General features: G+C 42.0%; 5 protein-coding genes across 5 annotated transcripts in view; 3 read left to right on the top strand and 2 right to left on the bottom strand.

Moving 5' to 3' along the window:
- Positions 1-36,799: 36,799 nt before the first annotated feature.
- LOC310854312 (beta-galactoside alpha-2,6-sialyltransferase 2-like) lies at positions 36,800-81,312 on the top strand (the record flags this gene model as incomplete). Its single annotated transcript, XM_083758910.1, has 7 exons — positions 36,800-37,242; positions 37,561-37,761; positions 38,886-39,115; positions 42,296-42,393; positions 49,832-49,933; positions 69,172-69,346; positions 81,050-81,312. The coding sequence occupies 7 exons, from the start codon at positions 36,800-36,802 to the stop codon at positions 81,310-81,312; spliced, it is 1,512 nt and encodes a 503-aa protein (XP_083615036.1).
- On the bottom strand, positions 61,355-62,656 carry LOC310854313 (kelch domain-containing protein 3-like; the record flags this gene model as incomplete). The annotated part of the gene is made up of 1 exon (XM_083758911.1): positions 61,355-62,656. One exon carries the CDS (start codon positions 62,654-62,656, stop codon positions 61,355-61,357), a length of 1,302 nt encoding a protein of 433 aa, XP_083615037.1.
- Positions 81,313-82,505: 1,193 nt separating the features above from the next.
- On the bottom strand, positions 82,506-129,904 carry tmtops2a (teleost multiple tissue opsin 2a; the record flags this gene model as incomplete). The annotated part of the gene is made up of 5 exons (XM_083758908.1): positions 82,506-82,521; positions 86,549-86,787; positions 87,999-88,324; positions 124,421-124,736; positions 129,842-129,904. The coding sequence occupies 5 exons, from the start codon at positions 129,902-129,904 to the stop codon at positions 82,506-82,508; spliced, it is 960 nt and encodes a 319-aa protein (XP_083615034.1).
- An 11,488-nt stretch (positions 129,905-141,392) lies between these two features.
- LOC310854309 (casein kinase II subunit beta-like) lies at positions 141,393-142,082 on the top strand (the record flags this gene model as incomplete). The annotated part of the gene is made up of 1 exon (XM_083758907.1): positions 141,393-142,082. One exon carries the CDS (start codon positions 141,393-141,395, stop codon positions 142,080-142,082), a length of 690 nt encoding a protein of 229 aa, XP_083615033.1.
- A 1,322-nt stretch (positions 142,083-143,404) lies between these two features.
- Positions 143,405-144,179, top strand: part of LOC310854308 (dolichyl-diphosphooligosaccharide--protein glycosyltransferase 48 kDa subunit-like) — a gene marked incomplete at both ends in the record, with an annotated part of 1,353 nt that continues 578 nt past the window's right edge. Inside the window, one exon of the mRNA XM_083758906.1 lies at positions 143,405-144,179. This exon is cut by the window's right edge and continues 578 nt beyond it. Within this exon, the coding sequence (XP_083615032.1) occupies positions 143,405-144,179 (775 nt within the window).

The following is a 144,179-nucleotide window of genomic DNA, read 5'->3' as shown; positions in this document are numbered from 1 at the left end:
CCCTATACAAACCCATTATAACTTCAAACTCGAGTCCACTTCAATTCGGCGTACAGATCTACAAGCTCACGAGCTTGTAGGTCTGCTATTTTTTTTAATAGTGAAAATGTGGCACAAATCTTCCTGGAACAACATATTTTCAGCTGGGGGTTGGCGGCCAATTTCAGATAATTCTGCTGGTCCTTGTTATGATTATATTCTAAGTACTTGGACCCTCGTCTGGTTCTGGTGTGTGACGACCCTTTGGCATTTCCATAGGCAAGACGGACAGGCCGGCCCGGGAGAAGAGATTAACATGACACGGAGACTTGGTCACATTAATTCATTCACATAGTTTATTACACATACAGAATCATATATAGCCCTGGATCTCCGTGTCCTGATGACGTGCCACTGAGACATAACAATAACAACAGCTAGCAGCAAGTCGACCTTGCTCTATGAGCTGTCTCCAGTGGCTGATAGACAGTCAGTCTATTACCCTCCAGGCGTACACAATACATCTCAAGTACTGTTATCAGTACACAGCATGTTGTATATCACAACAGTCCTTAACATGAAAAAGGTTGAGCACCACTGACATACATAGGTTTTTCAGAAAACTGTCATGATTTAGAAGGCATTTGTAGAATCGAGCTCAGGTCAAAATGGGTTAATTATTCCTGACCGGCTCCTGTCGCATGAGAGTGATCCGATCATACCCTTGACAGACTACACTTCTCTGAAGTGAGAGACACCCGCAGCCGCAAGGCCCGCAACACTAGGAGCGACCATGATCTGTTATAGGCCTATATACCACCCCACATTTAGAACACTGTACACATGGGGACAATTCTACCACTCACTGTTCCACCAAAATGAGGAATGTCCTGACACCATCCATTAAAAGATGTGAGCCACGGGTTTCTTTCCAAATTGTCCTCAAAAGTAAGGAGACCACAAAAGGGGAGGTAAACGTGAATCCTCCACTGTTTTCCTTCTGAAACGCCTCGCCTCTCCCTGGGGCAGGTCAAGACGCGTCGGTCTCCATCAGGAAATCATGGCATCATTACTTAAACAAACACGCCGACGCTTATTATGTGCCCCGATTCTGTGCCGGATGAGGGATCGTCGCCCGAGCACATTTCCAAATCCTATTTGTGTATTTCACACTATGAGAGTGTGAGAAAAGGGGGGGAAGAAGAGAGAGCAAGAAGAGGGAGTGAGTCACAGACAGTCATGAAATGCATGGCCTGGCTGGCCGGCTGGTTCCGCTCCATCATATGCACATTTTCATTCATGCCGGAGTGAGTGCTTTGGAGCTTAAATGCGTACGGAATGGGAAATGATGGCTGCGGGCTTCTCTGAATGCACGCACGCACGCACGCGCGCAAAGTTGTGAGGACATACATTTTAGGACCCCATCGAAAATAACTGAAAAAAACATCGAAAAATTGCAGATCATGTAGGCCTAAAAGTCCCAAAAAGGAGTGTGGACTATATTATTATTTTAAGTCTTTTTATAACCTTTAGCTGTTTTTATTGTGCGAAAAAATAAAACATAAAACCGTTTAAAAGATCACAATTTTGGTAAATATTTCTCCAGCACGATAACATATAGGGACATGGCAGGTTGACAATGCTTAAAAGGTCAAATGTCAAGTTTATATTTATTATCATTCGATATCGCTCCCGTTTGGTGGAATTAAATTACATTTTTAGCAGTGGTAGAAAAAGTGCTCAATTGTTTTACCTAAGTAAAAGTACCAATACCGCAATTTAGAAGTACTTTGTTACAAGTAAAAGTATGGAATTGAAAATGTACTTGAGTAAAAGTACAAAAGTATCGGCATCCAAATGTACTTAAAGTACTAAAATTAAAAGTACTCATATTGCAGAATGTCCCATTTCACAAGTTCAAAATGTGTACAAAATCTATTGAAAATAGATCTACAAGCTTGTAAATGATTGTAGTGGAGTAAAAGTACAAATTGTACTGGAAATTGGAAATACTCAAGTAAAGTACAAAATACCTCAAAATTGTACTTAAGTACAGTATGCAAGTAAAAGTACTTACCGGTAGTTACTTTCCACCACTGATTTTTAGTGCAGTGGGACCTGCATCGGTGCAATAACCCTCCCCAGCTCGTTGACATTCAGCGCAGCATGCTGCGATTTTGGCCTTTTTTGATTTTCTGTCTGCGGGGTTGAAATCGATCACTGATCTGACCGCCGGCCAACGTCCGACGTCCATCTAGCGCTGATCTGGGGTCAGGTGTCTGCTAATGATTCCCATTATCATTACAACCAGACCTGAGACAAGACAGACATCTGATCCTTTCCAGTGACCCTTTTGACCTTCCAACAATTATTAAGCGACCAAAAATGATTTGACTGTAGCTGCTTTCAACATCTTTCATCTTTCAACGTCTTTCAAACTTAACGGACCACTTCAGCACTTTTCAACTTGTCTTCATATATGATTTATTGATTGATTGATTGATTCTTTATTTAAGTGTCATGCTTCCGAAGAAGCCCAGCCCATATGGACTTACAGGACACTTTTTACAGTTTACATAAACAATGACAATAAACCGACATGACGGTTTGCAAACAATGATCAAGTTAATACCAAACTGACTAATACACTTACAAGGTCCTTACAAGGTAGATTACATAAAATAAAATACCATAAAATAAAATATTATAATTGGTCCTCACTATAATGTTCATGATAAAATACCACAAATCTTTCCTGCTCAGTCTGTGTCTCATAGGAGGGCTGTGGGTAGTTCAGCAACCTCTCCACCACTGCTAGAATCAGAACTAAACAATTAAGAACTAAGCAATTCGTTTTTGTGCACCACATAACTGGAGCACGTACTCCTTTTATTGCCTTATAATTGTTCTGCACAGTAATTGCACTCTCTTCCTTTGCCTAATGTCTTATGTGTATTACGTATTACAATAATCATAACTCATAATGCATTCATGCATGCAATACAAATAAGTGTGTCTTTCCCTTGCAAATTTAACGGCCTCATCCCACTGCAATTTTAACCACGCACGCACGCACGCACGCATACAGTATGTGTATATTACGTGTGTGTCTCACCTGTTGAGTTGAGTTGATCAAGCATATCGTCTCTGTCAGGTGGAATAACTGTTACTTTTCAGGATTCTTAAACTCAAAAGCATCAAAGTTATAGCAGATCCACAAGCTCAAGACGTGCCGTGTTTCGAGCTTAATGTGCCTCTGCTACTTTTGATACTTTTCTGTGACGCTGTAGTACATGATACATATATATATATATATATATACATAGATACATATGATGGTAGCAGGGCGTTCATTTAAAAAAAAAACACAAAAAGTTTTGATATGGAGATTTAGATTTTGTCGACTAAAACTAAGACGAAAAATGTTCGTCGACTACCTTTTTTCACTGACGAAACTACATGAAAACTGATGATGATGACTAAAACTAAGACTAAATATATTGACAATTTCGTCAACAAATAAAAACTAGACTAAAATGTTGGGAAGGGACTAGTGGACAAGAGATCCAGTATAAGTCATTTGACACTTGGTTGCCGATCTACAAGCTCACAACGCGTCACGCTGCGACGTGTTGTGAGCTTGTAGATCGGCTATTTTCAGCAAGTGTAAAATCTGTCATTACGACGGGATCAAGACCCGCCAAAACACATTTTTAGTCGACTAAATCAACTGTAGATTTAGTCGACTGAAACTAGACTAGCACTAAAACATTCCAGGTGACTAAAATGTGACTAAAACTAATTGAAAGAGACTGACTGAAACTAAAATCAAAATGTGCTGTCAAAATCAACAGTGGTAGTACCACTGATAGAGTCGGAGCCTCTCCCCAGAGGTCATGAGAAGATATTTATGAGGGATAAGGGGCGCCACTGAAGCATTGATTGGTAAGGTATATAGGCAGGTCCGGAATAGAGTCTGTAATTACATCGAATTAGCTCCCTCTGAGCTCCTCATGATCAACACCATCGTCTGAATTTCCACCGACGTCTGCGGGCAGGAAAGCGTGTCTGGATTGACAGCATGACGGATTGCCCCGATAGCCGGATTGGCAGCTGTGCTGGCATCAGTAATTCACTGCAGCAGATGGTGACTTTTATGAGAACCAAAACCTTTTTTTTTTTGCCTCGATGCAAGACCCAGAAACCCAAATCACACTTTTAAGGCAGGTCAGCTCTGAACATAATTTTCACTCAACTTTCAAAAAAGTCTTCCAAATCCCAACCGTTTTCTGAAAGACGAATGTTGCAATATTAGTGGTGCTCAAACTTTTTCATCTCAAGGACCCACACAATTATATGTAGGCCTATTTGGCCACAGACCCCCATCTCAAATTGTGTTGTGCCTGCAGGACCTAGCAAAGATTTGTTGTATACATTTTCACTTCAAAAATATACATTCAAAGATTTGCACACATTTTCAGAATGTTTCAAAGATAGGCAATAACAGAGAGAGAGAGGGGAGAGAGAGAGAGAGAGAGAGAGAGAGAGAGAGAGAGAGAGAGAGAGAGAGAGAGAGAGAGAGAGAGAGAGAGAGAGAGTTATATCTGGCTGAACGTGGTGACGGTAAAGACAACCTTGAATGTTGCGATTTGTTCATGGGCTTTGCCTCTGGTAATGTATAGAACATATTTTATCATGCCAATAAAGCATGAAAGAGAGAGAGAGAGAGAGAGAGAGAGAGAGAGAGAGAGAGAGAGGGGGGTGGAAAAGCTAAAGTACAATTTGATGAAGCCAATACAAGATGATGAAGCCAGCCAGAGTAGGACCTGGACAAAGTGCAAATAAATGCAAAATATCTACAGTCGGAAAGTTAGTTCAGGCTAAACCACAGAGAAATCTAAATAATCTACAGTTGGGAATGTTAACTTTAATCTGTATGAACAAGCAAAATACCTTCAGCTAGCTAGACATATATAGTGTAAACATCTCATCTTGACAAATTAAAGCTTGCACTGTCTACATAATTATGTCAAGACACTCTGCGGTGATTCAATGAAGAGTTTCATTCAGTGCACTCCGATGTTTGTCTGGACTTGCTTCCCAATTAGCACTAATGGATTCCTGTGTGATGTCTTTCTGTCAAGGAGAAATGGAAACTATGTTGGAGAAATTGTGTTGTGAGATGAACAAGACATGCCCGTGTGCACGCACGCACCCACGCACGCACGCGTCGCACACACACACACACACACACACACACACACACAAACTGACCCGTCAACCTAACCCTGATCAAAACCACAAACCTGAAGCGCTGACCTGTGACCCTAGCCCTAAATGCCTCATCCTAACCTAAAGACAACAAATCCTTTCCCTCAAGGAACAGTTTCCCTACAAGGTGAAACACACAACCAATCAAGTCAAGCACATTGATGGGTCGTATTGACAAGAAAGGTGGAACTACATAGCCTATATAGGCCTATATGTGTTCTAATCAGGATCTCAGACAATTATGATAGAGGTCCATTGATAGAGATGAAATAAAGGACAATGGATGAAACACAATGACATATTCTTGCAGCCCACTCGCTCACTCACTCAGACAGACAGACAGACAGACACACAGACAGACAGACAAGCCAGTCAATAAACCTTCAAGTCACCTCAACTCAAGCACCATAGCTCCATGTAATGATAAATGGTGCATTTATATAGCGCCTTTATCCAGGGCACTTTACAGAGATTGTGCATTACATTCACCCATTCTCACACAGATGCCGGAGGAAACCATTCAAGGCACCAACCTGAGCAATTAGGGGTTCAGACTAGAGTCTTGCTCATGGGACACGTCGACACTTAGTTAGTGTCGGAGCGTGCACATACCCGAACAGACACACACGTGCACGCAATCACATTCAAATGTATCCCCGACACCCACACATGCACTCACACAAGCTGGCTCTCTCCTGTAGCCTATAATGTACGCACCACACACACGCATGCGCACGCACGCACGCACGCATGCACGCACGCACGCACGCACGCACGCACGCACGCACACACCTCCATCATTACCAGCGTTTCCATGGAAACAACCTAGTTGCGGCTGGCATGGGTCTTGTGTGCTGGCACAGGGAGGGGGGTTGGTGCAACACAAAGCTTTGGGGCTCTGCCCAGGGACACTGGCACTGGCACTGGCGCACAGTAGTGCATGTACTCAAGCAGGGGTGGGAAAAGCACTCACATTCTGACCTGAGATCAGATTCAAAAAATGTCTTCTACATCCTGACAGTTTTCTGAAAAAGCTATGTTTCTATGTCAGTCGTTCTTCGATTTTTCAAAAATAGCAGACCTACAAGCTCGTAGCGCGCCACTCGGTGACGCGCTATGAGCTTGTAGATCTGCTATTTTTCAATAGCTAAAGCATAACATAGTGCTAACACCAAAAGGGGTTCCCGCCCAAAATGGTAAAAAAGTACAGTAAAATAATTGATACTGCAAAATTGAAATACTGGTAAAAAGTAAAAAGGTAAAAAGGTATCTGAATACAAGTACCAAAAGTATGCATTGTGCAGAATGAATGTCCCATTTAAAAATGTCAAGTATAATGTCTATATGCTATAGACAGAGTATAGCATATTTGTTCAGTAACAGCTATAGGGGTCTCCATGTCTCTCCAGTGGTTTGATAAACATCCATTTTCAGGTATAGGTGGCAACATTTCAGCCAATCAGTACAGAGAGTATACCCATTTATCAGCTTTAAAAAATATATATATATAGTTTTCCCAGTTCCAATTTTGTCTGCTCATTTCTTTGTGACTCACACTCTTCTCTATCCTGATTGGATAGAATTGGTATCCAGTATCCTGTATATCCGGACCTTAAAATGTATTTTATGTTTAATAAGGAGCTTGCCTGTTACTGAACGAACACTCTAATGTGTATTGAGTACTATCAGTATTCAACTATAATATAAAGCTATTTAACATTTATTTTCACCAAATAAAATCACTTTGTGGTATGGTGTACAAAAAAAAGTAATACAATAATAAATAAAGTCTAGTTCTTCCACCGTGCCAGTGCAAACAGGCTGTCATTAGCCTGAGGGTCCGACAAACACTAATTATAAAAAGCTGGCTATCGGCCCACAGGATAAAAAAAAAAAAACACTATCGTCAGAACAAGGAGGATGCTGGGAGATTATAGAGCCGCCATGGGGGAGCTCGAGATCGTGATCATGGCTTGTTATATCACTGTTTACCAAACAATGGTTAAGGACCCCTTTTTTTCTTCTTCTTTTTTTTCCTCTCGGGTCATCTTGGCATGCTTAGTCTTAACCAGTACTGTTGTTGATGATGCGTTGACCTGATTACTATAACGGAATTCCTCTTAAAGAGGGCTCAGCCCATTTAGACCTGAGACTAGATTCTAGTTTTCTGAAAAACCTATGTTTCTATATCAGTGGCCGCTCACACTTTTGCACGTCAAGGACCACCAGAATTATCAGTATTTGGCCCCGGGCCCCCATCTGAAAATATGTTGTTCCAGGGACCTCCCTGCAGAGGCAAAGATTTGACCTACAAGTTCATAGTGCGGCACTCTTCTTTGGTGTCGAGCTGAACAAGTTTGGAGAACGCCGTCTCATTATGTTGGTCTTGTATACTGTATGGTGAACTGAAGAGTGCTGCGTGTCACTGGTTTAAACAATTACGCCTTGTTAAGCGATCTGCAAGCGCACACATGCTGTGACAGCAGCGACACACATGTGAGCTTTTGATCGGCTATTTTCGAAAGATCTGTGGAGTCTTATGGGAGTCCCTGAAAAGAAAGTTTGAGATCCACTGCCATTGGCTGGGTTTCCCAAACGCATATGGTGTGAGACTTGTAGTGCTACACATGCTCAGATGCCCTCTAGTCTAGGCCGCACACAGAAGCCTGTGAACATAGACATTCCGTGCATAGATGTGCCATGCAAAGGCCTCTGAATTACATTTCAGAATGGTAGACCTGAGGCCTACCATTCTGAAATTTAAATTTATAATATTTGCACTGCTGGACAGCTGACAGTAGGCTCTCTTTACTCTTTATCATTTTTTATCACTCATTTGCACATAATGCAGGAGGCAGCAGGAGGTTGCTTTACTGATCACAGGGGGTGATCAGTGCCATATCATATCCAAAGTGCTAGCCGTGTGATGACCTTATTGTTCATATTATCAGAAAGGAAGTAGGAATTAAGTCCGATGATCTTGGAAGCAACACGGGTGATACTGAAAAGCTTGTTTCTGTTAGGCATGGATGTTGTAGCAACATGCAGAACAGGACAACAGAACTGCAGGTTGAATAATGCTTTTGTAATAGCAGAAGATGAGGGGCAACAGATAACGATCTGATAGTAGGCCTATGTGCATGCGTGCGTGTACACGTGCAGTGTTTGCTTGCAGGTCCTGTGGTATGTGAGTGTGCACTATACGGTGTGCATGCACGCCTCTATGCATCCATCCATGCATGCGTGCATGATGAGAGGAACGGCACAGCACAAACACTGATGAAGGACAACACACACGCACGCGCGCGCATGCATGCACGCACGCACACTCACAGCCCGATCTGTCAAACCGGTTTCTACTACCGGCATGTGTCCAAAAAACCATGTGTTATATTTTCACCAGCAGCTGTTAGGTTGTTTTGCCAACACGGAGGCTGGCTGAGGCTACACTATAAATGGCAATTTTGGGCCCGGCCCACATGATTGGCAAAGCAATAACATTTTAATGATAATATTATATATATATCATCTCTGTCGGGTGGAAGCCTCATTATGTCCAAAACTCATACTTTTCAGGATTTAAATTAAAAAACAGTTAACCCATTTAGACCTGAGGACGATTCTACAATCCTGACAGTGGTTCTCAAACTATTTAATGTCAAGGACCCCCAGAATTATAATATGTTGTTCCAGGGACCCCCCCAGAAGCAAAGATTTGAGCTAAATAGGTTCGCTCTGAAATCTACAAGGTATGAGCTTGTAGATCTGCTATTTCTCAATAGCTAAAGTATAACACAATGCTTTGTTAGAAGAAAAACAAAACAAAAAGTGCTGTAACCTGCCTTTTTCTTCTTCTTTCTAATTATTTGATCGGCCCAAAACATTGTGTTTATTATCATCATTTGTCACAACTCGAGTTGGCTTTGTCCGCAGCGTAAACGTCTTTAAATAAATACTTTTTGAAAAGTCTATGAGGAAAATGAACAGAGAATTATTTTCCGGGTCTCTCGTCGTCATGAAAGGGGGCGGGACTGCGACTTTCCAATCAGTGCATTGGGACTGGAGCACCTGGCCAGTATTCCCAGTGTGCTCTATCCACACTTTTCCTGGGCTGTGTGTGCTCCAGTTCCTGTCGATTTGATCCAATGAAAGCCAATGAAACTGGTCAGATGACCAATGATATCCAATGAAATCAACAGGAACTGGAGCACACACAGCCCAGGAAAAGTGTGGATAAAGGGCTGGGAGTTGGCCTCACTCATTCTGTCTCTCCTTCCATGAGAGCAGCAGCATTTGTTTGTGCCATTCTCAACAACCCACATTACATTTACTACACATCCACTCACTTACACTACTGATCTTACTGATTAACACACCCTACTTTAGTTTTGTTTGATGCAAGATTTAATTTATGTTGTAAATAAATATATCCCTGTGTGCAGTTTTAAACAGCTGTGTGTCTCAAAAAGTGAATATACAGTATGCTAGGTTTTTGCCCAACAGCAATAATATGTAGGCTATATATAGCCTACGGTATATTCATATTGTCTTTAAAACTTTGAGTTTACATTGTTATACAGATAACAGTGTGATAACAGTACAGTGTATTATATTAGTTCCGTTGACCATCCATTGATCAGACACTAGACAGAACACAATCGATTGATCGGTCACCCACCCGACTACTTAACGCGATCGATCGACTGCCGTGTTAAGTGGCCAGATGGGTGTTTAGTTTTTTGTTGTTGGGACCTAATCCAGATTTTTTTCTTTTGAGTAAACGCATTGTAAAGATGAAGCCGGGACATCCTTATATCCTTTCAACAGCGTTTACTGCATCTAATCTTTATGTAAAGTGGGTCAGCCACAACAACGAGGTCAGAAGAATGAGGCTGCATGATGCGACCGAACCGATTTGAGTCCTCGACCGATCGATGTGCCAACCAGCGCGGAGGAGGAAAGACATGGTACGTATAAGTATAAGTAATGGCAATCCCACGGATCCCTCAGGGTCCGGTGGTGATGCCAGCCAAGCTCCTGGAAATCCCCCAGACCGAGTGCCCCATCCTGGGGGTGACAGGGCAGTCGCCCCCCTCCTCCTTGTGGAATGCACTCCCACATCAAAGAAGGCACCCCCCCCTGCACCCTCCCATCCTTCTAAAGCCTGATTTATACTCAGTTGCACACTGGTGTTGCCTGCGGTACAAGCTCACAGCGCACCATGTTCATGGCACGTTGTGAGCTTGCAGATCTGCTATTTACTAATATATTTTTTATCCCACGATTTTGTAACCCATTTTTCACCCCTGTGTCAATCATCTAATGTGATCCTGGGCTCTACACACCCTCCACCAACCGAGTCCCCATATATGGGGGACAAGGGGAGAGCAACGGACTTGAACTCATGCTTCCTTCATGCCTGAGTGTCCAAGTTGCTCCTTTACACCTGACAGGGGGGAGTTTCCCTGGTTGGACGTAGCGCGTGGAAGGAACACGTTATTCCAACCAGTTCCTTTCCCCTCCATCAGGTGCCCTGGCTGGCCAGGGGGAGGCAGTTTAGTGACCAGGATTACTGCATGTTTTTTGTGAGGGTACCTACCCTAGGGGACACGGGGAGAACATGCAAACTCCACACAGAAAGGCCCTTTCGCCAACCCCGCCTTCAGGTATGGGCACTGATGACACAGAGGAGGAAACACGCCGCCAGCACCCACAGCGCCCCGAGCGGGAATCGAACCCAGGACCTTCTAGCTGTGAGGCGACAGCACTACCGACTGTGCTATTTACTGAGCACGACACCAGCACGCAATTAAGTGTAAAATCAGACTTAAAAAAGGTCCTCAAAACCCCACCTTTTCACACATGTTTTGCTGTTTTTACATTTAGACACAATTTATTTTATCCTTAGTTTATTTCTCTTTATTGGAGTAGAAGAATAATGTACCGATAAATGTAATACTCATAAACATGGATCGAAATTGTGCCTTGAAATTAACATGCAGTACTTGAACAAACATACTAGTTAATTTCCACCACCTGTGTGAACTGAGTGGTGCAACTCCCCCCTCTCTCTCTCTCTCTCTCTCTCTCTCTCTCTCTGTCTCTCATTAGCAGGCAACAGTACAGCACTATCTCTCTCTCTGTTTCTGGCACAACAGCGCCCCTACTGGTACTAATAGTCATACTGGTGCTCATTAACGTCACATACATAGGCGGACACGGACATTGCTGTTCCTTGGAGTGGATGCACCACTCAAAAAACACAGATTGAGTCCCAGACTCCCTACTGTGCCCAGTGGCAGCCCAGTGGCAGTGTTGATTTCGTCGACTAAAACTAAGACGAAAAATGTTTGTCGTCTACCTTTTTTCACTGACGAAAACTAAACGGAAACTACATGAAAACGAAGCTATGATTACTAAAACTAAGACTACATATACTGACGATTTCGTCAACAAATAAAAACTAGACTAAAATGTTAGGAAGGGACTAGTGGAAGTATAAGTACAAGTCATTTTACACTTGGTTGCATGCTGAAAATAGCCCAGTGGTTCTCATGACCTTTTCAGGCTGGGACCCAACAAAATAATCATATTTGAACTGGGGACCCCCACCCTGACAAGCACTTGGAATTGTAGGAGTTGAGTGTTGAGCAGGGTGTTGAGGAATAATAGTTAGTTTGACTTGGTTCCATAGATTATTGTGAAAAGCAGGTACAAGCTGACGATGCCTCACAATGCTATTCATATATATATATTCTATTTTTTTTTTTAAACATTTGCCTCTTTTAACAATTCAGCCAATGTTTTTGTTGGTTACTTTTGATGCAGTGAGTAGCCTAATGGTCTTTTTCTCTTTCTTTTCTTTTCTTTTCTTTTCTTTTCTTTTCTTTGTCTTAAAAGTCCTTAAATTGTCACTTCACTGTCATCTGGGGATTCTCCCCCTAAAACCATGTGGTGGAAGCCTACCTTCCAAAGTGTACTTCCTCTGCGAAAAATAGCTAAACTACAGATTCTACAAGCTCACAATGCGTCTAGGGTCAGGGATGCGACACATTGGGAGCTTGTAGATCTGCTATATTTACTGCAACAATTCTTTTTTTTAATACTTACTAGCCTACCGCGGGCTGCCTTCATATCATGTTGATGAACGATACATGCATTCACCCATGGGACCTGTCCCCAACTTCACCCACTGCACACAGAGGGAGACTTGCTGGAGCCTTGCTAGAGGGCACATTGTTTGACGGAGGGGGAGCATTACTCATGTTCTCTGTCCCAGTTTACCCCGCTGCTCGCGGGCAGGTGCAAAACCCCACCAGCTTCACAGAGGGTTGAGTGAGTGCCTTTCTCAATGGTAACTTAACATAGTAGTTGCTGAAGGGGGAGATTCATATTCATATTAATTATGCCTATAGATTTATATAGCACTTTTCTAAGTACGGTACAGGCCATTGTTGCTGAATGGGTAGACTTGCCGTGTGGGAGCAAACAGAAAGTCCTCGGTTTGTGCCCCGGTCTATGTGCTGAAGTGTCGCTGCAGCAAGATTTTCCTTTTTTCTGTTAATCCTCCCTACTATAGAGTGTGCTGACCATATAATTAGTTCCTCCCTGTCCCCAGTGAAACGCAGGGGTCAAAAAAAAACTTAGTTTCGGTTTTGGTGGTGGGTGAGAAAGCCTTCAACTAATCAGGATAGAGGGTGGCCTTCCTCCAATCAGGATCGAGCCGGGCGGGCCTTGGTTGCGCGTGCTGTTGGCCTGTTGCGTGTCCCCCCCCACTGTAGGACGTGTGCATGTGCATATCTTGTTAGCGGGGAGGACCGTTTTGTTTTCCTTCCAAATCACCAAAATCACTGAATGCTCCCCTTTAACTTGATACTTTTGCCGGCAGTGGCTCAGGAGGTATACACTGACACGAAAACGCATCATCAGAGCGGAGGGAGGGGCGTCAGCTGCGACTCCGCGGCTCCGCCCACCCCCCAGGGTAAATTGTGATTTGCTCTCGTTCACTGCAATGCAATTTGGATGACAACAAATAGAAGAGCACAGGAAGACCAAATACAGCCTCCCCAACTGCATAAGTTATATTGTATTAACATACTCCACCACCATACAGATTTCCTTACTGCCAAAAGGTTTGTAGGTTAATTGGTCCACCACAGGCTACAGTGTTTTTTTTGGCAGTAGATTTGCACAGTAGGGGGGAAACGGAGAGGTGTTTGAACAGGTAATAAAATGTGCAACCACCACAGAGTCTTATTTTACAGTAAATCCACTGCATAAGCACAGACCCAACCATGTGGACTGACGCATTCCACTTTTACAATGTGATATACCTACGCAGTTTTCTGAAAAACCTATGTTTCTATGTCAGTGGTGCTCAACCTTTTCCATGTCAAGGACCCCCAGAATTATCTGTAGGTTATTTGGCCACGGACCCCCATCTGAAAATGTTCCAGGCACCCCCCAGAAGCAAAGACTTGAGTTAAAAAACGTTCGCTGTGAAAGAATATTTTCAAACATTTAAAAAAATAGCAGATATGCACAGCAAAACACGGCCCAACATGTCTTGCTGCTATTAACAATCCGTAAAAAGAAAATGCGTAAAAAAACAATCTGTAAAAGAAAAATGCGTAAAAAACCCCCCACCTTTTCAGACTCCATCATGGCCCATAGCACTTATCCTACCCCCTTAGATAGCATTTCGGTAGACTTAGATAGCATTTGATAGACTTATAGCATGTTATGTAGACAGCACTATAATTGCATTGTATATAGTCATAGCACGCCATAGTACATATGTATAGCATAGTAGTATAGATATATAGTTTATATGTATAGTCTCATAATATAGATATTCCACTGTTACTTTCTTAGCTTACGCATGTTTCATGATAAATGCTTTTTTGTGATGTATTCCCATGCTTTTTGTTCCTGCATAATGTAAGTCGCTCTGGATTAAGAGCGTCTGCTAAATGCCTAAATTGTAAATTGTACGTTTAGCTATATATCCATGTCTTGTCTTAAAACTACCACTCAATAGCCAATTGACTAATTCATTATTTTAGTAGCCTATATTAAATAGGGGGGTCTCAAGGTTCGGGGACCCCAGGGACCCCCAAATGGTAACTCTGTCATTTCTCAACCGTTTTTGACGGGGGTGGGCTCGTTGTGATTGTGTGTGATTGTGTCTTTGGGGGTCTCAAGGTTCGGGGACCCCTGGGGACCCCCCACGGACCCCCAAATGGTAACTCTGTCATTTCTCACCTGTTTTGGACGGGGGTGAGCTCATTGGAATCGTGTCGCCCCCCTGGGGGCGTCTTTGGGGGTCTCAAGGTTCAGGGACCCCCCGGGACCCTCCAGGGACCCCCAAATGGTAACTCTGACATTTCTCAACCGTTTTTGACGGGGGTGGGCTCGTTGTGATTGTGTCGCCCCCCTGGGGGCGTCTTTGGGGGTCTCAAGGTTCAGGGACCCCCAGGGACCCCCAAATGGTAACTCTGTCATTTCTCAACCGTTTTGGACGGGGGTGGGCTCGTTGGAATCATGTCGCCCCCCTGGGGGCGTTCTCAGGGTTTTGGAGGTTCGGGGACCCCCCGGGACCCCCCAGGGACCCCCAAATGGTAACTCTGTCATTCAATCAAGTCATTCAATCAAGTCATTCAATCAAGTCATTCAATCAAGGAAGCATCTCAATTAAGATAATACCATATCACTCACGGAACTGTCGTATAAGGCACTTTATTGTTTCAGCATGGTAGGCCTACAGTATATGCTGCAAAGCAGACGGCACAACCACGTACGTGTAAATGTGATGCATATGTATGTCACATACATATGCATCACATTTAAACGATTCTATTTAACTATCATAATGTGTGTGATGTCAGGAGATGCAGTTGGCCCTTGGGTGTTTAGATATTTTCTAATATGGCCCCCTTTGAAAAAGGTTTGGACACCCTCCCTGCACTAAACCAATCCCCCCCCCCCCTCGCAAAAAAGGACCCTGCAGAACCAATTAATAGCCTACTCTAATAAATTTGATAAATTTTAACAAATTGTCACAATTTACCTACATTACATTTATCACATTTATACAAGATTGTCTTTTTAATAGATTTTATTTTTGCTATGTTTTAGCATTTTGCTGAATACATTAAACAATACAATAAAATAATGCATGAATGAATAGTAAATAAATATATATATTAATTATGTTTCATTTTTACATTGACAACGCACGCAGGCACGCGCGCGCACACACGCACGCACACACACACACACACACACACACACACACACACACACACACACGTCTAGGCTGATGTCGCCTCCCGTTGTTTTTTATAAAATATTTTATTAAAACATATATTTTAATAAAATATAATAAAACGGGAGCGCGGCTATACTATACGGCAGAAAACTGGGGGATTTACGCCCCGCCCAACCAAATGAAATGCGACCTGCAAATAATAATAGCGAACGTGAATATCCATAGAGTTATGAGAATGAGAGAGAGAGAGAGAGAGAGAGAGAGAGAGAGGGTGCACCGAGGGAGAGAGAGAGCATCTCACTCAATCTCATTCACTTCTCCCAGAGCTCTGATTATAGCAGACAGTATACAGCCGCGCTGGTGTTAATGTTGTTAGCCTACTGCATGTGTGGAGGAGGAATTAAGATGTCATTATTTAACCGGTTCGTTCATGCATTCGTCATATCGTGCGTGTTTATTAAAATACCTCCAATTTTATTTGAACTGTACGGAACCATGTAAAGATTAAAATACGCACAAACAGCACCCGAAGCTGCTGCAGGCTGCTGCAAAGCAAAGGTCCCCCTCTAAAGCAGGGGAGATAAACCTCACCACCGGAGGAGAGTCATTCAGGTAAGAACGACATATCTCTGCAAACAAAACGGATAGCAGAAGTCTCTTTAAACTGAGATAGAATCGACACGCGTTGTTTTTATGACAATTGTTTCAGCTGGAAGGAAGGAAGGAAGGAAGGAAGTGTGGTGCTATAGAAACATTATTATTTGGAACAAAATGTATTTTCTTTTCCAAGATTCCATAGTTATACTGTCCTCCTGTCCGCATATTATGTTAAGTGCCTGTACACTACAGAGTTGAATATGTATGATGATGATGCCATCTGGGGGTGATTAACATTGCTGCTGCTAATTGCTAATTGGACGCTGTTGTGTGTGTGTGGACTGTGGAGGTTGTGGCTGTGACTGACTGATTGGGGGTGGATTCTATAGATTGTTTTTTTATTTTGTGTCACATGCTTTCATGGAAGCTCATCCCATAATAATATGGATTTACAGGAAACGAGCACTTTCATTTTGCATTTAAACAATGACAATGAACCGACATGGCAGTTTATTTATTTTCTTTATCTTTTAAAGTGTCTCATATGCTTCCAAGGAAGCCCACACACAACTATCTCTCTGTGTGTGTGTGTGTGTGTGTGTGTGTGTGTGTGTGTGTGACTGTGTGACTGTGTGTGTGTGTGTGTGTGTGTGTGTGTGTGTGTACCAAAAAGCATAAAGACACACACTCGCACGTGTGTGCACACGATAACAGAAAATTGAAAAGACATTATCGCATTGCATAGAGCCCTGAGCCCTATTTTGGTTAAGAAGTGTCTTCATCAACCAACTGTCTTAGCCTTGTATGGAGCATCGGTCATAATGATGACTGTGTGACCCTCTTACAGTTGGTTAAAATTGTGACCAGATTTGAATGAGGGACTGCCATTGGATTTCTTTAAATTTTTCATGTCATATGAAAGCAGGGAATCATAGCTTCAAATTGACATATTGGTTGTTCAGTTTGACCCACCAGTTCTGGAGATATGGCTTATAGAGTAATGTCTTGCAGAAAACAGTGAGTTGAGAAAACAGGCTTGAAAGGTTCACTTCTGTGGTCTCTAACATTACACCTAGCTACATTTATTTCATATTTACATTTTCAGCTCTGACTCTTTTTTCAGACTAGCAGGGCCGTGCAGAGAGCACTGGGGGGGCAGGGGCTCAAACTCCAGAAAAGGGCACATGTGTGCCGATTTTAGCAGGTGGTCCTTCCCTTGCCATTTCATGTCATTGGACAGTAAAATAAGCAATATGTTCTAATTAGTCTGAAACTAAAACTGACTGATGGCAGATTAAAAGATAATTCTTTATTATAGTGGAATTTATCATTACTTGTCAAATGTTCGTCTTGAAGGGCCAATGGCACTTATTGGCCCCCCACACAAGCCCTTATTGGTCCCCCACATAAGCCCTTATTGGCCCCCCACATAAGCCCTTATTTGCCCTCACACACAAGCCCTTATTGGCCCCCCACACAAGCCCTTATTGGCCCCCACATAAGCTCGTATTGCCCCCCCCCCCCCCCCACATGTCCCCACAAAGGGCAGGTGCTCAAGAACCCCTAGCCCCCCCCCCCCCTGCACGTGCCTGTTCTCTAGTATGTGAAGAGTCTGCCTGTGCTATTAACTCATTTAGAATAAAAACAACGTTTTTCCTCCTCTGGTGAAAAGCTGGAGTTTGCGCGATGGCAGGCTCTGTCAAATCTGGTCACAATTAGTCTTGATATGAGACTCGTATAGGACAGTATATGAGAATAGAGACTACACATTGATGATCAATCAATGATTGATTTTTTTATATCAGACTCAAGCCATATGGCTCAAAGGTCGACACTTGACAGGGTAGGCAAAGGAACAAGGAACAAGTATATTGTCTCAATTAGAGCAGGAATATTGTTAGAATTGAAATATTATGACAAATCTTTACAACATGTGTGGGATTGAGAAAGTTTCCAAGAAGGACTTGTAGAAGGCTGTCTGCTGTACTCTTAACTATTCTCTCTCTCTCTCTCTCTCTCTCTCTCGATCTCTCTCTCTCTCTCTCTCTCTTATGTTCCTTGTCACCCACGTCCGTACACTGCAAAAACCAGTGTAAAAATATAAAGTTAGTAAATGTTTACGCCAAGTTTAAGCTGATAAATGCCATCTAAACTTTAGTGTGAATGATGGCTTAGTAAAGCAAACAACCACGCTAAGCCTTTGGAGAGCGATGGAAGCTGTTCTGCGACACACACCCCGTTGAGGATTGGTCACAAAGAGACGCTCATAAGGCTCACAAGCAGTGTTGTTTTTGGCAGCACATTTTGATTTTAGTTTTAGTCATAGTCTCTTGAATAGTTTTCATTGAGTTTTAGTCACATTTTAGTCACCCGGAATGTTTTAGTGTTTAGTCTAGTTTCAGTCGACTAAATATCATGAGATTTTAGTTGACTAAATCTACAGTTGATTTAGTCGACTAAAATGCATTTTGTCGGGCCTTGGTGCCGTCGTAATGACTGTTTTTACACCTGCTGAAAAGCTCACAAGCTTGAATAAATGGAAACTAAAGGCCTATTCATAGTCTGGATTTTCGGTGATGAGGTGACCACCGCTCTGGTGGTGAGCTGACCACCGGAGCTGAAATAACATTGAGTGGTGGTGAGTAAAAACAGAGAGAAGGGCTGGAGCGGTGGCGGTGGTTTGCTCTTCACCGCGGCTCGTGACGTCATGTTGTAGTTCGGTGGTCACCTAACCAGCATAAATCCAGACTATGTATGAGCCTTAACGCTCACAACGCGTCGCGCTGCGAGCTTGTAGATCGGCTTATACTGCATCTCTTGTCCACTAATCCCTTCCTAACATTTTAGTCTAGTTTATTTGCTGACGGAATTGTCAATATATTTAGTTTTAGTCATCATAGATTCGTTTTTATTTAGTTTCCATTTAGTTTTTGTCTGGAAAAAGGTGGTCGACGAACATTTTTCGTCTTAGTTTTAGTCGACGAAATCAACACGGCTCACAATGCCTGTCACAATTATTACATAATCGTCTAATCACAAAATCGATCACAAAATCGCAATTATTTAGTTTGCATAGTTGTTTCCATGTTGAAAACATTTCATACATTTAAAGCTGAAATAGCAGAAATTTAACATCTACAAGCTTACAACCGTACAACGCATCACAAAGTCGGGTCAAAATCAGTTATTTCCACTATTTTATTTACCTTTTTTTTTAAGTATAAAAAAATAAAAATGTCCCCGTACCCCAGTTTGGAAACCACTGATGTGTTTTTAGAATCTGCCTTAAAGGGGGTATGTCTAAATGGGTTAAAGCTGCACTAATGTAACCTTTGTCTTCTACCCCGGATTTGAACATAGTTTCCTGCGCATGTGCTGAAATGTTTACCATTGAGCTAATGGAGCTAATGGAGCAAATAGTCAGCCTGTCTGAATTAAATTTCCAGGTCAAAATGTGTGTCCTGTGCATAGAGACTGAACCGGCACCAACATTTGGTGCCCAAAATGCGGAAGTGCAAACAGGCGCTCAATGTTAAAGCCCAGCTGCACAGGGTTTCCTAGTCATAACTCCACGGGTCCGCCTGCAGTCCCACCTCTTACCACTAGAGCGCCAAAACGTTGCAGAGCTGCACTGGGGGCTTGGTCCTGTGTTTAGGTGACATGCCCATATAGACAATATATTCTACCATACAGAATTACACTTTATTCATAAGAAAACATTTGGAGTACAGGGTGCCACTTTAACATACTCTACCATACAGATTGCTTAAAATTACGTTTTTTTTCCTTTTTCTGCAACTTCGGAAGACAAATCTCTTCGGGTCAGTCGGGCAGTGGTGGAAAAAAGTACTCGCATTTTTTGTGAAAGTATCAATACTGCAATATAGCAGTCTATACAAAAGTATTGGTATTAAAATGTACTTAAAAGTAGAATGTACTCTATGCAGAATGCCCTATTCAAATGTATAAAATGTATATACAAACAAGCTAACAATGTGTCGCTATTTTAAATGGCCGGAATGTATCTAGGGCTGAAATGGTTTTGTTGTAATAATCAAAATCTACAAAGTAGTCACAGTAGTAACTAAAGTTTTCAAATAATTGTAGTGGAGCAAAAAAAGTAGGCTATATTTTCCTCTGAGATTTATAGTGGAGTAGAAGTAATAAAAGTACTGAAAATTGCAAATACTATAATGTAAAAAACCCCTCAAAATTAGTACAGTACTTGGGTACATGTACATTATTCTTTACACCAGTGCAGTCAGACTTTATCCAAGCTGAAGGAACAACAATGCTCAACGTCAGTGGAACCCTGAGCTTTTTTCTTTTTTTTTGGTTGCCAACTTGATACAGAAGATTGGGAGCCATGTTTGTGCTGTCATGAGTGTTGCTTGGTTACCTGAGAATGACCAGCACTAATCTGACCTGGACACTGGCCGACTACTAATGAGACAACTTTGTGAAAGCTTTTGCCCGGCCTCTTTGGTGAGGGACGGCGGAATTGATTCATTGATTGACCGATTTTAAATACTTTTATTAGTCAGAAATGTAAACAGCACGTGGTACTACAGTCGGACATTGGCTAAAAGGATAACACCAATTGACAAGTCCTGGGGACTTGGAATTGTACATTTTTAATCTGCCACTCTCTGTACACTCTCTGAGTTACAGACCGATAAGGGTCCATTTGGTTCCTAACTATATCTCTAATTGAGCTAGGTACCCCCTGGAACTCCCTCAAGTACCCGGACCCCACTTTGGGAACAAATGCTCTATCTGTCAGATCGCCGGTTGCCCAGAACCAGCACAAAAGCCTGTCTGTCCCAAGACCCAGGTCATACAATATATGATTATTTTAGACCTGATAAAAAAATAAAAAAATAAAGCCTTCTAAATCCTGACAAATTTCCTCATGTTTCTATATCAGTGGTGCTCAATATTTCATGTCAAGGATCCCAAAAATTGTAATTGGCAAAACTGGAATTGGCCACGGACCCCCATCTGAAAATATGTTGTTCCAGGGACCCTCCAGGGAAACAAAGATTTGAGTTAAAAACGTTCGCTCTGAAAGAATATATATTCAAAGATTTGCGCCACATGTTCATGATTTAAAAAAAATAGCAGATCGAGCTTGTAGATTGCTATTTTTCAATAGCTAAAGTATATCATAATAATGCTTAAAACACCAAAAGGGGTTCCTGCCCTGAATGGGTTAATTTTGGGGTCCTTGACTTAAAAAAAAGTTTCAGAACCACTGTATTATACAATTTCAGTGGCATGGTGCTGCTGATGACAACAATAACAGACTATTTAGCAGTATTTAGTCAGTGTTGAGCTGAAATCTGGCAAGAGGACAAAGAGAATTTGGCACCGTCTCTAAATCCTTTTTTTTTTTGACAAATGCTCCACTGAGGCTACAAAGGCATTTTTCTCCATTTCATCTGTGCAAACATGCTGTTGTCCAGATGAATATTTCAGTGAATAAAGAGGACATCCAGCTGTGTGAGAGAGATGCTCCTCGCTCAGCCCAGGGCAGGTACTGTAACGGCCAGTGTTGTTTTCGTCAACTAAAAACTAAGATGAAAAATGTTCGTCTACCCTTTTCCATTGACAAAAACTAAATTGCAACTAAATGAAAACTAAGATATGGTGACTAAAACTAAGACTTTAATATTAGATTTTGTCAACAAATAAAAACTAAACTAAAATGTTAAGAAGGGACTAGTGGACAAGTAGGCCAAGTCATTTTACACTTGGTTGCATGCTGAAAATAGCAGATCTACAAGCAGTATCCCTAAGGCTAGTGAGAACATTTTGGAAAAAAATGCTGATCTACAAGCCTACAACGACATGTCGCAACAAGTTATTTCCCGGGTGGGCTGAAGATGCAGGGGTGGGCAACTTTGACGATGGAGAGAGCCACTAAACTTCCACTCTCACTCCAGAGGGCCGCATTGCATATTACTGTCGTAGCAAATAAAATCATTTTGAGCTTGTAGATCAGCAATGTTTTGCTAATATTTGATTATTTTTTTTGTGGCTATTTTTAAATTGGACTCCTGAAAAGTAACCTTTTATTTAATTTCAAATTAATCAATAATCTATCAGTATTCCGATATTAACCTGAGGGCCGCATTAAATGAAGGTGGGCCCGCCAGTTGCCCATGCATGGAAGATGTATGCTATTTAGTCAGGCCGGGCTGAGACTCGGGTCACCCCAGTTAGCCCTGGGCAGGCCTTAATTTCAGGTCCATTGGGGAACTCTAGAGCAGTCTCGCTCTCTGTCTCCTGCTCCTCCAAAAGCAAATTTGGACCATTTGGGAGAAATTGGGACACGAACTAGTGTAGACTGGAGTGAGCAGAGATTTGGGTATTGGAATTTCCCTCGTTTCTTCTGTTAACTCGTCAATGCACAGTAAACATCCACTGTATAATGCCCCCTCCTACCGTACTGTGCCACACACACACACACGCACGCACGCACGCACGCACGCACACACACACACACCATGGGTGACTGAACCTTCTGTTCAGCTCGACTGTGGAACTACCCTCCCGGACCAGGCACAGTCTTTCAATGCATTCAATCTAGTTTGTACATTTTGAGTTACTCGTACAAAACATGCATAATAATGACTTACTTCAGCCCTATTGAAAATAGCTGATGTACTAGCTCTGTACCTTGCCTGAACTTGTAGATCCGCTATTTTCAAAAGATTTTGAAGTATTGATGCTTTTACTGGATGCTTCCAGGGTTGACTTTGCAGCAAAAATAGCAGATCTACAAGCTCACAACGCGTCACAGTGTGATGCGTTGAGAGCTTGTAGATCTGCTATTTTCGGGGCACAGCTCATGCACTCTTAGTTAGTGGAGAATGGAGATGCGGTGTGTACGACATGGATTTCTAAACAAATTTGTTCAACGCCAAAATGCTGCATTCAAGTTCAGGAGACTTAGGGAGGGAAAAAAAAGAATTCTCCTGAATGCTGCCTTCCGGCATGGGAATCTAAAGGTGAGGTATTTCCATTTCTTTCACCATGGTAAATGCTGCATTCATGGTCTGTAGAGGGCAGTTGTTTTACAGACTGGTAAATGGGCAGGTGGCTGAAGCCCCCTTTGATGTCTATGTGCACGTCCCTGCTTTGTAGCCCTTCTGGAAGGTTGCGGTGCAGGATCCCGTTCAATGCGACATAGGTTTTAGGGCCCCGGGGGCGTTGCCCAGGGTTTCGAGTTGCATTGCTCTGGTGACTGTGTTGAATGGAACATGGCACTGAATGGTGCCAGGGGTATAGGGGCACCATTTCCTTGGTGCCTTTCCGTGTTGGGCAGTTTCCCCAGCAGTCACTCTGCCAAGGTTGGTGGTGCAGACCCGCAGGAACGCGCCCAGGGTGCCGGTCCGGTTCTCGTGAGCCGCCCCACGTCCGAAACGGTCGAGAAATGACCAGAGTTACTGTGTGGGGGTCCCCAGGTGGTCCCCGGAACATCCAGTACAGTAGTTCACCCAAAAAAGTACTTATTTTCTATCAATTACACACCCCTCCAAGCTTTGAATTCTTGGAGATTTTCTTCGTTTTTGTCGCCACCCCCTGATTTTTTTAACCGCAGTTATTTGTATGACAGTTTAATCGTTAAATTAAAAGGTCAAGGTCGTGACAGAGCCCTGGGTTCAGTTCTGACATCGAAAGGAGAATGTTTCTTTTATTGGATTCATTATTATTTATTTGTTTTGGTTGTTGCTAAGGATATATTCAAATTGTCATTTGTGGCGCGGAGCAAGCCGGTTTGGCCGGTTTTTGTATTAAAAAAGGACATTAAACAAACCGGTTTGTCCATTAGGCTACACTGCTACGGGCTACACATATTATAACGGATATATATACCACACAGAGTTTCAGTTGATGTATCCGAAATATTGGTTTTGTGTGTGTATCATTTTCTGTTCGTGTGTGTGCGTGCGTTGCATTGCATGAGCCATGTGTTCCACATCAAAGGAAATGGGCCCTGTCCTTGTCCACTGTATCCTGTGGCTGCAGTCAGTCTGTCAGGCTGTGCCGGAATAGATAAGGCTGGCAGAGTTTGATCTCTCGTCGTGATTCAGACCAATTTAGAACTCAATTCCACCCCCCCCTCCCCCCATGCATATATCTGTCTATGCAGGTCTGTCTGCCCTATATAATCTCAGCCATGTGGTTTTATGCAATTTTGGCTATAAAACCCTTTCATTTTCATGTCCCTGTCCCTATGCATGTCTGTCTAGCTATGCTTGCTTGTGCGTGTGTTTTGTCTATCAACGTGTCTCTTAGGCTGCACATACAGTATCGTCGCAGAGTCTGGTGGAAACCTCGTCCAAAACTGTTACTTTTCAGGATTTAAATTCAATAATGGCTCAAACTGCATCACATTGCAACATTGTTTTTGCATTGTCTTTCTGGTGACACTGTAGTGTAGTATGACCAAGTAGGACATACAGTATATAAAAAACATAAAAAGTATCAAATATGGACATAAGAGGTTTCTGCCCGACAGCAAGTATCTATCTGTACTGCATGTCTGCGTCTGCATACAGTTACCGCATGAGACCTGGCCGTAACTCTTGCCAACTAACTCTTATCACAGAATAAGCTCCACTTTATCGAGACAACTGATCTGCTCCACTGATCTTTTGGACTCGAGACACTGCTATAAAAAATGTTATTGTGTGTGTTTGCCAGCAGGGCATCCTGTTCAATTCAATCCGGTAATGTTGTGTGAGCAAGGCCTTGTCCCGCACGGGGAGTCTTGGTTGGCAGCAAGCCAACGACGACACGTCACACATGGTGCAGCATATAACGCCACTGTCTGGTGAAAACCTTTACTGTACTGTACTGTACTGCACTGTACTGTACTGTACAATCCCTCCTCCCTGGCCCTGTGTGTGTCTGTATCCGTGTGTTAGGCTGTGCAACAGTGACACTTGGTGGTTAACAAACGCTATAACGCTATTTTCATGCTCGGACACAGCCAGGGACCCAGGGACACGGGGACAGACCCAGGGACACAGCCACACACATGGCTGTCTATAGGAGTGGCTGAGAAGAACCACTATAGTGTTCCAATGAATGCAATGCCATTATTCTCTCCTCTGCTTACCAGAATGAGAGGGCGCTTGGAGAAAAGTAACTAACTGGGCCAAAAAAGTTTGAGAAACCCTTCTTCACGAACAGAGCTAACGGGCTGCTGTGCCCAATGTTCTAATCATTGTAGCTCAGATATTGATAAAGAGATATTGCTCATAGCTGACGGGTTGTTTTGCGTGCTGAAGCGCTGCGGTGCTGTTGTGATTGCAAATTGTGGTGTGACATTTGTGCCTGAACCGCAGGCAGCTGTTATCGTTTATTTCACCTGAGGCCGATTAAAAAGAAAAAAAAGGCTTCTAAATTGCAACATTATTATTATTTTTGCTCAACATGCAACTTTTAGCAACCAAGCTGAATTTCATGCATTAGAGATTAGACCTATAGATAACATTTCTATCATACAAGTTGATACTAATCACCATTTCTGGGTTCATGAAAATTCCAGGCTTTGAGAGACCGTGCACTATATTGACTCCATGAGCATGTACTGCATAAGTGCTAGGTAGGGAAATAAGATGTGATGAGATGGATCGTATAACTTCAATTAGTTGACATGTTTAATGTGTTGGAGCTCTCCAGTGAGGGTGGAATTAAATGAGCAGTAAATCAATTGTCTTTACATCAATTCACTGCCCTGGTGTGAAATCAATCGGTGCCAGTACAGTGCTGCGAATCTCCACGATCGTGTTCGAATTGTGAAATAGAAACATACAGGGGAGTACATTTTATCCTACAATCTTTTCAAAGCTTAAAAAAAAAGTATAAACAAAGAAAAATAATTATAATCTCGACTTTTCATCAATTAAAAAAAAAGATTTTTCAAAAGTATTTGATAAATAAAATCAAATTTCCATAAATACATTTAAAAGTTCAAGAAGTAGTGCATAGAAATAGCTGATCTGCAAGCTTGTAGATCTGCTATTTTCACTAGTTTGGGGTCCCGAGCAAACGTCTAATTTCTCTTTTAGGTTCTTGAGCTCAGGGCTCCAGCGTGCGACTTAATAGGTCGCATATGACACTTAATTTCTTAAGGTGCTACTTCAAAAAGTAAGAAGGTTGCACCTTTGATACTTGGAAAAGGCAAGGGGAAAAAAATCTGTTTCTTTGTTTGTTTTTTACTCCCCACCTCAACACTGAGGCACGGGCTCCGGGCGGCTATGTTAGTGCGATACTAAGATGACTTTCTTTTGGCTCAATCGCCAAGTCCTCTCTCCCCCCTCTCCCTCCCTCTCTGCCTGCCTGCCTCTGGCCTGAGTGCCTGCCATGCATCATTGGTGGAAAAAGTAGTCAATTGTTTTACTTAAGTAAAAGTACCAATACTGCAATTTAGAACTACTTTGTTACAAGTAAAAGTACGGAATCAAAATGTACTTAAAGTATTTAAAGTAAAAGTATTCATATTGCAGAATGTCCCATTTTATAAGTTCAAAATGTGTAGAAAATCTATTGAAAATAGCCGATCTACAAGCTCTCAATGCGTTGCGGTGTGAGCTTGTAGATCGGCTATTTTCAAATGGCCGAAATGTATAGTGTTGAAGTGGTTAATGTATGTTTTCTAAACAAAATGGTAAGTACCGGTACTGAAAATTGGAAATACTTAATTACTCAAGTAAATACCTCAAAATTGTACTTACTTTCCACCACTGCATGCATGTGAGTGACGTGCCTACTGCCTGCGCAGTGAGTCACGTACTAAGCAGCGGCAACGCGCTCACTGATCAACTCCGGAAAAAAACTAAACAAAGATGCAGACATGAACCGGACAACCGGTCAATAGTTGATTTTCTTTCAAGGAAAACAAAATGTGTCACTGTCAGAGGAGACATTTTACAACTGGATGATGATGATGCTCGGACACAGAACATGTCCCCAAACACTGTGGTAAACTTGTTGTTGTTTTGTTTGATTCAACATAAGAGTGCCACCGAAGAATGGCTTCCAATAGCTTATTTTGAGTCGAGTATAGCGCTGTGTGCAGACTACATACTGTACACATGATCGCCTCAGCCAGCAAAATGCATCTCTCACGTGAAACCATGGTATATGCTTCAGCCAAGAAAACCTTTGCCAGCCTTGGTGATAAGGAAGGTCATGTATTAATACCACGCTATATAAAGATGGTGCTATACCTATACTTCGTGGTGGCGCTACCAACTGAAAAGGTCGTTGGCACCAGTGCTACCTGTGAAAAAGTTAGTCTGGAGCCCTGCTTGAGCTGAAATGTTTGCGAAACATAGGCTACATTTCCCTAAAGGAAATGCATGCATTTAATTCAGTCTGATTAGAATCTATATAGTTTGTCAGTGAAAGAATCTAGTCTGTGAACATTTTTGAGTTGTGCAACCACTCCCTTACGAAGCTATGTGTGTGGGTGCCTGCCTGGCTGGCTGGGTATGAGCACGAAAATAGCCGCCCCCACCGGCCCAATGGATAATTTGGCCCTGCATCATGACTGCGTCCCACAGTAACTGACACGGTCAGAAAAGTGCAGCAAGGACAAACTATAAGGACATTGTTGAGTGGCACGCGGTTTAAGCGAAGGACAGGCGTGTCATGAATTATCTCTTGACAAAGATGGCTTTTCAGGTTCGGAATCTAGAGATTGGCATCTGTGTTGTGGCCGTGGACGTGCAAAAAAGGGATGTGTGTTTCATTGAATCTAACATAGTTAAAATTACGTTCATAATAAATACTCTAAATACTGAATCAAGCAACTTAAGAATTGTCTCGGGTCCTCACGAAGCACGAGTAGATGTTAAAATGACCCCAAACGTTGGTACCATAGGAGAGATAACAAACGATGAACAATAACAATTGTGTATTGTGTATTTTGACTATTTTCCTGCTTAATTTCATAATGCAGTTTTAACCCATTCTTGGCGGGGACCCCTTTTGGTGTTTTAAGCAGTATATCATTTAGCTATTGAAAAATAGCAGATCTACAAGCTCATAGCGAGCTCATACGAGCTTGTAGGTCTGCTATTTTAGACAAATTGTGAAAATGTCATGCAAATCTTTCAATATATATTCTTTCAGAGCGTTTTTAACTCAAATCTGGGGGGTGCCTGGAACAACATATTTTAAGATGGGGTCGGAAGCCAAATACATACTTTTTGGGGTCCTTGACATGAAATACAACGTAGTTTTAGAACCACTGACATAGAAACATAGGTTTTTCAGGAAACATTTTGGATTCAGAAGAATTTTTTTTAAGAATCGGCCTCAGTTCTGAAATGGGTTAAACAATAGAGTGTGAAATGAAAACCAATGGGCCTGTGAGGACCACCTGGAACCACTGTCTTTTTGACGGAGCAAGGGAGACACAGGGAAAGGAAATGGGGATGTGGAGTTTAGTGGGAAGTTAGAAGAACGGGGATGCTATCCATGCAGGTAGGTACTGAAACTCTAGTCCTTTCAGAGGGGCTCGGCCGGGCTACAAACGGTCCGCTTTCGGCTCAGAAAACCTTGTATGTCCAAACCTTATTTTTTATTATATATATATATAATTATTTTTAAACGCGTGAAAATACATGATTTACAAGCTGTGCGACACTCTTGTGTGACGATGTAAAAGGCGTTATTTACAACACTACAAAAAACAGTGAGATACAAGGTTTCTTCCCCGACGGCAAAAATATGAGTCAGGCGTGTGTGTGGGGGTGGGTTGGGGGGGGGGGGGGGGGGACAGTGCGGGGGGGGGGGGGGTACCTTTCTCTGGGCTCTGTGAAATCATCTCCATTAGAGTGTGTGACTGTGTGACTGCATTTGTCTTTTTTTTGTGTTGATTTTGACAGCACCCTTTTTGATTTTAGTTTTAGTCATGGTCTTTTGAAAGAATGATGACTAAGACTAAATACATTGACTATTTTGTCAATAAATACAAATGTTCAATTTGTGGCAAGATCAACGTGTCGCAAATGCGACGCGTTGTGAGCTTGTTTAGATCTGCTCTTTGCAAACGGCGCACAGTGAAATGTCCTGCGATGGGAAACGTGTCACATACTATACTGTAGGCCCATGGGTGTTATTGTTTTCATTATTATCATCATTGTTATGATTATTACTGGTTCCCTCCATGACAGCATCCAATATGTAGGAAATGAAAGGTCACCCATCTGTCCTGCATCAACCAGAGTGAGAGAGAGAAGGGAGAGAGACACATTTCCCACTCAAAGGGCAGCAATAACAGCATATTTCCTCTTGCCTCACTGTGTGAGGTTCTCTCAGACTACCCTTGAATAACAGACTGTTTTTGTCTCCACCAGCCGAAGGCATGGGGAGAGTATGTTTTGCACTCCGTCCGTCCGTCCGTGTGTCCGTGTGTCCGTCCGTCCGTCCGTCCGTGACCAGCTAATCTCAGCCACCGTTAACCCGGTCGATGCCAAATTTTGCACACACACTCCCTGGATGCCAACCATGAACCTCTGCCCCAAACTTTCCAGAATGGGCTGTTATAGCGCCACCAGGAGGCCGCTTTGTGCAAAACAAGTTTTTTCACAGTACACCTACAGATTTTGTCCAAACATCACGCAAATTAGTACACAGTCTCTCTAGAGCCATTCAACGAAACGGGTCTTTCAGATTTCTCACACTCCATCCTGATTGGTTAAGATTGGCTTCCAAAGTTCACAGGAGTGCTCAGTTTCAAATAAAATGCTGCAAATCATGAACACATCGCGTGATTTCCCTGAAATTGTGCACGCACATTCCCACTAGGCCGAGGACGAAATGCCACATGAACAATTTCAACTCAGCCTCAAGGTGGCGCTATAACTGGCCCAAAAGTGTTTTTACCTCTAACTGCACGGATCTGTGGATAACCTGGTGGAGACCTGTGCCCAGAAGGGCACTTTTTCTAGTTAATTCTATTTTTATGTCACCTAGGACTCGTTTGATGTTTTCCTTATTTTTTGTTAACAGAGCATTCAGTGATTTGGAAAAAACCCGGTCCAAGATGTGCACATGCACACGGTCTACAGTGGGGGGGACACGTGACAGGCCAACAGCACGCACACCAAGGCCCGCCCCCGCTCTATCATGATTGGCGGAAGGCCCCCCTCTATCCTGATTGGATGAAGGCTGGGCCACCTATAGCCAAAAACGAAACCAATTTTTTTTTGACCCCAGGGGTTAACTGCATGGGGACAGGGAGGAACTCCCTTAATGCATGCTTTCTGTTTCTGTAAGACTGTACATTGTGGCAACTGTTTGGATACAGATGTTGTTTAGTGTCTAAGTGAAGCTGAAAGGAGTGTAAGAGAAGTGTCTTATGATAATACCATTTCACGTTTGTTTCTGTTAGGACTCAACCTTTTAGATTACAATATGGTAGTAGAATAAGGTTAGGCACTGTGCCTGCAACAAGCTCTGTAAAACCCTTAGTGTTAAAGGATAGTTCCTTAATCTGATGTTGTGTCCGAACGAGTGGTACAGGTGAAAAATGACATAACATCCAGGGCGCATTTCTTTCACACAGTAAAGTGTCAATTGTCTAATGCTGTTGAATGATTTTGTATGTGTGTGTGTGTGTGTGTGTGTGGGGGGGGGGGGGGCACAGGAAAATGTGTGGGTTCCCAAAATGCATTTTGTGCTTAAACACGAAGATTTATGTATATATAATACATTTGCAGGGTTGTCCAAAGTGTGGCCCACGGGCCCTGGGAAAAATTTTGGCCTGCAAATTGGCCTGCAGCTTCATAACTGAATAGAGGGTATATGCACATGGATAAAGTGCGTAGCAGATCAAGTGGCAACTGGCAAATTGAGTTTGGATCAGATAGGACCTTTCTGTTTGAATGTATGGGCTGTCAAGTCCAGGAAGTAGTTTTTTTTTGCCACTTAGTAGGCGTTCCCGCATATCTTCCAGGTGCGATGATAATGTCACGCACATAAACCTCTATTGTATTTTTAACCTGGGCATTTTCCAGGTTAATTTCAGTATAATTTGTCCGTGTTCCTTGTGTTTCATTTTTCATTATTTTTTCCCTTGCTCGTCTAGTTACATTTGGAAAAAAGGCTTAAGTTACACTTTGTTCACAGCAAACGCCTGCCAAAAGACCATAGATATCTATGGTCTTTTGCGTGTGTGTGTGTGTGTGTGTGTGTGTGAAGCCTATACATTCTTTCAGCACACACGCGCACACTCACACTTTGCCTGCAGCCATAACCGCAGCGGTTTAACCTTCTCTCTCTCTCTCTCTCCCTCATCATCTTTCACTCACTACTTTTCTCTCTCTCTCTCTCTCCTCCCTCAGACTGAGAGGGTTTTCTTGTCAGCGAAAAGTCAAGCGGCCAGTGGCTTTATACAGTAGCTATAGTTGCTCACATCTGAACTGGACACGACAGCGATACGTTTTGGACTCGGGCTCAGCGGACCCCATATAGCTGGCCTGGGCAGATGTGTGCAGATCACGATACAGTTTGTAAGAAAAAGTACAGTTTAATACAAATACAATGCTTAAAGAATTGAGCCCAAGAAGGCAAGAAAACACTATTGCTTGTTTCTATTTGTGTGAGCATTGAAAAAAGACAAATGTGTGAAAGCTCAAATCTGTCACTCTGTTGTCCAAATTATAGTCTTTACACAGCTATGGAAAACAACTAAAATGACTCAAGTGCGCCCTCAAGTGGTCAAAATCCTGGTTTTACCGTTTGAGTCGTTTTATTTATTTATTGAATACCGGGTTTTTTTTTCTTTTCAAACCGTCACATCCTTAATACATGCGTCTCCTAGCAACCTATAGCATCATTAATATCGTTGTGAGCTTTATAGATTTGCCTTTTCCCGGCTAAACTCAAAATAGGGATGGCAGAGTCGATGTGGTTAATGACCAGCATCTGGCGGCCACCCTGTAGTGACTGTGTTGGACCCCCTATTGAAGACCCCTATAGCTGTACCGGAGCAGTGCTTCTCAAAGTGGGGTTCCTATTGAAGCAGTGGTGTTTTCGTCAACTAAAACTAAGACGAAAAATGTTCGTCGACTACCTTGGAAACTAAATGAAAACTATGCTATGGTGACTAAAACTAAGACTAAATATATTGACAATTTCGTCAACAAATTAAAACTAGACTAAAATGTTAGGAAGGGACTAGTGGACAAGAGATCCAGTATAAGTCATTTTACAATTGGTTGCATGCTGAAAATAGCCGATCTACAAGCTCACAACGCGTCACAAACAGTCATTACTAATTTATGACGGCATCAATGCCCACCAAAATACATTTTTGTCGACTAAATCAACTGTAGATTTAGTCGACTAAAACTAGACTAACACTAAAACATTCCAGGTGACTAAAATGTGACTTGAAACTAAATGAAAACTATTCAAGAGACTAAATTTGCTGCCAAAAACAACACTGCTGCACTGCTGCACACGCATGATAAGCCCTCTGGGAGCCGTTCCGTTCCTTATTGAACATCATTTAATAAACCACCACCGCTCCTTCCTCAGAATGAAGCTCTGTTCTTCTCTGTGCGTCTGCAATATGTCAGGACAAAAGACTCGTCGCAGGCTTAGCTTTTCTTCTTCTCATCTCATTCAATGCCAGACAAATAATCCTTTTAATTCACCCACAGTGCCACAGTCTTCTCAGAGCATGCTCTCTATTTTGAGGCCCAACAACTCACAACGTTCACCAAGCTGTGAACAGGAATTAAAGATGGCTGTGTAAGGTGTCCCGTGATCTTATTTTAATTCACCTGAAGCGTAACATTTTGTAGACCGTGATTACAGACCCTTTTGTCATGGGCCGTGAATAAAGCTTGTTTTGAGTCAGTCAAACCGGCATATGAGTAGGACGACTTGGGTGCGGCAAGTCGTGCGGGAAGTAGGCTACTGGGAGCTGATGGAATCCATCTCCCAGGTCAGGGGTCTAGCACATTGTAACGGGGACAGACTCCATCTCCCAGGGGTCTAGTGAATTGTAACGGGGACAGACTCCATCTCCCAGGGGTCTAGTGAATTGTAATGGGGACAGACTCCATCTCCCAGGGGTCTAGCGCATTGTAATGGGGACAGACTCCATCTCCCAGGGGTCTAGCGCATTGTAATGGGGACAGACTCCATCTCCCAGGGGTCTAGCGCATTGTAATGGGGACAGACTCCATCTCCCAGGGGTCTAGTGCATTGTAATGGGGACAGACTCCATCTCCCAGGGGTCTAGTCTAGCGCATTGTAATGGGGACAGACTCCATCTCCCAGGGGTCTAGTGCATTGTAACGGGGACAGACTCCATCTCCCAGGGGTCTAGTGCATTTTAACGGGGACAGACTCCATCTCCCAGGGGTCTAGTGCATTGTAACGGGGACAGACTCCATCTCCCAGGGGTCTAGTGAATTGTAACAGGGACAGACTCCATCTCCTAGGGGTCTAGTGAATTGTAACAGAGACAGACTCCATCTCCCAGGGGTCTAGTGAATTGTAACAGGGACAGACTCCTGTGTGTTACCAGCTGATACTTAGTCTAGTTAGAAGCCCATCACACACCGTCTGCGACCGCCGTGCGTCAAAACAGCCACCTCCGTTATTTTCAATTAACTTATCGCACACCGGCTCCGTCCGCCGCGTCGCCTGGCGCGCCGATAGAACCAGTTCTATTTCCCAGGCGGCGCCGCGCGGCAACGCGTCGGACGGAGCCGGTGTGTGTTGGGCTTAAGTCAAGTAAATACCATGAGTCTTTAATCGACATGTAATGCATGTGGGACGTACCGTAATGATGTCGAAGATTTAATTTGATGTTTTATTGTACACTGTATGATGATTTGAGGGTTCCATTATTTGAGATTCCTTGGAACACTTAAATTAAGAACAAAATGAATAAATCATAATGCCTGAGCTGTGAGCTTTTAGATTATTTTTTTTTGGAAAATTCTCAATATATTTAGTCTTAGGTCAGATTCTCACCTAATACTTCGGTAGACTCGGATGCGTATGGGCGGGGAAATTGAGGTTCTTGCATATTTAATTGGCTGCGGTTTGCCTTCACACTGTCATTCGCAGCAATTGGAAACGCAGCAGGGGGGACCTTTATCAATGTGTTCCATTCATAAACTAGCCTACACAGTGAAATCTATGGTGATAAAATTACACTCATAACGTGCATGTGTCGTGCCGTCTGGGACCCCCCCCCCCCCTCTCTCTCTCTCTCTACGCACGCAGCCGCCACACACTGTTCTTTTGGGCATGGAGGCACAGCGCTGAGCGCACTGATATAACTCCCCAGTCCCCACACAGTGACAGCACTCCATAGCACTCCATGTTTACGGCACGCACAGACAGACAGACAGAATATTCTGTAGGCTATAATAGGCTACACTGCAGTGTTTTTATGTGTTTTCTTAAGCAATTGATTAATGTACACGTCCTCATTTCGATCAGGGCTTCAGTCTCCTCATTCGACCACGTCTATCCACAGTAATGGGACATCTTTGCGCTGCGTAAAATATGCCTTCTCCGTCTCCAACTGTGTTCAGCTCCTCACCCGCCACATTGTTTACTTAATTTCCTTTATTTACTGCGGATTGCATTCACACCTGCACCGAATCGTAGTCAAGTGCGATTGGAAGTGAAGCGAAACCCCCGTTTTTGGGCGGAGTAAAATGCGGTTCTTTGCTGCGCATTAGGATTCGAATGAGCCTTCACACCTGCCAAACGAAGCGCACTTTCTGAAAATCCGCAGCAGGATTCGTTTTAATCGCAGCAAAGCTCTCTGGTGAGAATGTGACCTAAGTCATCATAGCTGAGTTTTTATTTAGATTTCATCAGTGGGAAAAAAAGACGGCCGAACATTCTTCATCAGTAACTTTTGGTCATTGAAATCAACACCCAAGGATGCCTGGACTGGTTATTTTCTCTGCTCTGTGATCTGAAGCTCGGCTTCTTTTAGGTCTGTGCAGTTTGATTGCATGCCGACTATAGTCTCCTCGTCTTGATCCATGAGCCACGGGCTGTGGAATAAATATGACATCAGCTGAGAACAAAGTCAGCTTTTCCTTCACAGCACCATCATCCCCGCGCAACGCAAACGGACATCTCATCATGTTTGCTTTGGCAACGGCAATCCCAGTGAGGCTGATTACTCTGTGTTTCACCGTGCTGTCTGTCTGTCTGTGGTGGAAGGAACTATACTCTTATGTTTTTAAAACAAGTTTTTTTTGTTTCAATGTCTTAATCCATAAATCATTAACCACCAGTCAAAACATTGTCTACTGTATATCTTGCCCGCGCTTATACTAAACTTTTTTTGTTGAAAAGAAAACCTATAAAATAGTTTTCTCCACAACCATCCACGCACTGATCGTCTGAAAAGACACAGAGTGTCCGTTGAATGTGGTTTGTTTTCGCCAAAAAGATTTAATTTTTTTTTTATAAATCCTAAAACTATTCAGCCATGAAAAAGTTGCCATCGTGTGTTTTCTGGGTGTAATCTTCTCGTAAACCACTGAAAACACCACATGACAAGTGTCTTGTCAATGGCATGAGTTGAGACCTGAGACTACAAAATGCCTTCTAAATCAGTCGTTTTTTTGTGCCAAGGACCCCCAAATTGATATGTTTTTGGTTAAGTGAAGTCTGCTGCAATCGTAGGAAAGCCGTCTTAAGACATTAGGTTGGTGTGCAGTAATGTTATCGTGTTCTGTGTCCACCGAGAACTAATTACCACACAGTGGCAAACCACTATGGAAAAGATTATTACGTGTGCGTGTGCGTGGATTGGATGATTGCAATTGCAAGAAACTCAAAGAAAGTGTGAATACCAACCACTTGCCATTTTGGCAAATTCTTTGAAGGTGCTACCCACACGTTTATCTTTGTTGCTCATTCCACGAAAGCCAAATCCTTACAATCTATACCTCGTTGTAAAGGTGACTAATCAAGGATTAAAATGATACACAATACAATACAATACCTATTGTTGTTATTAACGTGGATAAATAATGGACCAAAGTTAAGTTTCCAAACTTCTGTTGCTGAGTTTATTTGTGTGTGCATTCAAATTAACTGATTGGCAGGCAATGAGTTTAAATGCATGCTTTATTCCACTGAAAATGTTGACAAATGTGACCAGATTTGACTGGGAGCCTGCCATCACGCAACCTCCAGCTTTTTTCAAAAGGAGTTAATAGCACAGGCAGACTCTTCACATACTAGAGCATGTCTGAAATAAGTGTCGGAGCTGAAATCGACATAAAATAAATGCTAAAACATGTATCTAGGTGTAATGTTAGAGTCTACAGAAGTGAACCTTTTCAAGCCTGTTTTCCCAACTCACTGTTTTCTGCAAGACATTACTCTATAAGCCATATCTCCAAAACTGGTGGGCCAAACTGAACAACCAATATGTCAATTTGAAGCGATGATTCCCTGCTTTCATATGACATGAAAAAATTAAAATTAAAAAAAATATAATAGCAGTCCCTCAGTCAAAATTGGCCACAAATGTTTGACTTCACATTTTTAACATTGATGTAAACGACAATAACCATGTCATGTCATGTGTCTCCTACTCTCTCGTACAGGTCACGCCCCCTCTTGAAGCTCCCTCCCAGTGACCCCCCCCCAACAATGAAGCGCTGGAGGAAGTTGCTCCTGGCGGCCATGCTGGCCTGGCTCCTCCTCTTCCTGTCGGTGCTCTCGCACTTCCTCGACCTGCCGAGCGCCGTGGCGCCGCGGTCACGCTCCTCCGCGGCCTCCGGACCCTCGCTCAGCCGCACTGAGATCCGCCGCCTGGCGTCCATACAAGGAGGGGGAGGCGGCGGGGGGAAGCCCGGGACCCCCAGGTCCTCCACCCCTTCCTCGGGACCTCCAGGGAGTCGGGACCCTCCAAACGTCCCCAGAGGAGAGGCCCTCAACGGGGACACAGCCTGGGCTGCGGGGGGGAGGAAGCAGCAGCCCCCCGCACGGCGACGGGTCAAAGGGGACTCCTCTTGGAGTCCGGAGGTGGAGGAGGACTGGGAGGAGAGGAGACGCAGGAGGAAACTCCGCATCCGGATGAAGAGGGCCAGGAGGTGCGACACCTCCCCCTAGTATTCACATTTAACCTTTCATGTTCAGTTATTTTGCATGCAAATTGTCCCCCAACTCTGAATTGTTTTAGGCGGATGAATCTGATTTCATCACAATCGATGCCTCGTCCATCTACTGTACATGTCATACACGTGTTATAATTTAGTTTTGGGAATGTCACTATAGGCAAACATTTTCTCTTTTCGCTCCCCCCCCCCCCCCCCCCCCCCCCAACAAATAGTGAAAGTAGAAATGGGGGCTATGGTGGTAAGTTATTTGTTACCACGCCCCTATATCTTTCTGACATTACACCTCTGAAGGTGGAGCCGTACAAGAGGAGGAGGAGGAACGGCCAAGCGGGCGGAGGACGAGGAGGACGAGGGGGACTACTTCGTGTCGCGGAGCAAGGCGGTGGTGCAGAAGCTGTGGAAGGGCGACGCGTCGGCCGACATGCTCAGCGGGCGTCTCCAGAAGGCCCTGAAGGACTACCTGAGCGCCAACAAGCACCACGTGGCCTATAGGTAAGCGGTAAGGTCTGGGGCGCGTGTCCACATGGCCTACAGGTGAGGCCTGGGGGGGCGTGTCCTTGTGGCCTACAGGTAAGGCTTGGGGGCGTGTCCTTTTGGCCTACAGGTAAGGCCTGGGGGGGCGTGTCCTTGTGGCCTACAGGTAAGGCCTGGGGGGACGTGTCCTCGTGGCCTACAGGTAAGGTTTGGGGGCGTGAACTCGTGGCCTACAGGTAAGGCTTGGGGGCGTGTCCTCGTGGCCTACAGGTAAGGCTTGAGGGCGTGTCCTCGTGGCCTACAGGTAAGGCTTGGGGGCGTGTCCTCGTGGCCTACAGGTAAGGCTTGGGGACGTGTCCTCGTGGCCTACAGGTAAGGCTTGGGGGCGTGTCCTCGTGGCCTACAGGTAAGGCTTGGGGGCGTGTCCTCGTGGCCTACAGGTAAGGCCTGGGGGGGCGTGTCCACGTGGCCTACAGTTGCATAAGTAGCAGATCTACAAGCTCAAAACGTCGCTTTGCGCTACATTTCGAGCTTGCAGATCGGCTGCATTTGATGCTTTTGTGTGATGCTGTAGTATGATCAACTAGGCATCTTAATTTTACAAAAACCAAACAAGAAGAATATGGAGATAAGAGGTTTCTGGTCCAACAGCAGAGATATGTGACCAGTTTTGACTGAGAGCCTGCCATCGCGCAAATTCCAGCTTTTCACCAGAGGAGAAAAACTTTTTTTTCCTTTCCCCAAAATGAGTTAATAGCACAGGCAGACTCTTCACATACTAGAGCATGTCTGAAATAAGTGTCAGAGCTGAAATCGACATGGAAATATTAAATAAATGCTTAAACATGGAGCTAGATGTAATGTTAGAGAAAACAGAAGTGAAACTTTCAAGCCTGTTTTCTCAACTCGCTGTTTTCTGCAAGACATTACTCTATAAGCCATATCTCCAAAACTGGTGGGTCAAACTGAACAACCAATATGTCAATTTGAAGCTATCTTTCATATGACATAAAAAAAAAAAAAGGAAATTAAAAGAAAATCCAATGGCAGTCCCTCAGTCAAATTTGGTAACATATGATATGATGGAATGAGTTAAAATCCTAATCGATGCCCCCGTCCCGTCCACCCCTGTGCCCACACAGCGGGCAGCGGACGCCGCGGCAGAGCGGGCACCAGGTCCTGTGCGAGCTGAAGAGGCGCGCCCGCCTCCGCACGCTGGACGGCACGGAGGAGCCGTTTGCCAGCCTGGGCTGGGCCCGGCTGGTGCCCCCGCGACCCCTGGACAAGCTGCCCCCGGGGTCAGAGTTCAAGACCTGTGCCGTGGTGACCTCGGCAGGGGCCATCCTCAACTCGTCCCTGGGGGCGGAGATAGGTGGGTTCAGATGACCGCTATGCCTCGTCTGCGTATCGTCAGCGTGCAGCGCCCACTTCAACATGTCAAACGGAACACTGGTTACAAGTACTGGTCAGCTCCTTAGAGTATATATTAATAGAGACTGCACCGGATTTCTCCTCCCATCCACTTGCATTAAGTTGCTCAAAAGCGTATGAGGCGATTTCTCCTTCCGGGTAGGAACAGAGTGCAATTATTTTTCCCAAGGGGCCAAATTATAAACCAAAAATATTTTGGAGGGCCGGGCCAAAAGGCTGAACTTAATTTAGCATAATATCAATTTAATTTCTATACAAAAAGCAGTAAATGGCCATTTATGATGTACAATAAGAGCGCCCCTCATTTCACTTGCATGCTTGAGACGTTTCCTTTCCCAGTTGAAAACTATGTTTTTGTTTAAGTTACAAGTCATGTAAATACTAGCATTTTATTTTAACAATGAGAACATTAGAGGTAGCTATTTTAATAATAGTTGTTCTTATACGGAGGACCCTGGAGGTGCCACTTTCACAACCCACATGGCGCACTGCTTACTACTATCAGCGTGAGATGAGGACGAACGACGTTCTGAAAACACAATAACAAGCCAACCAGTGATGATATTGTTGAGACTTGGCAGCCTGGCAGGCATTGATGTGTGCACGTTCTGCCAGATTTACTTTGTGGTACAACGGTGTCGACTTGTGTGCCGAAAACAGACGATCCACAAGCTCACAGCGCATCGCCCAACCGTTCTGAACTTAAGAAGCATGCCACATATCGCAACACCGCCGTATGATGCTGCATCTTGACTTGACACCAACTTTATTGTCGAGGCGGGTTAGAGTGGGTTAAATAAAGCATAATGGGATTTAACTTGTCCTCCTGCGAGAAAGTTTGGTAATCATGTGCCTGCCCTACCGTGTTGTGGAGCTGCATGCATGCAAGCTGGGCTTCATGGCTATTTGCATTAACCGACGCTGTTATCACCAATAAATGCCCAGGTCTGCTCTAAGGGTTGTACTGGTCAGCTCCCAGACAGTGACCAACAGTAAGACTGGTTGTACTGGTCAGCTCCCAGACTAGCTCTGGTCTATAGCTCTAATGCCCGTCGCATTTAGAGCGATGTTACTCTCGAATTCCGGGGCTCGCATGAATGCAGACCAGCCTCTCCTCTGTAGCGAAAATATAAGAACGTTTTACCTACTCACCAATACAAAGACGGCTTGTGTTATTAGAAAGCCTACTTTCCTTAGTGGACGCACTCTGAGCGTATAAAATGCACTTTTTGTCCAGAAAGGGATTTCTTTTCCATCGGAAGTTGCCTGATGAAAGTCTGAACGACCGAAACGTTGCTCAATAAATCTAACTCAAGTTCCAGTTATCCGATGCAGGTGTGCAGAAGGAATTTTTTTCTTATTGTTTTTCTTTTATTTTCCACTGGAAATTTTCCTTCTGGTAAAAAGAAAATCCCTTTTCTGGCCAAAAATTGCTTTTTATACGTGTGGTGGGGGTTAGTGCGTCCACTAAGGAAAGTAGGCTTTCTAATAACACAAAAGCCACCTTTGTTTTGGGAGTAGGACAAAAGTTTTTTTACCCTACAGACGAGAGGCTGGTCTGCATTTATGCGAGCACCGGAAGCTGACTGTAACATAGCTCTAAATGCGACTATTGGCCAGAGCTACTCCCAGACAGTGACCAACAGTAGTAGACTGTGGTTGTACTGGGCAGCTCCCAGTGACCAACAGTAGTAGACTGTGGTTGTACTGGGCAGCTCCCAGTGACAAACAGTAGTAGACTGTGGTTGAACTGGTCAGCTCCCAGTGACCAACAGTAGTAGACTGTGGTTGTACTGGGCAGCTCCCAGTGACCAACAGTATTAGACTGTGGTTGTACTGGTCAGCTCCCAGTGACCAACAGTAGAGACTGTGGTTGTACTGGTCAGCTCCCAGTGACCAACAGTAGTAGACTGTGGTTGTACTGGTCAGCTCCCAGTGACCAACAGTAGTAGACTGTGGTTGTACTGGTCAGCTCCCAGTGACCAACAGTAGTAGACTGTGGTTGTACTGGTCAGCTCCCAGTGACCAACAGCAGCTTGTAGATCTGCTATTTTCAACAAGTGTAAAATCAGTCATTACGACGCCATCAAGGCCTGCCAAAATACATTTTAGTAGACTAAATCACATTAGGCGACTAAAACTAGACTAACCCTATAACATTCCGAGTGACTAAAATACCCTAATAAAACTAAATGAAGACGTTTCTAGAGACTTTGACTAAAACTGAAATTTGCTGCCAAAAACAACACAGTTTTGCACTCCTTTTTTCCCTCATGTAGATGCTTGGACTCAGTCACTAGACTAGACTGTGGTTAGTGAAAATATTTCAGTAAATGAGGTTTTGCTGCCCTCCTGTGGTCATTAAGGGACATGACTTTACAGGGAGCAGCCATATCACTACATTTGGATTTGTATGCCTTTTCAGTGCATTTAAATGTCTACATTATGAACTGGTACATCACACCTCACCAATATAAAGTATTTGGTATGATGTTTATAATACACACTTTTCTCCAAATCAATATAAGATGGGTGCACATAGGCTACATGCACATACGTAATGCCATGTAGATGTAGGAATGCGTCGTAATTTTTACTGAAAGTAGTCGGTACTCGTGAGCTTGTAGATCGGCTATTTTAACCCATTTAGACCTGTGGACGATTCTACAAAATGCCTTCTAAATCCTGACAAACACATGTTTCTATGTCAGGGAAGGACCCCCAAAAATATATGTAATTGGCCTCCGACTCCCATCTGAAAATATATATATGGAACCCCACCAGAAGCAAAGATATGAGTTAAAAACATTTGCTCTGAAAGAATATATCCACGGAATTGCGCCACATTTTCAAGTTTAAAAAAAAATAGCAGACCTACAAGCTCGTAGCACCGCGCTATGAGCTTGTAGATCTGCTATTTTTCAATATCTTAACATATACTTAAAACACCAAAAGGGGTTATCCCGTCCAGAATGGGTTAACTAGTTTGGTGTCCCAGGGTATAGACATCACATTTCTCATTTGGGTGTTTGTTGAGTTCAAATGTATAAAGAATCACTAGGCCTACATTATATAGTTTTAAATAAGGTGTGCATTTATTAATACACCTGTGCCTCTGCAGACTCCCATGATGCAGTGCTTCGCTTCAATGCGGCGCCCACAAAAGGCTTTGAGAAAGATGTCGGGAATAGGACCACCATTCGCATCATCAACTCACAGGTGAGTCTCCTCTCCTCTCCTCTCATCTCCCTCTCCCCTCCTCCTTAAACAACTTTCTGGGGTGCTCACAAAAGCCTGAGTAGATGTGAAAAGTGAAATATGCCTCAAAGTCTCAGAATGACAGACCCGTAAGGGTCCATTTTGAACCTCCTCAGGCACTATCTTGTCCAGTAGAACACTGAGGATATGTGGATACCATCCACTGCATGAATGTCCACAAGAGGGCAGTGCATCCACACAATTAAGTTAATCCATCACAAGGTCTGTGTGAATATAAATTCTGTATGTTCATATTGACTGGAACAATCAATGCATGTTATAATGTCAAATCGTATGTCACTGCCACAAACCATGGTTTGGCACTTAGCCTGTTGGCTAAGTGCATTTAATTGTGTTGTAGGTAGGCCTATTGTATTTTCTTTCTGAGAGGAATTCGGTGAGGGAACACACTGGCTCACTTTTACTTACGCCTATAGCCCAACTTTGTGCATAGGCCAGACATCCTAGTCCTGGCCCATTTTCTCAGAACTCTTCACATCTGCATCCAGGTCACTTCCTTCTCCCCTTGTGGCTTCCTGAACAGGGCAGATATTTGATGCAGGTTTGACTGAGAGCCTGCCATCGTGCAAACTCCAGCTTTTCACCAGTGGAGAAACACCTTTCTTTAATCCAAAATGAGTTAATAGCACATACAGTACTAGAGCATGTCTGAAATAAGTGCCAGAGCTGAAATCGACATGTAAATATGTAGCAGGGTGTAATGTTAGAGGCCACAGAAGTGAACCTTCCAAGCCTGTTTTCTCAACTCGCTGTTTTCTGCAAGACATTACTCTATAAGCCATATCTCCAAAACTGGCGGGTCAAACTGAACAACCAATATGTCAATTTGAAGCTATGCTTTCATATGACATAAAATAATTAAATTTAAAAAAATCCAATGGAAGTCCCTCAGTCAAATTTAGTCACATTGATGCAGGTTTGCCAAGAGTGCGGCCAATCCATGGGCCATCCATCGGATATCGATTTATTTTTCTTTGAGAAACTAAAAAGGGATCCAGAATAATTCTAAATCGATAAAACTGTATTTCTTTTATAGATAGAAACTTTATAGATAGAAATAAATAATGTAGGGAAAGAAATTTGTATTTTTACTCTAGTCGTGACTCGTGACCCATAAAAATGAATCCGTGACCACAAATCCACTGTTTGGGAGACAGTGTAATAGAGCCTGCCTGCATGCTTGCTCATGGCATACATTGAATCGTGACCGTTTGGGTCAGGATTTGTGTCAACGTATCCTGTGTCTACGTACTACCACATAACTTTGTGTGAAAAATGAACAACCTAGACAACAAGGCAGTTGACGTGTTTCTTAACAGATGCCTAGGAAGAATACTCCGTATAGACTGGCAAGGTCACGTCTGCTAGGAAGAGCTGAGAGTAGAAGCCGCTGAGTGAGGCAGTGAAGCTGTATAGATTGATTTGATTTATTTCACAGGAATCCAATTGAGACCACAGTCTCTTTTTTTTCAATGGCGCCCTGTATACAAACAAAGAACATTTACAGAAATGCAAAAAGCAGGTGCATACGCCTTCCTCTAGTGTGAGGCCAGTTAAAATTCAAAGACATCCAGCTTCAACTTGTCTGTATGATTGGACACATACTGTACTACGACAGGACCACAACAATGGACTGCAACAGGGCATTGACATGGGAACCACCAGAAGGGAAACGGAAGAAAAGGAAGACCAAATACCACCCAGAGGCGCACCGTTGAGAAAGAAAGACAAGCAGGATGGAAATCGTGGTCTGAAGTGAGGATTGCGGCAGCTGAATGTGAAAAGTGGAAGCGCTCTGTGAAGGCCAGTGGTGGAAAAAGTACTCAATTGTTTTACTTAAGTAAAAGTACCAATACTGCAATTTAGAACTACTTCGTTACAAGTAAAAGTACAAAAGTATCGGCATCAAAATGTACCGTACTAAAAGTAAAATTACTCATATTGCAGAATGTCCCATTTCACAAGTTCAAAATGTGTACAAAATCTATTAAATAGCAGATCTACAAGCACCTTCTTATCTCCATGATTGTCTGCCTAGATATATCCCTAACCACCCCCCTCAGGTCCTCCACTGCTGGCCTACTCGAACTCCCCAAAAAGGTGGCTAGTAAGAAATATGGCGAGGCAGCATTCCGCTTTTATGGGACAACAGCCTGGAATAAATTACCACTGCGGTCAGACAGGCACCCTCTATAGACATTTTTAAGACACAGCTTAAGACTCACCTTTTTACTCTTGCTTTTAGTTGAGTTTTAAAATATCTGTTCTTATTTGTACCACTGCCTTTGACACTGCGTTATTGTCCTATTGTTTTAACTGCATGCCCGTTTTAATGCTGTTTGGTTTTGGTTTTGTTTTGATGATCTTTTCTGCTCTGTAAAGCACTTCAAACTACATTTATGTATGAAAGGTGCTATATAAATTGCTATATAAAAAAGTTTATTATTATTATTACTATCGAGCATTTTCTATTTTGTGGAAAGACATAAATTCTGTACAGAACCAGTATCTTTTACTAGGGCCTTCAAATACAGAACATTTCTAACAGGCAATTGACCTTTTTACCAATTAAATAATATTAAAGAAACTTAACTGATTAATATAACACTGCCACTTTAAAAGCGTAATTGTGTTTACCCGGTCAGCGCTGGTTGGCATTTATTTCTTGATTGCCTCTTGTCTTGATTGTTTAAACATGACCGGGCCACTATACCGCTATGCTCAATAACAAGCTTGATAAGCCCGAAGCTTATTGATAACGTGTACTCGATAAGCTTATCTGATTTTTTCCGGTTAACGGTTATCGAGCTCCATCCCTAGTGAGAACGCAGCAGAGCAGAGTAAGCATGAACTCTATACAGCCAATAAACAACAAAGCAAACAGAGAACAATGTAGTGCCTCAAAGACACTGATACCAAGTAAACAATGAACCAACTGCATCTGTCTAAACAACTGGCTACATAAACACCATTCATCACTCGACTCTCCATCTCTTCTGAGCTGTGCACGCACGCACGCACAGCAAGGGTTTAAGCAAGCCTTGCATTTCCTCCGCTGTCGGCCATAGGTGCATCATTATAAAGGTCTTTGGAGAAAGGTTCTATAGATGCACCCACCGACTTCTAAATCATGAAAAGAAAAAGTTTTCTGAAAACCCCATGTTTCTATATCAGTGGTTCTCACACTATTTCATGTCAAGGAGCCCCACAATTATATGTAATCGGCAAAAGTAGGCATTGTGATGTGAGTTTTGCAATGTTTGCTTTTTTCTTGTAGATCTGCTATTTTTAAAAAATCATAAAAATGTGGCGCAAATCTTTGAATATACTTTCAGAGCAAACGTTTTTAACTCAAATATTTGCTTCTGGGGGGTCCCTGGAACTACATATTTTCAGATGGGGGGGGGGGGGGGGGGGCGGCGGCCAATTGGGGGTCCTTGACATGAAAATGTTTGGGAACGACTGACATAGAAACATGAGGTTTTTCAGGTCAAAATGTATCAAGCAAGAGCTTGTGACTAAATAACTGGAACACTCAAGTTTATTTCATCCTTTTTTCCCCATTTCCTGAAAAGTAACAGTCTCCACCTGCCAGTGATGGATGTTATGAAGCATTCCGAAGCCTCAGGCTTTGAAAACCTCTCCCTGAACCGTTCTGTGAAGAAGCATGAGAAATTATGTTCCGTGGTAAAATGGGAACACGATGTTACCGGATCCACTTCACAGACAAAAAAGCAACAACAACATTACATTCACACAACGCAGTGCATGACTGTCACTTATATATATATATATATAGATACTTCTGGTCAAATATCACTTGACTTGAAGTACAGATACTCAAAAGCTTTTCTTGGGTATGTTACCAGAGTTAATCGGTCTTACTGTCCACCCACTGAATGGCAACATTGTATTCCGTCGTATCCCTTTACAGACAAACATGACGCACATGATTTGCATCAGGTGTGCATTTGTGCATTCATTCATACATGGCTGATGTCATCGGTGACAGCATCATGGATACATTACGAACTCACGGGAACGCTGCATTTGTTGCATAAAACGTTGTCAAAACATGACACTGGTGTCCTGACAGGGCTTGTTGTGAGGACAACACAATGGGAATAGTTTCAGTTACTAGTACATGCACACATAGACATCAAAGGGGGCTTCAGCCACCTGCCCTTCTACCCATCTGTAAAACAACTGCCCTCTCCAGACCACAAATGCAGCATTTACTACGGTGAAAGAAATGCCAAATGCCCCTTTTATAGATAAAGAGTACTGGGTTGTGGCCCGAAAATAGCTGATCTAGAACTGCTATTTTCACTATTTTTGTCCAAAAGTGCCCTCTTACGGGATTTCAGCCCCTGCGTCTAACACACTCTGCACGTCCCTGGGTGGGTAGGTAGTGATAAGGCAGACTTTTATGTAAACGGTGAGAAAATAATTGAAAAGTAGTCGTCTTAGCGGCTATTTATTCCAAGTAAGATGTGTAAAACACAAATGAGGAGATTGCGCTCAGCTCAGCATGAGTCGTCGCAAGAACACAAAATAAATGCACTTTGCATCGGGTATATAAAGGCACATTATCAGGAAATAGGAAGGGGCAGAATTTGGGAAGAGGGTAGTAACAGTGGTTGGTTAATGCTGGTTGTGCAAGGCCTGACCTTGAGGCCAGGAGGTGCCTGGAGAGAAATACGACACACAGGCACTTCCTGACAACTTCAAGCCAGCTACAAACGGTCTTTGACAACTGCAGTTGTCCAGAGCACAAATGTCCATCTTCACATAACATTCACATGACTGTGTGGTTTAGGCCACCTTTAGTTATTTTTCAGAAAGGAAGCCATTGAGGGTTAAAATGGGTAATGCTTCCAACTCGAGTAGAATTATGAATGTTTTGTGTCCATGACAAAGAAAATATATGATGTGGAGACAATAAATACTATTATCATTATTATTGATGGTGGTAACAGTCCATTTGCTCAGTACAATATTTCGGGGGCATATTTAGAATGTGTGCAGGCTTGAGTATGTTGAATCTAGTTTGCAATTAATTTAACTAGGATTTAGTTGACACAATGAAATAAAATGGCGATAGTATTCCGTGTGGGGCAGACAGCCTGTCACAGACAGATTTGGGAGAGCAGCAGCTTTGTTGTTGCGGGGAAAGCGGTAAAATGAGACTTTCGTGGTTGTTTTCGTCTCAGATTTAGTCCGACAGAACGTCACAGTATAACTCTATGGGGACAGAAAAGCAACACAAAGTCGGACCCGGAAGTATCTCTGGAGGGGGCACTCACATCACGGCTAAAATACTGATTTGGAGACCTACAGTATGTTCCTTAGCCTAATTAGTAATTCTCCTCAACTGGTCAGCCTCACCAGGGTAGTTAATGAGGTGATTAGTTTGGTCAGTCAGTTCAGTTCAAGCCAGCACACGGTCAAGAGCGGCATGTTGAGTTACCCTTTCTCTCAGGCCTTGGACAGGATAAGTCTGTAAGTTTGTGTGTTATTTGTAGGGCCGGGACTTTAACGCGTTAATTGAGATTAATTAACTACAGAAAAATTAACGCGTTAAAGAAATTAACGCATTTAATTGCACCTTTTTTTTCACTGCGGAACGTTTCTCACTGGTCTCGTTTCTACTGAATTGGCTTCGGCACGCCTACTCTACACTCTGCTCAACAGCTCAGCAGTACTCTACACTACAGGCTACAGCTCCGTCAGAAAGCCCAAACCCAAATGAATCGAATGAAGAAGCCGCTTATATCGCTTTTGCTCCATGGATGGGACATTTAGATGTAAAAGCCATTGGATGGACGCGTGGATAGCATGGCTGTGTGCAATGTCAGAGGGAAAGGATCCATATATGACCAAAGTTAGCTTCCACGATAGCTGCTTCAGCTTGTCTCACAGGACACCGGAGACGTGTGGTGATTTCACCACAGCACGAAGCTGAGGTGTCCTCGATGCGAAACATACTGAAGTAGCAAGCGTGGGAATTCCGTGGTCAGACAATGGTCTGCCCAAACCTCATGTGAAATGTTTCCCCCTAATAAAGTTGTTTTTATTTGTTTTCTCATGCCCCGCCATGTAAAGCACATTTGAGTATTCATAATACACACTGAAGTGAAGACACTTTATATAGGCACTTGCTGCACAAGTTTTATGTGCACTGGAAATAATAAAAAGTCCCCCCATTCTGTGTTGCCTAGAACTGGAGGTCTGAAAAAAACAGTAACATTATGAAGTACATTTTTGTGATGTCACTGAGATGTACTTCATAATGTTACTTCAGACATCCAGTTCTAGGCAACACAGAATGGGGGGGGGGGGGGGACTTTCTATGCGATTAAAATGCGAGATTAATTCATTACAAAGCCTCTGATTAATTAGATTATCTTTTTTAATCAAGTCCCACCTCTAGTTATTTGTTAAACTTTATGGCTCTTTAAGCTCTCTTGGCTCTTATCATATATTATGTAGATTTTAATTATTACAAAAATATACATTAACCTCTTAACGCCCTATTTCATCTTTGGATTCATCTTTTGGAATTTCAAAATGGCCAGACTACAAGCTCACAACGCAACGACGTGGTGCGACATGAGCTTGTAGATTGGCTCACAACGCGTCTCTAAAGGGTGCCGTGTCATTAGTCAGAAGGTTCATTGTTCCGAAATTACTATCCCTATCTCTAACCCTAACCTAAACCTAACCGCAAGCACGGGAGCAAACCTAAACCTAACCGCAAGCACGGGAGCAAACCTAAACCTAACCGCAAGCACGGGAGCAGTGCATGTTCGGACTAACGGGACTTCGGATCTATGGGTTGTTCCCCTCTAAAGTGCAATACCTCCTGCTTTAATAATAGCACTTATCCCGAGGCTGTTCGCCTCCTGAATGCTGACCCTCTTTTCACTCGCACTTGACAGCGTGAAGCTGATTTATAAAAATGATGAACTGCGATGAATTGCTATTTATTTATTCAACATGAATTGTAACGTTTTGCATTCTTCTTATTTATTGGTCCCCCTCATGATCTTTGTACTTTTGTATATTTTTCTACTGTCTGAATATGTGATGTGAATGTGTCTTTTGTACGTCTGTTTTTAGTGCACTGAAACAAATTCCAATCAACTCTGTTGACATTGGCAGTAAAGTCTTGAATCTTTAATTGATATATTTAGTCGACTAAAACTAGTCTTAACACTAAAACATTCCTGGTGACTAAAATGTGACTAAAACTAAATGAAGTTTCATTCTAAAGACTTCTATGACTAAACTCAAATTAAAATTTGCTGCCCAAAAACAACACTGCCACAGAACCTCACTCGGAGCCGGGCCTCGGCCTGCTCTTTGTGTCCCACAGATCGTGGCGAGGCCCAGGCACAACTTCAACGCCAGCTCCCTGTATCAGGACGTCACCCTGGTGGCCTGGGACCCGGCGCCCTACTCCGTGGACCTGCCAAAGGTACTTTATTTTAGTATTCATTTGAAAAGCATTAAAACCAAATGGGTCCTGCAGGCCAGGGACTTATTTCCGTTGAAGTCATCTCACAATTTAAGGGGATTTAGGCTGATTAGGCCCACTGGCAGAGCCTGAGCAGAGCCTTTTGTGGTGGTTCCGGAGAACCGTGGGTCCGACTGACTCGATACCTGGCACTGCACTCCCTGCGGGGGTGTGGAACGTGTGTGTCGAATCTGAAGTCTGTGGGGCAAACGGTTCAAGAGTTACGTGCATTACAACTGTACACACACACGCAGTAGCGCATTTATAGTAGGATTAAAAGTTAAAAGTACATTACAAAACACATGACAGCAACATATACTGTACAGTGCCCAGTGGCGTGCACATACATTTAGAGGGGCAGGTTCTCAAGTGGAAAAAAAAGGGCACCTTGTGCAGCGTGTGGAACCGACTGAGATTTATAGATTTTGGGGCATAAATAATATATTAGAAGCTTTTTATCAATAATTGATCAATGTCACCCCATGGTCCACATACTGTAGCCTACAGTGTACACTGTACAATATATTTTTTTTTTTCAAAATGGCACATTGCTGACCAGAGGGCAAAGGGCAGGTGATCTAGCTGCTAGAGCTAGAGCAGGGTTCCCCAAAACATTTTCCTCAAGGGCCATATTTTGACTAGCGTACCAGGCTGGGGGCCGAGTCTGCACGCGCGAGGTCGAGGTCTTGCCCTGAAAATTCATTTTCAGGGCAAGACCCCATTTGAAAAGGATGCCCAGTTTGACATGCATAGGCTACTGACCCCCATTTAATGCAATTTATATCTGGGACCCTTAAAATTCTTTCATGGGCCACAAGGGGGCGCTCTGTGGGCCGCAAATGGCCCGCGGGCCGCCTATTGGGGTACCCTGAGCTAGAGTCTAGCACCACCTAGTGTCTTATCTGTGCACGCCACTGGTTTTGGAACATACAGATGTTTCCACCCCGACAGAGGGTTGGAGTGTCGGCTGTCAGGAGCAGTTCTTATCATCGCTGTGAAGTGTGCGAGTTCTGTCTGCTCCACTGTGCCCCGGACGTATTCAACAGTTTTAACACATTTGTGTCGTCGCCAGGCACAAAAACCACACGTCTCCATTATTTTAACTTTGTGAATGTTCCTTCGTAAGGGAGTGCCCTGCTCGATCACAGTACGGCGTCGCTTGAAAGCATCACAAGCGACGCGTTTTGAGCCTGTAGATTTGCTGCTTTCAGTAGTTATATATTTTAGACATGAGGTTTCCACCCGACAGATTATATAATGCCTACACCGTCTCACAAATACAGTGGAAGATTGTATTTTTTTAATTGAATTTTTATCAAAAACAAACCAAAACAAATATATAAAAATAGCAGATCTAACGTACTTTGCTCACAGTGTGTTATGTGTTGAGCTTGCAGCTCTGCTATTTTATTCCCCGAATAACCACAATATACAAAATGCCGCTATGGTTAATGTACATTTTGTAACAAGTAACTATAACTAAAGATGTCTAATAATTGTAGTGAAAGAAAGTGAGAAAGAGAAAAACTAAAGTACAAGAGTCTTGAAGACTGGAGATTGAATGGAAATATTAAAGTAAAAAAAAAGTATCAAAAAATTCTACTTCAGCACGGGAACCCCTTTTGGTGTTTTAAGCATTATGTTATCCTTTAGCTGTTGAAAAATAGCAGATCTACAAGCTCTCTGTGCCACGCTACGAGCTTATAGATCTGCTATTCTTGAAAATTTGTACAAATTTGGCGCAAATCTTTCAATGTATATTCTTTCAGAGCAAATATTTTCTTCAATCTTCTTCTGGGAGGTCCCTGGAACAACATATTTTTAAATGGGGGTCGGTGGCCAATTACATAACAATTTTTGGGGGTCCTTGACATGAAATATTGAGAACCACTGACATGGAAAACATAGATATTTCAGGAAACTGTCAGGATTTAGAAGACTTTCAGGCCTAAATGGGTTAAGTAGCCTACAGTATTTGATACATGAATGTATTTTGCACCACTGCACCAGATGGCTGCGAATTGCAACTAAAAGAGATGGAAGTGACATAGAGTGCATATAATCACACCTCCATCCGTCAGGCTATTATAGTTTGTCTGCAAAGCAGCTGCACTTATTTCCACAGCTGTCTCTTCTTCTATCTTAGTCCATCTGCCAGAATGTGAGCCCGCAGGCATGTTGAGTACACCAACGTTTTATGTTAGAACTGTTGAGTATGGGTCCCCAGCATGTAGAAACTGCCGGATGCTAACTTGCATCATTATGTTGAGCAATTTTCATAATTGGCATAACCTATAGAAGGCAAAAAAAATCAAAATTTCATCATGCTTTTTGTAGCATGTGTAGCATTTCCAGCACTTACGCCAGAAATCTGCCCACTGCGTTTCATTGCTGTCGGGCAGAATCCAGGTATCATATTGGACGGTTTCCACGCGCCCACGACAAAGATATCATTTTTCAATTTTCATGTGAGTGTCTTTGAGAGCAGCTATATTATTATACCTGATATTAATCCTATTATCCCTTCGATATGTGCATGGATACCTGCATCATCCGAGGTCATTGTCACATCGACACAGCAAATGTGTGTGTGTGTGCGCTGCACGATGTACACAACCTGCAGACAGACCATTCTTCTCTTCTCTGTCTGTCCATGTATACCACACATACCACTCATGTATCTCCGTGAACTTCCCCTCGTTTATTCAAAGAATGCTGCCGCATAAACCCAATGACTCCTGACTACTACTTGTACTGTATACATGCATACATTAGAGGGGGTTGTGTGTGTGTGGGTGTGTGTGTGGATAGATATAATCAAGAAAGTTTAATTTGTCACGCACAGATATAATCAAGAAAGTTTAATTTGTCACGCACAAGTAGACAAATGCAGCAAATGTTTCATTTTTTAAACCCATTTAGGTACCTGTATCCAGGCAGGTATCCAGGCCTGACGTCAAAATAAAAAAAACGTTCTGAAAGAATATATATTCAAAGATTTGTGCCGCATTTTTACGATTTTTCAAAAATATCTAAAGTATAACATAATGCTTAGTTAAAACACCAAAAGGGGTTCCCATCCAGAATGGGTTATTTAATAAGCACGACCCGTTGTGAGCTTGTAGATCAGCTATTTTCAAAGCGCAAGATCACAACCAAACAACATTACTGTATTTTAGTTCTAAATGGATCTCTTCTCCATTTGTCCCTCCCTAATATTTATTTTATTTGTTAACAACATTGTCAATATATTGTCTTAGTCTCAGTTATCCAAGCTTAATTTAAATGTAGTTTTTGTCTGAAAATCTTTCACATTTTGGTCGACGAAATCAACATTGCAGTCTGTCTTTGAGCAGATACATTTGCTTATCGATATGCGGTGGTGGTGATATGTGGAGGTGATGTGAATATACACTGTACAATACTGTATATGTTTGAACTTTAACTGTGCAGGCAATGTGCATAATGCATATCATGAATAGCAACAAAGTGCTGTACTTAAAGGAGAATTCCATACTAAAAGGCTTTCATACCTTTCTTTGTAGTTGTTACGTCCCCATCAAAGAGGTCCAGGTGTTATTTTGTGCAAAAGCTCCTTATTGGCTATTTCCCCTACCATAAGCCCTAAATGAATTGCATTGAATTGAATGGGATGTATGGGGTGTTGTGCTAATTCGCTAATTTCCATCGCTCAAAATTATATATTTTTTGTATATATCCTCTCTTCATAATGTAAATAATAACCCAAGCGGCACACTTTACTACTTATTTAGATGGAAATAAGCGAATTAGCACAACACCCCATACATCCCATTCAATTCAATGCAATTCATTTAGGGCTTATGGTAGGGGAAATAGCCAATAAGGAGCTTTTGCACAAAATAACACCTCTTTGATGGGGACGTAACAACTACAAAGAAAGGTAAGAAAGCCTTTTAGTATGGAATTCTCCTTTAAGTGAGACAAAACACCAACAAGAAAGTATGCAACAAAAACAAAGTCACTCGCAAGTCACATCACATCAGATCAAGACATCAAGACTCAAATGTGATTTTAAAGCGATGGAAAAATGGTAGCAAAGGCACAGTTGCAGCTACTCGTTAGCCTGGTTTTGGGAACCTCCAAAAGTAACTGTGTTCAATGTTGTTTTCTTTACTTTTTTCTTCAGAAAAGACACATGACTGTGATTAGAACCAATCAGAACTATTAACTATGATAACTGACAGTCTGACAGCAAACCAGAAATATGTTTTAAATGTAATTCTCGTCGTAGCCCGCCTCTGGTATCCGGTAATATTTTGCGCTCACCATATGCACGGAGAAAGGCTGTTTCCGTATCCAGTTTTAACCGGATCTCCATCTACAAAGTGAACTGAGCCCATAGAGTTGAGTGGAAAAAACCAAGTGAAAGTAACGGAGGGGTGTCATTGACCAAAGTTCTACTTTAATTCAGAAAAGCTGTAGTAAAAAAATAATATATAGGCCTATAATAACATGGCCTATTGTATTGTATATTGTAAATTGGATCACCCTCCCTTGGACTCAAAGTGGACTCCCCTATTTTCTTCCAGGCCCCCTTTCCCTTTTCCTAAATTTTGACTGGTCCCTAAAGTGTATTCTAATATTGAGAGGGAGCCAATGCACGGCAGCTAAAACGGGAGTTGTGTGTTCGAGCTTCTTTGTGCCAGTAAAGAGGCGAGCAGACACATTATACACCAGCTGCAGGCACAGTGAATACAAGGTTAATGTCGTACATCTGCCTATTTTTGAACATTTTTGAAAACTCTTGAAAGGGTGATTTTTAGAAGGCATTTGTAGAATCGGCCTCCGACGAAAATCACAACCAATACAGTACCTTTTTAATAAAAAAAATCGATAACAATAATCACCAGAGTACACGTTCTTCTCACTACTGTCTGTGCCTTTCTTATAGCTATTTTTCTTTGCTATTTTTTCCCAGCCATAGATAATCTCCTCTGCATAGATAATCCCCTCGGTCCTTGGCGACTTCCTCCAGCGCTACTAGGCTTCACGGATGACAGTGGAGTCATGCTTTGTGTGCGTAGAATGACTCACGGTCTGATATATAGTGTACTGATGTATTTCAGGGGAATGGCCGCTTAATCCTCTCCGTCGCTGCTCTGTAGTAATTCATTGCTGTTCGGGTGTCCAAAAGCCTTCCTTTTTATTATTATTAAACACTTTGAACAATTAATATTGAATACTTTATTTGATAGAAAAGTAAAACGGCACAGCTGGGTACAGTCAAACAATTACTCTTCACCATTTCTGTGTGACACACAGTATAATCAGAATCGGCTATATTGTCACATTTCAGATTTACAAAGTAAATGCGTGGCTGAAATTCGTTTTGTTTTGTGCATAGTTCCCTTCGTATGTTTTTCTTCTTTTTTGAAGACAGAGGGGGACAAAGGGGTCAGTTCGTTGTACATGGGATTAACATGCAAAATGTCATCAACCGCATAATCGGTTGAAAAGTGGAGATACTTGGGTTTGTGCCAGACAGGGACGATTTGATATAAATCTTTTTTTTTAAATTATGAAAATAGATCTACAAACTCGCAATGAGGCGCATCGCAACGCATTGTCACGCTTCTCCTCGGGCTCATTCATAATGTATTTTTGTATGCTTGGGTACTGCAGGGGACACCAGATCTATTTGTCTTGATCTTGAAGCTAAGTTTGGGAAGGCCAGCTTTTACTGTGGCTTTCTTTTTTAGCGTTCTTGTGTGTTTACATCACTGAATCCATGGGAAAAGCTTAACCCAGTCAAACGGCTGCGGGCTTTAGTTCCGACATACTATTGGTCCGAGTGTCATATTAGACCGACAACCTACTATATCAAGTTAGTTTTGGGCGGGAACCCCTTTTGGTATTTTAAGCATTATGTTATGCTTTAGCTATTGAAAAATAGCAGATCTACAAGCTCGTAGCGCGGCACAGAGTGCTGTGCTACGAGCTTGTAGCGCGGCACAGAGTGCGCAGAGTGCTGCGCTACGAGCTTGTAGATCTGCTATTTTTGAAAATTTGTGCTACGCTACAAGCTTGTAGATCTGCTATTTTAGAAAAATCGTGAAAATGTGGCGCATATCTTTGAATATTATATTCTTATATATAAGTCATATCTTTGCTTCTGGCGGGTCCCTGGAACAACATATTTTCAGATGGGGGTCGGCGGCCTATTACATATAATTTTTGGGTCCTTGACATGAAAATATTGAGAACCACGTAGCACGTACTGACATAAAAACATGAGGTTTTTCAGAAAACTCAGGATTTAGAAGGCATTTGTAGAATCGTCCTCAGGTCTAAATGGGTTAAACACCACATTTCCAGAAGGCTTCAACAATACAAATAATAATTAAAATGGAAAACGGGGGAAGAAACCACATCGACCTTTAAAAAGCCATTGAATCCCAAACGAATTACAGGAGATATAGATACTCCAGGGCAATAGCATAAACGCAAAGAACCATTTAGATTCAATTAGTGAAAATCAGACCAACCCTGCTGATGGTCTGATATTGACACTAATGGGTTTGACACCAGTGGGTGTAGGTAAACAATGCTTAACCCCCTCAAAGGTAATCACACATGAACCCATTTTGGCCTGACATTGAAATTTTAAATCCTGTTTTAAACAGTTTTCTGAAATACCTATGATTCTATATAGATCTGCTATTTTTCAATAGCTAAAGTGTAACATAATGCTTGAAACACCAAGGGTGTTTTTTTGGGGGGGGGACAGTTAAGCAGCACATCTGACAAGAATATCTTTGCACATAGTCACCCATTTTTTTCTTTTTTTAAAACATCACAAAGCATCACAGAAACACAAACATCAACAAACAACGTACACCCCCCCCCCCCCCCCAACAAAACAAGGACAACCAGGACAAAAGTAAATAAAAAATAAATAAAAGTAAAAACACAGGTCACAGGTCACATCATGGGTCACAGTCAGAGGCACTGTCTGTTAATTCTGAAATCCACAGTCCGCTATATTTGGGTCACACCGAGCAGTCTAATCCAGGGAGGTACGAATATTGAAGTATTCTATAAAGGGTCTCCATGCCTTAGTGAAGCCTTCGACGGTTCCTCTGAGAGATAATTTTATATTTTCTAAGCTTAGGAAGTACATCACATCGTTTAGCCAGATTGAGTGAGAGGGTGGGTTTGGCGACTTCCAAGATAGTAGGCTAATATTCTTCTTCTAGCTAACAGTGTTGTAAAAGCAATAATCTCTAACTTCTGATTCGTGTACGGGGTTTGACGGTGTGCCGAAATATAGCTATCAGTGGACAGGGTTGTAGTGCAATTTGTAGCACGTCTGACAGTGTGACAAAGTTTGACCAGAATCTCTGTAGCTGGGGACAAGACTGATACATGTGTGTGAGATGTGCTTGTGTCTGGGCACAGCGGTCAAACTTCGAGTCTGCCTCAGGATACATTTCAGGCACCCTGGCTTTACTAAGATGAGCTCTATGTACTAGCCTACCGGTACTTTCAGTTGAATTAGGCTGAGGTGTGCACATGAGGTGGTTGAGTTGACTCTGTATAGTGCATCTGCCCACCACTCATCTGTCAATACAGTACTCTATTCTCTTTCCCATTTGTTTTTTAAGAGATGAGATAAATGTGTAAGAGTCTGAAACAAACCCATTTTCAGTTGGTAGCATTAGGAGCAGTTTTTCCCATTTCTGGTCATTTGGGGCGATGTGGGAATGAGCTGAATACCTGTCTTACAAACTGACATTTAAGTAATTCTAGTAAGACTAAAAACATAATTGCCAAAACTCTTCAACAAAGATGGAGAAAGCAAACATTCTTTGTTCTGTACTTACACATACAAAACACTGAAGTCCTGAAACCAGAAACCTCACCGCAAGCACAGAAGCAGAGCACGGAAGCAGCGCATGTTCGACCGTTTGTTCCCGTGTATCGGATCTGTACGTGTGCCTCCCCATTAAATCCAAGAATGCATCTGTGTCACTTTAGTTTTTAGACATAATTATTTTATATACTTTGGTGGTCATTCAAAGATAGACACAGAACTACAGGCTTATAGAGCGGCACAATGTGCCAAATGCATATCATTTTGCGGGTCCTGTGAAATTGCTTGAGCACCACTAAGTAAGTCATGATCATAGCGCAATTTTATTTGTAAATCAATCTGTATACCGCCACTACGACTCATATACTGCTACTAAACAGTACAGACACATGATGTCTCTTTGCTTAGCGTATACAATCCGTACATTAATCATTAATGCACTTTGTAACTTCCCAAATTTGCCGTGATGGATTTGTGGGAAGCTGTCAATTACCCGATTAAATGTTTTTCTTTAGTTCCCCTTCTCTCTCTCTCGTAGGTTTACAACAGTGTTTCTCAACATTTTCAGGCCGCGACCCCGCCCACCCAAAATAACCGGGGAGGGACTGGGGAGGAGTGTTTTTCGTGCAAAACTAATGCTTGGAATGGATTCAGAATCATACAAAAAAAAACAGTTTGACACGTCACATGCTACTTAAAACATGATGAAAGACATCTTTGAAAGACAAAGAAGAGGTCCCACACACTGTCAGACACTTGTTGCTCTTTATTAGGTCGCTTAGACCTTCAGGACTGTCTGACCTAATAAAGAGCAAAACATTTTTGGCAAGTGTCTGACAGTGTGCGGGACCTCTTTGTTGTCTTTCAAAGACACCCTTTTCATATGCTCTATTGCCCTATATACGCACCTGTCATCGAGGTGTGCATCGGCCTTTTGCTATAAAGACTTAAAGCATGATGACATTTGGAAATGTTTGCCTTATATTGGTTGTCTATGGTGAGGTATTATGTGGACCTTAACCCATTTTGACCTGCACGATTCTACAAATGTCTTCTAAATCCTGACAGTTTCTGAAAAACCCTACGTTTCTATCTCAGTCGTTCTAGAACATTTTCATGTCAAGGACCCCCAAGATTATATGTAATTGGCCACCAACCCCAATCTGAAAATATGTTGTTCCAGGGACCCCACCAGAGGCAAAGATTTGAGTTAAAAACTTTGGCTCTGAAAGAATATATACAAATTCTAAGATTTGCGCCCACATTTTCACGATTACAAAAAAATAGCAGACCTACAAGCTCGTAGAGCGGCACTTGGTGCTATGAGCTTAAAACACCAAAAGGGATTCCCGCCCATAAATGGGACCAAATTAATAGAACAAACACAAATAAAACGAATGTCATGTACATCACAGGGCCTCTCAACTTTTGGGTGACTGGCTCCCCGGCTACAATCAATCGTATCTCTGTCTTAAAATGAGTTGTCGCTCCAGTGTTGACAAAGTAAAGATAATGGCAACCGTGGTACGTGGGGGATTTGCTAATAATTAATGGCTTCATAGTTTTATCTTGCTCTCGTGTGCGTCACTTCACACTGATGTGATTTTTTTAAAATATTATTTGTGGTGAACTAATACTTTAAGAATGTACTCGATGAACCTTTGTGGCACGGCTCCCCCCCACCCCCACAAACGCACTTATTTCATTCCTCGTCAAAGTTTCAACCAATTGCCCTGAAGACCTTTTGAGATGATGGTTTAATTAGGTTGATGAACACGGATAATGAAAGCGGCAATGCAGCTCCGCTGAGTACAAAATATTCTTTTAGTTTTGTGTCTGAGAGTCTACATCTCATTAAATGGTGGTCTGTGGCTCAAATCCATAATAAACTAGAACTGCACTCTGTCGAGTGCCTACTTGCTTGTTGCACACAAGTAGTGCGCAAGTACTGTCTACCGCTATTGAAGGAAATGTCTCTATGTATATGTTTATGTAATTTGTAAGTTGATTAGCGGTATACTGTGGTTACTTTGCGTATGCCCCGTTTGATGCACATGTATCGTACGTAGCAGCATATGACGTCAGGGTATAACTGGTATAACTAGCTCTCAATGATGTGGATTAAAGGACCCAATTCCAGGGTGTAATTGGTTTTCGATGGTGACGTAATGACAATATATTTTAGTGTCGGGAGGATTAAAGCCCCAATCCCCCGCTGGCGGGGGCAGTGGCTGGCCACCTCATCAACAGCTCTCAGCGGGTACATGGGGCTGGTCAAGGTCTCCGGTTCCAACTCCGATATTTTAGATTTTCCCTCCTGGACCCCCCTGGGGTTTAAGAGGTTTTAAAGGTTATGCCCCTATGTATACATGTATGTAATCTGACACCACTGCCGTATCAAGCACAAGTAGTCATTACGTCATACGCTGGCACGGCGCATACGCATCAAACGGCGACAGACGAAAACTATTACTTGCGCGCTCTGCTTGCACAAGTAATAATGGTCCTTAATATTAAAAGGGTTGAGCGTGAAGGAACACACTATGGAAAACAGTGACTTGTGATGGTTCACAGAATTTATGCGAACAAGGACATTATAGTTAACTTAAACTAAACTTAAAATTAAAATGAGGTGAAAAAAAAGTTCACTGGAAAGAAAATGTGACTGGATGGAATAAAAAACCCAATAAATAAAATGTATTTAGTTTTAGTCAAGAAAATTTGGTTAATGTATCAACATAAGCATGGGCAGACATTGTTCCGTCAGGTGTAAATCTCATGTGCCCAACTGTTACTTTCCAAGACTCAAATAAAACGAGGCAATACAGTTGATCTACAAGCTGCAGATCCGCTATTGTTTTGCTACATTTGTGTGACACTTTAGTTTGACGAAGTAGGGCATTAATTTACAAAATAAAGTTAAAAGATGGAGATAAGAGGCAGACTAGTGTTCCAAATGCCTTGACGAATACTACTAATGTAATAAAAACATAAAATAAAACTAACACAGAAACGAATAACTAAAACCCTATTCAAACAAGAAAAACTGAACTGAAAACTACAGATTGTTAAACATTAAAAAAAACTAAACTTCCCACTCTGGGATCTAACTGAAACTGATTCGAATTGAAGAAAAATTAAAACAAAATGTATTAAAAAACAAAGGAAGCAAAATGCTAAACTATAACAACTAAGCACCTGTTTCTCATTGACAGTCATGTTGTTGAACGTCGATTCGACACTATTTACTTTTGTAACTATTGTCTTTGTGAAATTCATTCGCGAACACATTTTCACCCAGCTTTTGTTGTCGCCTTGGTTAACCAATCTTTTGTCAATGACGAAATGCCCGGGGCACAATCTATATTAGTAAAATGTAAGCTATAATACATTCATGGGGTTGTGTAAATGATGAGAATTTAACTCACTTTAAATAGAATAAAAAAACCATTAAAAAAGCCGGTTGTGGAGTAGTAGAGTTCTCCTCTTCTCCAGTAATGATGCTGACTAGTTCCCAGTGGAATCACTTATGTTCCAGTGCCCTGCTTTCTTTCCCATCTGAACGAAGGGAACCGTTTTAAGGGCAGTGATCTCCTCGTCTTCCCCTTTCTGCTGTCCCATTGCCTGGAACTTGTTCTCTGCCTTTTTGTTTTAGTGGGCCCGCTGGAAGCCAGCACACTCATGTTAGTTTTTCTGTTGCTGTCAGTAGCCATGGCCGCCAGTTCCCACCTGATGTCGTGTGGGAGTTCCGACTGCTCCAGACTGTACTGAATAACCGCCAGCTTGCATAACGTCTTCAAACTAGGAGTTAGGTCTAAGATGTACAGGTCGCACACCTCGGAGTCATCGTCATCTTCGAGGTCTCTATCGTGTACCGGAATGGGCGTGCAGCTGTGTCCCCCGAACAGGACGACACGATCTCCCACCATACAACAGCACATCTTAGACATCCACGAACACGGGCCTTTCCCCTTGCACTCCACCTTCGTCCAGGAGAAATTCTCCGGGTTGAATTTCCACAGATCGTTGACGCTTTCGCCCAGACGGAAGTTGTCGCCGCCGAATATGTACAGCTCTCCGTTGTAGGCGAAGGCCGAATGATCGGCGCGTCCTTCCGGAAGAAGCTGTGCCGACGGCGTGCTCAGCCAGCGGTTTGTCTCGGTGTCAAACACTCTGACGATGTTGTACTGTGCCTTGTCCTGGTCCCCTCTGCCCCCAAACACAAACATACTTTTACCAATGATGGTGGCGGAGTGACATGTCGTGGCGGGTGCCTGCGTGTCTCTCGTGTTAACAAAAGTCCAAGCCATCGTGGCGGTGTCCAGCTTATGAATGTCATTAGTGTATCTGGTCAGCAGGTTGAACCCTCCGAAGATATACATGACCTTGCCCAGGACACAGGCCGAGTGGTGGTACCGCGAGTCTGGAACGGCGCCCGAAACGCGCGGCCTGAACCACGCGTGGGTGCCGACGTCGAACGTGTGGAGCACGTTGCTGTGCTCCCTGTACGTGCTCCCGCCCCAGATGTAGACGACGCCCCCTATCAGCACGGCCGTGTGGCTGTGGCGCATGTAGGAGACCTCGAGGGGAAGCTCGCCACTCCCGGCCGCCGTCGCTGGCGGCAGTTTGATCCAGCGCAAGGACACTGTGTTGAAGACGTGCACGTCGATGGGGTCCATGTAGCAGATGTACATGCACATGTAGCTCCGTCTGTCGGACACGGCAGGGATCAGACAGAACCCGCCGAAGGAATACACCTTGTGCCCCACGGCCACAGCAGCATGATAGACCTTCTTTAGGCCTTTCAGGTGCACAGGCCAGCAGAACATGTCGCACACACAACCAGAAAGACGTGTGTGGGTCAGAGCAGAGTTGTTATAACGTTTGCCCTGTCAAAGAATGGGGCGGCTGAGGACTGTCGTGCACGCTAACGCTTATATTGGTACAGTGCGACACAAGTGTCAGGTAAAGCTTGACCAATCCACAAAGCCCCGTGGGCTAACTTGGGTTGGCCAATCAGTCGGATGCTTTATGCTGCCTTATAACTGACTCCCTACTGCCTTATGCAACCCTTATAACTGACTCCCTACTGCTGCCTTATAACTGACTCCCTACTGCCTTATGCTGCCTTATAACTGACTCTTTACTGCTGCCTTATAACTGACTCCCTATCCCTACTGCCTCATGCTGCCTTATAACTGACTCCCTATCCCTACTGCCTCATGCTGCCTTATAACTGACTCCCTACTGCCTCATGCTGCCTTATAACTGACTCCCTACTGCTGCCTTATAACTGACTCCCTACTGCCTTATAACTGACTCCCTACTGCTGCCTTATAACTGACTCCCTACTGCTGCCTTATAACTGACTCCCTACTGCTGCCTTATAACTGACTCCCTACTGCCTCATGCTGCCTTATAACTGACTCCCTACTGCCTCATGCTGCCTTATAACTGACTCCCTACTGCTGCCTTATAACTGACTCCCTACTGCCTCATGCTGCCTTATAACTGACTCCCTACTGCTGCCTTATAACTGACTCCCTACTGCCTCATGCTGCCTTATAACTGACTCCCTACTGCCTCATGCTGCCTTATAACTGACTCCCTACTGCTTTATGCTGCCTTATAACTGACTCCCTACTGCTTTATGCTAGAGCTCTTCACTGGGGCCCCCGATTCCGAAAATACCCGAGTGGACCCGAGACCTGCCGGGTCGGAGCAGTGTTTTATCATAATCACTCGGGCAGGGACGGAATCACCCTTAACTTTACTGCCTCATGCACCCTTAATACTGCCTTATACTCCCTTATTACTGACTCTAATTCCTCATGCTGCCTTATTACCAGTGTAAGAGGAAGGAAGACTGGTTCTCGATCACACGCAATTCACGTGCACAGTTGACGTGCAGATTGCATGCAGTGTGAGAATACATGGGCTTCAAAATAAAAGTAATGCAGTTTTAGTCCACCCATATGGTAATGAAAGTATGTTTTATTTTAAGTAATCTTCCGTACAATGCCCAGGTCTGCACTAGGTTGTTGAGGGGCGCGCGGCCGTGTGCCTATACTGTATGTACAGTAGTTGCTCCTGTAATGACTGAACGTCCCCCTCCTGTACTGTGTGATGATCAATACCATGCAATCTAAGCCGCTGAGAATCCACGGCACACGTCTAATATTCTGTCACGGACACTGCAGAGATGAATCCACTTAGATCAATACACAAATCACTTTTTCTTTTGCTTTAATGTTTGCAAAGCTTGGCAGACACATCTGCGCTGTCGCTGTCCGGTGTATTCTAGAAACCTTGTATGTCCATCTTTTTTATTTTGGAGTCAATGGAAATGGAAAAATCACACCCGTGTGAAGTGAGTGGTGCAACTCTGTGTGGGGGTCCCCGGGGGGGGGGGGGGGCAGTTCCAGACCCACAGGACCACGGCCAGGGTGCCGGCCCATTTCCGGCAAGCTGCCCCACATCCGAAAAGGTAGAGAAATGAGAGACTCACCATGTGGGGGTCTCCAGGGGGGGGGGATCCCCGGAACATCCAGACCACCAGGAACCTGCCCAGGGGGCCGGGACGAATCCGGCGAGCCGCCCCACGTCCGAAACGGTTGAGAAATGACAGTTACCGTGTGGGGGTCTCTGTACTGTACTGTACTGTACTGGCACACTTGAAATCATCATATATACAGTTAATATGTGCGTGTGTGTTTGCGTGTGTGTTAGGTTGCGCACAGGCGGTGAAAAACAGCCATGCTGTTTTCATGCTCATACCCACCCAGGCAGCCAGCCACCCACACACACAGCTTCGTAAGGGAGTGAACGGTTGCACCCCTCAAAAAAATAACCTCTGTTCCACAGAGGCAGCACAGAAGTCAAGGTACCGATAGGTTGCAGAGTGAGAAATACTGAGATATACATGTCCCAGAAAGAATAAACATCACAAAACATAAGAAACCCACCCTGGGTTTACTTGTAAGCAACGCAAGTGAACGCAAGACTACAGAAATACACTGATTTTATACAGTATGACTTCTCATTAGAACGGAATGCTCTGCTGCTATGTGCGGGGGCACATGTGCATGGGGGCAACATGGTACAGTATGGATCAAAGAAAAGCACAAAATGAGTACCGTACATAGTAATTTCCCATTGCAAACGCTACACCATTTACATTATCCTACCGGATGGCACTTAAGCCCTTGATTCACAATGATCTTCCATACAAATCGCATCAAATGCCAAGTTGAGGTCGTCCATTATTGTTCCAAAAATAGGCCAGCCGTGTGAACCCCCACTCTGAGCCGCCATGGCGTCGAGGAGGAGGATGGTGTAGGAAGATGCCAATTACAGTTTCTTCCCATTAGCTGGGAATTCTACAATGGACAACACTGTGTGACTGACTTTTTCTTTTGCACTTCCTCATGGACCTAGCTGTGGATTATACCAGAAGGGTTCCCAGCATAATTACTTAATCCATTCAGGGCAGGAACTCCTTTTGGTGTTTTAATTTATACTTTAGCTTTAGCTTTAGTTGAAAAATAGCAGATCTACAAGCTCGTAACATGGCACTCTACAAGCTTGTATATAGAATATATATTCTTTCAGAGCGAGTCTTTGCTTCTTGGGGGTCCCTGGAACAACATCTTTTCAGATTGGGGTCGTGGCCAAATTACATACGTTTGGGGTTACTTCACATGAAATAGTTTGAGCACCACTGATAAACATAGGGTTTTCAGAAAACTGTCATGAATTAGAAGACATTATTAGAATTTTGACCTCAGGTCTTAATGGATATAGCATCACAATCATGTTAACCACTCTATTACCATGTTTATACTTTGGCTATTCAAAAGTAGCATTGTAACAGAGAGGACCTGTGACACATGTGGACACTTAGCCATTGGCACAATTGTACAGTTGTATTTTACCGAGCTGACCACTCAGATAACTAGTTCCACCTGGGGACAGAAATATTTAGTGATTGGCAGTTTGGGGTGCCTGATGGAGGGGGAAAGGAACTGGTTGGAATAACGTGTTCCTTCCATGCGCTACGTCCAACCAGGGAAACTCCCCCCTGTCAGGTGTAAAGGAGCGACTTGGACACTTATGCATGAAGGAAGCATGAGTTCAAGTCCGTTGCTCTCCCCAGGTTGGGGAGAGCAGAATATGGGTGTAAACAGCTTAGTGAATTGGGCCCAGGAATGAGTGCAATTGATGATATGCACAGTTGCACACGGCTGCCATCTTGCCAGCAAGGTGCTACCTAGGTGCAACTTCGCATAGACAGCCCATTCATCCAAACAGAAAAGTCCTATCTAATTGTATTAAATAACGTCAAACTCGCCAACATTGCAGCTGTACGGAAAGCTTGAATTATCCTCTTTCTATCTGCAATGTGTTTGTTTAATGCAAATGTTCATTTTTCAGGAAATGAAAAATATAAATTTTCAGCAAATTAAGAAAACCTTATATTTTGAAAACAAAGCAATGCCCCATCAAAGTGGGTGTTGCGACTTTATATATTGTCAATTACTTGAGACGGGGAGAGGTGGTGGAGTTAGTTGCTTTAGCAGACAGTTTGAGGGTCCAATGGAGTTTAAGAGGTTTTGTACAAAGCGTTTTTTACTACTTTCCATTGGTTCAATATTTTCGAAACAACACACAGACGTAAAGGGTGCACTGATTTATGCGAAATAATCAAAAACCTCAAAATTGAGAATTTTATGCAGCAAAAGTGTGTGCAGCAACACACAACTTTCTAATTATCTCTCTGGTGGTGGAATATTGTCTCTTTCCTTTGTTGCTCCTGGTGGCATTCCTTCTCACTAACAATACACCAGACAGCATTTGTCCTTTATTAAAACAGAACAAACACCCACACACTGTCTTCAAATGCAGTGAACCAACTTTTAATACGGAAACTTTTAAAAGTTGGTTCACTGCATTTGAAGACAGTGTGCGGGTGTTTGTTCCCAATGACCACCGTACCCTCTCCTATGCACCTGTCGCCTGTAGGTGTGCAAAAGCCTTGCTTTTTATTCCTTTATTAAAACATGCATGTTGTATGTTGTATGTTTGATGCTTTTGTGATCATGCATGATCGAGGGCGTTAATTTGCAGGGGAAAAAAAACATGCACAAAAAGTTATAATACGAAGTGCCAGGGGCGGAGCTACCGGGGGTGTAGGGGGGGTGGTCACACCCCGGCCCGGACCTCCTGAGGGCCCGGGCTGTCAGCTGACCGATTGACGATTTTTTACACAGTCACTCACGACTGATAAAACCAGCGGGCCCCGCGAATCCCGCAATTAACCAGATACAGAGCTTATATAGCCTATATAATAGCCTACACTTTAGCAAAATATCATGTCTGATGAGAATGTACTGCGCTGGACTGTACAAGCACCGTGGAGTCTATCTCAAGCCCACCACACACCGGCTGCGTCCGCCACGTGGCGCGGACACAGCCGCCTCCATTATTTTCAATGAACCTAACGCACACCGGCTCCGTCCGCCGCGGCGCCGCCTGGAAAATAGAACTGGGTTCTATCGGCGCGCCAGGCGCCGCCGCGCCACAGACGGTCGCAGACGGTGTGTGTCAGGCTTCACACTCTCTCCAACAGACATCCTCAGCCACGCTCCAAAAGTGCAGCACCTGTCACTCATTAGTAGGCTAATCACTCTGTGAGGATTTAGGAGAGCATTATGTGTGGATAACTTCCTTTTCTCCACAACGGACTGTTTAGATTCTAAACCCCTTCTTGTTTCTTTTCCCTGTGTGCGATCACTCAGAAGGTGAAACAGAACACAAAGATGAGTAGTAGACTATTTATTTTTTAACACACTGACGCACGCACCTCTCTCTCTCTCTACGTCTCTCTCTCTCTCTCTCTACGTCTCTCTCTCTCTACGTCTCTCTCTCTCTCTCTCTCTACGTCTCTCTCTCTCTCTCTCTCTCTCTCTCGTGTGTGCACTGCTGCGCAATGTCACAGACACAGGCGCGATCAATAATATATAGCATAAATAATAGGCAAAATATAGCACTTTCCCTCTATCTGTGACTGTGATCAGCTCCTCACACACAACTCCTCTCGCGACTCTCGTTCATGCACGCCTGCTCAAATTAGCAGCAACTGTTTGTGTAAATGTTTTTTTTTTTTTTACCGTCGGGGGTTCGGTGAGGCCCGGTCGTGCCGTCTCTCACCCCGGCCCGGGCCAATGTTGTTCCGCCACTGCGAAGTGCACAATTTGCACTTTCGAGAAAATTTGGAAGGAATGGAGAATGACAAGAAAAGGGAACACGGGTCAGATATGTCAATTTTGTGCAGCATAGAATGAGAACACAATGGTTCCTTGATTAATAATAAGTGGGTGGAATGAGGTGGTTAAAAATAGCAGCGGATATATGACTAGATAAGGTGTATGATTTAAATGTAAACCAGGCATGTGATTAAAAGACCATTTATTTTTTACTTATGTCAGACCTAATCTCTTAACGTTACCCTGTCCTCTCTTTTGTGATTCAACGAATGAATACTCGGTCTGCGTGCGTGCGTGTGTGTAATGCACGTAACTCGAGAACCGTTTGCCCCACCGACTTCAAATTCGACAAACGTTCCACACCCCCGCAGGGAGTGCAGTGCCCAGTATCGAGTCGGTCAGACCCACGGTTGTCCAGAACCACCACAAAAGGCTCTGTTCAGGCTCTGCAAGTGGGCCTAATGAGGCCAAGTCCCCTCACCTGTGCAATTTCCAGCCTCTGCCTCAGCCAATTGATTGGCATGGCAACCCCACACCTGACAATTGATTACTTAACCATTCCACTTTTCACAGTCAGTCAGTTTGCACTCTTCAGACACGGGCAGATACAGAGATCTCCATGTGGGACAGACAGTTAAAACGGGTGCTATGACAAGTTGACAACGGGGTGGCCGACGGGCACGTACAGCTCTAGTAAAGCTAAAAGGATAACGCAAAGAAATGTCCTGGGGACGTTTCCATTGTGGCCCCATGTATTCTATTCATCAACATAGCATAAAAAAGTTACAAAAACAACATACAAAACGGCGGCAGCGAGTGACACCTCCTTTCAATTGGAATTAATTTACCTCCCCTGTCATCTTTTGAAAGAGTTTGAAAGAAGCCGGTGATTCCCATATTTGAATGGATTGTGTGGTGTTAGGTGGTACCAGGTCATGGTCACGCCCTTCGTTGTTGTGGGCTGTGGGTGTCACTGTCTGTCACTCACTTTTTGGTCACTGTTGCGTCCAGTGTGAGGGTATTGATCCCATTCCATTTATATTAGCTTAACCCTCCCCTCCCCTCCCCTCTCCTCTCAGTGGTTTGAGAACCCGGACTATGACCTCTTCACGCCATACAGCGAACGGCGGCTCCGGCGGCCGGACCAGCCTTTCTACATCCTCCACCCGGTGTTCATCTGGAACCTGTGGGACGTGATACAGGCCAACACGCAGGAGAACATCCAGCCTAACCCGCCTTCCTCTGGATTCATTGGTAGGTCCCTCAGTTACAGCCCATCCTCTGGATCAGGGGTGGGCAACTTAGATGATGTAAAGGGCCACACTCTCTCCAGAGGGCCACTACAGTTCCACACTCACTCCAGAGGGCCACTATAGTTCGACACTCACTCCAGAGGGCCACTACAGTTCCACACTCACTCCAGAGGGCCACTATAGTTCCACACTCACTCCAGAGGGCGACTATAGTTCCACACTCAATCCAGAGGGCCACTATAGTTCCACACTCACTCCATGTGGGCCACTATAGTTCCACACTCACTCCATGTGGGCCACTATAGTTCCACACTCAATCCAGATAGGTCACGTTGCATAATACTGTCGGGCAGAAACATATTTTCTCTGGGGGGGGAAGACGATGCAAACTACAGTATAGGATGCCATGTCGAAATCCTCTTTCTTACCTCTACTCTCTTCTACCTCTCCTCTACCATTAAAACAAACGCATCCGGCGTGTGATCAAAGCCTAATGTAGCAGATTAGCTGAGCCGGTAATTGCCTCCACACTCACTTTAGTGGCGTGAATAAATCAGGCAAGGTTTCAAACTATCAACACGTGTGTGTGTGTGTGTGTTCGTGTGTTCTGTATAAGCCCTTTAACAAAACAGATCGATGATTCGTTGTACTTGTGTGCCCGAATATGTGCCGTGTCATCCTGTGGACTGAAGAAGGTCTCCAGTCACACACACACATTTAGAAGACATTTCTTTAAATGTTGTCGTCAGGCCTAGTTTGTGATGTGATAATGTGTCCCTGGGCTCTATCCCAAAGTTCTGCCGCACCTCCAAATTAATTGGACTCAAACTGTGCAAATAATTGTGCAATTAGGCGGTTGCTTGGATTTAATTCTGCTTAATTCGTTTGGCTTTGACCCATTCATTATTGTTCAGGCTGGGGGTCATAATTATACCCACAACCCATTTGGAAGGAAATTAGCCTGTTAGTCATTGATAACAGCATGAGACGTCCGAAGCAGAGCTCATTTCCTTCGTCAGGCTGTGAGGGTTATCTGCCTAATTCAAACCATTAAAATTTTAAAACACTGGAATGAAATCAACCCATTTATTAAGACCTGAGGCTGATTCTAAAATGTCTTCTGAATCCTAACAGTTTTCTGAAAATAATAATAATAATAATAATAAAAAAAACAAAAGCATATGTTGCTATGTCAGTGGTGCCAAAACATTTTCTTTTTTTTTATATATATTTGGTCGCCGATCCCCCATCTCAACATAATATGTTGAGATCCACTTATACTTATTTTTAAAGCAAACATCTTTTTGTTGGCATATTATGCCAACAAAAAGATGTTTGCTTTAAAAATAAGTATAAATCTACAAGCTCTGCATGAGCACGCGTAGATGGCTATTTCAACCAATCAGATTGCTTCCTCCAAACTTACCTGTTGTATAATGCTCCCTACCAGGGCCCAGGAAATGATTCCCCGTTCATTTTCCTCAGATATTTCAAAAAGTATTTTACAAAGCCAACTCAACTCAATCATGACAACAAACACAATTCTTTGGACCGAACAAATAATTAGAAAGAAGAAAAAAATGGCAGGTTACAACACTTTTTTTGTTGTTTTTTTTCTTTGTAATTATTGGTTTGGTCCAAAATATTGTTTGTTGTCATACAGTAAGTTGTCACAACTCCAGTTGGCTTTGTCCACGGCATAACCGTCTTTAAATAAATACTTTTTGAAATGTCTATGGGAAAAATGCATTTTGAATAATTTCCTGGGCCTGGCGTCGTCATGAAAGGGGGACTGCGAAACAATAACATTTTCTGCCTACTGGTAATGATGATGTCACTGTCGGGTTGCTGAACTGTCCACAGAGTTGAACAGGTTACATCGTCTTTTTCTAGCGTAATTTTGAACCCAATTAATTGGTTCAGATCCCTAAGGGTTGTTCTTGCCCTGAAGTGATAACCAAAGTGGCCGTGTCACTATTCAGATTGGAAGATGCAGAATGTCATATAAACCATATCAATCAAATCATACAAAATCTGACCCGTCTGAAGTGAGCGGCACTGTACTGTACTGTACTGTGCTGTGCTGTACTGTACTGTACTGTACTGTACTGTACTGTACTGTACTGTACTGTACTGTACTGTACTGTACTGTACTGTACTGTACTGTACTGTACAAGCCCTCCTCCCTGGCCTGTGTGTTAGGCTGTGCAACAGTGACACTTGGTGGTGATAACAAACGCTATGACGCTATTTTCCTGCTCGGACACAGCCAGGGACAGACACAGCCACACACTTAGCTGTCTATAGGAGTGGTTGCACCACTCAATAAAATCCACATAACCTTGAATTCCGAAGCATTAACAAAGTAATGTCGTGAACAACAGTTTTTCGCATGGCCAGTGACTCACACCACTTTATTTCAAAACGTGTCGCACCAAACATTTAGAGAACACCGTGAAGCAGCATCCTGTCCTTTAACCACGGAAACACCAACCATGTGGGGGTGGGGGGGAGGGGGGGGGATCACATCTACACCGTCAGAGCTGATATGTAGACTGTATCTGCTATACAATACTGGTGCTTCTCAAACTTTTACATTTCAAGGACCACCATGACTGAGCGTGTACAAATGGAACCGTAGCCTCTGTACAAGCCACACACGTCGCAACACTTTACATCTTTATATCTGCAAAAACAAATTGCTGAATGTTCTCCTGTTTTTGCCAAATGTTCGCCTATTAGCATGTGCTCAGAATAGGGGGCACTATAGGGCGTTCATGTTGTTAACGACAAAGCAATTTCAGTTTGGACGCACACAGAATCACAAGCAAGTTGACGATATAAAAAGCTACACACATTTCATTTACACACACTAACATGTGTATCGCAACGACTCCCAACATGTTGTCCTGTGGGGGCAGTATTGCAATGTCCTCCCCAGTAATAAAAAAAAATCACACCCGTGTGAACTGAGTGGTGCAACTCCTCTCTCCACCCCTCTCTCTCTCATTAGCAGGCAACAGTGCAGCACTGTCTCTCTCTCTCTGTTTCTGGCACAACGGCGCCTCTACTGGTACTCATAGTCATACTGGTGCTCATTAACGTCACAGTCACATAGGTGAACCAACACATAGGTGAACACGGACATTGCTGTTCCTTGGAGTGGTTGCACCACTCAAAAATCACACCTATGTGAAGTGAGTGGTGCAACTCCGTGTGGGGATCCCCAGGGGGTCCCCGGAAATGGCCTAATAATGGCCATAATGGCCTCATTCATTTTAAATACGTAAACCAGGGGTGATCTACCAGTAGATCACAAAGGCTGTGCAGGTAGATCACAGGACATGTCCCTAAATAATATTTAATTTAAATATATAAACTATTTTTGGAATCTGCCACTTGAGTTAAAGGTGACTTCATTGATTGACAATGCAATATTTTGTTTTCAACAGTGTTGCTGTGCCCAAATTAAATACAGAAACCCCCTAACTATTCGATTTCTCCCGCTCTATTTCCCATTCCAAGTGCATTTGTCCTATATGTATTCGCCAGTGCCCCTATTCTAAAGCCCCCTCAGGTACATATTTAAACTATTTTCACCAATGGTGGGTAGATCTTGTTGAGCTGATTTTGATTTTGAAAGTAGCTCTCGTGTCATAAAAGTGTGGCCACCCTTGACGTAAACCCTAGGCCTAGTATATCGTTGCTGTTATCTCCACATTTTAATTTATTGAGGGGCGCTCCTATAGGCGGAGCAGAACGTTACTCTTTTACCTGCTTTTTACTAACACTAACATTACAAAGATGCCCAGAACATCGGGATGAGGGATGAACCTGTGTCGTTTATGGCTGCTCCAACAGTAGTGGCAACATAAAAAAAAAAAAGTCAAAATATCCACCTGAGACCAGAGCCATAGAGTAATGGTTGAGACGAAGCTGTGAAAGGTCCTGAAAGATGCATAACGTCAGTCTTTCCCAATACCCAATCTTTCTGTTTCATGAACACAAGGCTGCTTGCTGTACTTTATACCTCATACTAAGCATTTCATGTATGAGGTATAAAGTACAGCAGCCTTGTGTTAATAAAATAGTTTGTTTTGACACAGTTTGTTTTACATCATCATTACATCACCTAATCATAGCATGATAAGAGCACCCCTCACTTCACACGGGTGTGTTTTTTTTTCTTTTTCTTCTATAATCGATTTATTTATGTATTAACAGTTTGCAGAATTACAGTACATTTCAAGTACAACTCAATACAAAAACTGGTAACTGTGAGTGGACGACACCATGAAAGCGTTACACTTGTTTACAAGAGGGCCCACCATTTTCAATACATCAAAAAAATCAACGTCCTACTTGATCATACTACAACGTCACACAATTCACCCTTTGTCAGCCTTCTGATTTGTCCCTGACTGACCAACCAGCAGGCTCTTTCTGCCTTGTTCCGCCCTGGTTCCGCCTTGTTTATGTTGAATTTGCTAAAACATCATTTTTGGGAAAAACTAAAAACAAACATGATATGCCCTGCCCTGCGCCTGTGATGTTCCTTTTTACTTAGACCAAGTTTAAAAAAAGAATTTAATTCACAGGATATCGGTACGAAGCAACTGAAAAACACCTTATTTCAATGGTAGTGGATGGAGAGAGAGGATTTTTGTCCCACCACGAAACGGCAACCAATGGGTGCGAAGAGGGGCACAACCACAGGCAGGACTTGACAAAGGGTGAATTGTAGAAAAACGTACCGCCTCTCACCACATTTTGAGCTTGTAGATCTGCTACTTTTGATATTTTTGCAGTTTTGGACATTATGAGGTGTCCTCCCGACAGAGAGAGTACTGTATACTTCATTGACTGGGGTCCCCCGGGGTGCTGTCTCTTCAGTGACAATAGCCAATCTACAATACAATGTAGTGCATTGTGAGCTTGTAGATCGGAAGGGTTCTCCTATTATGACCAGAACAATGCATTTTAAACTCAAACCTTTGCTTCTGGAGGTCCCAAAATGCACAACATTTTCAGATGGTAGTCCGATATTTCCACCTGACAGCGATGATGACATTCACAAAATGAACCTGGCAGACATTGTGAGCCGACAATGAGACGTCTCTTTTGTGTGGTAAAACGAGACGCACGCGGCGGAGAATGTACCTTCACTTTTCACAGGAATGGCACTTTTCCCTTAACCCATTAAGGAATGTCTTCTAAATCCTAAAAATCCTTTCTACAGTATATCAGTGATTTCTTTTTTTTTTTTTTTTAATAGCAGATGTACAAGCTTGTACATGATCCACTGTTTTTGAATAGCCAACGCAAAAATAATAATAATAATGTATTGTAAATTGTACTGTAAATGTACAGTTTTAAGGGGTTAATGTATTCACAGAGACTTTAATTCTGCTTTTTCAATCTCACAGTTCTTTTTCTAGACCTGACATTGCAATTATCGTTGAAGTAAGGAAACCCCCAAATGCTGTGATCGGGTGATTCTGATCGAGTCCATTACCTTTGGATTGTCGGTGCTGATAATTGGATTTTCCTTTTTTTTCCACTTTGACATGTCCTTGTCCAATTACACACTGGATTTTAACATGATATGAAATATTTAAACATCGCTGACACCAGTGACATGCCAGTACTACAAAGAATAGTCATGGTGGGAAATTAAAAGGTCATATTTAAATTTAGATTTATTTTATTTTATTAATGTAAAACTCTGTGAACTTGCTGCATATTTTTTTTCCCTTCACATTTTCTGAAGTATATAGCACAGATTGAAGACCTTGCATGGCGTTTTGCTGTCGGGCAGAAACCTTGTATATTGATGTCTCAAGTCGTTATGTTTTGTTTTTTCCCCATAAATGAATGCCCTATACTTCACTGGTTCTCCCTCTTTCTCATGCCACCCCCACACTGATATATATTGTGTCAGGGACCACCAGAGGAGAAAAGATTTGTGTTATTTTCTAATTGCCAACTACAAGCCATCCAATAATATGGATAAAGTGGTTAAAATGATTGTGTTTTTTCCTCTTTTTTTTGCATTTTATCGATTTGATATTGGTGTGACAATGTTAATTTGTTTCATATGTTTATCAATAGAGGTCAAAGACAAATGCTGTATTAATGCATTTGAGTGGGGACCCCCAGGGACCCCGTGGCTAGTGCATTTGAGTGGGGACCCCCAGGGACCCCGTGGCTCGTTTTTGGAGACCCAGTGGCTAGTGTTTGTGTAACCATGTCGTTCACGCTTCCCAAGGTGGACGTCATCTTGAATGAGATTTGAAAAATTGATTAGTCCTGTAATTTTTTTTCTTTTTAACCAAAAGTAGCAGATCGACAAACTCTGTACACTCAATATTTTGTATGCTTTTGTGTGACGCTTGCAGTGACGCTTGCAGTATGTTTAAGTAAGGTGTTAATTTACAAAACATCACACTTGTGTGAAGTGAGTGGTAGTTTGTTTAAAGTGCTCTAAGCCAACATTACAAGTCAATAAACTTGGCTGCTATGACGTATACGATATAGAGAATATGACACAGAGGTGTTTCCGGCATGAACGGTATACCAACATACTGTATAGGTGTTCCAGGTCTAAATGTGTTCATTGTGCGGATACCTCTTGCTTCAGTAGACATAGTACGTGGGGCATACATGCATTGGGAATTTGCCCATAACCATGGTGGCCGCAATGGCACAATGGCTTCAATGAACAGCAGCAGCTAATACTAATATATTGAAATGTATATTTCAATATACTGTATGCAATTTTATAGTATATCTATGGCGAAGACATAACAGATGCAGCGATGGATGGACCGTGCAGTTTGAACACCGTGCAATGCAAACAACATTCTTTCATGAACAGCTTATACTTCTTTATAGGAGGTCATTCGTGAGCTCTTGTGTCGTACAATACCAAAGACAACTTTAATAAGGGCACAACACAGAGGTTCAGGGTGTCACCGCACATGAGCACTGCACTGAGAATCTGGGATGATGACGTCTAAAAATCGTTGTCGAGCCATCTCGTGGGCTATACTTTCATCTTGTTCTTTATCTTCTTTTTTAAATAAACTCGTATGGTCAAAACATAGTTGCTTCTCGCTCGGGTGAGTCCACCGTTGCTCTTTGGGTGATTCCCAAAGTCACCGGTCCACGGCCACAGGCCGACAAGAGTTTTATAAGTGACAGTTTTGAACTGATTTATTGAATAAGTATTCAGACCTATTATCAGTTTTAGCAGGTTGTTAGAAGTACAGACAAAGGTTATATGCCGAAAGGATAAGGACCCCTGGGGGGGAGGGGCTTGATTGATTCCTTTGTGGTCCATTGTACTCAATTCATCAGTAACGTAATGTTGTTGGAGTGTTCACACAGCGCTGCGTCTGGTCCCGAGACGTGCCATTGGCTGCTGGCACGAACAACACGTTGTTGTGCTTTTTTTCTTAAACACTTTTCTGATACAGTATAAGGTACAGTAGGACTAATAATCACAAATATTTCTCTACTCGGTCTGTGTCTCATAGGAGGGCTGTGGGCAGTTCAGAAACCCGTCCACCAGTGACATCATCGGTGGGAAATCCAAGCTAATAGAAACTGCAGGCTTTCTAGTCCTGAAAAGTTGCAAAAATATTGTTTAACTATGATGTCACGGGTGGACATGTTCCTGAACTGACCACAGCCCTCCTATGAGACACAGATTGAGTAGAAAAAAAAGGTGCCATTTTGTCATGATTGTTAGTGAGGATCTATTATATGAAGATAGGTTGAAAAGTGGTACTTGTGGTGCGGTGCCTAACCGCTCCAATGACTGGCTGTGTGTGCAACTCTGTCTGAATGTTTGTTTGGGGTAAAACGGCTGCAATACCGCTGGGTGACCTACATTGACACTGTTGAGCAGCCTAAAAGGGCCATTCGCACTGAGCACTATAACTGCAGCCAGCCAACAGTGTTGTTGAGCAGCCTGCACCGCTCAGTTCACACGGGTGTGATTATTTTGTATTTACTACTTTTTTTTCCCTTTTTTTTTTTTATCCCACAATTTTGCAACCCATTTTTTCACCCAGTGTCAATTATCTAATGTAATCCTGGGCGCTACACTTACTCTAGGGGGGGGGGGGGGGGGGGCAGCGGACTGACCTCATGCTGCCGTCTATGCATGAGGAGTCCAAGCTGCTTCTTTTCACCCGACAGGGGAGTTAACCCGGGCGGACGTAGCGCGTGGAAGGAACACGTTATTCCGACCAGTTCCTTTCCCCTCCATCAGGCTGGCCAGGGGGAGGTAGTTTAGAGACCAGGATTACTGCATGTTTTTTGTGAGGGTACCTACCCTAGGGGACATGGGGAGAACATGCAAACTCCACACCCCGCCTCTGGTATGGGCACTGATGACGCGGAGGAGCGAACACGCCGACAGCGTCCCCAGTGGGAATCGAACCCAGGACCTTCTGTCGACAGCACTATCGACTCTGCCACTGTGCCCTCCATTTTGTCTTTACTTCATCGTAATGACAGTATGGCGTGGCGAAAATTGCCGACCTACAAGCACCGCGACGTGTTGTGAGCCAGTAGGTCAGCCACTTTCCTATTTTTTTTTTGTCTGTTTTCGTGCAATTTCTGCCTCAAATGGCGTTCCCAAACAGGGACGACTGGTCAAAAGAGGATAAAACCGCTCAAAGATGAAATAACCGAAAGAGTGACGCACCGCCACACTGCGTACGAAAGGCCAAAGCAAGAGGGGAAGCCACCCTTTTATATAGTCTTGCCCCCTCTCTCACGGATAGCGGCGCCTTCACGAGACGATATCCGGCAATTCCAGGCGCTGCTGCTGCTCTGACGCATCCATTTTGTCCAAGCCTGAATGCAAAGGGCTGGTGGTGCACTCCTTGTTGTTGGAGGCACAGCGGGCCTGGCTGTGCTCGTAGCAGCGCGGCGCCGCCGCCTGTCCACCGACGGTGGCAGCAGAGGGCCCTGCAGCCCCCGTGGCTATGTTGGCGCCTTGCGCCCGCCGGTTGAGCTGCAGTCCGCTGGTCTTGGAGGCCGCGGACTGGATGGTCTCCGCCGACGGATCTTTGCAGCGGAAAAGGATGAGGAAACAGCGGTAGAACTGAGAGGGAGAGAAAGGGGGGAGGGGGAGAGAGGGAGGGATGAAGGGAGAGATATGAGTAATGACAGTGTATATTTTTGCTGTCAGGCAGAAACCTTGTATCTCCATATTTGCATTTGTTGTGTTTCTTTTGGAAATTAACACCCTATACTTCCATAGCGTAACAAAAGCATCAAAAGTAGAAAAGAGCTTGTAGATCTACTACTCTTGCTATTCTTGAATTTGAATCTTGAAAGGTAAATTCCTTAATCTCTATCCTTTTAAGTTAAAAAAAAAAAAAATGTTACTCAACAATCAAACCTGTGACCATATATAGTCTAATAGTCTAGTGCCCGTTGACAGCATATCCTGTACTTGAAAGCAATACTGCATTGTATGCACAAGTTACTTTAGTTACAAATCTGTATTGCCCTATAAAAACGCTGCTAAACCATATAGATGCACTTTATACCTCTGGTACATTGTTCTTGTATGCATGTTTTCCTAATGTAATGTATTCCACCGTCTGCCTGTTTTGTTGAGCTGATTATATATGGCTCCGAGACATACTTTAAAAGAAATTAGAGAAACGGTTGGATTACACCCGCCTTCTAATGAGGGCACAAAATCTTTCTTGGAAGAGCCACCCATCGACTAACCTAATATAATAAAATACACTCCTTGGGCTAAAAGCAGCCATAGCTGACCTAATCACATTTGTCATGATGTCTATGGCCGTTTTTAGCCAAGGAGTGTATTTTGTGCAAAACGAATGCTTGGAATGTATTCAGAATCATGAAAACCCCCTAGTTTGACATGTCACATGCTACATGCTGTATGTTAATGGTAGGGTCACAAGAAACCCCTATAACAGCCGGCCAGCAAGTGGATTCATGAATGTATGTATATAGACAATATTTTAGGCCAATAAAAAATACTATATACCAAATTTCCGTCCACCTCAGCTGCCGGACTACTAGTAGTACAAAGTAGTAGTAAGGTTGATATCTCTTTTTTGCAAGTAGAAATATATCCGGCTCTCGAAGAGTTAACCGCTGGTAATATTCACATTTGCATTCTGAAAGAGTTAGAGGTTTGCTAGATGGAAAATATGTACATTCGGCTTGACTGTATGTCAAAAAAGTAAAAGTCTACTTTCCAACAATGCTTTTCTACCTACGTGGTAATAACCTTTCCATGCAGACTATGCAGCATTATAATAATTAACCGGCAGCACACTAAGAATACCAGCGCATCTGTAGATGATGACTTCTATCTGGTAATGCGGAGAGCAATGATTTGCAGTGGTGGAAAGTAACACACTGTACACTGCTCATTTGTGGTGTCGATATAAGCAAGAGAGCATGAGTTTTTTATTGTTTTTATTTTCTACTGTACTGTATGTTTAGTAGACGGACATACAGAGACATGGTGCATTTATAGATATAGATTTATTTCCATGTATTAAATGTAAAATGAATAAACCAACCCTTATAGTGATTGTTCCAAAGTGGCCAATGTATAATAACCCATTTAGGCCTGACCTCAACATTAAAAAAAATATATTCTAAATCCTCCAGTTTTCTGAAATAAATATTTTCACGATTTAAAAAAAATAGCAGACCTACAAGCTCGTAGCGCGCCACTCGGTCTCACGCTATGAGCTTGTAGATCTGCTATTTTTCAATAGCTAAATTATATCAATGTTTAAAACACCAAAAGGGGTTCCCGCCCAAAATGGATTAATGTGGGGGAGGTCCTTGACATGAAACTGCCTGAGAACCAACTGACTTCACATGTCTACAATCATCACGCTCTCAAAAGAAGGAAGGCGGCCGCGATTACATGTCAAATCAATTCCTCTCGAGTAGGCCCGCTCGTTACGTTACCTGACATGAATTGCAAGTGGTGGATTGATTTAAGTGTAGTGTACACGCCAACCCGCCTTATTTCTATTCATGATGGCTGGCCAGGAGCGTGCATGAAAATGTCAAAACTAGCCATACTTTTGACAGTTGCAGTGTCAGGGTTACGATATATAGTTGTTGGCAGAACTCTCCATGTCTGGTTGTAAATTAACACCCTACTTCATTATCCATGAGTGTCACACGAAAGTACTAAGTAGTGAACATACTGTATGTTCCACTATTTTACCTTACAAAGTGTATATAAGGTTTCCACACTGGATGAGGATGGCCATGTTTTGTTTGTTTTTGGTCTATTTAAAATCTGGATGGGAGTCGAGAAGTGTTATGGCTGTTGGTAGGGCCGAAACATTGGCTACTTCTTTGCACCTTTTACTTTGAGCACAGATCACTTTATGAGCATGTTAAAAATAAAACTATTAGTCTCTAAGGAGTCTTCCTAATGAAATGTAGAGAGCCAGCCTTTTTCTGCCAGTTTTCCTTCATGCGTTTGAGACCATTGTATGTTGGGTGTTTCATGGTGTTTTTCCTTTTCTTATGTGAACGTGTACTGTATGTTATTTGTATAACTGAACCTTGACCACCGCGATGACCAAGAAGGTCGCAAGAGTTTACCCTTTCATACAATTGTGTGCGTTTGTGTATACGTGATCATGTGCTTTTGCTTCTTCTTCTATCCCAGGCATCCTGCTGATGATGTCCCTGTGCCAGGAGGTGGACGTGTACGAGTACATCCCATCGGTGCGCCAGACGGACCTGTGCCACTACCACGAGCGCTACTACGACGCGGCCTGCACCCTGGGCGCCTACCACCCGCTGCTCTACGAGAAGCTGCTGGTGCAGCGCATGATGAGCGCCGCACCCGAGCGCGACCTCAGGAGGAAGGGCAAGGTCACGCTGCAGGGCTTCAGCGCCGTGGACTGCTCGGCCGCAGCAGAGCCGTGAACGTTTATATATATTTTTATTTTTTCTTGGTCGGTCGGTCGGTTGGTTGGTCTATTTTGGGACGATTTCCTTTTGGATCTTGCAAAGATGCGGAACCCGCCTCCGTGTAACTATTATTATTATTATTATTTAATTTATCTACAGGCTTGTAGATCGTACTTTTTGCAATGTTCGGGAAGGGGAAAAAAATAAGTCGAAGTGACAGTTTCCAGGACAATTTGCCACAGCTACTGTATGACAAGGGAGATCGGCTGCAATTATACAGGCCTGATTCTGTTACTGACCACATCGTGGAACGGTTGCTCTAACAAACTGTAACACATCATAATGAAGAGGATTGTTCCTTTTCATTCTTCCATTACACCTCGAGATCACACGCAACACGTCCGTTCATCCAGCCCTCATCACTTTGAACTATTATTAACAAGCCACTGGATCAATTCTGTTCAAGTCAATAGGCTCTCCAGTAGGTCTAGTCTAGCCTGTGATGAATCGCAAGTGGTGAATTAATGTTTAAGTTGACTGAACCTTGTGCTTTTCTATTCACGACACGTGTGACGGGTTGGGTTGCAGGTGTCGAAATGGAGGATATTGACAATTGCAGTGGCAGGGTTATAGGGTCTGAAGGCCCTAGCCCGCTTGCTCGTGACTCCACTTGTGTGGGAGCAGGACCTGAATGTGGTGCTGACCGTTGGGCCAGAGCCTCAGTTTGTTTGTTCACTCTTTGCTCTTCGTCTGTGACCCCGTAAACACTGCTTGGGAACCTTGTGACGGTCCGACAGAATGTCTTCGATGGCAGCTGATGGTGGAAGAAGAACCAGGGACTTATTGTATCTTTAGCAGTAGTGGACAAAGTAGTCAACCGCGGTGCTTGAGTCATAGTGTGTAGACTGTAGATGCTTCGGGTCAAATGTGACTTCCACAAGTGAATGTTTCTCAGTCAAGTGAAAGTCGCTCAGCTTGTAGATTGGCTATTTTCACTATTATTTCAAGTAAAGCTTAATAACATACAGGGTTACTGTATAGCAGTGGTCCTTGAAGGGGTTTCCAGCGAGTCCCCAGCAAAACGAGTTAATATAGCGATTTGTATAACTTGAGCTTGTGAGCTCATGGATCGGCAATGTTTTTGAAAGAATCTTGGAAAAAAAATCTCAAAAGAAATGTGAGAAAGGCATGTGAAACATATCAAGCTTTCAGCGAAAGCTTTCCCTGCAATAACAGGAAACAGAAAAGACACTGGTATAGAGCCCTGAGGGACTCCTCCACTCAACCATATGAGGGTTTAAAGTGGTTAAAACCTGGTGTGTGTGTGTGTGTGTGTGTGTGTGTGTGTGTGTGTGTGTGTGTGTGTGTGTGTGTGTGTGTGTGTGTGTGTGTGTGTGTGTGTGTGTGTGTGTGTGTGTGTGTGTGTGTGTGTGTGTGTGTGTGTGTGTGTGTGTGTGTGTGTGTGTGTGTGTGTGTGTGTGTGTGTGTGTGTGTGTGTGTGTGTGTGTGTGTGCCCCTGCCTGCCTTCCCTCTGGACATAAGCAACATGTATACCTTCCCCCAGATTGACAGCTCTGTATTTCACAAGCATCAACTCCTCGGGGACAGGGTCCGTGACCAAACCTACACTGGCGGATGCCTAACAAGCACTTCATAAAAGATATCCCCCCACTCAGCCCATATGTCCGTTCCGCTGAGAATTCAGTGCTTCTACTCGGCTAACGATAATACTCGGTTTTATTTCATTTTTCCAGCTCTTGAGGGTTTGTGAAAACACAAATTGTCTTAACACAAACATTGAATGCCTTTGACAATGAATGGCGAGCTTTGTGTGTTTGTGTAAACGCAAACATTGAAGACGAAGATGAGGACGCAAATTGTGATTGGCCAGAATGAGATGATGTATGATGATAAGAGTGCCCCTCACTTCACACAGGTGTGATTATTTTATTGTATCTTTTACTTAGCCCATTAAAACACATTTCCTGCCACTTTTACACATTTAGCGTAAAAGCACTTCGATGCCATCAAAGCCCGGAAAAAATAAAAATTTGTTTAGTTGACTAAAACTAGACTTATCACTAAAACATTTCATTCATCCATCCGTCCATCTTCAACCGCTTATCCGCAGTCGGGTTGCGGGGGCAACAGCTCTGCCAGTCTCCTCCCAGTGTGTGTGAGTGGGGGGGTGAGTGTGTGTGTGTGAGTGTGTGTGTGTCTGCGCGCAGTAGCAACTGCAGTTACTTGTGTTGTGTACAGTATGGTTAGGCAGTGCTACGCTTCAGCACATTGTAAAGCGGTGGTTCTCAAACTTTGACCATGTAATGGAAATTAATTAAGTATTTGGCCACGAACCCCCATCAGACAATGGGCTATCCTGTGCCACAGTGCCAGTAGCCTCGGAAACCCAGACGTTTTTATTTCCAGGGAGAAAAAAAAATCTGGGGCCGAGTCAACTTCAATTTGGCATACAGTAGCGCAAATGTTGCTCAGCTGATTTCTGATCGTCTGCACCTTGACGCACACACGTACACTCACACACTCCTCTCTCTCGCTCTAATTAATTGGTCTCATGTCGCGCAGCTGTGCTGCCTATGCCATGAAAAGCATAAGTGAGTTCCAGTCTACAGTGCCAGAGACTCCTCGATACAATATTTGTGGAGTTAAAATGTTTCAAAATTATTATTTTTTGCTGCATCCCTTTCCCATATTTTCACTATAAAGGTTTGTTTTTGAGTGGTGCAACCACTCCTATAGACCATTTGCAGACCTCGGCCATGTTTACACCAGTTTTGGAAGCACTCGTTTTCAGTAAAGCAATGTCCCGCTGCCTCTTGCATTATGTGCTAATTCAAAACAGGTGGTACACAGGACAGTTGAGTAATATCTAACGAGCACTTCCAAACTCCAGCACTTAGGAAAATAATCATCTGCAAAGACACAAAGTAGCTCATAACATGTCTACAGTGGATTTTTATGAAACAAACACTTTGAGGATAGAAAGAGAATAATTCAAGCTTTCTGTACAGCTGCAATGTTGGCGAGTTTGACGTTGTTTAATACAATCAGACAGGACTTTTCCCTTTGGATGAATGGGCTGCCAATGGAAGTTGCACCTAGGTAGCACCTTGCCATTAACTTATATGGTAAGATCAGATGGCTGCGGTCTGCATATGGAGAATAGACTAATAGCTATGTATGTGGCTGTGTCCCTGTCCCTGGGCCCTGGGACACAGCCCCCAAATAGCACGAGAATAGCGCAATATAGTTTGTTCACCAAGTGTCACTGTTGCACAGCCTAACACACAGACACACACAGGCCAGGGAGGAGGGCTTGTACAGTACAGTACAGTACAGTACAGTACAGTACAGTACAGTACAGTACAGTACAGTACAGTACAGTACAGTACAGGTCTGATTTTTATTTTATTTTAGATCTGTCACTTATATTTGTACCAGTATGCCCAGCTGAATCCATGTGGTCTTGCTGGGGCTGAGTTGGCCGGACTTGGGGATCCAGAAGCAGGCTGAGCATTCTGATCCATGTGCAAAAGAGACGTACGTACGAAACTTCAGAGGGAACCTGGATGTCTTTCGCCCCTATACGCCAGGACTGCTACGTATGTATGTATGTACGTACTACGTACGATTATGTTCGTACTACGTATGTATGTAATACTGTATGTACTGAGTTGTAGCGTGTGCACAAGAAGACAGCAATAGAAATGTCATTGTTACTGACCGTGTCGAAAGCCTGCCACGTTAAACACAGGCTTTCTTTCTTTAGGCACTTCAAGAAACTGTTTGTTTTTGCCTCTTTTTTTTAATAGACTAATTTGCACTGATAATGTTTCCATTTTCTGTATAGAATTTGTAACTTTGTTCATTGTTTTCTACCTGGACTAATATAATAAAAAGATACTAGTTTGTAGCAGTGGAGTTTGACTGAGATTGTTTTGTGTCATATTCAGTAAGTTGTTCTCAACCTTGTGTCAAGAACCCCCCAAAATTGATACAATGCTAATTACAAATTATGTTAAAAATATTACTTAAAGACATCAGAGTGCATAGTGCAGGCAGAGAGAGGGAGCGCAAGCTGAGCAATTCTCGTGGCACACTTTTATGCGTTGCATTGCTTATTTCTCACCACCAATGTTTTCAAATACATATTTTAATGTACTGTTTTTTTGAGTGGCGCTCCAAGGAACAGCAATGTCTGTGACTCTGTGTCCGCCTATGTGACGTTAATGAGCACGAGTATGTACCAGTAGGGGCCAGTAGGGGCGCCAGAAACGGAGAGAAAGTGCTGCACTGTTGAGAGAGAGAGAGAGAGAGAGAGAGGGGAGTTGCACCACTCGGTTCACACGGGTGTGATTTTTGTTTACAAAGCGAGTAATGCACCATCCCAGTAGTCTGGCTTCCAGCCTGATTCGCTGCCTTCCGCGGATTTGTAAATGTCACTTTGTGAAGTGACATTTACAAATCCGCGGAACCAGTGTTGATTTCGTCGACTACCTTTTTTCACTGACAAACTAAATGGAAACTAAAGCTACGATGACTAAAACTGAGACTAAATATACTGTCGATTTCGTCAACAAATAAAAAACTACACTGAAATGTTAGGAAGGGATTTTTACACACTCTGAAAATAGCAGATCTACAAACTCACAAAGCGTTGCAGAGCGACACGTTGTGAGCTTGTTGATCAGCTATTGTGTAAAAACAGCCATTACGACGGCATCAAGGCCCGCCAAAATACATTTCAGTCGACTAAATCAACTGCAGATTTAGTCGACTAAAATGTTGTGATATTTAGTCGACTAAAAATAGACTTACACTAAAACATTCCTGGTGACAAAAATGTGACTCAAACTAAATGAAAACATTTCAAGAGACTAAGAGTAAAACTAATTTAAAATTTGCTGCCAAAAACACAGGCTGGAACCCAGCCAATTTTGAGGTATTTGTACTTTACTTTACTTTTACACCACTACAATTATTTGAAAACTTTAGTTACTAGTTACTTTGGAGATTTTAATTTTGATTCGAAAACATACATTAACCACTTCAACCCTATACATTTCGGCCATTTGAAAATAGCAGATCGACAAGCTCACAATGCATTTTACTACGAGTAAAAGTACTTTTGTAGTTTTACTCAAGTACATTTTCAATTCCGTACTTTTACTTGTAAAGAAGTACTTCTAAATTGCAGTAGTAAAACAATTGAGTGCTTTTTCCCACCACCGACCGTACCTGCTTGTTCATGAGGATGTAGATGAGCGGGTTGAACACCGTGCTGCTCTTGGCCAGTATGGAGGGCACCACGCTGGCCACGGGCGTGACCAGGCCCGGCCGGCCGAACGTGGCCATCATGGCCACCACGCCGTAGGGCATCCAGCACAGCAGGTAGCACGCCACCGTGGACAGCACCATGAACAGGATGTGGAACTCCCGCCTGCGGGCCGCCGTCCGACGGACGCGCCCCATCTGCGCAGAAGATCGGAAAAGTACAAGAAGAATAAATGTCAAATGCCAGCAGTGGGAGTGCACCGGCGATGGAGACACACCATGGTACCCCAACTTTCAGCAGCTGTCAAAGATTCCCCTAGGGTGGTTGAATATAAACCAATATGGGATATGTTAGTAGACACCTTTACAAACACATTGGTGAAGAAAATTCTTGGTAAGAAATGTATTCCCAGGTTTTATTAATATCCCCTGACTATGTGGTTTAGGAGATAAGCCTGGGGTTTATGAACTGAAAATGAGAGTTCAAGACTCCTGAAGAACATTAACTGTCCATCTAATATCTGAAAGGTGGGTTGAGTAAGACGTTCTCCTATATACCTAACACGTCAATGTGGCTCTGGAGATAAACTTGAGATTTATAAAGCAAAGGTGCCGTGTTCAAGCCTCACATTTTCACTGTCCATCTAAATTCTGAAAGGTGGGTAAAGTAATAGTTCTCAACTGCAACAGTCATGACGGCGTGGTTTAGGCGATAAGCCTGGGCATTACAAACCAAAGGTTCACGGTTCGAACCTCACATTTTCTCTGTCTATGTTCGAAATTCTGGCTTAAGTATTACTTTCCCGATTGTAAAATCCATGCCAGAGTGGCTCAATACATAAATACAGGGTTCTAAAGACCAACAGTCATAGGTTCAAACCTCAAACAAAACCAAAATACACACAAAAAGAAATAATTTGAAAACAAAAAGAGTAAAAATATAATTGAACAGCGAACCAGCAGATGATAAGCTGTAGCTGGCTACAGACAAATCCATGGAGCAGTGCCCAGTCGGCCAGGTGTAGCTAATCAGTGCTGCTGGTACACCGCCCGCCAGCTAGGGCACCCCTCTGTGGATTAATTATATAACCTTATTGCAAAGGGCCCTGCTAGCTCTCCCTCAGGCTGTTACCTGAGTCAACCCAAGACTAGACTGGAACCTGCACCTATGCTTTCTATGGCATATGCAGCTCCCGGCAGGATCCGCCAGGAGAAACTAGATGCAGCTGCATGACATAATTAATTAATTAGAGCGTGTTTGTGTGTGTGTGTGTGTGTGTGTGTGTGTGTGTGTGTGTGCGCGTATGTGCGTCAATTTAACAAAGGTGCAGACGGCCCCAGACTGGGTTTCCGAGGCTAACCCAAGACTAACTGAACTCTGCAGGCTCCCATTGTGAGCCAATCCATACCTGTTTGACGGCGCACATCAGGCGTCCGTAGCAGTACACCATGGTCAGCACGGGGATGCCCAGGCAGAAGATGAACAGGCAGATGATGTAGGAGTGGGAATGGGCCGTCCGCTCTGTCCAGGTGACCGAGCAGCTGGTGCCCGCTCCCTCCAGGCCGTAGCTGCTCCAGCCCAGCAGGGGGGGCACCGTCCAGAAAAGGGAGTATAGCCAGGCGCCGGCCACCGCCACCAGGGGCTTGCGGAAGTCCGGCGCCCGCTTGTTGTACACGGTCAGCGTGCTGTAGCGGTCGTAGGACAGCACGGCCAGCGAGACCAGAGAAACGATACCTGGGGAGGGGAGATGTATTCGATTTTAGCCCCCCACAAAAATGAGAAAAAAATGTAATAAACGTAACAATTTAATACATTGGCTCATTGAAAGACGGCACCCGAGTTCTCCTCCCATCCACTTGCATTAAGTTGCTCTAAAGCTCATGAGGTGCATGAGTGCATTCTGGGATGGATTGGGCCCAAACACATGAATGCGCTGCCGTTGACTATCATTGCACGCGTTCACGTATGAAACGGCGTTCACGTGTCATCGTGAACGTGCACAATGATGGTCAACGGACCAGCTTGTTCATGTGTTTGGGCCCACGCTGCAATACCTAATTCAGCCACTATGTCCATTTCGCCTCAGGGTTTCCTCCGGGTGCCGTCTCTATTCATATATACTCTAAGGTTTTTTTATATATATATATATATATATATATATATATATATATTAATATACGCACGCACGCACACGCACGCACTTCTCAAAAGAAGAAGCACAGCCCACAACGTTGCAGTTGGGGGTATCTTGGTTTCATCCTGTACTCTTTGATTTGAGTATTTTACCCTTTATTTCAGCCTTCTGAACATTTAGTATTTGCCAAATTAAAAGCTGATTTTGAGCCTCTTTACAGCACCTGCCCTCCAGCCCACACTAGAGCACACAATTAACAAGGACGGGAATTGACATTGACGTCTTCTTTATTTTGACTACACTGCCAAGTGGCGCGTTGTCCGAGGATTAAAGCACAAGATCATCCCTCTTGATGTTAATATAATCTAATGAGTGTAATGAAGGATGACATCCCCCTGGTACTTTAATCTTGGTGGGAACACCAGATGTGCAAAGATCTGAGAAGCAGTTGTGGAAGAAGTAGTCAGATCATTTTTGTTTTTGTTTTACTTGAGTACAAGAAGCAATATCACAATATAAGAATTCCACTGTTACAGTTCCAAAACTATTGCTGTCAAAATATTTGCACCAAAGAAACATAACTTTTTTTCAAAATGTGTTTTTTCAAAAATAGCAAATATAGGAAAGTATAGGGCTAGGCCAACAAGCTGAGCTATTAGATTGGGTGTTTTTTGATTGGACGAAGTGTAAAGCTATAAGTGCCATGTTACAGTATGTATTTTGCATTATTAATCTAAATCTGCAAAGTAAACCAAAAATATGTCAAATTGTAGATGAGTAAAAATTTACACAACTCACCCCTGACATGTACTGGAGTAGAGTACAAGTTTAGGAAAGTGTTGGAAAATACTCACATAAAAGAAAGTAATAGTACCTCAAAACTGCAGGCTTTCTAGTCCTGTAAAGTTGCAATGGGAAAATGGAAGCCATCGTTCTCACGATAATAAAAATCTACAAATGGCTTCTAAACAGTTCTGTATGTTACTATAATAGCTGATGGGCTTTTTGTGTATGTGTTTCTTTTCCTGTAAGTTACCACCCTACTTGATACTACAGCGTCGTCGCACAAAATCAAAAGTATAGCAGATCCACAAGCTCGAAAAGGCGGCACGTAAAGCCCATTTTGTTTTATTTTATTTTATTCTAATCAGTTTTGGCTGAGGTTTCCACCCGACAGAGACAATGTATAGATAAAGGGCTCCATCTTGTGCCACCCTTATCCCATATCCCTAAACTTATTTGCCATTTTTTACTATTTTGAAAAACATACAAAAAAATAGTACAACTAGCCGATCTACATCGTGACGTTGTGAGCTTGTAGATCGGCTATTAAAAAAAGAAGGCAAATAAGGTTAGGGATAAGGGTTAAGGGGTGGCGCGAGATATAGCCCAAAGTCTATAAAATGACACAAATGCTTCCCCGTTCTTAATACAACGTGAACCCCCCCCCCACTCCAGAGGGAAACCTAGGGGTTAACCCCCAGAACCTAGGAAACCTAGGGGTTAACCACCTAGCAGGCTGCTACTGTGCAGTACAGTGTGTCCATGCAAATCCATACGGTTCGTTGCATCTGTAGTACGACTTCAAAGCTAACGTGTGAGATGAAGTAAGATGAAGTGTGAGCATCCATGCGGATGAACTAGCAATATTCTGTAACAGTGTGGCACCACGCACGTCCAAGCCCACGCATGGAGGCAGGGAGAGCAAGAGACGGAGAGGTAGGGAATCAGGGATGGAGAGATGACAGCTTCTGTGCTGCTGAAAGAGACACATGCAATGGCATGATGCTGTATAGGTAATCTGACTCTGACTGTTAACACATTAAGACCGAAGGCTGTCTTCTAAATTAACCGTTTTCAGAAAAACCTCAGTGGTTCTCAAACTTTTTCATGTCAAGGAGCTCCATAATTATATTTATTTGGCTGCCGATCCCCTTCTGGAAATCTTTGGTTCCAGGAACACCCCCAGAAGTCCAAGCTCATATCGGGCACCGAGTTCCACGTAAGAGCTTGTAGATCTTCCGTAATTTTCAGGCACAGATGCGTTCCAGATCTTAACTGGTTAATTAAAAGGTTGTTAGGCTGTTAGTTAATAACTACAACAAGACTACCACTGATTCCAAGGGTGAGATCCCAGATGCCTTTCTGATTAACCCATGAGGGTTACAATTTGCACACGCTCATAATATACATAACATAAATGGCTTGAAGGGGGACTTTTTAATATCCACCTCCCTAACGTATATTATGCTGGTCGACTTTCTGTATTGTTGTGGCGGTGCGTGCGACGTGCGTGTGTGCGTGCATGCATGGACAAGTTTTCATTAGTGTGCATTATGTTTTAAAGAGAAATAAAATCTCACTACTGAAAATGTTTGTATAACCACATCCTAATGTGCAATTTGTGATGTTTTAGTAGCGTTGCTCCTCCTGTCAACCAGGTGAAGAAATCACAGATTGAGGCTTTAACCTTTGCTTTCATTCTTTTTTGTTTATATATTTTTTGTCCCTAATCCCTATAGTTTGACCACTTCAAATGCTCCAATCTCATGTTCTCCCCGTGTCCCCTAGGGTAGGTACCCTCACAAAAAAGCAGTAATCCTGGTCTCTAAACTACCTCCCCCTGACCAGCCGGGGCGTCTGATGGAGGGGAAATAACGTGGTCGGGAAATAACTGGTCGGAATAATGTGTTCCTTCCACGCGCTACGTCCGACCGGGGAAAATCTCCCCTGTCAGGTGAAAAGAAGCAGCTTGGACTCATCATGCATAGAAGGAAGCATGAAGTCAGCCCCCCCCCCCCCAGGTTGGCAGAGGAAGTGTAGCGCCCCGGATTACATTAGAAATTTGACACTGGGTGAAAAAGTGGGTTGCAAAATCGTGGGATAAAAAAATGCTCCAATCTCAAAATAATAATAACCAACAATAGCCGCACTGGGAGTGAGAGCTTGCGCAACATGCTTCCATTGCTTGCACAACACGCTTCAATAGCACGCACACCATGCTTCCATATAGAAGACATGCATGTGTGTGTGTGTGTGTGTGTGTGGGGGGGGGGGGGTAGGCAGACAGGTGGGGACCACACTTGACGAGGGATTAAGCTGTTGTCATGGGAAGTGTCATCATTATGTCTGTGTGTGTGTGTGTGTGTGTGTGTGTGTGTGTGTGTGTGTGTGTGTGTGTGTGTGTGTGTGTGTGTGTGTGTGTGTGTGGAAGAGCGGTACATGCCATATGTTACACTCCCCTCTGCTCTTAACCACACTAATGGGCAGCTCATTAACATGCCACATGTGTGTGTTTACAGAAACACCCAGGGGAAACATGTCTGGTGGAATCATGTCACAAACACGTTCATTTTTCATAATTTTCCATCAGTGGTTCTCAAACATTTTCAGGTTGAAGAACCCCCAAACAAAACTAATAATCAACACAAAACTAAAAGAAACTCAAACTAAACTAATAAGCAAAAAAAAAACTGAAACAACAAATCAAAATAAATGCTTTTCAAAGCAAACTTATATCATACAACCTCTAATCATTAGGGTTCATTATGACAACAAATGAGATTTAGGTTGGAACTACTTTATTCTGCACTCGCATTTAATATTTCAATGAGCGGTGTTTAGTGACCTTCATAATGTCACTTAAATGCATCCCGATTACAAAACAGTAAATCTAAAAGGTCATCTAAACTCAAAAAGGTTAGGTGTATGGTTATCAGAGGCATCTTCCATGCCTTTGTGGCATAAGTATAAAGACAAAGGTATATAAACCAAAAGTGATAGGTTCAAAATTCAAACATGACTCAATATTAAAACTAAAAGAAACAATACAATTGAAGATGTCAAACAACTCCAATTTATGAGTAAAATAATTTTCAACAAAAACCTGGGGTTTATGAATGGAACATCTAGGGTTCGAGTCTCCTGAAGAACATTTTCACTGTCCATTCTTATTTCTGAAAGTTCAGTTATGTAATGTTCTCAACTGCATTTCTCATGCATATGTGGCTGAAGAGTAAAATCCAGAGTTCATTTCTGCGACAGAACATTTTCACTGTCCATCTAAATTCTAAAAGGTGGGTTAAATATAAGTCCCAGATTGTACCTTACAGCCCAGCGTGGCTCAAAAGAAAAATCTGAGGTTTACAACCCAAAGGTTACTGGTTCAAAACTCAAACAAAACTAATAATCAACAAAAAACTCAAACAAAACTAAAAGAAACTCAAACAAAACTAATAATCAACAAAAAACTCAAACTAAACAAAAAACTCAAACTAAACAAAAAGAAACTCAATCAAAACAAAACTAAAAGAAACTCAAACAAAACTAATAATCAACAAAAAACTCAAACAAAACTAAAAGAAACTCAAACAAAACTAACAATCAACAAAAAACTATTCAATATAAAAACTGAAACAACAAATCAAACAAGGTTTCAAGCCTCTTGAATAACATTTTCACTGTCCTTCTGAAAGGTGCAGTGTTTGAACCTCCTAAAGTGTGCATTGTTTTTTAACCTCCTAATGGAACTCCTAAAGAACCTCTATATTCTGAAAGGTGGGTTAAGTCAGACATTCTCAACTGCATCACTTATGCCTGTGTGGCTCATGAGTAAAATCCAGTGTTTGTACACCAAAGGTTGCGAGTTCGAACCTGCCACAGGACATTTTCACTGTCCATTCTTTATTCTGACAGGCTGGTTAAATATAAGTTCCCGATTGTACCTTACATGCCTGTGTGGCGCAGGTGATAAGCCTGGGGTTTATAAACAGAACATTCTGGGTTCAATTCCCCTGAAGAACATTTTCACTGTCCATTCTTTATTCCGACAGGCTGGTTAAATATAAGTTCCCGATTGTACCTTACATGCCTGTGTGGCGCAGGTGATAAGCCTGGGGTTTATAAACAGAACATTCTGGGTTCAAGTCCCCTGAATAAAATTTTCACTGTCCATCTAAATTCTAAAAGGCTGGTTAAATATAAGTTCCCGATTATACCTTACATGCCAGTGTGGCTCAATAGATAAAAACTAGGCTTCATAAACCAAACGTCATAGGTTCAAACCTCAAAGAAAACCAATACTCAACCAAAAGGTCAAACAAAAAGAAAAACCAAAAAAAAAAAATCAAACAAAACAGCTGAAATAAAGTGTCATAAAAAAACTCAAATATCTCAATAAAAACTCAAAATAAACTGGTTCAATCAAATTAATGTGAAAAGTACAAAAATCACTTTGCTTAATATGTACATTTCTTAAGCTCCGCCCCCAGGAGGCAGGCTCATAAAGAAAATCCCGCCGCAGAGGCGGGTTCCCAAAAAAGATCCTCCCCCTCCCACCGGAGCCAAAAGAGGGCGTGAGGAGGGAGGCGGCCTGCCTCGGCACTTTGGCCTTAAAAAGCCAGAAAATGAAGGTTTGCTCTGAGCAAGATTCAAACCCACCACCTTCAGCTTGGGAGACCTATGCTTTCCTCTTGCGCCACTAGGCATTTCACACTAATAAGAATTTGGAGGTTGTATTTAAGGTTGAAGGCAGAGGTGACAGGTCAAGGGATGAAAATCCTTTTCAGACACCTCTACCCCTTGCCAGAATGATTGAATCTAAAGGTGATGATCAGGGTTCATGACGACTCAACTGAGATTTAGGTTATTGTTTAAAACCATCTGTGGGAACATTTTTACTCTGTTTCCCACATTTACTCTTTCATTGAGCAAACAAGATGTTTAGTTTGCCATAATGTAATTACATTGCATACCAGTTATTGTCATCTCTTACTCTTAGTCTTAGTTTTAGATGACAAAAACTTTTGCACTTTTAATCAACCAGAAATATAATTGTTTTGTTTAATACATTACTTTTGCTGTTCTCACTCCAGACTTTATTTAAACAATTAAGTTGGATATAAAGTTTTCAACTAGTTTCTCAAACAGTGCTGTGACCACAGCACTTCTTTGATAAGCTGAATAAAAAATAAAAAATAAACTACTTTAAAGTGAGAACAAATGCACTATAGCCTGTTTATCAAAACCTAAAGTGTTTGTGATTAGTATATTTTTTTTTTACACTTACACATTTTTGTTAAAGAACATTTGCTGTTCTCACTTTAGACTGTTAAACGTCTTTAAAGTTTTCAACTCAAACAGTGCTGTTATGACCACAGCTCATCTTAGAATAGCTTATATAATTTAAAAAGAAATACCACTTTATACACTCATGGCATGCAGCATGTCAATCAAATCAATTATAGGCTGAGCTCCATACTTGTGAACTGCATTCTGTTTTGAGCTAGTGACTCAAGGATACCTTTTTTTAATTGAATCCAACAAATTCCATTTCATGTATTTATTGCAACAAACACCAAACAATTAAATACAAAAACAAACAACAATTTGGGGTAAGAACAGGACTATGGAAATTGTATACATGTGACCATGGCAGAGTAAGAACAGCTCAGTAAATTCAACTTGATGGTATTCCATCTTGGGAATCCATTAAAAGTGCTAAGGTGACCACACTGTTGATGTGTTCCACAATGGCAAGAGTAGACAAGCCTATAAGTAGAACTCTGTTAGAACCACAATATGAAGGTACAGATAAGGCAACATTTCTGCACATTTGGTCATCAACACTGATGTGTAGAGAAGGGAGGCCTGCGAAACATACATTAGGACCACCAAGTCCAAAAAGAATCAATGGCCTAAACTCAAAAAGTGCTAAAGCAATTACAAGCAGTTTCCTACTTTGCTCAGTCAGTGCAAACAAAGAAAGACCAAACAGGAAAGCTAGCATGGCCAGTAGGCTTTATAGGGGAGGGGCTAATCAGTGACTACTTACACCTGGGTAATTGGGGGAAAGGTTAAGTGTATGGTTATCAGAGGCATCTTCCATGCCTTTGTGGCATAAGTATAAAAACAAAGGTATATAAACCAAAAGTGATAGGTTCAAAACTCAAACATGACTCAATATTAAAACTAAAAGAAACAATACCATTGAAGATGTCAAACAACTCCAATTTATGAGTAAAATAATTTTCAACAAAAACGTACTGACTCAAAATTTATGTAATGTTCTCAACTGCATTTCTCATGCATATGTGGCTGAAGAGTAAAATCCAGATTTCATTTCTGCGACAGAACATTTTCACTGTCCATCTAAATTCTAAAAGGTGGGTTAAATATAAGTCCCAGATTGTACCTTACAGCCCAGCGTGGCTCAAAGGATAAATCTGAGGTTTACAACCCAAAGGTGACTGGTTCAATACTCAAACAAAACTAATAATCAACAAAAAACTCAAACAAAACAAAAAGAAACTCAAACAAAACTAATAATCAACAAAAAACTCAAACAAAACAAAAAGAAACTCAAACAAAACTAATAATCAACAAAAAACTCAAACAAAACTAAAAGAAACTCAATCAAAACTAATACTCAAACAAAACTAAAAGAAACTCAAACAAAACTAACAATCAACAAAAAACTCAAAAAATATTCAATATAAAAACTGAACAACAAATCAAACAATTAGAGGTTCAAGCCTCTTGAATAACATTTTCACTGTCCTTCTGAAAGGTGCAGTGTTTGAACCTCCTAAAGTGTGCATTGTTTTTTAACCTCCTAATGGAACTCCTAAAGAACCTCTATATTCTGAAAGGTGGGTTAAGTCAGACATTCTCAACTGCATCACTTATGCCTGTGTGGCTCATGAGTAAAATCCAGTGTTTGTACACCAAAGGTTGCGAGTTCGAACCTGCCACAGGACATTTTCACTGTCCATTCTTTATTCTGACAGGCTGGTTAAATATAAGTTCCCGATTGTACCTTACATGCCTGTGTGGCGCAGGTGATAAGCCTGGGGTTTATAAACAGAACATTCTGGGTTCAATTCCCCTGAAGAACATTTTCACTGTCCATTCTTTATTCTGACAGGCTGGTTAAATATAAGTTCCCGATTGTACCTTACATGCCTGTGTGGCGCAGGTGATAAGCCTGGGGTTTATAAACAGAACATTCTGGGTTCAAGTCCCCTGAATAACATTTTCACTGTCCATCTAAATTCTAAAAGGCTGGTTAAATATAAGTTCCCGATTATACCTTACATGCCAGTGTGGCTCAATAGATAAAAACTAGGCTTCATAAACCAAACGTCATAGGTTCAAACCTCAAAGAAAACCAATACTCAACCAAAAGGTCAAACAAAAAGAAAAACCAAAAAAAAAAAATCAAACAAAACAGCTGAAATAAAGTGTCATAAAAAAACTCAAATATCTCAATAAAAACTCAAAATAAACTGGTTCAATCAAATTAATGTGAAAAGTACAAAAATCACTTTGCTTAATATGTACATTTCTTAAGCTCCGCCCCCAGGAGGCAGGCTCATAAAGAAAATCCCGCCGCAGAGGCGGGTTCCCAAAAAAGATCCTCCCCCTCCCACCGGAGCCAAAAGAGGGCGTGAGGAGGGAGGCGGCCTGCCTCGGCACTTTGGCCTTAAAAAGCCAGAAAATGAAGGTTTGCTCTGAGCAAGATTCAAACCCACCACCTTCAGCTTGGGAGACCTATGCTTTCCTCTAGCGCCACTAGGCATTTCACACTAATAAGAATTTGGAGGTTGTATTTAAGGTTGAAGGCAGAGGTGACAGGTCAAGGGATGAAAATCCTTTTCAGACACCTCTACCCCTTGCCAGAATGATTGAATCTAAAGGTGATGATCAGGGTTCATGACGACTCAACTGAGATTTAGGTTATTGTTTAAAACCATCTGTGGGAACATTTTTACTCTGTTTCCCACATTTACTCTTTCATTGAGCAAACAAGATGTTTAGTTTGCCATAATGTAATTACATTGCATACCAGTTATTGTCATCTCTTACTCTTAGTCTTAGTTTTAGATGACAAAAACTTTTGCACTTTTAATCAACCAGAAATATAATTGTTTTGTTTAATACATTACTTTTGCTGTTCTCACTCCAGACTTTATTTAAACAATTAAGTTGGATATAAAGTTTTCAACTAGTTTCTCAAACAGTGCTGTGACCACAGCACTTCTTTGATAAGCTGAATAAAAAATAAAAAATAAACTACTTTAAAGTGAGAACAAATGCACTATAGCCTGTTTATCAAAACCTAAAGTGTTTGTGATTAGTATATTTTTTTTTTACACTTACACATTTTTGTTAAAGAACATTTGCTGTTCTCACTTTAGACTGTTAAACGTCTTTAAAGTTTTCAACTCAAACAGTGCTGTTATGACCACAGCTCATCTTAGAATAGCTTATATAATTTAAAAAGAAATACCACTTTATACACTCATGGCATGCAGCATGTCAATCAAATCAATTATAGGCTGAGCTCCATACTTGTGAACTGCATTCTGTTTTGAGCTAGTGACTCAAGGATACCTTTTTTAAATTGAATCCAACAAATTCCATTTCATGTATTTATTGCAACAAACACCAAACAATTAAATACAAAAACAAACAACAATTTGGGGTAAGAACAGGACTATGGAAATTGTATACATGTGACCATGGCAGAGTAAGAACAGCTCAGTAAATTCAACTTGATGGTATTCCATCTTGGGAATCCATTAAAAGTGCTAAGGTGACCACACTGTTGATGTGTTCCACAATGGCAAGAGTAGACAAGCCTATAAGTAGAACTCTGTTAGAACCACAATATGAAGGTACAGATAAGGCAACATTTCTGCACATTTGGTCATCAACACTGATGTGTAGAGAAGGGAGGCCTGCGAAACATACATTAGGACCACCAAGTCCAAAAAGAATCAATGGCCTAAACTCAAAAAGTGCTAAAGCAATTACAAGCAGTTTCCTACTTTGCTCAGTCAGTGCAAACAAAGAAAGACCAAACAGGAAAGCTAGCATGGCCAGTAGGCTTTATAGGGGAGGGGCTAATCAGTGACTACTTACACCTGGGTAATTGGGGGAAAGGTTAAGTGTATGGTTATCAGAGGCATCTTCCATGCCTTTGTGGCATAAGTATAAAAACAAAGGTATATAAACCAAAAGTGATAGGTTCAAAACTCAAACATGACTCAATATTAAAACTAAAAGAAACAATACCATTGAAGATGTCAAACAACTCCAATTTATGAGTAAAATAATTTTCAACAAAAACGTACCGACTCAAAATTTATGTAATGTTCTCAACTGCATTTCTCATGCATATGTGGCTGAAGAGTAAAATCCAGATTTCATTTCTGCGACAGAACATTTTCACTGTCCATCTAAATTCTAAAAGGTGGGTTAAATATAAGTCCCAGATTGTACCTTACAGCCCAGCGTGGCTCAAAGGATAAATCTGAGGTTTACAACCCAAAGGTGACTGGTTCAATACTCAAACAAAACTAATAATCAACAAAAAACTCAAACAAAACAAAAAGAAACTCAAACAAAACTAATAATCAACAAAAAACTCAAACAAAACAAAAAGAAACTCAAACAAAACTAATAATCAACAAAAAACTCAAACAAAACTAAAAGAAACTCAATCAAAACTAATACTCAAACAAAACTAAAAGAAACTCAAACAAAACTAACAATCAACAAAAAACTCAAAAAATATTCAATATAAAAACTGAACAACAAATCAAACAATTAGAGGTTCAAGCCTCTTGAATAACATTTTCACTGTCCTTCTGAAAGGTGCAGTGTTTGAACCTCCTAAAGTGTGCATTGTTTTTTAACCTCCTAATGGAACTCCTAAAGAACCTCTATATTCTGAAAGGTGGGTTAAGTCAGACATTCTCAACTGCATCACTTATGCCTGTGTGGCTCATGAGTAAAATCCAGTGTTTGTACACCAAAGGTTGCGAGTTCGAACCTGCCACAGGACATTTTCACTGTCCATTCTTTATTCTGACAGGCTGGTTAAATATAAGTTCCCGATTGTACCTTACATGCCTGTGTGGCGCAGGTGATAAGCCTGGGGTTTATAAACAGAACATTCTGGGTTCAATTCCCCTGAAGAACATTTTCACTGTCCATTCTTTATTCTGACAGGCTGGTTAAATATAAGTTCCCGATTGTACCTTACATGCCTGTGTGGCGCAGGTGATAAGCCTGGGGTTTATAAACAGAACATTCTGGGTTCAAGTCCCCTGAATAACATTTTCACTGTCCATCTAAATTCTAAAAGGCTGGTTAAATATAAGTTCCCGATTATACCTTACATGCCAGTGTGGCTCAATAGATAAAAACTAGGCTTCATAAACCAAACGTCATAGGTTCAAACCTCAAAGAAAACCAATACTCAACCAAAAGGTCAAACAAAAAGAAAAACCAAAAAAAAAAAAATCAAACAAAACAGCTGAAATAAAGTGTCATAAAAAAACTCAAATATCTCAATAAAAACTCAAAATAAACTGGTTCAATCAAATTAATGTGAAAAGTACAAAAATCACTTTGCTTAATATGTACATTTCTTAAGCTCCGCCCCCAGGAGGCAGGCTCATAAAGAAAATCCCGCCCCAGAGGCGGGTTCCCAAAAAAGATCCTCCCCCTCCCACCGGAGCCAAAAGAGGGCGTGAGGAGGGAGGCGGCCTGCCTCGGCACTTTGGCCTTAAAAAGCCAGAAAATGAAGGTTTGCTCTGAGCAAGATTCAAACCCACCACCTTCAGCTTGGGAGACCTATGCTTTCCTCTTGCGCCACTAGGCATTTCACACTAATAAGAATTTGGAGGTTGTATTTAAGGTTGAAGGCAGAGGTGACAGGTCAAGGGATGAAAATCCTTTTCAGACACCTCTACCCCTTGCCAGAAAATCTAAAGGTGATGATCAGGGTTCATGACGACTCAACTGAGATTTAGGTTATTGTTTAAAACCATCTGTGGGAAAATTTTTACTCTGTTTCCCACATTTACTCTTTCATTGAGCAAACAAGATGTTTAGTTTGCCATAATGTAATTACATTGCATACCAGTTATTGTCATCTCTTACTCTTAGTCTTAGTTTTATATGACAAAAACTTTTGCACTTTTAATCAACCAGAAATATAATTGTTTTGTTTAATACATTACTTTTGCTGTTCTCACTCCAGACTTTATTTAAACAATTAAGTTGGATATAAAGTTTTCAACTAGTTTCTCAAACAGTGCTGTGACCACAGCACTTCTTTGATAAGCTGAATAAAAAATAAAAAATAAACTACTTTAAAGTGAGAACAAATGCACTATAGCCTGTTTATCAAAACCTAAAGTGTTTGTGATTAGTATATATTTTTTTTACACTTACACATTTTTGTTAAAGAACATTTGCTGTTCTCACTTTAGACTGTTAAACGTCTTTAAAGTTTTCAACTCAAACAGTGCTGTTATGACCACAGCTCATCTTAGAATAGCTTATATAATTTAAAAAGAAATACCACTTTATACACTCATGGCATGCAGCATGTCAATCAAATCAATTATAGGCTGAGCTCCATACTTGTGAACTGCATTCTGTTTTGAGCTAGTGACTCAAGGATACCTTTTTTAAATTGAATCCAACAAATTCCATTTCATGTATTTATTGCAACAAACACCAAACAATTAAATACAAAAACAAACAACAATTTGGGGTAAGAACAGGACTATGGAAATTGTATACATGTGACCATGGCAGAGTAAGAACAGCTCAGTAAATTCAACTTGATGGTATTCCATCTTGGGAATCCATTAAAAGTGCTAAGGTGACCACACTGTTGATGTGTTCCACAATGGCAAGAGTAGACAAGCCTATAAGTAGAACTCTGTTAGAACCACAATATGAAGGTACAGATAAGGCAACATTTCTGCACATTTGGTCATCAACACTGATGTGTAGAGAAGGGAGGCCTGCGAAACATACATTAGGACCACCAAGTCCAAAAAGAATCAATGGCCTAAACTCAAAAAGTGCTAAAGCAATTACAAGCAGTTTCCTACTTTGCTCAGTCAGTGCAAACAAAGAAAGACCAAACAGGAAAGCTAGCATGGCCAGTAGGCTTTATAGGGGAGGGGCTAATCAGTGACTACTTACACCTGGGTAATTGGGGGAAAGGTTAAGTGTATGGTTATCAGAGGCATCTTCCATGCCTTTGTGGCATAAGTATAAAAACAAAGGTATATAAACCAAAAGTGATAGGTTCAAAACTCAAACATGACTCAATATTAAAACTAAAAGAAACAATACCATTGAAGATGTCAAACAACTCCAATTTATGAGTAAAATAATTTTCAACAAAAACGTACTGACTCAAAATTTATGTAATGTTCTCAACTGCATTTCTCATGCATATGTGGCTGAAGAGTAAAATCCAGATTTCATTTCTGCGACAGAACATTTTCACTGTCCATCTAAATTCTAAAAGGTGGGTTAAATATAAGTCCCAGATTGTACCTTACAGCCCAGCGTGGCTCAAAGGATAAATCTGAGGTTTACAACCCAAAGGTGACTGGTTCAATACTCAAACAAAACTAATAATCAACAAAAAACTCAAACAAAACAAAAAGAAACTCAAACAAAACTAATAATCAACAAAAAACTCAAACAAAACAAAAAGAAACTCAAACAAAACTAATAATCAACAAAAAACTCAAACAAAACTAAAAGAAACTCAATCAAAACTAATACTCAAACAAAACTAAAAGAAACTCAAACAAAACTAACAATCAACAAAAAACTCAAAAAATATTCAATATAAAAACTGAACAACAAATCAAACAATTAGAGGTTCAAGCCTCTTGAATAACATTTTCACTGTCCTTCTGAAAGGTGCAGTGTTTGAACCTCCTAAAGTGTGCATTGTTTTTTAACCTCCTAATGGAACTCCTAAAGAACCTCTATATTCTGAAAGGTGGGTTAAGTCAGACATTCTCAACTGCATCACTTATGCCTGTGTGGCTCATGAGTAAAATCCAGTGTTTGTACACCAAAGGTTGCGAGTTCGAACCTGCCACAGGACATTTTCACTGTCCATTCTTTATTCTGACAGGCTGGTTAAATATAAGTTCCCGATTGTACCTTACATGCCTGTGTGGCGCAGGTGATAAGCCTGGGGTTTATAAACAGAACATTCTGGGTTCAATTCCCCTGAAGAACATTTTCACTGTCCATTCTTTATTCTGACAGGCTGGTTAAATATAAGTTCCCGATTGTACCTTACATGCCTGTGTGGCGCAGGTGATAAGCCTGGGGTTTATAAACAGAACATTCTGGGTTCAAGTCCCCTGAATAACATTTTCACTGTCCATCTAAATTCTAAAAGGCTGGTTAAATATAAGTTCCCGATTATACCTTACATGCCAGTGTGGCTCAATAGATAAAAACTAGGCTTCATAAACCAAACGTCATAGGTTCAAACCTCAAAGAAAACCAATACTCAACCAAAAGGTCAAACAAAAAGAAAAACCAAAAAAAAAAAAATCAAACAAAACAGCTGAAATAAAGTGTCATAAAAAAACTCAAATATCTCAATAAAAACTCAAAATAAACTGGTTCAATCAAATTAATGTGAAAAGTACAAAAATCACTTTGCTTAATATGTACATTTCTTAAGCTCCGCCCCCAGGAGGCAGGCTCATAAAGAAAATCCCGCCCCAGAGGCGGGTTCCCAAAAAAGATCCTCCCCCTCCCACCGGAGCCAAAAGAGGGCGTGAGGAGGGAGGCGGCCTGCCTCGGCACTTTGGCCTTAAAAAGCCAGAAAATGAAGGTTTGCTCTGAGCAAGATTCAAACCCACCACCTTCAGCTTGGGAGACCTATGCTTTCCTCTTGCGCCACTAGGCATTTCACACTAATAAGAATTTGGAGGTTGTATTTAAGGTTGAAGGCAGAGGTGACAGGTCAAGGGATGAAAATCCTTTTCAGACACCTCTACCCCTTGCCAGAAAATCTAAAGGTGATGATCAGGGTTCATGACGACTCAACTGAGATTTAGGTTATTGTTTAAAACCATCTGTGGGAAAATTTTTACTCTGTTTCCCACATTTACTCTTTCATTGAGCAAACAAGATGTTTAGTTTGCCATAATGTAATTACATTGCATACCAGTTATTGTCATCTCTTACTCTTAGTCTTAGTTTTATATGACAAAAACTTTTGCACTTTTAATCAACCAGAAATATAATTGTTTTGTTTAATACATTACTTTTGCTGTTCTCACTCCAGACTTTATTTAAACAATTAAGTTGGATATAAAGTTTTCAACTAGTTTCTCAAACAGTGCTGTGACCACAGCACTTCTTTGATAAGCTGAATAAAAAATAAAAAATAAACTACTTTAAAGTGAGAACAAATGCACTATAGCCTGTTTATCAAAACCTAAAGTGTTTGTGATTAGTATATATTTTTTTTACACTTACACATTTTTGTTAAAGAACATTTGCTGTTCTCACTTTAGACTGTTAAACGTCTTTAAAGTTTTCAACTCAAACAGTGCTGTTATGACCACAGCTCATCTTAGAATAGCTTATATAATTTAAAAAGAAATACCACTTTATACACTCATGGCATGCAGCATGTCAATCAAATCAATTATAGGCTGAGCTCCATACTTGTGAACTGCATTCTGTTTTGAGCTAGTGACTCAAGGATACCTTTTTTAAATTGAATCCAACAAATTCCATTTCATGTATTTATTGCAACAAACACCAAACAATTAAATACAAAAACAAACAACAATTTGGGGTAAGAACAGGACTATGGAAATTGTATACATGTGACCATGGCAGAGTAAGAACAGCTCAGTAAATTCAACTTGATGGTATTCCATCTTGGGAATCCATTAAAAGTGCTAAGGTGACCACACTGTTGATGTGTTCCACAATGGCAAGAGTAGACAAGCCTATAAGTAGAACTCTGTTAGAACCACAATATGAAGGTACAGATAAGGCAACATTTCTGCACATTTGGTCATCAACACTGATGTGTAGAGAAGGGAGGCCTGCGAAACATACATTAGGACCACCAAGTCCAAAAAGAATCAATGGCCTAAACTCAAAAAGTGCTAAAGCAATTACAAGCAGTTTCCTACTTTGCTCAGTCAGTGCAAACAAAGAAAGACCAAACAGGAAAGCTAGCATGGCCAGTAGGCTTTATAGGGGAGGGGCTAATCAGTGACTACTTACACCTGGGTAATTGGGGGAAAGGTTAAGTGTATGGTTATCAGAGGCATCTTCCATGCCTTTGTGGCATAAGTATAAAAACAAAGGTATATAAACCAAAAGTGATAGGTTCAAAACTCAAACATGACTCAATATTAAAACTAAAAGAAACAATACCATTGAAGATGTCAAACAACTCCAATTTATGAGTAAAATAATTTTCAACAAAAACGTACTGACTCAAAATTTATGTAATGTTCTCAACTGCATTTCTCATGCATATGTGGCTGAAGAGTAAAATCCAGATTTCATTTCTGCGACAGAACATTTTCACTGTCCATCTAAATTCTAAAAGGTGGGTTAAATATAAGTCCCAGATTGTACCTTACAGCCCAGCGTGGCTCAAAGGATAAATCTGAGGTTTACAACCCAAAGGTGACTGGTTCAATACTCAAACAAAACTAATAATCAACAAAAAACTCAAACAAAACAAAAAGAAACTCAAACAAAACTAATAATCAACAAAAAACTCAAACAAAACAAAAAGAAACTCAAACAAAACTAATAATCAACAAAAAACTCAAACAAAACTAAAAGAAACTCAATCAAAACTAATACTCAAACAAAACTAAAAGAAACTCAAACAAAACTAACAATCAACAAAAAACTCAAAAAATATTCAATATAAAAACTGAACAACAAATCAAACAATTAGAGGTTCAAGCCTCTTGAATAACATTTTCACTGTCCTTCTGAAAGGTGCAGTGTTTGAACCTCCTAAAGTGTGCATTGTTTTTTAACCTCCTAATGGAACTCCTAAAGAACCTCTATATTCTGAAAGGTGGGTTAAGTCAGACATTCTCAACTGCATCACTTATGCCTGTGTGGCTCATGAGTAAAATCCAGTGTTTGTACACCAAAGGTTGCGAGTTCGAACCTGCCACAGGACATTTTCACTGTCCATTCTTTATTCTGACAGGCTGGTTAAATATAAGTTCCCGATTGTACCTTACATGCCTGTGTGGCGCAGGTGATAAGCCTGGGGTTTATAAACAGAACATTCTGGGTTCAATTCCCCTGAAGAACATTTTCACTGTCCATTCTTTATTCTGACAGGCTGGTTAAATATAAGTTCCCGATTGTACCTTACATGCCTGTGTGGCGCAGGTGATAAGCCTGGGGTTTATAAACAGAACATTCTGGGTTCAAGTCCCCTGAATAACATTTTCACTGTCCATCTAAATTCTAAAAGGCTGGTTAAATATAAGTTCCCGATTATACCTTACATGCCAGTGTGGCTCAATAGATAAAAACTAGGCTTCATAAACCAAACGTCATAGGTTCAAACCTCAAAGAAAACCAATACTCAACCAAAAGGTCAAACAAAAAGAAAAAAAAAAAAAAAAAAATCAAACAAAACAGCTGAAATAAAGTGTCATAAAAAAACTCAAATATCTCAATAAAAACTCAAAATAAACTGGTTCAATCAAATTAATGTGAAAAGTACAAAAATCACTTTGCTTAATATGTACATTTCTTAAGCTCCGCCCCCAGGAGGCAGGCTCATAAAGAAAATCCCGCCCCAGAGGCGGGTTCCCAAAAAAGATCCTCCCCCTCCCACCGGAGCCAAAAGAGGGCGTGAGGAGGGAGGCGGCCTGCCTCGGCACTTTGGCCTTAAAAAGCCAGAAAATGAAGGTTTGCTCTGAGCAAGATTCAAACCCACCACCTTCAGCTTGGGAGACCTATGCTTTCCTCTTGCGCCACTAGGCATTTCACACTAATAAGAATTTGGAGGTTGTATTTAAGGTTGAAGGCAGAGGTGACAGGTCAAGGGATGAAAATCCTTTTCAGACACCTCTACCCCTTGCCAGAAAATCTAAAGGTGATGATCAGGGTTCATGACGACTCAACTGAGATTTAGGTTATTGTTTAAAACCATCTGTGGGAAAATTTTTACTCTGTTTCCCACATTTACTCTTTCATTGAGCAAACAAGATGTTTAGTTTGCCATAATGTAATTACATTGCATACCAGTTATTGTCATCTCTTACTCTTAGTCTTAGTTTTATATGACAAAAACTTTTGCACTTTTAATCAACCAGAAATATAATTGTTTTGTTTAATACATTACTTTTGCTGTTCTCACTCCAGACTTTATTTAAACAATTAAGTTGGATATAAAGTTTTCAACTAGTTTCTCAAACAGTGCTGTGACCACAGCACTTCTTTGATAAGCTGAATAAAAAATAAAAAATAAACTACTTTAAAGTGAGAACAAATGCACTATAGCCTGTTTATCAAAACCTAAAGTGTTTGTGATTAGTATATATTTTTTTTACACTTACACATTTTTGTTAAAGAACATTTGCTGTTCTCACTTTAGACTGTTAAACGTCTTTAAAGTTTTCAACTCAAACAGTGCTGTTATGACCACAGCTCATCTTAGAATAGCTTATATAATTTAAAAAGAAATACCACTTTATACACTCATGGCATGCAGCATGTCAATCAAATCAATTATAGGCTGAGCTCCATACTTGTGAACTGCATTCTGTTTTGAGCTAGTGACTCAAGGATACCTTTTTTAAATTGAATCCAACAAATTCCATTTCATGTATTTATTGCAACAAACACCAAACAATTAAATACAAAAACAAACAACAATTTGGGGTAAGAACAGGACTATGGAAATTGTATACATGTGACCATGGCAGAGTAAGAACAGCTCAGTAAATTCAACTTGATGGTATTCCATCTTGGGAATCCATTAAAAGTGCTAAGGTGACCACACTGTTGATGTGTTCCACAATGGCAAGAGTAGACAAGCCTATAAGTAGAACTCTGTTAGAACCACAATATGAAGGTACAGATAAGGCAACATTTCTGCACATTTGGTCATCAACACTGATGTGTAGAGAAGGGAGGCCTGCGAAACATACATTAGGACCACCAAGTCCAAAAAGAATCAATGGCCTAAACTCAAAAAGTGCTAAAGCAATTACAAGCAGTTTCCTACTTTGCTCAGTCAGTGCAAACAAAGAAAGACCAAACAGGAAAGCTAGCATGGCCAGTAGGCTTTATAGGGGAGGGGCTAATCAGTGACTACTTACACCTGGGTAATTGGGGGAAAGGTTAAGTGTATGGTTATCAGAGGCATCTTCCATGCCTTTGTGGCATAAGTATAAAAACAAAGGTATATAAACCAAAAGTGATAGGTTCAAAACTCAAACATGACTCAATATTAAAACTAAAAGAAACAATACCATTGAAGATGTCAAACAACTCCAATTTATGAGTAAAATAATTTTCAACAAAAACGTACTGACTCAAAATTTATGTAATGTTCTCAACTGCATTTCTCATGCATATGTGGCTGAAGAGTAAAATCCAGATTTCATTTCTGCGACAGAACATTTTCACTGTCCATCTAAATTCTAAAAGGTGGGTTAAATATAAGTCCCAGATTGTACCTTACAGCCCAGCGTGGCTCAAAGGATAAATCTGAGGTTTACAACCCAAAGGTGACTGGTTCAATACTCAAACAAAACTAATAATCAACAAAAAACTCAAACAAAACAAAAAGAAACTCAAACAAAACTAATAATCAACAAAAAACTCAAACAAAACAAAAAGAAACTCAAACAAAACTAATAATCAACAAAAAACTCAAACAAAACTAAAAGAAACTCAATCAAAACTAATACTCAAACAAAACTAAAAGAAACTCAAACAAAACTAACAATCAACAAAAAACTCAAAAAATATTCAATATAAAAACTGAACAACAAATCAAACAATTAGAGGTTCAAGCCTCTTGAATAACATTTTCACTGTCCTTCTGAAAGGTGCAGTGTTTGAACCTCCTAAAGTGTGCATTGTTTTTTAACCTCCTAATGGAACTCCTAAAGAACCTCTATATTCTGAAAGGTGGGTTAAGTCAGACATTCTCAACTGCATCACTTATGCCTGTGTGGCTCATGAGTAAAATCCAGTGTTTGTACACCAAAGGTTGCGAGTTCGAACCTGCCACAGGACATTTTCACTGTCCATTCTTTATTCTGACAGGCTGGTTAAATATAAGTTCCCGATTGTACCTTACATGCCTGTGTGGCGCAGGTGATAAGCCTGGGGTTTATAAACAGAACATTCTGGGTTCAATTCCCCTGAAGAACATTTTCACTGTCCATTCTTTATTCTGACAGGCTGGTTAAATATAAGTTCCCGATTGTACCTTACATGCCTGTGTGGCGCAGGTGATAAGCCTGGGGTTTATAAACAGAACATTCTGGGTTCAAGTCCCCTGAATAACATTTTCACTGTCCATCTAAATTCTAAAAGGCTGGTTAAATATAAGTTCCCGATTATACCTTACATGCCAGTGTGGCTCAATAGATAAAAACTAGGCTTCATAAACCAAACGTCATAGGTTCAAACCTCAAAGAAAACCAATACTCAACCAAAAGGTCAAACAAAAAGAAAAACCAAAAAAAAAAAAAATCAAACAAAACAGCTGAAATAAAGTGTCATAAAAAAACTCAAATATCTCAATAAAAACTCAAAATAAACTGGTTCAATCAAATTAATGTGAAAAGTACAAAAATCACTTTGCTTAATATGTACATTTCTTAAGCTCCGCCCCCAGGAGGCAGGCTCATAAAGAAAATCCCGCCCCAGAGGCGGGTTCCCAAAAAAGATCCTCCCCCTCCCACCGGAGCCAAAAGAGAGCGTGAGGAGGGAGGCGGCCTGCCTCGGCACTTTGGCCTTAAAAAGCCAGAAAATGAAGGTTTGCTCTGAGCAAGATTCAAACCCACCACCTTCAGCTTGGGAGAGCTATGCTTTCCTCTTGCACCACTAGGCATTTCACACTAATAAGAATTTGGAGGTTGTATTTAAGGTTGAAGGCAGAGGTGACAGGTCAAGGGATGAAAATCCTTTTCAGACACCTCTACCCCTTGCCAGAAAATCTAAAGGTGATGATCAGGGTTCATGACGACTCAACTGAGATTTAGGTTATTGTTTAAAACCATCTGTGGGAACATTTTTACTCTGTTTCCCACATTTACTCTTTCATTGAGCAAACAAGATGTTTAGTTTGCCATAATGTAATTACATTGCATACCAGTTATTGTCATCTCTTACTCTTAGTCTTAGTTTTAGATGACAAAAACTTTTGCACTTTTAATCAACCAGAAATATAATTGTTTTGTTTAATACATTACTTTTGCTGTTCTCACTCCAGACTTTATTTAAACAATTAAGTTGGATATAAAGTTTTCAACTAGTTTCTCAAACAGTGCTGTGACCACAGCACTTCTTTGATAAGCTGAATAAAAAATAGAAAATAAACTACTTTAAAGTGAGAACAAATGCACTATAGCCTGTTTATCAAAACCTAAAGTGTTTGTGATTAGTATATATTTTTTTTACACTTACACATTTTTGTTAAAGAACATTTGCTGTTCTCACTTTAGACTGTTAAACGTCTTTAAAGTTTTCAACTCAAACAGTGCTGTTATGACCACAGCTCATCTTAGAATAGCTTATATAATTTAAAAAGAAATACCACTTTATACACTCATGGCATGCAGCATGTCAATCAAATCAATTATAGGCTGAGCTCCATACTTGTGAACTGCATTCTGTTTTGAGCTAGTGACTCAAGGATACCTTTTTTAAATTGAATCCAACAAATTCCATTTCATGTATTTATTGCAACAAACACCAAACAATTAAATACAAAAACAAACAACAATTTGGGGTAAGAACAGGACTATGGAAATTGTATACATGTGACCATGGCAGAGTAAGAACAGCTCAGTAAATTCAACTTGATGGTATTCCATCTTGGGAATCCATTAAAAGTGCTAAGGTGACCACACTGTTGATGTGTTCCACAATGGCAAGAGTAGACAAGCCTATAAGTAGAACTCTGTTAGAACCACAATATGAAGGTACAGATAAGGCAACATTTCTGCACATTTGGTCATCAACACTGATGTGTAGAGAAGGGAGGCCTGCGAAACATACATTAGGACCACCAAGTCCAAAAAGAATCAATGGCCTAAACTCAAAAAGTGCTAAAGCAATTACAAGCAGTTTCCTACTTTGCTCAGTCAGTGCAAACAAAGAAAGACCAAACAGGAAAGCTAGCATGGCCAGTAGGCTTTATAGGGGAGGGGCTAATCAGTGACTACTTACACCTGGGTAATTGGGGGAAAGGTTAAGTGTATGGTTATCAGAGGCATCTTCCATGCCTTTGTGGCATAAGTATAAAAACAAAGGTATATAAACCAAAAGTGATAGGTTCAAAACTCAAACATGACTCAATATTAAAACTAAAAGAAACAATACCATTGAAGATGTCAAACAACTCCAATTTATGAGTAAAATAATTTTCAACAAAAACGTACTGACTCAAAATTTATGTAATGTTCTCAACTGCATTTCTCATGCATATGTGGCTGAAGAGTAAAATCCAGATTTCATTTCTGCGACAGACATTTTCACTGTCCATCTAAATTCTAAAAGGTGGGTTAAATATAAGTCCCAGATTGTACCTTACAGCCCAGCGTGGCTCAAAGGATAAATCTGAGGTTTACAACCCAAAGGTGACTGGTTCAATACTCAAACAAAACTAATAATCAACAAAAAACTCAAACAAAACAAAAAGAAACTCAAACAAAACTAATAATCAACAAAAAACTCAAACAAAACAAAAAGAAACTCAAACAAAACTAATAATCAACAAAAAACTCAAACAAAACTAAAAGAAACTCAATCAAAACTAATACTCAAACAAAACTAAAAGAAACTCAAACAAAACTAACAATCAACAAAAAACTCAAAAAATATTCAATATAAAAACTGAACAACAAATCAAACAATTAGAGGTTCAAGCCTCTTGAATAACATTTTCACTGTCCTTCTGAAAGGTGCAGTGTTTGAACCTCCTAAAGTGTGCATTGTTTTTTAACCTCCTAATGGAACTCCTAAAGAACCTCTATATTCTGAAAGGTGGGTTAAGTCAGACATTCTCAACTGCATCACTTATGCCTGTGTGGCTCATGAGTAAAATCCAGTGTTTGTACACCAAAGGTTGCGAGTTCGAACCTGCCACAGGACATTTTCACTGTCCATTCTTTATTCTGACAGGCTGGTTAAATATAAGTTCCCGATTGTACCTTACATGCCTGTGTGGCGCAGGTGATAAGCCTGGGGTTTATAAACAGAACATTCTGGGTTCAATTCCCCTGAAGAACATTTTCACTGTCCATTCTTTATTCTGACAGGCTGGTTAAATATAAGTTCCCGATTGTACCTTACATGCCTGTGTGGCGCAGGTGATAAGCCTGGGGTTTATAAACAGAACATTCTGGGTTCAAGTCCCCTGAATAACATTTTCACTGTCCATCTAAATTCTAAAAGGCTGGTTAAATATAAGTTCCCGATTATACCTTACATGCCAGTGTGGCTCAATAGATAAAAACTAGGCTTCATAAACCAAACGTCATAGGTTCAAACCTCAAAGAAAACCAATACTCAACCAAAAGGTCAAACAAAAAGAAAAACCAAAAAAAAAAAAATCAAACAAAACAGCTGAAATAAAGTGTCATAAAAAAACTCAAATATCTCAATAAAAACTCAAAATAAACTGGTTCAATCAAATTAATGTGAAAAGTACAAAAATCACTTTGCTTAATATGTACATTTCTTAAGCTCCGCCCCCAGGAGGCAGGCTCATAAAGAAAATCCCGCCCCAGAGGCGGGTTCCCAAAAAAGATCCTCCCCCTCCCACCGGAGCCAAAAGAGGGCGTGAGGAGGGAGGCGGCCTGCCTCGGCACTTTGGCCTTAAAAAGCCAGAAAATGAAGGTTTGCTCTGAGCAAGATTCAAACCCACCACCTTCAGCTTGGGAGACCTATGCTTTCCTCTTGCGCCACTAGGCATTTCACACTAATAAGAATTTGGAGGTTGTATTTAAGGTTGAAGGCAGAGGTGACAGGTCAAGGGATGAAAATCCTTTTCAGACACCTCTACCCCTTGCCAGAAAATCTAAAGGTGATGATCAGGGTTCATGACGACTCAACTGAGATTTAGGTTATTGTTTAAAACCATCTGTGGGAACATTTTTACTCTGTTTCCCACATTTACTCTTTCATTGAGCAAACAAGATGTTTAGTTTGCCATAATGTAATTACATTGCATACCAGTTATTGTCATCTCTTACTCTTAGTCTTAGTTTTAGATGACAAAAACTTTTGCACTTTTAATCAACCAGAAATATAATTGTTTTGTTTAATACATTACTTTTGCTGTTCTCACTCCAGACTTTATTTAAACAATTAAGTTGGATATAAAGTTTTCAACTAGTTTCTCAAACAGTGCTGTGACCACAGCACTTCTTTGATAAGCTGAATAAAAAATAGAAAATAAACTACTTTAAAGTGAGAACAAATGCACTATAGCCTGTTTATCAAAACCTAAAGTGTTTGTGATTAGTATATATTTTTTTTACACTTACACATTTTTGTTAAAGAACATTTGCTGTTCTCACTTTAGACTGTTAAACGTCTTTAAAGTTTTCAACTCAAACAGTGCTGTTATGACCACAGCTCATCTTAGAATAGCTTATTTAATTTAAAAAGAAATACCACTTTATACACTCATGGCATGCAGCATGTCAATCAAATCAATTATAGGCTGAGCTCCATACTTGTGAACTGCATTCTGTTTTGAGCTAGTGACTCAAGGATACCTTTTTTAAATTGAATCCAACAAATTCCATTTCATGTATTTATTGCAACAAACACCAAACAATTAAATACAAAAACAAACAACAATTTGGGGTAAGAACAGGACTATGGAAATTGTATACATGTGACCATGGCAGAGTAAGAACAGCTCAGTAAATTCAACTTGATGGTATTCCATCTTGGGAATCCATTAAAAGTGCTAAGGTAACCACACTGTTGATGTGTTCCACAATGGCAAGAGTAGACAAGCCTATAAGTAGAACTCTGTTAGAACCACAATATGAAGGTACAGATAAGGCAACATTTCTGCACATTGGTCATCGACACTGACGCGTAGAGAGGGGACGCCTGAGAAACATACATTAGGACCACATAGTCCAAAAATTGTATCGATGGCCTAAACTCAAAAAGTGCTACAAGCAGTTTCCTACTTTGCTCAGTCAGTGCACACAAAGAAAGACCAAACAGGAAATGGAGCATGGGTACCAGGCTTTATAGGGGAGGGGCTAATCAGTGACTAATTACACCTGAGTAATTGGGGGTGTGGCCTGGTCTCCCTGTCAGGTGTAAGTAGCCAACCAAACAAGTCCCATTTGCAGCAGAAATATAATTCAATTACGGCATACAGTAATCCAAATAAAATCACTGAATCATTACTGAGGTGTTTAGTTTGCCATAATGTAATTACATTGCATACCAGTTATTGTCATCTCTTACTCTTAGTCTTAGTTTTAGATGACAAAAACTTTTGCACTTTTAATCAACCAGAAATATAATTGTTTTGTTTAATACATTACTTTTGCTGTTCTCACTCCAGACTTTATTTAAACAATTAAGTTGGATATAAAGTTTTCAACTAGTTTCTCAAACAGTGCTGTGACCACAGCACTTCTTTGATAAGCTGAATAAAAAATAGAAAATAAACTACTTTAAAGTGAGAACAAATGCACTATAGCCTGTTTATCAAAACCTAAAGTGTTTGTGATTAGTATATATTTTTTTTACACTTACACATTTTTGTTAAAGAACATTTGCTGTTCTCACTTTAGACTGTTAAACGTCTTTAAAGTTTTCAACTCAAACAGTGCTGTTATGACCACAGCTCATCTTAGAATAGCTTATTTAATTTAAAAAGAAATACCACTTTATACACTCATGGCATGCAGCATGTCAATCAAATCAATTATAGGCTGAGCTCCATACTTGTGAACTGCATTCTGTTTTGAGCTAGTGACTCAAGGATACCTTTTTTAAATTGAATCCAACAAATTCCATTTCATGTATTTATTGCAACAAACACCAAACAATTAAATACAAAAACAAACAACAATTTGGGGTAAGAACAGGACTATGGAAATTGTATACATGTGACCATGGCAGAGTAAGAACAGCTCAGTAAATTCAACTTGATGGTATTCCATCTTGGGAATCCATTAAAAGTGCTAAGGTAACCACACTGTTGATGTGTTCCACAATGGCAAGAGTAGACAAGCCTATAAGTAGAACTCTGTTAGAACCACAATATGAAGGTACAGATCACAAAGGCAACATTTCTGCACATTGGTCATCGACACTGACGCGTAGAGAGGGGACGCCTGAGAAACATACATTAGGACCACATAGTCCAAAAATTGTATCGATGGCCTAAACTCAAAAAGTGCTACAAGCAGTTTCCTACTTTGCTCAGTCAGTGCACACAAAGAAAGACCAAACAGGAAATGGAGCATGGGCACCAGGCTTTATAGGGGAGGGGCTAATCAGTGACTAATTACACCTGAGTAATTGGGGGTGTGGCCTGGTCTCCCTGTCAGGTGTAAGTAGCCAACCAAACAAGTCCCATTTGCAGCAGAAATATAATTCAATTACGGCATACAGTAATCCAAATAAAATCACTGAATCATTACTGAGGTGTTTAGTTTGCCATAATGTAATTACATTGCATACCAGTTATTGTCATCTCTTACTCTTAGTCTTAGTCTTAGTCCAACCAAGGTTCATGTTTTAGGTTGTTATTAGAGAAACTAAAATATGAGTGTTATTTCTTTTTCATTTGCTGCTTTCTTTCGTTTTAGGGATTTTAGCTCTTTTTGAAAGGGGGGCGGGGGCATTCGAGCATGGGGCTAAATATGTATTTTTTTACAAAATGTTATGGCGATTTCTTTTTTTATTATTTACTATAGTCCTAATAAACCCCAGGAAATTACATCTGACCACAGAAGATCACAGGATCTACTGAATGTGAAGGTAGCCTACTGTGCAGGCTTATACTGTGTGTATAGGCTCAATATGTCAGTTTGTCACATTCAATAGATCCTGTGATCTTTTGTGGCCAGATGTAATTTCTTGGTGTCTAGTAGGACTATAGTAAATAATAAAAAAATAAATCGCCATACAAAATTGTAAAGAAATACAAATTTAGCCCCATGCTCGAATGCCCCCGCCCCCCTGTCAAAAACGGCGAAAATCCCTAAAACGAAAGAAAGCAGCAAATGAAAGAAAATTAACATTCACCTTTTAGTTTCTCTAATAACAACCTAAAACATGAACCTTGGTTGAAAAAAACTAAAGTTGTCCTTTAATACAATTAGATAGGACTTTAATTAGGTTTATTGATCTACATCAATCATATCCAAGCTGATTAACATCAACCAGTTGGCTGAAGATTAGCATATTTCAGCTCTGCTGGCCTTGCATATGCTTTCACTGGTGCTGACTGCAAACTAAGAAATGAGAAATTCCATCACCTCTTGACCAGCACATTATTTACAAAGAATCTCGTGTATAGCAGACATGTCATTGGTCATGGTAATCAAAAAAGTTATTGATTTATTTTATTATGAAGACGCTACAATAGTGCAATCCCAAGGGGCTTTTAACATGGGATCTAATGGGATGACGTAGGGGAGATACTATTGATGACACGCCGTTTTGGCTCGGCCCTCTCCGACGCGGTGGGAGGTATTTTTTATAGCAGTGGCCACTAGCCACATTGAACAGGCTGTATAGAGCCTTATAGTTGCATTTTCAAATAGTATCACAACTTTGTCATAATTAAACTCAGACAAAGTAGATGCCAGCGTGATACTCTGCCTTTAAGTGTATGCAGGTTATATCTTCCCTTCTCCTCTGGAAAAGCAGACCAGAGGTAGAGGTAGAAAACTGCCGTTCCCTGATGTCATCGCTAGGGACACATGCATCAGTAAGCAGGAACTGGGGATGGCAATGAAGGACCGGGACGTCTAACGTGGCATTGTGAAATCCATGATCTCGACCGTGGTCGAAAAATGATGATGAACATGATACTGATATGATGCTGACCATGATATTGAGTGACCATTATGCAAACATGATACTGTCCATGATACTAACCACCACTAACTAAGAATAAATCATGTCCAGAAGTACATTTGTCATCTTCATCCGCGTTAGAACTTTTATTAAACAGAGGCATGATGGAGCATGCTGTCTCTCTACCCTAAACTAACAAGTGAGAACAACAAATGTACTGTAGCCTGTTTACCAAAAACCTAAAAGTGTTTTGTGATTAGTATATATATTTTTTTAACACTTCCATTTTGTTAAGTACATTTGCTGTTCTCACTTTAGACTGTAAAACAGTCATTAACCCATGTCTAACCAATGACTAGTCTAAACTAAGTATGCACCCCCCCTGGTGTGGCTTATTGCTTTAACTTTAATTCAGTCAGACGACTCAAGAAGGATGTAATATATATATATATTGAATATAGATGAGCAATGCAGTATATTTAGTATGGTTTGGCGATGTATTGGATCTGCTTTTTAGGCATCAGTCCCGGCCATAGGGACTCCGAATCCTCCGTACCTAAACAGCAGACATTGTGGGAAAAGCAATTTGTCTGGTCTGGGAACGACACATGTCACACATAATTACCTGCTGCGATAATTGCTACGCTGTTATGTTTGTGTTCTTTGGGTACGTGCATTGAGCAGGGTTATGCATTTGATCAGCCACAATTTCCATACATAATACAGACAGGACAGGAGATGACAATATAAGGGTTGCCCACGTGCCCCTGGCAGGTAAATAAAACTATCAGGGCAGGTGGAATTTGCACCGGGCGAGTGTTCATTTGAGAGGGGATGGAACCGTCTATAAACGCAAGATATCCATCTAATCACCTGAATGTGGCCAGAGCACTCTGTATTAGTGTCTTCTGGTCTTTACTTTACTTATGGATCTTCCATTAGCACTTGCAAAAGCATGGCTATACTTCCTGGGGTCATAGCTATACAGTATGTGGGTATTTGGCATACACATTTAGTTATTTTTTAATTGCACAGCCCCCAGAAAGTAAAAAATAATAAGTGTTGAATTGAACAGTAATTCAAATTTTTATCATGTTGTTTTATGATGGAGGATTTACTTTTCGGGCAAGTGGGCATGACCTTTGCGGGCAAGTAGAACATGACCTGTACGTGCCCCGACGGTCAAGTGAAGTGCCCCATGAGAAATCTTAGTGTAAAGCCCAAGAAATGCAGGATAAAAGGCATCCCCACACAGAAACATAATGCAATTTCGATCCATGCCTGCATGTTCCATGTTTACATAACTAAACCGCCAAACACACTGGTGAAGGTATACGACTATACGTAATAGCCTACATGTAAAAAAAAGTCACTTTTTTTCACTCTCCATCGGGCTGCTTGTTGCGAGCATAAATAATGTGCTCTGGGAAAAAAAAGAGAGAAAAAAAAAAAGCTGCCGTTGGGAATGAACGCTTCTGAAACTGCTCCTTGCACAATAACAACGTGACCTTTGCGGGCAAGTAGAACATGACCTGTACTTGCCCCGACGGTCAAGTGAAGTGCCCCATGAGAGATCTTAGTGTAAAGCCCAAGAAATGCAGGATAAAAGGCACACAGAAACATAATGGACGAGGATGGCACTGATGCCGACGGATGCAGACACAAGGCTCACACCCGTCTGACCACTTAACACGGCAACCGCTCCACTGCCGTGTTAACCCATTTTGGGGCGATAACCCCTTTTGGTGTTTTAAAGCATTATGTTATACTTTAGCTATTGAAAAATAGCAGATCTACAAGCTCGGCTATTTTTGAAAAACCGTAAATATGTGGTGCAAATCTTTGAATATATTCTTTCAGATCAAATCTTTGCTTCTGGGGTGTCACTGGAACAACATATTTTCAGATGGGGGTCGGCGGCCAATTACATATAATTTTTGGGGTCCTTGACATGAAAATGTTTGAGAACCACTGACACAGAAACAGGTTTTTCAAAAAGGTTAAGTGGCCGGATGGCGGGCCGAATGCAATTTCGAGGTTCTCAAGCATGGGTCCGGATTTTTTTTTAAAGGGTTAATAAACCACTGCATTTAAGGCCCATGTATAAGCACTGCATGTTCCATGTTTACGTAACTAAACCACCAAACACATTGGTGAAGGTATGCGTAATATATATACAGTATAAAAAAGAAGAAAGAAAGTCACATTTTTGTTCGCTCTTTGTTCCAGTGTGACACGCTGTTCAGTCTCAAATTAACGCAATTTGGACTGAGATTGATTAAAAAGAAATTCTTCTAAATACTTCTAAACAGTTTTCTGTTTCTATGTCAGTGGTGCTCAACCTTTTCATGTCAAGGACCCCTGGAATTATCTGTATTTGGCCGAGGACCCCATCTGAAAATATGTTGTTCCAGGGACCCCCAGAAGCAAAGATTTGATGCTCTGAAAAATGCTCTGAAATATTATAATCGACTTGTGCCACATTTTCAATTTTTTTCAAAATAGCAGATCTACAAGCTCATAGAGCAGCACTCGGTGCCGCGCTATGAGCTTGTAGATCTGCTATTTTTCAAATAGCTAAAGTATAACATAACGCTTAAAACACCAAAAGGGGTTCCCGCCCAGAATGGATTAAAGAACATCAAAGGACAAGGCTATAGCGTATCGATGCGTTCGCTTGTCATGTCAAACCCCCTCCCCTGTGATCAATGTTGAAAGCCTTCACGCCAATAACCAAACCAAGAAGGACAATCTGTCTTTGGCCCGCAACACTGCACAATGAGAAATAACGGTTCTCAACCACTCGAGACACGTTGTGACTCGTGAGCTTGCTATTTTCCTGCGAAAGCCTTCGATCCATATGTACGGAACCATTTTAAAGGGGTTAAAATGGTTGGTTAAAAGGGTCTATGGGTCCATGAAGAACCATTACTAAAGAACCATTTTACTTAGTGAATGGTTCTTCATGTTCCTCGTATGGTTCTATAGAACTTTCCCCCCCACGCAAAAATAAATGTTTTTGATGAACCAGCAATGATTTCCCAAAGATGTTTTTGATGGCTCTTTAAAGGAACATTTCATCGCATAAACCCTATAGCATCACAGTGTTCGACATGTCTTTAAAACTGAGAACATTTGCAGATAATCTGCAAGATCACAACGTGACGCAACGTGTTGCGTTGTGAGCTTGTAGATCGGCAAAAATGATCACTCTGAAGAACCACTTTCGGTGTCCCAGTTGGCACCTTTTATTTTTCTGTGGAGCACCGCCCATGCGTGTCCCATTTCATTTCCCTCGGGCTGGAATGAATAATTATCTAAAGTAAAACGCTGGCGTGATTAAATATGAACGTGATTAATGCACATAGTTTGACGTCTTTGATCAGTTCACTGTTTCAAATTAGCAGATTTAATATTTGGCAGAGCGTGTCCCGATGGAAAAGAAATGAGGTGACGACGGTGACACATGTTGGAAGAAGTACTAACTGATGTTAGATTAAAAGTCAGGCACAGGATTAAACAAAAAATATAATTAAACTAGAACTGCACTCTGTCGAGTGCATACTTGCATACTACTACTTGATGACGTAATAAAGATGTGGATTAAAGGACCCAATGCCAGAGTGTAATTGGTTTTAGATGGTGACGTAATGATGATATGTTTTAGTGTTGGGAGGATTAAAGGTAATGCTCCTATGTATACATGTATGTAATCTGGCACCACTGCCTTGTCAGGCACAATTTGCTGGGACGGTGCATACGCATCAAAATTGGCGGGACGGCTGGGACGGTGCATACGAGTCCCGGGCGAAACTACTTGCGCGCTCTGCTTGTGCAAGTAATACATTATTTCATTAGGCCTACAGTATATACAAAAAATATATTTTTGAGTAGTCCCTCCTATACACAGGTTTAATGTTTGCTTATAGTTCAATGTTTGTTTTAAAAATGTAATTGACAATAAAGAGAATTGTTTTGTCACAGTTTGTTTTACATCATCATTACATCACCTACAGTAATCATTTTAAGATGATAAGAGCGCCCCTCACTTCACACTGGTGTGATTTTTCTCTCTAATTATTCCAATCCTATGCCCGTCCTCTCATGCAATGCATGATTCTATGCATATTCTATCTATTTTGCCTGGCGCCTGCTTTTTTATTTATATCTGACTTCTCCATCTCTCTGAATTGTTAAGTATTTGAATTCTGTCATGCCAGTTGAAGCACTTTGAACTGCAACTCTGTATGAAAGGTGCTATACAAATAAAGTTTATCATCAATACAATGAGCAATAAAAAGGTTATTCAGGCTACAGAAAACAGCGCTGACGGTACCTACTCTCTCATGGCAACCTAAAAGACGTATCTAAGGGCCTGTTGGTGGCAGGAAGGACGTTGTGGTAGATTCAGATTCAGAGACCTTTACTAGCCATAGGAATTTGTTGCAGCATTATCGTGTGTGCATTCAGTTATTTTTTCACAAATGACACATAAACACCAACAGACACAAGACAACCACGTGCAAGAAAAATAGAATAAATGTAAAGTGCAGAGTTACTGTATAGTTCACAGTGCATAATTTTGCCGGTGACAATAGTGCCGGTGTCACTAGTTGCCTGCAGTGTCCAGATGTTCCTGAGTGTAGTGCAGAATAGTAAAATGCATTCACCCCTTGTTTGTGCCAATTTACAAGAACAGTGAAGCCGTTGTGCGTAGTGAAGCTGTTTATCAGGTCAACCCATCCGAACCCCGCCCTGTTTTCAGTGGTGGATAGTAACCAAGTAGATTTACTCAAGTACTGTACTGTTTTCAATACTTCAACTTCTACTCCACAACCTCTCAGAGGCAAATATATATATTTTTGAGGGGCGCCAGCCCCTCCTATGTCCAGCTTTGAGGGTTTGTGTAAACACAAACATTGATGACAAAAGTGATGATGCAAATTGTGATTGGCCAGTATGAGATGACATATGATGACTTCACACGGGTGTGATCTTTTTTTTTCTTTCTTTTTCTGTACTTATTTGATGACTAAAACGTGCAATGACCAGCCCTTTATATACTTTGGCTATTTAAAAATAGCATTTCTATAAGCTGAAATGGGACGTTATGCGTAATAATGAGTACTTTTACTTTTGGTACGTTAGGTATAATGTTTTTGATGCCAAATTGCCAATACTTCTGAACTTTTACTCAAGTAAATCTTTCATATAGCAGACTTTTACTTCTAACAGTGTTTCTACACTGCAGTATTTATACTTTTATACAAACAAAATGGAGTACTTCTTCCACCTCTCTCTATTTTGTGACACGGTCACAATGCGACCGTGTCACACGAAAATAAATAGAAGATCTAACAGGCTCACAAAAGCCTCGGGATGGTAAATGGTGCATTTATATAGCGCCTTTATCCAAGGCGCTTTACATAGATTGTGCATTACATTCACCCATTCACACACACATTCACACACCGATTGCGGCGGAAGCCATGCAAGGTACCAACCAGCACATCGGGAGCAATTTGGGGTTCAGTGTCTTGCCCAAGGACACTTCGACATGTAGACAGGAGGAGCCGGGATTCGAACCGCCGACCCATGGATCATTGGACGACCTGCTCTACCTCTTGAGCCACAGTCGCCCCCGGGATGAGTATAAGTTGTTTGACAATTTTGTTACGTTATCCGCTTAAGTCAAGACTGATTGGGAGATTCAATTACTATTATTGCCCATTCTGGGCATATCTCAAATGTTCTTCCTCCAAAAGAACTAACAAGTGACATGATGTCTGCCATTCGTTTTGCACCGTAAAAGAAGGGAGTCTTGTTTTCAGTCTGTCTCTTATGTAACAATGCCACGTTATGTTTCTAGTCATGACCAGCTGCAGTGAAAGGAGTGTTGCCCGCCACGCACGCACGCACGCACGCAGCACACACACACACACACACACACACACACACACACACACACACACACACACACACACACACACTATATATACACAACTTATCTACTATTGTTGAGCGTATATAAACAGTGGGGGTGAGGGGTTTACACAAGGGTCATGAACTGCTTAGTTGGGAGGGAAGTAAGGGAGAAACACTGTCTGAGGAGCCTTGAGCAAGAGGCAAAACTCCCAAAGTCCCATAGTAACATAGTAACAACCACTACTTTAAAAAGCATTAAAAAGTCATGCTCTACAAAACAAAAGCTTGTTTTTATCCTATTCTACTCTCATATATTGATGTACTCATTTATTTATCATATTTATGAATGGATCAAAGCAGAAATTAGTAACATATTCATTCAGAATGTCAGGGTGCATGTGTGCGCATGCATGTATGCACGTGTTTACGTGCGTGTTTGAGGTGTTACATAGACAATGCGTTGCCGCCATCTTGGAGTGATGGTGGTAGCGCTACCGCTGCGCAATCTAGTGGAGAATCTTGTGATATTGAATCTTGTGATATCGCAATGATTTGAGTGACAATGAATCGTCATAATCATGACAGCCCTATAGTACTGGGCTGCTCCAAGCATGGTGTGCATGTGTCTGTAGTCCTGCAACAACGCACGGCACCGCATCAAGAAGACCATGCACACTCTCCAGAAATAAATATAAGCTCTTTTTGCTTAGTGCCCACGGCCACGATGTAATAATAATAATAATACATTTTTATAGCACTTTTCCAAGTGCTCAAAGCGCTTTACAATGGTTCATTCATTCATAGACATTGGGAGGTGAAGCGGCGAACAGTCGACGCCAGCTTCCTCACTTCCCACATTCACACACCGACGGTGGCAAGCTCACACCGACCAACTCATTGGAGGCAATGTGGGGTTCAGTGTCTTGCACAAGGACACTTCGACATGTGGAACCCGGGATTCGAACCGCCGACCCAGGGATCATTGGACGACCTGCTCTACCTCCTGAGCCACAGCCACCCTGTATCAGTCACCTTTGTGCGCACCAGTTCAACTTGCGACCGTATAGTGTGCGTTTGACTCACAATTGTTATCAAGAACAAGCGCTTTGACCTTATCAAAGTGCAAACAGCACACACTCCGTTGGCTAAACACTACGAAGGCATGCGAGTATATGAGGCCTATCTGCAGACACAGCCCAGAGCGGCTTCAGCTGTAGGGGCCGCAGACGGGGGGACACTGGGAGTCTCCCATCATATCAATGGATATTATATCATGCATTATAACCCATTCTGACCTGAGATCAGATTCTAAAAATGACTAAAACTAAATGAAAACTTTTCAAGAGACTGACTAAAACTAAAATCTAAATTTGCTGCCAAAAACAACACTGGTAACAAAACATGTAATTTTTGTGATCCTTGACATGAAATAGTCTGAGAACCACTGATATACTGTAGAGCAAAAGAGGCTAGAGGCTAGAGGCTAGACAAACAGCGAAAAGACACACATCCAATTACTTATGTAGGCTGGGTGCCGGATCAAAGACAATCACCTTGTCTTTGATACCACCTTTCTAAGTAAAGCATTATTGGGAGCTGAAATTGGTGTGCAGACAGATTTGCAGAATTAACAGAATTACTTTAATTTAAAGGCTCACCGAAGCATGAGTTGACGAAGCCGTACCACATGCAGCCGTGGCGGCCGTAGAGCCAGCGCGCGTGCAGGCTGGAGGCGAAGCTGAGCGTGGTGCCGAACAGACACACCAGCATGTCGCTCACGCTGATGTTGAGCAGCAGCATGTTGACGGGCGTGCGCAGCGTCTTGAACTTGACGAAGAGCACCAGCACCACCAGGTTGTTGAGGAAGCCGAACACCATGATGGAGCCCAGGAACACCGACACCACCCGGTGGCCGGTGTGGGACAGGCGCTGCTCCCCCGGCGCGTCGCTCCACTCCTCCGGGGGCGTGTAGGCCTATAGAGGGAATGCGCATGCATAAAGTGAATGGCAAATCGAGTGGCAAAGTGACAGGCAAAGTGAGTTTAACATTGTTTAACCCATTCTGACCCGAGATCAGATTCATACGAGGTTTCCACTGGACACACACTGGTCTGATTAGCCCATTCTGACCTGAGATCAGATTCTAAAAATGTCAGTCGTTCTTCGATTTTTCAATAGCTAAAGCACAACATGATGCTAACACCAAAATGGGTTCCCGTTCAGAATGGGTTAATGTCGTTTAATGCAATTAGATATGACTTTTCTGTTTGGATGTATGGGCTGTCAAGCCAGAAAGTAGTTTTTAGCCACTCAGTAGGCATTCCTGCATAACTTCCTGGTTTGATGATGATGTCACGCGCATACACTCTATAAGTTTGGTTTGTCACAAATGTCACAAATTCACTGTCAATGCAGTGTTGTTTTTGGCAGCACATTTCTATTTTTAGTTTAGTCATAGTCTTTGGACTGAAACTTCATTATTTTTAGTCAAATGGAATGTTTTAGTGTTTTAGTCGTCTGTCATGTGATTTTAGTCAACTAAAATCTACAGTTGATTTAGTCGAGTTAGAGTTAGAGTCTAGTTTTTATTTGTTGATGAAATTGTCATTTAGGCCCAGGCCACACTACTCTGGATCTTTTGCAAAACGGATATTGCTGTACTCATCATTTCATATATCATATTTTTCTCATATTTTTGAATGAAGAAATAAGTACCGCATTTTAAAAGCCACCTAAATTGTGAGTGGAAGTGGAACATGTTTCTTTCATTCTCTGTCAGCATGTCACACTGCGTAAATCTCCAAATCCCGACTCTCGACTTTTCTCTCTTTTCTCTGACAGACACTTTATCATTGCTCTGGCGACTTGGCAAGTCCTGCACAGAAAATAATAGCAGAGTCAGACCTACAGTATATAGAAGTGTCACGTCCACAACCAGTTGTGAGCTTGTAGAGTGGCTATAATTTCCAGGTGTATAATACATGTCACGTTATAATGTAGGCTAATAAAAGTTCACGCGCGCACATTGACGGCATGTAGGCACAATGACAATGGAATGCAGTCAAGGGTGCGCCCTAAGCCCTTTATTACCTATAACAGGAGAGATGTGCCATATATTCGCACGGCTTTATTAAGTTCTCACCAACACCAACCACACTATTTGAGATTGCATTCACAACTCTCTCTCTCTCTCTGCACCCTCTCTCTCTCTTCCTCCATGACCATGACCATGAAATGGAGAGCAAAAAACAGCACGAGAATATAGTTTCACATGGCTATGCACACACAGACTTGTTGATGGTGTCCATGGCATTTGGCCTCGGTCCTTTATTGGTAGGTTAATAGAGCACCGAAGTCTGACGTCACTTTCAGTAGAGGGCGTCAGTCCCCAGGTTCATGTATTTGTTTAGTTGCATTGAATTCCCCATTGAGGCGATTAAAAAAAAAAAAAAAACATGTCACCCCGGCCGCTTCACTCATATGGATATGAAGAATCAACTGACTGAGAGAAAACGCTAATGTTACTGCTGTTGAATTAGTTACATTTTCGCTAGAAGCAGACTGTATCATATATGAGTGACTGACTGTTGCAAACGATACAGAGACACTCCCTAACAATAACGCAGAGACAGCTTGTTTATTTTTGGACCACAACACTTATAGTAGACGATATTAAGATCACCCCATGTTATTCTCCATAGAGAAATTACTTCCGCGAACCAGGGGAATCGTCGGGATGAGCGAGTTACGTCAGGACTTCGGTGCTCTATATGTCCACAGTTTATCTGTAGCGAACCGCAATTAATCTATTGTTCAAGCTTCACACTCGGCAGCAATACAAATTAAATCACCAGTCCGCACTGGACTATAATAGGCTGAAATATTCATTATTGGATGCAGCAGAGCAGAGCCTTTGCTCGCACTGCAGACAGTGCAGTTGATGCATAACATAAGTTTTAAAGTTGTTAACAGTGATATATAAACATGAACAATCGGAGATATCCGTCCGTGTAGTTTCCATGCAGGCACAAGCTGCATTTCTCACCTAATTATAGTAAAAATGATATTAGCGGTGACATCATCGTTTCTCAAAAGCTCCGTGCATGACTACACAGCTCCACTGATCCGGATATACTGATCGAAAATCTTCACTTATTTATCCGTTTCCAAAAACTTCCGTTTGAGTGGCCGAAAACGCCGTTTGCGTGTGTCTGAAAGGCACAAAATAATGTGCGTTTAGCAAAAGATCCACATACGTGTGGCCTGGGCCTTAGTCTTAGTTTTGGTCATCATGGCTTAGTTTTCATTTAGTGAAAAAAGGTAGTGAAGAAAGGTAGTCGACGAACATTTTTTGTCATTGTATTAGTCGACAAAATCAACACTGCTTTCAATGTTTGTTTTTTTGAGTGGTGCAACCACTCCAAGGAACAGCAATGTCCGTGTCCGCCCGCCTATGTGTTCAACTATGTATGTGTTAATGAGCACGAGTATGACTATTAGTACCAGTAGGGGCGCTGTTCTGTGCCAGAAAGAGAGATGGTGCTGTACTGTTGCCTTCTAATGAGAGAGACAGAGAGAGAGAGACAGAGAGGGGGGGGGGGGAAGAGAGGGGAGCACCACTCAGTTCACACAGGTTTTCAGTATTTACATATACAACAAACCATGTGCAACCCAGATTCGGCACAAACGAGGGACTCAATTAATTTCGCTCCTACAGTATGCCACCAAAATGTGGAACGCCCTATCAACTGTCATTAAGACTTCTCAAAGGGCTCCTACGGACGGCTGCAATTCGAAACTGGCCCCTAAATCTGAATCTCCCACGGCCCCACCCACCCCTTTTTCCCCACACCCTATGTTTTTTTCCCTTTTTACCTCTATGATGATTTCCTGTTTTTGGCTATAAGTGTATATTTGTACGTCTCTATATGTTTTGATGAATTGACAACGGTGGACCCTCTTAATTGTAAACAAGTTGCACATTGGGAGCAATTAGGGGTTCAGTGTCTTTCTCGCAGCTCAAGGACACTTCGACACTAAGGTGACCTTCACACCAGAAAGCTTTACTGCGATTAAAACGAATCCTGTTGCACATTGTCAGAAAGTGCGCTTCGTTTGGCAGGTGTGAAACACCTGTATATAATAATATAATAAATATGCGCTGCATATTTTATGCAGCGCAAATATGTCTCGTTACCGTGGATAGACGTGGTCGAATGAGGAGACAGAAGCCCATGGTCGAATGAGGACGAGTACATTAATCAATTGCTTAACACCATAGATTTCACTGGTCTATAGTTTATGAATTGAACACATTACACATTGATAAAATTCCTTGCTGCGTTTCCTTGCTGCGTTTGACACAGCCAGTGTGAAGGCAAACCGCAGCAAATTAAATATGCAATAATCCCAACTTCTCCGCCCATTCGCATCGAGTCTACCGAAGTAATATTAGGTGGGAATGTGATCCAACTCTGGGATAGCCTGGGATCAAACCGGTTACTCCACCACCCAGCCACTGCCACCCCTCTATACCAATGGATCCCATCCAGTCACTCCACCACCCAGCCACTGCCACCCCTCTATACCAATGGATCCCATCCAGTCACTCCACCACCACCCAGCCACTGCCACCCCTCTATACCAATGGATCCCATCCAGTCACTCCACCACCCAGCCACTGCCACCCCTCTATACCAATGGATCCCAAACAAATGTTTATGTTTCCCCATTCCGTACCTTTACTTGCAACAGAGTATTTCTACATTGCAGTATTGATACTGTTACTTAAAGTAGTAAAAGAAATATATGCCAAATGTGTTTCTGCAGGTACTGTACCATCATCACTGTGCACTATACTCCAGTATGTCTGGCTGATGATTGATTGATTGATTGATTGATTGATTGATTGATTGATTGATTGATTGATTGATTGATTGATTGAAGTATTTATTAACAGTTTGCAGAATTACAGTACATTTCAAGCACAACTCAATACAAAAACTGTTAACTGTGAGTGGACAATATAGAGGGAAATGATGGGAAATATATTGTGTTTATATGTAAACATAAAGCAAATGTGATTGATTGATTGATTGAGTTTTATCAGCTTCATGTTAGTGTTGAAATTCCAATTTAACATGCTCATGTCTTTGTTGTGTCATTGCTTCCAATTGCACTTGTTTATTCTGCATCCTCTATGTGACTAGATAAAATTGGTATCCCGACCTAAAACAATGCATTTTCTATGTAATAAAGAGATGGAGGAGACTGCAGTCTGCAGTTCAGTCTACAGTGTAGAACAATTAAAGCACTGTATCTAGCAAATGGTTATCAGAATATAGCTGCTTTAACCAAAGAAAAATCACGTGTTGGACCCGGACCAGGGCTATTTAGTCCAGTGGTTCCCAAACTTTTTCATGTCAAGGACCTCCAAATTGACACTAATTAGCCTGCGGACCCCCATTTGAAAAGATATGCCAGGGACCCCCATAAGAGAAGATTTGTATGACGTTCAAGTACCTGACATGCAATAGGCTACACGCCACGGACCCCCATTTAATGGCATTTCCATCTCTGAGACCCCAATTTATATTGTAAAAATCTATGTTAACGGGTCATTTGGTTCCATGTGTACATTTGGTTCCATGCATGTGTACACTCTCAGAGTTACAGACCCATAAGGGTCCATTTGGTTCCATGTGTACACTCTCAGAGTTACAGACCCATAAGGGTTCATTTGGTTCCATGTGTACACTCTCAGAGTTACAGACCCATAAGGGTCCATTTGGTTCCATGTGTACACTCTCAGAGTTACAGACCCATAGGCCTAAGGGTCCATTTGGTTCCATGTGTACACTCTCAGAGTTACAGACCCATAAGGGTCCATTTGGTTCCAAAATATAATTTAGCTGCAGGGGAACCCCTGGAGCTCCCTCAAGGACCCCTGGGGTCCCCGGACCCCACTTTGGGAACCACTGAACTAAAGTGTGTAACTTTAGACAGTGACAGACCGACAGACAGACAGGCAGACAGACAGACAGACAGACAGACATGACATGACATGACAGCCCTTTTACCTCCGGGTCCAGCAGCGACGACAAGTTGGACGTCAGGTTGATGCTCGACACTTCGGAGAACATGGCAGCATCAGTCTGGTTCGGTGGTGCAGGTGCGTGCGCGCGTGTGCGTGCGTGTGTGTGTGCGCGCAATTACGCACGGTTCAGCAGCTGGACACAATATCCAAATTAAAACAGGTAGAGAACAACCTTATCTCCGCTCCCCTCAGACAATAAACGCAGCTGTCTGTCATTTACGTGTTGATGGGGGTTCATTATTTCACCTGGTGGTGGTATATTAATGCCCAAGCTGACTGCGCGCGTTCCTTAATGATGGCAGCGTGGCGAACGAAAAAAAGAAGAACAAAGTCCCATAATGCATCGCTGCTCTCAAGAAAGTTAAGAAACACAAAGTCCGACTCGAGTTGTCACATGACACATTGCCACTCGTAGTAGTAGTTATAGTGTCACGTTAAAACAGCTGTCTATGGCACCCGGCCGCGACGACGAATCCTCACAATAGACAAAAATAAACTAAAAAAGGTGTACATCTAGCGCGCAAAAGTGGGCAGATGTATTCCGTTTTTTAATCCCAGAAGACGAGTATAGATTCCACCAGGCGTTCGTTCGTTGGTGTAGTTGTAGTAGAGGTTATACGCACTATACAGTGTAGGATAACTGTAGAAAAAAACTAAAACATGCTGTGTTCTGTTCAGATGGCATTCCTACACTGACAGTGTGAGCTCGAGCGGCGCGCTGCCTGCCTGCCGTCCGCCTCTCTCTGCTGAATAGAGTGGAGTGGACAGTACAGACTGAGCAGCAGTCCAGCAGACCTGGGACTACAGGCTGGCTGCTCACTGCTGAGAGTGTGACGCAACGTCACTATTACTACACCTCTCGCTCTACTCTCTCTCTCTCTCTCTCTCTCTCTCCTTATCTTTCTCTGACTTCATGTCTTCTCTCTCTCTCCCTCTCTCTCTCTCTCTCTCTCTATCTCTCCCCCCTTTCTCTCTCTCTCTCTCTCTCTCTCTCTCCCCTCTCTCCCCCCTCTGTCTGTCTGTCTGTCTGTCTGTCTTTATCTTTCTCTGCATGGCTTTCTCTCTCTTTCCCTCTGTGTGTCTCTGTCTGTCTTTATCTTTCTCTGCATGTCTTTCTCTCTCTTTCCCTCTGTGTGTCTCTGTCTGTCTTTGTCTTTCTCTGCATGTCTTTCTCTCTCTTTCCCTCTGTGTGTCTCTCTCTCTCTATCTATCTGTCTCTCTGTCTGTCTCTCTCACTGCATGCACGCACGCACACCATACCCTCTCTCTCTTTCACACACGCACACCCAGCGACCACCCACACACATTGTTTCATTGTATACTTGTCAGGATATCATATTTTCAGAATTTAGAAATGTCATGAATGGCATTAAAAAATACATCTTAAGCCAAAAATAGCCGATCTACAATGTAAAAAAGTAATGTGAGATTAAGAGATCTCCTATTTCCGGGTGTTCAACTCCAAAGTAAGATCAGGCTGCTCAGGCATGAGTGCCTGATCTACCTCGCTCGTGCGTGCCTGCGTGCGTGCATGCGTGCGTACGTGCGTGTGTGTGTGTGTGTGTCACACCCGTGTGAAGTGAGGGGCGTTCTCATCATCGTACATCATCATCATGCATCATCTCATACTGGCCAATCAGAATGCCTGTTGCCTGTTGCCACAAATGTACTAATTTAAAGTGGTTCAAATGACTCCTGGGGATAGGTTAGAACCACTGCCTTAAAAGAGCCATTTTTGGTTCTAGAAAGTACCTGTAACAGAGGTGTTGTTGTGGGGTTGTAGATCAGCTATTTGTTTAAATAGCCAAAGTATGGAAAAAGAAAGGGGGGCTCCACACACCCAGAACTGTTGAAACATATTTCACAGGTTCCAGGTGAGTTTCCATTCACTATGGCTTGGATTCACAATCACATGGATAAAATGGATCTCATGTTTTAGTCTGCTCTATTTTCCCTCTACACCAAACCTCTGAGTCGGAACCCCCCGTTGAAGAGCCCTGTTTTACACTGTACAGAGGAAGAAGAAGAATATTCCAGGCAGGTTTATATATATACATCAATGATGTATATATATATAAATATATTTTAAATATATTTTGTGCAATTAAATGGTCATGCTGAAAAGGTGAGTATGTGAATACCAATGATGTAACATCATTGGTATTCACATACTCACATTTTCAGCATGACCATTTAATTGCACAAAATAATTTGATCACTTTGGAAATGATGAACTATAACTGTGAGTTTGACAAACTACACTGATGAAGACAGCATGTTAGCATAACGATGAAGACATTGATGAAGAATTTTCGCCACGGCGACTTGGTAAACTGGCGGGTTCTCTGGAGTCCGTGTGAGGTGTCTGGCTGCTGAATGCTAACAGGGAGTTGGCTGCCTGGTGTGCACTGTGCCGGGCTCTTTATTTGAAGCCAGAATAAGTATAAATTCCCCTCCAAAACGGCAGTGTAATTGTTGGGGCATAAAGCACGGTGACGTCTGTAGTTTACACAACCTCTTTGATGTTTTCATAAGTGTTTCACGGCCTCTGCACACGGCCAAACATTTTGTATCTGCCTCTGACTCATTAGACCAATGGTCACCGGTTCTCAAACATTTTCATGTCAAGGATCCCCAAAAATGTATATGTTTTTGTCCGTGGACTCCCATTTGAAAATATTTTTGTGTCGGGGACAGGCGGCAGATTTGGTGCATGTTTCCTACCTTTCCTGCCTCTCTCCACTCTTTCACAAATACGAAAAGCCTTTATTTTTGTATTTTTTCAAGATGTTTTCCTGGCCCCTGCTTCGAGAACCACTGCATTATTAGACAATGGTCGTCTTTAACTACTTGAACCCTAGCATCCCTATTCTGGAGGGAACAGTCGGCCAAAACATGAAATATTGGCTATTTTCACCAATAGGCATAATGTGGCATATAGGGGGGAAAAGAAGGGGGCCAAGTATAGACCCCTGAGGAACTCTGGTCAGCGAAGGGTTTAAGTGGGACACACACGTTAAAATAGAGGACTGTTTATAGCTGTTCAAATACAACATGATATTCAACAGCGAGAGAACACAGTCAGAGAGGGATTATTGAAGTCCAGCTGTTAGTTTATAGAGCGGTCAGTCCACACCACAGACCATCATCATTACAGCATGATTTATAACTCTGCTAGGGAGGGGCTGGGTCTGGTTCCTATACTTCCTACTGTCTCTCTCTCTACTTCATGGGCGTGCTGTTATGTCTTCATCGCTATAATCTCGCCTGTCACTCACTGTATTTGCTGCATCGTAGTAGGGCTGCAAATGTAGACCGTAAATAATTATCATATTGATTGCTTTGTAGATTCATCGAGTTAACAGAGAAGCACGTAGATGTTGTGTCAATGTATTGACACTTGTCTGTCCTGATGAAGGTCTAAGCGACCGAAACGTCGACCTAATAAAGAGCAACATTTTTTTGGCAAGTGTCTGACAGTGTGCGGGACCTCTTCTTTGTTTTTCAAAGTTACCCTTTTCATGACTTGGGGCAAGTAAATTGACCCTATGGGAGCCAACCCAGGGCAAAGCCAGGAGGGGAAAGAAGCGTACCACCTATGTAGACGTGCTGCGGCGAGACAGCTTGGCTGACAACACTGCAGAGCTCAAGAACCTGATGTTGGATAGGAATTTGTGGAGGGCAGCAATCCAGGAATCCCGAGTTGGTGTTGGCTAGACCTCACTCTCGCAGCAACTAACTAAATTACTATGATTTGATTTGTTGATTTGATCATTTTATTTTCGTGTCCCGCACACAAAGTGGCCAACCAGACCACCAGGTCGAAAGACACCATGCATGCACTTTTTATGAGTCCAGCGTGTTTGCGTTCACATTGCGGTGGGTCAGGGGTAGAGTGGCTGGATGGATGGTAACCGCAAGGTTGCCTGTTCGAACCCTGTGGGCTCCCCCAGAGTTACTGTCAAAGTGTCCTTGAGCAAGACTCTGAACCCCTAATTGCTCCTGATGTGCAGGTTGGTGCCTTGTATGGTTTCTGCTGCCATCAGTGTGTGAATGTGTGTGTGAATGGGTGAATGTAATGCACAATCTATGTAAAGCGCCTTGTAAAAGGTGCTATATAAATGCACCATTTACCATAATACAGCTCAGGTATTAATATTATATAGTGTTCTCTGTCTTCTCTCCCATGCAAGTTTGACGATTACAATTTGTCAAAACAAAAGCTACTTTCCTGAAACACGCTGTATCTCAAGTTTTAATTAATAATCATCTAGCTCAAAGAAAGCAACACAAATACGACAATTTACCAACAAATACCTCTCTTATAAGTTATGATCCTATTTATGGCACCATGCAATGATGCAAGTTCATCTAGCATCAAGGAAATCAACACAAATAGAAGACATTTTTACCAACAAATACTTCTCTTATAACCATATTTAGGGCACAAAGATAGATAAACTTTATTACAGGCTCGTGGCCCACAGGGTAAGACAGTACATCACAAATAGGAGAATACAAATGAAATAAAATAAAAAATACATTTACCCAGCCCAACAGGTTACTACTCTAGGCGAGGCACTTATACCAGTGTCCTCTGATGGTAGAAGTGTACCTTACAGAACTACGGCCTGGGTCTGTCAACTGACCAATGAGTCCATTCAGTGAGCGATCCAGCCTGCTCATGAATTTAAATGTCAAGTTCCTCAACAGGGCCATGAAAGTAGTGAGTCCCAATGAACAGAAAAGCCCACTGGCTCTAGTGCTCCTTGGTTTTTTTAACAGTATACGAAGACAGTCATTATAGGCTACTTGCAGTTTGCGTAAGCTCTCCTTCTTGTACTTTACCCACAGTGGAGCTGTGTAGAGAGGGGTGCAATAAGCTCTAAAAAGGTTTACCTTAACATCTGTAGTACAATGGTGAAATTTACGGACCAACATGTTGGCTTGTACATAAAGCATTCTCCTCTGTCTAAACATGTCCTCGTCATCCTCTAAGGTATCCGTTATGATATGCCCAAGATATTTTGTAATTTTGGACACACCCATAATTTGACCAGACAGATGAAAGGCAGGAAACTTAAGTTCCAGATCTTCTTTAGTTCTACATATGAGTATCATGCTCTTCTTGGCATTATACTGAATATCAAAGTCAATACCGTAATTTGTACATATATTGAGTAGCTGTTGGAAACCACTGCTACTTGGGGAAAGTATGGCAAGGTCATCCGCGTACATAAAATGATTAATTAGGCTATCACCCATCATACAACCTGTTCTGCACCCCCCCAGCTGCATTGACAGGCCGTCCATATATAAATTATACAAAGTTCACAAATAATATATATATATGGTAATATTCCGTCCTGGCCGCATTTGTGCACGGAGACTCGGAGAGAATGAGATCATCTTTTGCTTCAGATTGTACTTCACATAAGGTTCTACAACACGTTATTCTAATACAAGCGGTCCCTCCTCATATTGGACCCCGATGGGACATTCAAGGAATATTATGTATATTAACTGTCCCCGAACATTCGGGGTTCGAACCTTCGCTCGTTAGGGTTGGCACTCAAATCTTAATTAATGGGCTTGAACCATTCGTTTTCTTTTTATTATTATTTTTAATAATATAAAAATATATATCGGCGAGAATGCGATATGCATAATAAGAGTACTATGTTCATGTTGTGTTTACATGTTACATGTTTAGATGTTTTATGCGCGTAGCCATAGATCAAAGGCATGCAAGGCGCATTTGCACACCAACAGCTGAGACAGTTATGTAGAGAAATCTGACAGGCATTCAAAAGGAACTCAAATGTGATGTTAATGTCCTGTAAGTAGACTTAGAAATAAAACTAGTGTTGACTAATCATTACATGTGGCTGTACACACTCATGTGTGTGTGCATGCGTGTGCATGCGTGTGTGTGTGGCCTATATACGGTACTGTACATGTTAAGTATATACTTTTGTACTTTTACTCAAGTACTTGAACCTTCTCTCGAATCTTAATTAATGGGCTTGAACCATTAATTTCTTTTTTCTTTAAAGAAATAAATATAAAAATATTTCTCGGCGAGAATGCAATATGCATAATAAGAGTACTATGTTCATGTTGTGTTTACATGTTACATGTTTTCTACACGTAGCCGTAGATCAAAGGCATGCAAGGCGTGCACCAACAGCTGAGACAGTTATGTAGAGAAATCTGACAGGCATTCAAAAGGAACTCAAATGTGATGTTAATGTCCTGCAAGTATAGACTTAGAAATAAAACTAGTGTTGACTAATCATTACGTGTGTGTGTGTGTGTGTGTGTGTGTGTGTGTGTGTGTGTGTGTGTGTGTGTGTGTGTGTGTGTGTGTGTGTGTGTGTTGTGGCAACCCAGGGGAGAATAGGCACAGATTCACAATAAAATAAGAGGCTCAGTCAGATTCAACATAAACTTAAATTGTCTTTTATTAAAGTGTTAGGGAAAGGGGAAAACAGGGCAAAACGTCAACACAGGGTTCCTCCTGTCAGGGGCTTGGGCTTCTATTCACATGCAGTCCTGTGGGCAGAGCAGAGAGAGAGCTAGTGACTACTTTATTCAGTTGGGGGAGAGTGCTGTAGGCTCTCCCTTGTGGAGTTCAGTCGGCCTAGGAGGGAGGGAGAGAGAACGAGACCAGGTGAGCCATAATACACGCACAGCACATCCAAGTGGGTCCAAAGGTTTGAGTTAAATCTTGTACTCACTTGTGAGATCTCCCTCATACCAGCCTCCTCATGAACAGAGTGATTCCTCCTTCCTCACTCCTCCATTAGTCCAAACTGACTCACCAGACAGCTTGGGCGTCGGCTATTTAAAAGCTTCTGATGATTGCCTTACTGGCTGCAGGTGAGTCCATGTCCAGGCTTCCATTGGCTGCAATACCTGTACAGGGTGATATACTCCCTCTATCACCTCCTCCAGCCTCCTTCTGTGGGGAATAGGCCTGGCTGTTTCCCCTGGTTTGCCACAGTGTGTGTGTGTGTGTGTGTGTGTGTGTGTGTGTGTGTGTGTGTGTGTGTGTGTGACAGTGTGTGTGTGTGTGTGTGTGTGTGTGTGTGTGTGTGTGTGTGTGTGTGTGTGTGTGTGTGTGTGTGTGTGTGTGTGTGTGTGTGTGTGTGTGTGTGTGTGTGTGGCCTATATACGGTACTGTACATGTTAAGTATATACTTGTGTACTTTTACTCAAGTACAAGAATCGTGGAGTTTCACTTGGGACCACCGGGCGTCCTTGTTTGTGTGTATGAATGTGGAGATCCTGTTAGTGAAGGATTTATGCTAAGTCTCAGACGTCTGTCTACTCATGATCCCATCACCCTGCCTGCCGTGCCTGGGATGAATTCCATTTTTATAAGCCACAATGCATTGATTAACCTTGTTATGTGTTGCGGTGAATTCGGTGATGTGGTTTAGTGTGTGTGTGTGTGTGTGTGTGTGTGTGTGTGAGTTGGTCGCTCATGCGCAACGTGTGTGCTTCCACATGGGCTTAAAGGGTAAGACCACTTTTTTAGAGGTTTGGGTTGTTTTCTTACCTTATTATGGGCAAACTATTACATTCCATGAGTTATTTCGCTCCGTTGTGTTGTTTATTAGCAATTTAAGAAATAAAAAATAGGGTCCATTGACTTCCATTGTAGCGGAGAAACAGCTCTCAAAGTCACTCTTTTAGCACATAAACGAACGCAGCTGATTTTGACAGTTTATGACATCAGGAAAACTCATGCGGTTTTATTTTTAATAAAAAAAATCAACTTTGTCTTGTTTTGACTAATGTGTGTAGAAAGAAGATCCGGTAGGTATGCCTACGCCGACCGAATCACTGCTGTTTGGTCCAATCTGATCCATACACAATGGACGTGTTTGAGGGAGACACTTTAGAAGACACTTTAGAAGAAGTGTGTAAACTGTAAAGTGTCTGTGTCTGGGATTGCTCATGTGAGGGTGCATCTCAAACAGTGTGGAGACTTCTGTTTACAAACGAAACCTTGCAAGACGGCCCGCAAGATTTGGGAACGCCATAGTACTGCTCCAGTCTATCTCCGACTAAAATAGTAACTTTATAAATCTATCTTAAAAGACGAAAATAAAACTGCATGAGTTTCCCTGATGTCATAAACTGTCAGAATCAGCTTTTGTTGTGTTGGTTTATGTGCTAAAAGAGTTGATAGCCGTTTCCCCGTTACAATGGAAGTCAATGAGCGACTATTATTTCTTAAATTGCTAATAAACAACACAACGGAGCGAAATAACTCATGGAATGGAATAGTTTGCCCATAATAAGGTAACAAAACAACCCAAACCTCTCAAAAAGTGGTCTTACCCTTTAAGTAGGCGTTTGTGTATAAGTGTGTGTGTGTGTGTGTGACAAAAAAACTCCCATATCTGCTGGGCGAAGTACAACAATGTGCAAACACAGCAGCAAGATTCGTGAGTTGCTGTGATAGGAAAAGGATATCAAATGGAACACAACCAACCTAAAGACTAATCATTGTCTCCACCAGGCCGAAGGCATGGGGGGAGAGTATGTTTTGCACTCCGTCAGTCCGTGTGTCCGTCCGTGTGTGTGTGTGTGTGTGTCCGTGTGTGTCCGTGTGTGTGTGTGTGTGTCCGTGAGCAGCTAATCTCGGCCACCGTTAACCCGGTCGATGCCAAATTTTGCACACACACTCCCTGGATGCCAACGATGAACCTCTGCCCCAAACTTTCCAGAACGGCCTGTTATAGCGCCACCAGGAGGCCGCTTTGTGCAAAACAAGTTTTTGCACAGTACACCTACAGATTTTGTCCAAACATCACGCAAATTGGTACACAGTCTCTCTAGAGCCATTCAACCAAACCGGTCTTTCAGATTTCTCAGACTCCATCCTGATTGGTTAAGATTGGCTTCCAAATTTCACAGGAGTGCTCAGTTTCAAACAAAATGCTGCAAATCATGAACACATCGCGTGATTTCCGTGAAATTGTGCACCCACATTCCCACTAGGCCGAGGACGAAATGCCACATGAACAATTTCAACTCAGCCTCAAGGTGGCGCTATAACTGGCCGAAAAGTGTTTTTACCTCTAACTGCACGGATCTGTGGATAACCTGGTGGAGACCTGTGCCCAGAAGGGCACTTTTTCTAGTTGTGTATATTCCTGCACGAGTTTGACCAGATGAAGAGCTTTGGCTCAAAACGTCGTCAATAATATATACCTTTTGGAGCATATGAGTGTACGGGTTCCCTTCTCTTTTCCTACTGTATGTCACTTTTTGAACCCAGCACCTCCACGAAGTGATGCGCATATTTTACTATAGTTTCTGTATTCCTGCACTATACCTGCATCGAGTGATCTTGGTACATAGAAATTGATCTATTGAAGATTCTGACTTTCAAATACATAATCTTTGTTTTGATTGTATTGCTGTATTGTTGTATTGTGCTTTGGCAATGTAAACGTGTGTTTTCTCATGCCAATAAAGCCCTTTGAAGTGTGTGTGTGTGTGTGTGTGAGTGTGTGTGAGAGAGAGAGAGTGAGAGAGAGAGAGAGACACTAATGTAAGCTGCAGACTGCAGTATGAGGCGCCTTGGAGCAGTGAGAGGAATGGAGCATGTCACAATTATACATGACCTCCTCCAGGGTTCAGAATACTCATTCATACTAATTCACTTTAGTTTAATTTTAAGGTAAAAGTATCAATACTGCATACTGTAGTGTTACAAAGAAAAAGTACAAAGGTATTGGTATCAAAATGTACAAAAAGTAGAAAGTACTCATTGTGCAGAATGTTCCGTGGATACATTTTATAGACGTCTTTTGACAATAGCAGATCTGCATCGCAACACATTTTGGTAAATTCTTTGTAAATAAAAGCGATATACTTCATTATGCAAGAATGTCACACAAAAGTAGTGAAAATATAGCAGATGGTAGATCTACATTTAGCTTGTAGCTTATGTAGATCTACCATTTTCAATATTTTATCAAAAATAAATAATACAACAAGGACTGGCTTTGGACATACAAGCTTTCTGCCCCGACAGGGACAATATATTTTAAATGGATTGTTTTCCATGTCGTTGCTATCGGGCAGAAAAAACATCGTATCGCCATATTTTTATAACTTATGGAGATACGAAATACGATAACTTTTTGGTTTCATAAATTAACATCCTATACCTGATGATCATACCACAGCGTCACACAAAAAAAAATCTAAAGTAGCAAGTCCGCACATGTCGATCTGCTACTTTTGCTGCTTTTGAATTTTAGCCGCCCTGAAAAGTATAACATTATTTTGCCTGTAGGAGGTCTCCACCCGACGGAGACGTATTACAAATGAATTTCTCGCCTTCCATCCCAGGGCGACGGGAGCCGAGTCACCCAGACAGGGTTGTTTTATTACAAAACAAAGGGTTTTACACCGTAGATAGCCATCCATCCTTTAAATGCCCGACTGGGTTGCCACTGGTGGAACGCAACTGTAAGTCCACCCACTGATCATGTATAGCCTACTGTGAACTTGAGGCACTTTTACTTCATTTGAGTCTTCCCATTCTTTTGATACTTTACACTTCTACTCCACCACATTATCAGACGCAAATATTGTAATGGTGAAAAAATAATACATTGTATTTGTATTGCACTTTACATTTGAAACAAATCTCAAAGTGCCAAAGTACAGAACAGTGGTTTCAAAGTGGAGGTTGCGAGTGGAGTTTGGGGCTTATAACTAAGCAACCCCTTAAAATATCCCTCATATCAGTCACATTTATACTGGAGTTAAATGTACTGCAGTACTTGCTTTTACAAAGTGCATTTTATTTATTTTTTCTATATGAAATTGTAGACAGAAAAATCTGAAAAGAAAAATAAACATAATAAACAAATAAAGTGAGGGGCGCTCTTATCATCGTACATCATCTCGTTCCAGCCAATCAGAATTTGCGGTCTCACCTTCGTCTTCATTGTTTGCATATTTTACGCAATATTTGTTTACACAAACACTCAAAGCTGGCCATTCATTGTCAACGGCATTTAATGTTTGTGTTGGGACAATGTTTGCATTTACACACACCTTCAAAGCTGGACATAGCGCCCCTCAAAAATAGCTAGAAAACCTACTTTATTAACCTTGCTCCAATTGCCCAAATATGTACACGTAGCATTGTGATGATGTCACATCATCACAAGTAGCATAATATACAAAGAAACACTGATACGTTTGTACCTTGCCACTCGCCATCAATATCTTTAGCAGCTGGTTTCAAAGCTCTCAGCTGTTGATACTCCACATCTACTGTCCTTCACATGACAGCTATTGTTTGTATCCCGTGTGTGCAACACAACACTCGGCTCAATCTCACCTGACCATCACAATCTGTATTCCGAACCGTCTGCTGCCCTTACCGGTTAATCCAGAACACCTCCTATCCTTAACGCTACCCATCTTATTTATATATACCTACCTTCCAGGTCCTGTTATACTGTATATTCCTCGCAGGAGGGGGGGAAGAAGAAATGAGCAGTTCAGAGGAAATGTCATGGATCTCCTGGTTCTGTGGACTGAGGGGCAACGCATTCTTCTGCGAGGTGGACCGGCACTTCATCCAAGACAAGTTCAACCTGACGGACCTCAGCGAGCAGGTCTCCCACTACCGCCAGGCCCTGGGTCTCATCCTGGACATTGGCACCGCGGACGAGGAGCAGCAGGACACCACCACCACCACCACCACCACCACCCCCCCCAACCGGATCGACCACCTGCACCAGGCGGCAGAGACGCTGTACGGCCTCATCCACGCGCGCTACATCCTCACCAACCGCGGCATCGCGCAGATGCTGAAGAAGTACCAGCAGGGCGACTTTGGCCGCTGCCTCCGGGTCTACTGCGACGACCAGCCCGTGCTGCCCATCGGCCTGTCGGACGTCCCCGGGGAGGCCATGGTGAAGCTGTACTGTCCAAAGTGCATGGACGTGTACACGCCCAAGTCGTCCAGGCACCACCGCACGGACGGAGCCTACTTCGGCACGGGTTTCCCTCACATGCTGTTCATGGTGCATCCCGAATACAGGCCCGAGAGGCCCAGCAGCCACTTTGTCCCCAAGTTGTACGGCTTTGAGATCCACCCCAAGGCCTACGAGCTGCAGATGCAAGCAGCGTCCAGCATCAAGAGACGAGAAGAGAAGACCACAATTTCACAATTTTAGGCTCTTATATTATTTGATAATTTTACCAATGTTTCACCAGTTTTCATAATATAGTTTGTTGATTAAAAACTAAAATCCCGCAAATCGTTACACACTATCTCTATAATCATGTGTTCAAGGCGGATCTATCCGATATTTCATATTCCACCCTAATTGGTTAACATTGGCCTTCAAAGTTTGCACGATTGGCCCGTTTTTAACAAAAAGCCTCAAATCATGAACACAGCATGCAATTTACGTGAAATCTTTCACGCACTTTCCTACTAGGCTGAGGAATATATCCCACCCTTTTCACATTGGCCTGTAATAGCGCCACCAACAGGTGGATTTTTGGAACAAAATGCCTCAAATCATCCAATTGCCATCAAAGGCATAAGAACAAATGGCACACTTTTCACATTGGCCTATTATAGCGCCACAACCTGACCTGCCCTGGTGGAGATCTGGAGAATGTTTCTCAAGTTTGCTATTCTGAAGAAGGGAAACTTAAAGGACTATTTCTCAATTACACACGCCATGAAGCCTTGATTTTATGGACATCTTTTTTTGTCACATTCCACTCATTCTCATTCTCACTGATCCCAGACTTCTATAATTAACTTAAAATGTATGTATTGATGATTGATTGATTTATTGATTGAGTATTAGCCAAATAGATTATCACAAAAAAAGTCAAAAAAGGATTGTTTCCTTTGTGGTCCATAAATATAGAGAAAATCTAGACACAAACAACAATACCACGATACAAACGTACACAGTGGAGTGGAGGTTTTCTGACAGACCAAGTGTTCTCAAACTTTTCAGGCTGCGACCCCCCCAAACATATATTTTAACTGCAGGGACCCCTCACCCTAGAAAAGCACTTGTCACAGTTCCACCAATAAATATTGTGGAACATAGCTGATCTACAAGCTCACATGGAGACGTTGTGAACTCTTCACAATGTTTGCCTCTTCCTTACGTACTATTTGACAATTTGGCCAATTTGAAACACTTATGGTGTATGTTGGTTTGTTTACTGTTGAGTGCACCGTTCTTGTACTACGATGTGTTTATGGATGACAGACATATCTTTGACAACCATTAGGTTAAGACATGGAAGTGAGCTAACCTGAGCGACCACGTGGTTTCAAATACATAACTTTTTAAAACGTCAATATTATAACTGGAAGTCAAAGGTTGCCCAAGTATGGAGTCGACCGACGCAAAAGGACTGACATCATCGTGCGACTGACGTGACGTCATGGCGTCACTGAAAGCAGTCAGTGCGGAATGAAACCCGTCCAGTTACAGACGATCACCGTAAGACGACAACAGGAGTCATGGCTGCGAACAGATCCAGATGCGTGGCCATCCTGGCCCTGGTACTGGTGTCCGTGATGGGGTCAGTGTGGGCGGACGGGAAGAAGACGCTTGTTCTTCTGGACGACCCAGCGATCCGACGGACTCACTCGATGTTCTTCCGCGGCCTGGCGGATCGAGGCTTCGACATGACGTTCAAGTCGGCGGACGACCCCTCCCTGTCCCTCGTCAAGTACGGCCGGTTCCTCTACGACCACCTGATCGTCTTCTCGCCGTCGGTCGAGGACTTTGGGGGCGACGTCGACGCGGGAGCCATCACGTCCTTCATTGACGGCGGCGGCAACGTCCTGGTCGCCGCCAGCTCCGACGTCGGCGGTCCGCTGAGAGAGCTGGCCGCCCGGTGCGGCGTCGCGCTCGACGAGAAGAGGACCGCCGTCATCGACCACCACAGCCACGACACGTCCGACCCCGGCGAGCACACGCTGGTCGTTGCCGACCCGGAGAACCTGCTGAAAGCCGCTCCCACCATCGTCGGCGACAAGCCCGTCGACAAGCCCGTTCTTTTCAAGGGCGTGGGCATGGCGGCGGACCGGGAGAACCCTCTCGTCTATCGCATACTCACCGGCTCCTCCACCTCCTACTCCTCCTTCCCGGACAGACCCGTCTCTCCGGCGCGGGGGGACGGACACCCCGCCGCCGGCAGGGACACCCTGCTGATCGCCGGCGTCCAGGCCAGGAACAACGCCCGGGCGCTCTTCAGCGGCTCGCTGGACTTCTTTGGCGACGCGTTCTTCG

Source organism: Protomyctophum parallelum (assembly GCF_964188405.1).
Source record: "Protomyctophum parallelum genome assembly, chromosome: 23".
In the NCBI taxonomy this organism is placed as follows: domain Eukaryota; kingdom Metazoa; phylum Chordata; class Actinopteri; order Myctophiformes; family Myctophidae; genus Protomyctophum; species Protomyctophum parallelum.
This window is presented reverse-complemented; position numbering and strand designations above follow the sequence as displayed.